The 101,617-nt window shown below is 33.7% G+C and overlaps 9 protein-coding genes, 2 long non-coding RNA genes, 6 other non-coding genes and 3 pseudogenes across 18 annotated transcripts; 11 read left to right on the top strand and 9 right to left on the bottom strand.

The window, feature by feature from the left end:
* Positions 1-2,101: 2,101 nt before the first annotated feature.
* LOC120217731 (3-oxoacyl-[acyl-carrier-protein] synthase I, chloroplastic) lies at positions 2,102-6,157 on the bottom strand. Its single transcript, XM_039214799.1, has 7 exons — positions 5,632-6,157; positions 4,398-4,829; positions 3,662-3,835; positions 3,060-3,173; positions 2,859-2,960; positions 2,489-2,555; positions 2,102-2,343 (listed from the first exon to the last, which is right to left on the bottom strand). The coding sequence occupies exons 1-7, from the start codon at positions 6,094-6,096 to the stop codon at positions 2,276-2,278; spliced, it is 1,422 nt and encodes a 473-aa protein (XP_039070730.1). The 5' UTR covers positions 6,097-6,157; the 3' UTR covers positions 2,102-2,275.
* A 4,003-nt stretch (positions 6,158-10,160) lies between these two features.
* Positions 10,161-10,249, bottom strand: LOC120217802. The gene has a single exon (XR_005525188.1). It is a non-coding gene; the product is annotated as a small nucleolar RNA snoR114 (small nucleolar RNA).
* Positions 10,250-10,255: 6 nt separating this feature from the next.
* TRNAG-GCC lies at positions 10,256-10,326 on the bottom strand. The gene has a single exon. It is a non-coding gene; the product is annotated as a tRNA-Gly (tRNA).
* A 1,039-nt stretch (positions 10,327-11,365) lies between these two features.
* LOC120217733 (agamous-like MADS-box protein AGL29) lies at positions 11,366-12,100 on the top strand. Its single transcript, XM_039214802.1, has one exon. It carries the CDS (start codon positions 11,434-11,436, stop codon positions 11,977-11,979), a length of 546 nt encoding a protein of 181 aa, XP_039070733.1. The 5' UTR covers positions 11,366-11,433; the 3' UTR covers positions 11,980-12,100.
* Positions 12,101-16,321: 4,221 nt separating this feature from the next.
* TRNAD-GUC lies at positions 16,322-16,392 on the top strand. The gene has a single exon. It is a non-coding gene; the product is annotated as a tRNA-Asp (tRNA).
* A 1,827-nt stretch (positions 16,393-18,219) lies between these two features.
* On the bottom strand, positions 18,220-26,711 carry LOC120217409 (probable ribose-5-phosphate isomerase 4, chloroplastic). The gene is made up of 9 exons (XM_039214511.1): positions 26,707-26,711; positions 26,386-26,455; positions 25,920-26,024; positions 25,610-25,705; positions 25,441-25,497; positions 23,854-23,931; positions 18,784-18,823; positions 18,629-18,695; positions 18,220-18,441 (listed from the first exon to the last, which is right to left on the bottom strand). Exons 1-9 carry the CDS (start codon positions 26,709-26,711, stop codon positions 18,363-18,365), a joined length of 597 nt encoding a protein of 198 aa, XP_039070442.1. The 3' UTR covers positions 18,220-18,362.
* A 1,383-nt stretch (positions 26,712-28,094) lies between these two features.
* Positions 28,095-29,012, bottom strand: LOC120217736 (mitochondrial inner membrane protease subunit 1-like). The gene is made up of 4 exons (XM_039214804.1): positions 28,812-29,012; positions 28,463-28,687; positions 28,288-28,398; positions 28,095-28,202 (listed from the first exon to the last, which is right to left on the bottom strand). Exons 1-4 carry the CDS (start codon positions 28,899-28,901, stop codon positions 28,155-28,157), a joined length of 474 nt encoding a protein of 157 aa, XP_039070735.1. The 5' UTR covers positions 28,902-29,012; the 3' UTR covers positions 28,095-28,154.
* A 6,564-nt stretch (positions 29,013-35,576) lies between these two features.
* Positions 35,577-37,611, top strand: LOC120217730 (geraniol 8-hydroxylase-like). Its single transcript, XM_039214798.1, has 2 exons — positions 35,577-36,574; positions 36,896-37,611. The coding sequence occupies exons 1-2, from the start codon at positions 35,594-35,596 to the stop codon at positions 37,523-37,525; spliced, it is 1,611 nt and encodes a 536-aa protein (XP_039070729.1). The 5' UTR covers positions 35,577-35,593; the 3' UTR covers positions 37,526-37,611.
* A 4,869-nt stretch (positions 37,612-42,480) lies between these two features.
* Positions 42,481-45,027, bottom strand: LOC120217729 (two-pore potassium channel 3-like). The gene is made up of 2 exons (XM_039214797.1): positions 43,794-45,027; positions 42,481-42,838 (listed from the first exon to the last, which is right to left on the bottom strand). Exons 1-2 carry the CDS (start codon positions 44,918-44,920, stop codon positions 42,691-42,693), a joined length of 1,275 nt encoding a protein of 424 aa, XP_039070728.1. The 5' UTR covers positions 44,921-45,027; the 3' UTR covers positions 42,481-42,690.
* A 17,202-nt stretch (positions 45,028-62,229) lies between these two features.
* Positions 62,230-64,838, top strand: LOC120217722. Of its 2 annotated transcripts, none has more exons than XM_039214793.1 (2): positions 62,230-63,604; positions 64,587-64,838. In XM_039214793.1, the coding sequence occupies exon 1, from the start codon at positions 62,445-62,447 to the stop codon at positions 63,561-63,563; it is 1,119 nt and encodes a 372-aa protein (XP_039070724.1). In that variant the 5' UTR covers positions 62,230-62,444; the 3' UTR covers positions 63,564-63,604; positions 64,587-64,838. The 2 variants fall into 2 exon arrangements, with proteins under 2 accessions (XP_039070724.1, XP_039070725.1); XM_039214794.1 differs by lacking the exon at positions 64,587-64,838 and adding an exon at positions 64,102-64,171.
* Positions 64,839-66,338: 1,500 nt separating this feature from the next.
* On the bottom strand, positions 66,339-68,859 carry LOC120217724 (annotated as a pseudogene).
* Positions 68,860-70,323: 1,464 nt separating this feature from the next.
* Positions 70,324-72,656, top strand: LOC120217725 (coatomer subunit zeta-1-like). The gene is made up of 6 exons (XM_039214796.1): positions 70,324-70,431; positions 70,835-70,994; positions 71,258-71,405; positions 71,523-71,600; positions 72,286-72,370; positions 72,519-72,656. Exons 1-6 carry the CDS (start codon positions 70,429-70,431, stop codon positions 72,576-72,578), a joined length of 534 nt encoding a protein of 177 aa, XP_039070727.1. The 5' UTR covers positions 70,324-70,428; the 3' UTR covers positions 72,579-72,656.
* Positions 72,657-78,533: 5,877 nt separating this feature from the next.
* Positions 78,534-84,658, bottom strand: LOC120217408 (annotated as a pseudogene).
* Positions 84,659-85,515: 857 nt separating this feature from the next.
* Positions 85,516-85,609, top strand: LOC120217806. The gene has a single exon (XR_005525192.1). It is a non-coding gene; the product is annotated as a small nucleolar RNA U31b (small nucleolar RNA).
* A 184-nt stretch (positions 85,610-85,793) lies between these two features.
* LOC120217807 lies at positions 85,794-85,879 on the top strand (annotated as a pseudogene).
* A 62-nt stretch (positions 85,880-85,941) lies between these two features.
* Positions 85,942-86,018, top strand: LOC120217804. Its single transcript, XR_005525190.1, has one exon. It is a non-coding gene; the product is annotated as a small nucleolar RNA Z195/SNORD33/SNORD32 family (small nucleolar RNA).
* Positions 86,019-86,106: 88 nt separating this feature from the next.
* On the top strand, positions 86,107-86,191 carry LOC120217805. Its single transcript, XR_005525191.1, has one exon. It is a non-coding gene; the product is annotated as a small nucleolar RNA Z196/R39/R59 family (small nucleolar RNA).
* Positions 86,192-86,866: 675 nt separating this feature from the next.
* LOC120217726 lies at positions 86,867-96,208 on the top strand. Its single transcript, XR_005525177.1, has 4 exons — positions 86,867-86,878; positions 89,791-89,793; positions 95,616-95,703; positions 96,092-96,208. It is a non-coding gene; the product is annotated as an uncharacterized LOC120217726 (long non-coding RNA).
* Positions 87,400-87,774, top strand: LOC120217728. The gene is made up of 3 exons (XR_005525178.1): positions 87,400-87,443; positions 87,522-87,567; positions 87,650-87,774. It is a non-coding gene; the product is annotated as an uncharacterized LOC120217728 (long non-coding RNA).
* On the bottom strand, positions 89,166-91,275 carry LOC120217723. The gene is made up of 3 exons (XM_039214795.1): positions 90,956-91,275; positions 89,600-90,357; positions 89,166-89,494 (listed from the first exon to the last, which is right to left on the bottom strand). Exons 1-3 carry the CDS (start codon positions 91,044-91,046, stop codon positions 89,402-89,404), a joined length of 942 nt encoding a protein of 313 aa, XP_039070726.1. The 5' UTR covers positions 91,047-91,275; the 3' UTR covers positions 89,166-89,401.
* Positions 96,209-101,617: the final 5,409 nt, after the last annotated feature.

Genomic DNA, 101,617 nt, shown 5'->3' with positions numbered 1-101,617 from the left:
AATGTTTCCTCGAGGTAAAATCCGACTATCGAATGATCGTTTTTTATATGACTTGTTATAAAGTCATTAAATTATATTCAGAAGTTGTCTGATATATCTCTCACCTCTCTAAGATGTGACATATGGGAATTACCGAAGACTTGCCTGGAACGACTAATGATTTTGTTAGTGGTTAAGGCAACAAAGCATTAGATAGCTGGACAATGCTTGATTATTTCCATAATCCTTGCCTATAAAAAAGGGCATTTGAAATCACTTCATCTTCAGTCAAGCTCAAAACACAAGACGCTCACTTCAATAGCTCACCTGCTCTCTATTCCTCACTCTGTAATTCTTAAAGAGTGCTTGTTTTTGGCTTGGTCGGAAATGGAGGGTAGCAAAATGGCCATGATTTTGATTGCTTACATTATGGTGGTTGTCGTTTTGGCCACCGGAACCACCGCTTTGAGGGAAGATCAAGGGGCGATTCCACCATCTCCGATGGAAAGTGGGGGAGTGGCACTGGATGTTCCTGCTGCACTTGCTGTCTTAGCTTCAATGGCTGCATACTTCTTTTAATTTAATTCCTTTGCATTTCCTTAATCTTTCTTTTCTCTTCTCGAATTTGATTATATATGTATTGCTCAAGTTTATTTTACGTACTGCACTGAAAAATTGGTTCTTCTTTTAAAGTATTATATGTTAAATTGACTGATATCTTCTTCCTGTCTACATGATCTTGCGATTTTTTTTCCATTTTCTTCTCAATTCTACAAAGAAAACATCATACGCTATCAAAATCAAAATCAGACTCTCTTTCCTTTCCTGTTTCTATGAGCACAGCGAGAAACTGAGCCGATTGTATTTGACGTTGATTAAATGTTTTGGTAAAATACACCCTGATCACTCAAATATTACTTTGGTTACAAATAGATCACTCTTTAAAAAATTAAATTAAACTTATTAAATTAAAATTATGACCAAATTATTATAATATATAAATAATAAAGATCAATTATATAATATAAATTTATTTAACTATTGTGTTAACATTTCCGTTAACAATTAATGAATGATTTAATTATGAAATAATGAATACCATTTAAATAGTTAAATGATATGGGTGATAAATATTTTAATTCAGAGCTATATGGGTAGGGTTCTGTTACTAGTGGTTGAGCTGTTTGTAAAGATTTGGTGGTATCGTTTTTGTTCTTTCTTTTTCTTTCGGTTAGGAGTAGGAAAGTTTTTTAACGAGTCCCGTTTCGATGTTCCATTTTGTATGATTTGGACATTATCCATACAAAACATCCATTTCAAAAAAAAATCAAGAGTTTAAATAGAAGGAAAATTAGGAAAATATTATGGGCAAGAAAAAGAATTAAGAAAATGAGGCTGGTAGAAACTTATTTAGGGATCTGACATTTGTTAAAGTGAATTAAAAATTTGTCACATGGGCACGATGAATTTTATAAAATACATTTTTTATTAAAACTCGTCACATTAACATAATAACAAATTTCACAGATAAATTGAAAAAATATATTTTTTATTAAAATTAATCATGTCCACACTTTGAACTGACCATCCAGCTCAGTTGTTGGTAGAGCACAAGATTCTTAATCTTAAGGTCGTGAGATCGAGTCCCATAGAGGGCATTTCATAATTTGAAGGTCTCTTACGGAAGTTGCTCTCAACCTAGTGTTGGGGGCAACCTACTATCTTACCTCTCCCTTGCCCCATTACATATGGGAACAAGGGACAACCATTTTTTTAATCATGTCCACACTTCAATAAAAATTTATATTTTATAAAACTCATAATGCCCATGTTACGAGTTCCTAATTCAATACAACAAATGACATTTATCCCTAAATAAAATGCCCACCAACCGTATATCCTAAAATAATTTTGTCACAAGCATTATTCTACCAAATTTATCCTAAATAGAATGTATCAATGTTCCCATAGTTAAGTAACTATTCCATTTTATCAATGCTTAAATTTTGCACCGAATGATTAACATATACAAAGCTTATGTGCGATCATCCTACAAAATGAAGAAGTTGGCAATTGAGAACCCATGATCATGAAGCCCACTTACTAAACATTATTTAGAACGTAACAAAATCTCTCCCTCATGCTTATTCTCATAAATAAGAGTAGTTTTAAACAAGGGAATTGAGTCCACAATTAAAAGTTGAAAGATAAATGGATAAATGGCACACTCATTTTAATGAGCAACGTCATTTTATCTCTATCTTTCCAAACAAATGCAGAGCTAAGTCACAGACTTTCATGGTTTAAAGGCTGAAAATGCGACCACAGAGTTGTGTCCACCAAATCCAAAAGAATTCGAAATCGCTGAGAATCATAAACATTTTGTTTAGAAATATGGGGTTCTGGTCCAAATCAACTAGAAGTAAAGTATAGATTATAAAGGCTTGAAGAAACTTAAACAGGAATTTGTCATGTAGTTTTGAAAGGATCAAGAGTTCAGGGGGATTACCAACATTAACCTCGTGCTGCTGCTTTTTGTTGGCAACGGTGTCGAACTCAACTGAAGACTCTGGATTCTGCGTTCAAAATTGATCACTTAATCTACAATAATATAATGAAGTCCACACAATCATCGTTGGGATAAAGGAGGCTTTTGAGGATGGACAGAAAACAAAAGTAGAATTATAAACAATCACAATAAGTTTTGTTATGGGAGTCTACCAAAAAGAGCGCCAAAATGTTACGGTAATTAGAAATGGGAAATTATTGTAAGGAAAAAATTAAAGGTCATGCATGAAAAAGGCATTGTCTATGGGTTTGATACAACTTCAAAGTTCAAACAACAAAAAAGGGGTATTAAACAAGCAACAAGCACATACAAATTGATTTATCGAGGGATGCAGCCATCCTGTTGTGATGGCTTTCACAGTGGCAATGGCTTCTAAACCACCCGCTGCACCCAGACAATGCCCTATCATAGACTGAAACAAGAAGCAAAGCAATTAACCAATTGCGAGACGGCAATATTAGAGTATGACCATCTCAAGTTTTGTAAAATTAGGGAGAGAAAGTGAAGTTACCTTTGTTGCATTGATTTTGACGTCAGACATATTCTTGAATACCTTTTTAACAGCATTTATCTCGGCTAGGTCACCAGCGAGAGTAGAAGTTGCATGTGCATTGATGTAGTTAACCTGAAAAGGACTTGATTAGTTTGAATTTTTTCACCTTTGGAATTATGCCTAAATTTCAGAAAATAATTACATTCTGAACCCTATTATTTGCATTTTTACATCTGCAGTAGACGACAACAGTCAACAGCAGTAACCAGTCATTACATGGACTTAAGTATCTTAACAATTAGGTCAATTCTCTACGGTCTAGCTTAAATTGAAGCATCAATGTAATGGATAATAGATCATGTGACAAAAGAGAAGCTAAGTAGAGGCATTTTTCGAGGACTCTCAACTCAAAGAATACAATCAATTTAACCATATAACAGAGAATTCATGAGTATTTGTATTTAGTTTCTCTGTAAGAAAAAAAAAGGCGTGCATGGGTGGCAGCAAAGTAGATAGAAAGAAACAGCATAACATAGGTGATACTAAACATCAAGAAACCAGACCAAACTCGATTACTCCAGTATATTAAGAGAATTGGATGAAAAATCCAAAAGTATTACCTCCTCAGGGGACACACCAGCATCTTCAAGACTTCTCTCAATGCATGAAGACACCCCAAAACCATCAGCTCTTGGATCAGTCATATGATGAGCATCACAATTAACTGCTCCACCTAAGTACTCAGCAATAATTGGTGCACCTCTTTTCATTGCATGCTCCAAGCTTTCCATTACCTGGAAAGAAAAAGGAAAAAGTGAATCATTATGAAAGCATATTGCATTTCCACCCTCATCAACATGATCAGTTGAAGCTATAAATAGCCAACTAATTAACACTTGAACCAAAACTCTATGTGCAAAAGCAATAAACCATTAACACAAGACTCTGATTAACTGAGTAGTTCAATGTGACAAACGAGGGAAAAGTATCCAAGTATAAGTCTGGCAATCTTTTTCCCAGTTAACAGTTATGCATCACTACTACTGAATAGCAAATTAATGAGTAAGAAAGTTAACATAAATAGGGAATTGGCTCATCTGCTACAAACAACACAATATAACAACAATTGTTTTGATAAAAAGAAACCAGTCAGTATCTCCTCAAATTCACACACACCTAAGAGCCAGGTACAGTCAAAGACAATGCCTACTTATCTTAACAACAATATAACATATCACAATGGAGGCAAAACATGATAATAAATAGCTAACCAGAAATAGACAACAGAACAACCAACAAGAAGCTAAATCATGCACATATAGGATTAGCATGTTATGTTAATAAATGCAAGCTTACCAATACTCCAGCACCTTCACCCATTACAAAGCCATCTCGATCTTTGTCCCATGGCCTTGATGCAGTTCGAGGATCATCATTTCTTTGAGACAATGCCCTACAGGCAACGAAACCTCCCAGACCAATAGGAATAATTGCAGCCTCAGTTCCACCAGCAATCATCAATTCAGCTTCACCTCGACGGATGTGGTTGGCAGCAGCATAAAAGCAATAATTGGAGGTAGCACAAGCAGTTGAAATTGAATAATTTGGACCCATGAAACCAAGGTCAATTGCAAGCAAGGCAGATGACATGTTTGTTATAGCATAAGGAATGAAGAATGGTGTTATTTTTCTATAACCTCTCTCTATCAGATTTTGAACGCCATCAGAGAACACCGTAAGACCACCCATACCAGTTCCAACAAGCACTCCAGCTCGCTCCCTATCAATCTGTAACAAGTACAAAGTTAACAAATTTCTGAGCGCCACGGGAGAATATATAACAAATATATAAGCTCGAAAGTGCTAGACTAACAAACATAATGTCCTCTGCTACTCACATAATTCAAAAAACAGATATCAGTCTCAACTCTCCAGATATCTATTTTTCTTGCATCTTTCATTCTATTCTATAAGGTAATCATCCAAAGGGATCATAAACATAATCAATAATCTTGACTTCTATACACCTTTTCCAAGGCATATTTCTGGTGGATGAATCACATGTAGCATGTAAAATTAGCAACCTGATGAAGAATTGCTTTCAAATATAAGATCACATTAATATTGTTGAAATTGTTCCAATGAGAATGCTCTAAAGCAAATGTACAAGACCACTTGATTTTTTCACTATATACAGATTCTCTATATGTAAGAGCTGCATCAAATTAAGGGGGGAAAAAGGCTATGAGCTTGAATGAAATATAGATATCAAAAGACCAACTCAGCAGTGAAATTGAACAAAATAATCCTTATGAACCCATTACTTAAATCACGTTATGAATTAGACATGATGAGTCACAAACAATATAACACAACAAAGATTTCTAGGAACTGCTAAGGAAAAGGTATGAAATGACCAGAATACACACACAGCGATCCCGTTGCTTAACAAATAATGATCTGTGGATCAATAATTAAACAACAAAACACGCAAATCATTAGAAAAACAAGAACTACCCATTCTTAAAACAAGCCGATTAATAAAACCCATTAACCAAAAAACCATTAAAGAAGAAGAAAATGAACTAACTTCAGATAATTTATCGCCCCCGAGATCAGCATCTTCCAATGCCTTCTTGCCAGCAACAATGCAGTACCTCAAGCAATCGTCAAGCCTCCGGTCATTCTTTCCATCAATGTAACCTTCAGAACTAAAACCCCGGATCTGACCGCCGAACCGTGTAGGAAACTTGGAAGCATCGAAGCGATCGATGAGTCCGATCCCGCTCTCTCCAGCCAGCAGCTTATCATAGTAAGCATCCACATCGTTTCCGAAAACGGAAACCAACCCCATACCCGTAATAACGACCCGTTTCTTGGGGTCGGACTCGCGCTTGGGAGCAGAAACGGTGGGGGATGAAGCGGTAATGGAAGAGAATTTCTTAGTAGGCATGGGAGGAAGTGTTGATACATTGGGGAAATGGGGATTGGGTTTGGGGTTTTTGAGAGGGTTTAGAGAAGAAGCTCGAAGAGATGAAGGTTGAAGAGCTTGCATGGTTGATTGGGGACGATGGCGATAATACCAAAGTGAAGACTGAAGAGAGTAACAGTAGGCGGTCTTGTACACATAAGTAAACGAAAAGTCGAAGCCAGTGCTTTCCCCATATATATATTCATCTATTCAATTATTTTTCTTTTTAAAATTATACATATGTTTTTATTTTAATTATCTGGTTATTCTTATGTTTTTATTTTAAGTATCTGGTTATTCTTATGTTTTTATTTTATTTATCTAATTATTTATTTTAAATAACAAAATAAATATAAATATTAAATTATTTAAGACATATTATATTTTCTATAATATTTATTTAATTTTAAAAAAATTAAATTTATATTTTGTCATTAAAAATATTAATTTTTTTTTGAAATAATTTATATTAATATTATAAAAAAATATATAAGTAATTATTTAATTATATTTATTTTCAAAACAAAGTTGATTTTTTTTATTTTTCATTTAATAATTATATAAATTAAATATTAATATTGATCAGAGTCGTCTATGACATTTTCGAGCCCCGATCGAAAACTTAAAATAGGCCTCTATAGAATTAAAATATATTAAGTTACTTTGAATAATTAATTTAATGTTACAATAATAAATCATAGAAATAATAAAAAATGATTAAGTTTTGTCCAATACTTTATTTTTTATTATTTTGTTAAGAAAACACTTTAAATACAACTAAGAGAAAATAAATATAAAAAAAATTGAATGTGGGTATGATACGAAGATTTATTTTGAATAATAAATAAAAAATAAAAAATAATGTATTATTTTATCATTATATTGAGATTAAATAAGACTATAAGTTAAAGAATATTTGATAAATTAAAGAATGAGATTTGAAAAAAAAATGATATAATTAAATCTAATTAAAAATGAATGAATTAATGATAAAATTAGAAGAATGAAGTAAAAAAATAAAACTTTTAGGAAATTGAGAAAAGTTAAATACCACAATTATAAATATAAAAGTTGAGAGATCTCAATTATAAATATCAAAATTGGGGGTATACTTTGGTTAATTCGACAGTCATCATCTTATTAATTACATATTTTCAATTGAAAAATTAGGGGTATACTTTCGTTAAATCGACAATCACCATCTTATTGGTTGCATATTTTCAATTGAAAAATATCATTGGTTGTTGTTGATAAAAAAGAAAATGACATGAAAGTTATAAAACGATAGAAAAATATCACATCAATATTATCCTTAATTTTTTAACTATAATTGAAATATCTGATATTCATCAAAGATTTCATTAAAAAAGAGAAACGCCACAATAGAGCTTGAAGCTCCCTTGGATGGTTTTAAACACATCCAGCAAGGCATGCATAAGCTAAAGTTCGTTTTGCAATTTAGTTGGGGCTCTGTAACCTTCTTCTGGTTTACTTTAGCTGAGGCATGCATAGCAGGATGCGTTTCGAATTGCGACGAGTCAACAAGTGATCCTTTAGCAATCTAGTCGGATTCCACGACGACATGGTGGCAGTTTTGCCCTCGGATTATTCCGGAACCAAGCCGTAATCTCAGGGCTCCAGCCACAACTGCTGATGAGGTGAGCATTCGGGCGTTGACGCCGGCCTCCTTGACAATTCCCAGTTATTGCTTCTGCACCATCAGTTTTGCTTGAAATTTTAAGCAGCGTCACAATTAATTTTAGGGTAAAGTATATAAATAGTCTCCAAACTTTTAAGACACTTGCATTTTAGTCATCCAACTTTTAAAGCTTACAATACAATCACTGAACTTTTAGTTCGTTTTCAATAAGGTCTATGTTGTTACCTCCCGTTAGTTTTATGTGACGTGGCAGTTAACTTCGTACCCTCCTCCTCATTCTTCTTCTTCTTTGAGCCACCACTCTGTTGCCATGAAACACACAACCAGCAAAGTGTCCACCACTTGAAAGCAGCACAATCCTGAAACTTGCATTATCCTTAGGTTCTCGAATCAAAGCTTTCAACCTCTCAATCACCTCATTTTCTCTCAAGCATCCAGGATTATCATTCTACACTTCTTTATCATTCTCATTTAAAATACTTTCGGACTCATTTAAAATTAAAGATTTCCAAATTGAAACTCTCTCTCTCCATTTTGAAGAAGAATAAACAACTTCTTCCTTATATTTTTAATCAATCCCTTTGATGCATCATTACGAGGATAAGCTCCCTTATCAGCTTCATCCTCCTAGTCCGAAACCTCGAAGTCTTTGTAAGAATCCATGGTCAACTCATCAAACTCTTCCTCCTTTACAGTATCCTCACCAGCAATGCTTAATTTTGCCTATAATCAAATAAAACGGGGAAATAAAAAAATCATTACTTCAATTCAAATGTAACTTTTTCAGAGAAGTAAAAACAAAGCCAATTTAAAAGAAACAGGTGAGAAAATTTACATTGAAACGATGAAATTCGGATTTGAAGTGGGAGCGTTGGTCCTGGAGAGAGTCAAACTCAGCCTTGCAGGTGTTGCAAGTCCATCTGGGCAAAGCAAAGCGATGCCGTTTTTGGTGCTCTTTTCGTCCCTTTCGTCGGTGTTATCAGGGTATTCTGAAGAATATTTTTCGAAAATTAAGAGGGGCTCGAAGAGTGAAGTTAAAGAAGGAGAAAGTAAACGTCACGAATTGAAGAAGTTGATAGGGAGGTCAAATATCGAACGGTATCGATTTTCGTGTGTGTGGCAGAGGCAGAAGGAAGAGGTTCGGTCGCCATGATTGTCGTTTGGATTGAGTCCTTTGGTTTACTTTGCTATGCTGCAGCGAAACGATGCATTGCAAATAGGGATGGACATTTCATCCCGATGCGATGGGTTTATGTTATTTTTTTAATTGTTATGGGTTTAAGTTCCTGAAGAAAAAGAAGAAGTGTAGCTGGGCTTTTCCTGCTGGATTCGTGAAGGACTGTGCAGATTTACTCCCGAAAGCCATAAACAGCATCATTCCTTACATGGATTTGTGAGGGCCGAGACCTGGGCTTTTCCTGCTGAATTCGAGAGGGACTGTGCAGCTTTACTCCCGAAAGCAGAAGAAGAAGAAGTGTAGCTGGGCTTTTCCTGCTGGATTCGTGAGGGACTAGAATCCCCTAGGTTTGAGGCAGTAGTTAAACATGAAGGCTCTCCACATCGCTTGTGATACCGAACAAAAGAAGAGGAAGCCTCTCCGCATCGCTTGTGATGCCGAACAAAATAAGTGTTTCGTTATTTTTCTCCACACCTCATGAAACATGCTCACAAGCTTCTGGTCGTCGCAATAAGTTATCTTTTGTTGCAATGACATCATGTCAAGCCTTCCATACAAAGTGTTGGATCTTCGGCACAGGTTTTAGTTGTCAAATACTTGCCCATTGGGGTTTATTTCATGCAGTTTGTCCATGGCAGTTTTACTTAACGTCATACAAAGAGAAAAAAACATTGCCAATGGATGGAGGGTCAATTGATATATCCACGACAACATCATCATCGGCATCCCCTCCCAAGAATTTCCTTGTTCCGTAACCTCTCTGGTTCATCAATAAGGTATTTCACTGTGAGAATGTCTGAGTGTGAAGGAATAGGAGAACTAATCTTGAATCCAGGTAAAGCAGGTTCCAATTTGATCGAGTTCCCTTGTTGAGAAGTGTCGCTCCCTCCTTTAGGCGATTCCATGCCCAAGAGAGAGCTGGCCTAGATGTGGCATTAAAAGAGGACGTGAAGGCACTGGTCATTGTGTTTTAAGAAAGACACTTCTTGGTTCAGGAATTTGACCGAACAATTTGAGTGCATGATCCATTTCACCGTATTTAGTCATCCAACGAAAGGAAATTACTTTGTTATGGAAGATGGGTGTTTTCGGTAGGCCAAAAGTTATGGTTCCGCAGTAGATTTAGTCCATGGATTTGCAGGTTTCAGTAGGAGAGAAGGATGGTAGAAGCCATTAAAGAGTGAATATGTTTGAAGCGAATTTTGATTGTTTTAATAAAAGGGTCTACGAAATTGGCACAACAGTTGCATTGATTTTCTTTTCATGAAACTGTAAATCCAATGTCAACGAAAACAAAGATAAAAAAAGTTGAAGCTCAGAAGCGCTTGGTAGTCATTTTTAAATCAGACAATTATGAAGAACCCTATCTCCACTAGTATACGCTGTAATCATCACAGCTTCGTGAGTGCACCAGCCGGGAATCGAACCCGGGTCTGTACCGTGGCAGGGTACTATTCTACCACTAGACCACTAGTGCTTGTTGAACAATAGGAGGAATATAATATATAACATGTATTACAGAAAATTTTTTTATTTACATTTTAGCTTGAGTTGTACACACGCATTAACGAAACCTTTTTAGAATGCGGATGATAGCGTTTATTAGTTTTTTTTAGCTAGACGAGTATTTAATGAAAATATTTTTGTTAGAATGTCTGTGTACATAAATTCTAAGATGAGGATGAACATGAAAAAAACGCAAAACAGAAATATAAAATAGCAAGACTCTGTTGACTTCTAGAATATAATAATTTTTAAGTTAATCACTCAATATTTACATTTATAATTTACAAATAAATATAAAATATTCTAAAATTTAAATATTAATTTAAAATGAAATTCATAATTTTGATACTCGGTGAATAATATATTTTCCTGGAAAGGGATTTTTTATTTGAGTGGGATAAATATGAAAGGAGTTAGGTAGATTTGCCTTCAAAACAGAAAGATGGGTGTGGCTTAACAAGTTTCCTAAATCAGATTACATTGACATATAAAGTAGATGATAATATAGTAAGTTATTTTGGTCTAGACTGTGCCAATAAATTACCCACCTTCTCATTTAAAAAATTAATCAATTTCTTCTAGAGTAAAATTGCTTGTTCAATTCATCAAAATTCCGCTACTTAAGAAAGAATTTGTTTTTATTTTCTTAAATAATCTAGAGTGAATATAATATAATATAATATAATATTTGATAATACATACTTCCCCTGTAGCCGTAGCTACTCAAATCTAGATTCTTTGAAAAATATTTTTTTTTATCATCACTAGTATCCCCACATATATTATTTCCAAGAGAAAGATTAGCTCAAAATTGAATTAGTTACTAAATTGTGATATTTCTAAAGGAGAATTAAATTGTGCCAACAAGACAATGTAAAGTTTCATAATTATTGGACTAACCCAAATTAGAAAACATATTTAAATTGTTTCCATGCTGGGGAAAATAATTAGTAGTATTTAGCATTATGAAATAAATTAGAAATATTTCCAATTCAAGTGGCCTGCCCTGGTTTGTCTTTATAAATGCTGACCCGTTGAGCAAACCTTGTGCATTCAAAATATTTATGAAAAGGAAAGCATGGGTCGGAGAAAAATTGAGATGAAAATGGTGAAAGATAGAAGCTCGAGGCAAGTGACTTTCTCGAAGCGCCGAACAGGGCTGTTCAAGAAAGCGAACGAGCTAGCTACCCTTTGCGCCGCTCAAGTGGCCATCGTGGTTTTCTCCCCCGGCGGCAAGCCTTACTCGTTCGGGCATCCGAGCGTCGAGGCAGTGGCTGAGCGGTTTCTAAATCAGGACGGGAGACCGAAAGTTTCTATTCCAGGTCAAGTTGTTGATCAATCTTGGCGAGAGGCTAAAGTTGGAAAGCTCAATCGACAACTCAACACCGTTCTCAACCGGCTGCAGGCGGAGACGAAGCAAGGAGAGGTGCTCGATGAGGCGATCAGGGCGAGCCGTCAAAAACTGAAGCACCAAAAACCTGTTAACGAACTTAACGTGGATGAGCTTTTGGAGATGAGGGGATCAATGGAGAAGCTTCGTGAGAAAATCAGAGGCCGGATTAGCGAGATTGAAGCATCATCTTCTTTGCTGCTGTTGTCGAAAATGGCTGTCGAACAAGCTTGAATCATAAACAACTCAGTAGTCACAGTAGTTAAAAACACCATGCTTTTTAGATCTCTGACATCAAAATATACAAGCAGATGGTGGTTTGTTCTTGAAAAGAATTTGATCCAAATTTCCCAAAGTAAAACATAATTCGTAAACAACAGGCGACAAAGAGACTCGATTCAAGATTACAAGGCCCAAACCTCATATTTCATTGTCGTCTACCTCTCACCACATGCCTTTCCGATCTGAAAACAATATATTACAGAAAGACATTCAATTGCTAAATTAAGATTTTAAAAACTTATCGTCCTAATATAAAATTCACCATCCGTCTTTGTTTCGAAAATATTCCCCTTAATATAAGAAAAGGAAAGCGCAGTTAGATTTGTATCTATCACAGGGAAACACCCCCTTTGTTCAACAAAAACTAGCAGCAAATTCTTTGACACAGACCATTACCAGTACTCGCCATCCAAAATATGTACACACACAGAGACACATACTTTATTTACATTTGAAGGTTGAACCTAGGATATCCAAGGCCCCATAAAACATAAACTCTAACTTAAGAACCGGGATCACAATTAAGCAAGGAAACACAACCGATTAGTAATCCTTAAAAACCATCAATGCATTTGAAGTCAATGAACAATATGCATGCAAATTGACTTCAATTTACTTAAATGTTCAACGATTTCTCTATAATTCCTAATAATTATCAAAATATTTGTTATTAAAATAATACTACTTATAATATCTATAAAATAATATAGATATTTATGATATATAATATTTTGTCTAGAATTATCTAATTTTTTTATAAGATTAATAACTAAGATGTTGATATTTATCTAAAAGTGAATTATTTCATTACGAGAGTCTAGAGGTAGAGAAGATACTAATGTTGGGTGAATGAAAACAAATGAGCATCAATCTTTTTTTTTTTTTTTTGTACATGTGTAATGTAGGGATAAAATCGTCTATTTTCGATTTCACCAATATCACACGTTTGACCTTAGCATGGGACAATGAATTCCAAGTTTTACTTCTGCAGGTTGACAGCTTCGAGGCGTTTGAACTGGTCACTTCAGCCTCAACGGACAGCCCACTCAGTTTGGTTCATAGTATTTTTAACCTTTTGGATAAGGATTGGTAGGTCAACTTCAAGCTTATTATATGGGAGACGAACATGGCCGCCGACTTCTTGGCAAAAATTCATAGTGGTATTGATGGTGAGCTTCACACTTCTGATAGTATTCCTCCTGATATGAGCGAACTACTAGTCCTCCATACCTGCGTATGTAATTGCCTTGCCTAGGCTCACATCTATTCCCAAAAAAAAAATCTTTCTAAATTACTCAATTTCACCACAACCACGTATTTCAAATTTAAATTCTAAAATAATATCATTTGATAAGATAAAATTAAAATATAATATATATATATATATTATATTAAAAATAATTTTAAACAATAATTTATTTAAAGAGACAGGCTGCAAAAAAAATAAAGGCGTTAACATGAATACGGATTAGACTAAACTATACTAGGCCAAGCGGGTAGCAAACACGGACTATATCATAACTTTAACCACACTATTACATATAATAGAAGGCAAGTAAAGTTCTATAAAAAAGTTTTACCAAAGTACCCGATTAACGTAGGGAATGTTGTAATATTGTAATTATATTTTTTTATTAATGAAAAATGTTATGTTCTCTTGTAATTATTTGTTTTTAGTTTTAATTTGCTGGTTAAACCTTAACTTATTTTTAAGTTCTTTATGCATTTGTGTTAGTGTTAATTTATAATCGGTTCTGCCATTTGAATAATATATTATTGATTCTACCGCTTAAATGATGGATGGTCGACTATGCTATTAAGTATTATTGCAAATTATAAAATAAAAGACTGATCGATTTAAAAAAAATTGTGTGATGTTAATGTTAAGTCTTAGGTCATCTATAGTTGGACTTATCAAGTTTCTAACAAATTCAAAATTAAAACATAAATAATCTAAGATTAAAGAAACAGAGATAAACAATTGGAAACATAAGGATCTGTAGCTACAAAGAAATGTTATTATCAACCGATAGTTAAACAAATCGACGAGCATAAAGAAATACTCACGAGAAGCAAAAGAAAGATGTTAGAGGGTTCTTGTACAATTTAGCATTAAGTTTGGTAGTCTTCTTCTTGTGTTACATTTTGGGCATTGATTTGGAGTTAGATCTCTTTCCTCTCTCGCTAACAGCACTATGTGGAGATGACCTCTTTATTTTCGCATTTGATTTTAATACCATTTTCCTAATATTTTTGTCTAAGCAACCATATCATTTGTTAACCCTAAAATATTCATCAACAAGAAAACAAATCAGCAGAACAGATAAAAGGAGAAAAATAACAATCGAAAAGTGTTGAATGGTTCTTAACAGAGGCAGTAAAGTTGAGGATGATAGAGAATTTGTTAACCCTAATAATTTATGACATATTAGTGACAGCACTTCTTAAACTACCATATGAGGAGGAGGATTAGAATTAATCGTGTTTGTTTTACTTTTTTATGATAAAATAAATCAAGTAATTTTAGTGGCTAAGAGATTGTTGTTATCCCTTGACCTTGAGGTCTCGAATTCGAGCATCGCATATACATGAGTATGAAAGTTCGTTGTTAAATGGTTTAAAGTTACCGAGCATATCCTACATCTTATATTTAACACATATTTATAAAAAAAAGAAGAAGAATTTTTTATAAGAAACTATAAATCTTAAGAATATTTATAATCTCTATTTCTAAATAAAATTTTATCTTTAATAGAAAAATCCAATTAGAAATCAACAACTCAATTAATTTAAATTATTGCAATCTCTTAAATTTAACAACTATATTTCTCTTCCCTTTCCTCTTTTATTCTTTCATTTCCATTTAATTATTTCCTTAAACGTTATCTTAAATTGTTATGGAAAAATGTTTTTGCAGAGTGTTTGAAAATTGTTTAGTATAAAATTTAAATATTTAATATTCTTGTCAAAATAAATATTTATTTAGACATTACTTTTAAAAATATAAAAGATTGTTCGATAGGAATGAAGATAACCAAAATATTCTTGAGATAAAAATAAAAAATTACAAATTTCAACTCAAGTTGAAAATTAATTTTAAAAAAATTATGTTATATATATATATATATATATATACTCTAGAAATACTTTTGAAAAACAATGAAAGGAGGGCCCAAAGGATTAGGATTTGAGATCAGTTATGGAAAGAAGAGATATTAGAGGTGACGGTTTAAATTGTAATAAAAAAACACAAATTATATATTTATATTTCCCACTTTAGCCAACGAGTACCAGTGGTCTACTGGTAGAATACTACCCTGCCACTGTACAGACCCGGGTTCCATTCCCGGTTGGTGAACTGTGAAGCAATAAGGATAGCTCTGCGGTTTTCGGTGGAGATTAGGGTTCTTCACAATTGTTGATATCTATCGAGACGACACATTAGTGCTTCAGAGCTTCAATTTTTTTCCCTTCTTTGTTTGTTGACATTTGATGTACAGTTTCATGAAAAGAAAACAATGCAACTGTCGAGGCAATTTCAAAGCCCTTTTATCAAAACAATCAAATTCGTTTCAAAATATTCAAATCTTTAATGGCTTCTATCATCCTTCTCTCCTACTGAAACCTGCAATTCCATGGACTAACTCAAACAAATCCACTGCCGAACCATAACCTCTGGCCTACCGGAAATACCCATCTTCCATAACAATGTAATTTTCTTCCGTTGTACGGCTAAATAAGGTGAAATGGACCATAGCAAATATAACTTATTGCGACGACCAGAAGCTTGAGTGCATGTTGCATGAGGTGTGCAGAAAAATTAATGAAACACTGCCTGAAAGGCTGAAACTTATGGGATTCTAATTCTTTGCCGACTGGTGGTTGGATATTAAGAAACTTGTTCCCAATTTCTTAGACTTCTCAAGCCTAAGCCTCATGCATGGAGCAAGGGGCGGAATTATAAGGGAGGTAAATTGTTTAAGTTTAAAATTAATGAGGTATTTAAAATGAAATAAACCATAAAATTTAAAGGAATTATAGTTTAATTTCACTAATTTTAAATTTGGAAAGCCTTAAAGTGTAATTAAACCAGAAAATGGTAAGAAGCTCACCATTATGTGTTATCTATTGTTTTTTATTGTAGAAATACTTTTGAAAAGCAATGAAAGGAGGGGCCAAAGGATTAGGATTTGGGATCAGTTATGGAAAGAAGAGAGATTACAGGTGACAGTTTAAATTGCAATTAAAAAAAACACAGAAATTATTGATTTATATTTCCCACAATCGCCAACGAGCACCGGTGTTCTAGTGGTAGAATAGTACCCTGTCACGGTACAGACCCGGGTTCGATTCCCGGTTGGTGCACTACGAAGCGATGATGATAGATGCGCTTTTCGGTGAAGATCAATCGTTTTGTTATCCAGACGACTCATACCCGCTTCCGAGCTTCAACTCTTTTTTTATCTTTAATGGCTTATACCATCATTTGGCCTACCGAAAACAAAGTAATTTCCTTTCTTAAAAACACAAAGACCAAAGTGTCTTCACGTCCTCTTTTGATGCAACATCTAGGCCAGCTCTCTCTTGACAAGCCCTGACGATATGTCTTGGATCCGGAATAATCCGAGAGCAAAACTGCCACCATGTCGTGGTGGAATCCGACTAGATTGCAAAACGATCACTTATCGTAATTTGAATCACATCCCACTATGCATTCCTCAGCTAAAGTAAACCAGAAGAAGGTAACAGAGCCCAAACTAGATTGTAAAACGAACTTTAGCTTAGGCATGTCTTGCTGGATGTCTTTCAAACCATTCAGGGGAGCTTCATTCTCTATTGGTCTTTTTTAATAAAATCATAAATGACTGTTGAATATATATATTGTTTTAATCTAGGATTCGATATCATAACTATGTTACTTTGACTCTTCGTTTGTCTTAAAATACATGTGTTTGACACGCATATATGTCGCATAGCCATGAAGATATGACCTAAAATGATGCTTCATGTGCATGTAAATTATGTTGACTCATTAGTAATACCTTGATATATGAAGTTTAAATTTTTAATATCTTTAAATAATTAATATGAATTATTTATAAAATTTATTTTGAATATATAAACTATATTTCATGTATTAAAAACATAGGTAAAGTACACAAATAGTTTCCCAACTATATAGCATTGCTTTGTTGAGTCCCTCCACTATTAAAAGTTATAAAATAGTCACCTAACTATTCATACGTTCCAAACTCATCATTTTCTGTTAAAAAATTGACAGTCTTCGGAGTTTGACGTTAACATGCTAAGTAAGATATGATAGTCGTTTGAGATTCTAGGATCATATTTTATCATATCCTAGTAAGTAGGTTAACGTCCAGTTCAAATTGCAGTCAATTTTTTAACGAAAAATGACTAGTTTAAAATATATGAATAGTCATGTGACTATTTTATAACTTTTAATAGTTAAGGGACTCAACAAACAATGCTCTATATTTTGGGTATTGCTTTGTAATTTTTAATAGTTGAGGGACTCAACAAAGCATTGTGCTATAGTCAAAGGACCATTTGTGTAGTTTACCCTAAAAATATTTGAGTTCTTTTTCTTTTCTTTTTTTTTTAAAAAAAAGAGGTGCTTGTGCAAATTGAGTTCAACGAAGTGATTGTTAATGAGATCAATTCAATTCATAGCTTCTTTAGTTTTCCTCTGAGCCAATGCCTCCCCTTCACATGAGGGTAAAATTTAGTTTTTCTTTTTTACCTTAGGATACTGCCTATTTTAATAAAATTCTCTTTGGTCCTTTTACTATTTTCCAATTACTTTTACCATCAACTTTCAATTCACTATCACTTTAACCCTTAAATAGCTTCCTTTAAAAAGAAAATGATATGTACTGAAAATGATACATTTAAAAAAGAACTAAAAAAATAATTACAAATGGAAAAAACCAATTGATTGGACCACATTGTGTTTTTTTTGGGTTGGAAAATGTCAAACGAATAAAGTGATAACAAATTGGAAGTTGAGGGGCTAAACTAACAAAAAATTTAATAAAATGGTCAAAATGAAAATCACTAAAATATAAAAGTCATTTCATGTATCAAGCCTTTTTTGTTTTTCATAATTAAAAAGACAGGTAATAAAATAGAAATTGAAAGTGTCTATACAATAGCTATAGTTAGAGATATATGAATGTAAACCTCAATGATATGATTCTCTCAGTAAAAAAAAAAGAACAATTTCATGCTAATATTCAGTTTGTAAGGTTACATATCTAAAGAGCTATGCCGAAGAAGAGCACATGCTTCAATGGAACGAATTGAATCGCTTCTGGTTAAACTCCCCCGACTGCATTTGTTGTAATGTTATCAACAATTGACAATCCACTTTCAGAAGCAGCAATTGCTTTGCAACTGTAGTCCAAGTCCAATATCATACGAGTTAGAAGAAAGATTATTGGATTAAATGTATGAATGGCAGATACATTCGGATTAAACGTGTTTGTTCTGTCGGTCGACTTGGCTTTCTTCAGCATATCATCAACGACGCAGTGTATGCGAGAAAAAAAAAAGGAAGTTCGAAAGAGAAGATGGAACTCACGGGAATTTAGAGACGACTCCATGTTCTAAGACACCATCAACATTTTCAAGGCTTTCGGCAACTTCAGCTACAAATATATTACGCAGATTACAAAAGAAACTAAAAGCAAAAATTGCTAGCAAAATTCAAAAGCACAAATGATGTCTCAAACCTACCAAGACTGACTATTGGAGATGTAAAGATGACATCGATAATGTGCTAAAAGTCAGCACCGAAAAGAAGCTGGAAATTGTTGATTTTTTCAACAATGGTAAAATCTCATTTTAGTCATTATAATTTAGGGTATTTATAAATTAGTTCTTAAGCTTCAACTATAAATACCCTAGTTCATTTAACTTCAAAACCATCCCAAAGCATTCTAGCTTTCTTACAATACTAGAGAGAATTTAGAGAGTTTCTTGAGAGTTGTTTTCTCCTTTTTATCAAGAGAGAATTATCATTGTTTTCTCCTTGGTAGATCGAGAGAAGTTGTAATTCATATTTTCTCATAGTGAAATTCTTCTACCGTTGCCCGTGGTTTTTACCCTAAATTTTTAGGGGGGTTTTCACGTAAATTTTGTGTCTCTTTTATCTTCATTTTTCTTTTCTAAAATTATCAGTTTCGATTTTGCTCTATTCGATAGCCGTCTTCCGCAACAATTGGTATCCGAGCCAGATTAGAGTGTGTAATATCTGCTTATTGTCTTTGTGGTTGCCACCAAAAGGTGGATCCTCCAACATAAGAAAGTAAGAAGGTATTACCCATTCTTTGAAGGTTCTAGAGAACTATTCACGATAGTGAAATAGTGGGAGCTATCCGTAAAAGAAGCTATGGCAACGAAATTTGATATTGAAAAATTCAATGGGAGAAATTTCTCATTGTGGAAATTGAAGATGAATGATATCCTGAGGAAAGACGATTGTCTAGCAACTATCAGTGAAAGGCAAGTGAATTTCACAGATGACAACAAATGGATCGAAATGGACGGGAATGCTATGTCAAACTTTCATCTAGCATTAGCAGATGAAGTATTGTCAAGCATCGAGGAGAAAAAGACATCTAAGGAGATATAGGATCATCTCACCAAACTGTACGAGGCCACATCGCTGCACAATAAAATTTTCCTTAAGAGGAAATTGTACACTCTCTGTATGCCTAAACACACTAAACACTTTATTTTCTCAGCTTACATCTTTAAGATGTACAATAGGAGAACAAGAACGAGCTGAACTTCTACTTCAAAGTCTACCAAATTCGTATGATCAACTCATCATCAACTTGACAAACAGTAATGTCACCAGTCTAGTCTTCGATGACGTTGCAGCTGTTGTTCTACAAGAAGAAAATCAGCGCAAGAACAAGGAAGACAAACAAGTAAATCTGCAATAAGCAGAAGCGTTGACAACGACGAGAGGGAGATCAACAGAACGTGGCCAAAGCAGCAGTCATAAACATGGTAGATCGAAGTCGAGGAGCAAGAAGAATTTAAAGTGCTATAACTGTGGAAAGAAGGGTCACTTGAAAAAGGATTGTTGGAGTCTAAATAAAAACTCCAATCCACAAGGCAATACCGCAAACACTTCAGATGATGAAGATGCTTTATGCTGTGAAACGTCAACCACCGTGGAAGGCAGAAAAAGATTTGCAGATATATGGCTCATTGATTCAGGAGCAACATATCACATGAACTCAAGAAAAGAATGGTTCCATCATTATGAACATGTCTCAGGAGGATTTGTGTATAGTTGCAATGATCATGCCTTAAAGATCGTTGGCGTGGGAACCATCAAATTGAAGATTTATGATGGAACAATTAAAGTTGTTCGAGATGTGCGGCACGTGAAAGGCCTGAAGAAAAATTTAGTATCCTACGGATTGTTGGATAATAATGCAAGCAAGATTGAAACACGAAAAAGAATCATGAAGGTGTTTCGTGGAGCGTTTGTGGTGATGAAAGGCGAAAAGATAGCAACAAACTTGTACATGCTGAAGGGAGAGACTTTGCTAGAAGTAGAAGCCTCTGTTGCCTCATGTAGTTCAGATTCTGCAATGCTATGGCATCAGAAACTTGGGCACATGTCAAAACAATGAATGAAAGTCCTTGTGGAGCAAAAGTTACTTCCAAGCTTAACAAAGGTATCATTTCCTTTGTGTGAGAATTGCATAACAAGTAAGCAGCACCGATTGAAATTCAACACATCAAATTCTAGAGGCAAAGGTGTTATAGAATTGGTTCACTCTGACGTATGGCAAGCACCAGTTACATCCCTAGGCGGAGCAAAATACTTTGTCTCATTTATTGATGACTACTCCAGGAGATGTTGGGTGTACCCTATTAAGAAGAAGTCAGATGTGTTTTTAACTTTCAAAAACTTCAAAGCGCGGGTGGAACTTGATTCTGGAAATAAGATCAAGTGTTTCAGAACATATAATGGGGAAGAATACACAAGTGAAGAATTTGATGACTTTTGCAAGAAAGAATGCATCAAAAGACAGTTCGTAGTGGCGAACACTCCACAACAAAATGGAGTGGCGGAGCGGATGAACAAAACCTTGTTAGAAAGAACAAGAGCAATGTTGAGGGATGCAGGCCTAGAAAAATCATTCTAGGCAGAAGCAATCAATACCGCCTGTTATTTGGTGAATCGAGCTTCATCAACTGCAATAGAGTTAAAGACACCAATGGAGATGTGGACTGGAAAACCAGCTGATTATTCAAACCTCCATGTATTTGGAAGTATTGTGTACGTGATGTACAACTCCCAAGAAATCTCAAAGTTGGATCCAAAATCCAGGAAATGCAAATTCTTGGGGTATGCTGATGGAGTCAAGGGATATCGCTTGTGGGATCCCACTGCCTGCAAAGTGATCATCAGCAGGGATGTTATATTTGTAGAAGATAAACTACAAAGAAAAGAAGATGATGATAGCGCTGAAAAGTCAGAGACTACACAGATACATGTGGAAAAAGAGGTTGAACAAGGAGATTCTTCTGAAGTAGAACCAGCACATGATGAACAAGAACCAGAGAGTTCTGAAGCACCAACAACTCGCCAATAAGATCGTGTGAGAAGACGTCCCAAATGTCACTCAGATTATGTTATAGAATGTAATATTGCATACTGCCTTTTAACAGAGGACGGTGAGACATCAACATACCAGGAGGTAATAAACAACTCAGATGTTTCACTATGGATGATGACGATGCAAAAAGAAATTGAAGCCCTTCATAAAAATAATACATGGGACCTTGTGCCACTACCACAAGGAAGGAAGCCAATTGGTAACAAATGGGTCTTCAAAATCAAGCGAAATGGTGACGATCAAGTAGACAGGTATCGTGCAAGACTGGTGCTCAAAAGATATGCTAAAAAAGAAGGTATTGATTTCAATGAAATATTTTCTCCTGTGATTCGACTAACAACAGTTCGAGTAGTCTTGGCAATGTGTGCTACATTGAATTTACATCTAGAGCAGCTAGATGTTAAAACAGCTTTTCTTCATGGAAATCTTGAAGAAGAAATTTACATGCTCCAGCCTGAAGGTTTTGAAGAAAAATAAAAGAAGAACTTGGTTTGCAGGTTGAACAAATCTCTGTACAGTCTAAACCAGGCGCCAAGGTGTTTATATAAGAGATTTGATTCCTTCATTATGTGTCTTGGATACAACAAACTTAATGCAGACCCTTGTGCTTATTTCAAGAGGTCTGGTGATAACGATTTTGTTATATTGCTGTTGTATGTGGATGATATGTTGGTTGCAGGACCCAACAAAGATCATATTGAAGAATTGAAGGCACAACTGACTAGGGAATTTGAAATGAAGGACTTGAGATCAACAAACAAGATTCTAGGGATGCAAATTCACCGAGACAGAAGTAATAGGAATATTTTGCTTTCACAAAAGAATTACTTGAAGAAGATCTTGTCACGATTCAGCATGCAAGATTATAAGCCAATTTCTACCCCTCTTCCTATTAACTTCAAATCATCCTCCAGTATGAGTCTTAGTAGTGAAGAAGAGAGGATGGAGATGTCTTGAGTACCTTATGCATCAGCAGTGGGAAGTTTAATGTTCGCTATGATATGCACAAGACCAGACATTGCACAAGCAATGAGAGTGGTCAGTCGGTACATTGCGAATCCAGACAAAGAGTATTGGAATACAGTAAAGAGGATCCTGAGATACATCAAAGGGACCTCAAATGTTGCATTATGTTACGGAGGATCAAATTTACTAATCAATGGTTATGTAGATTCTGACTATGCAGGAGATTTGGATAAAAGCAAATCTACTACAGGATATGTGTTCAAAGTTGCTGGTGCAGCTGTAAGCTGGGTTTCAAAATTGCAGTCAGTTGTTGCTACATCTACAACAGAGGCAGAATATGTAGCAGCTACACAAGCCAGTAAAGAAGTAATTTGGTTGAAGATGTTATTGGAGGAGCTTGGGCACAATCAAGAGTATGTCTCTCTGTTTTGTGACAGTCAAAGCGCCTTGCATATAGCAAGGAATCTATCATTTCATTCAAGGACAAAGCACATATGAGTTCAATACCATTTCATTCGTAAAAAGGTGGAAGAAGGAACTGTAGATATGCAGAAGATCCATACCAAAGACAACATAGCAGATTTCATGACGAATGCGATCAATGCCGATAAATTTATTTGGTGTCAATCCTCTTGTGGCCTAACAGAAACGTAAGCAACATGAAGATACAAGGTAGAAAGAATGGTGTGAAGATATGATTGTTCCAATCAAATTTTCAAGTGGGAGATTGCTAAAAGTCAGCACTGAAATGTGCAAAATTAATACACCGAAAAGAAGCTGGAAATTGTTGATTTTTTCAACAATGGTAAAATCTCATTTTAGTCATTATAATTTAGGGTATTTACAAATTAGTCCTTAAGCTTCAACTATAAATATCCTAGCTCATTTAACTTCAAAACCATCCCAAAGCATTCTAGCTTTCTTACAATACTAGAGAGAATTTAGAGAGTTTCTTGAGAGTTGTTTTCTCCTTTTTATCAAGAGAGAATTATCATTGTTTTCTCCTTGGTAGATCGAGAGAAGTTGTAATTCCTATTTTCTCATAGTGAAATTCTTCTACTGTTGCCCGTGGTTTTTACCCTAAATTTTTAGGGGTTTCCACGTAAATTTTGTGTCTCTTTTATCTTCATTTTTATTTTCTCAAATTATCAGTTGCGATTTTACTCTATCCGATAATCGTCTTCCGCAACATAATGTTATGACCTTCTTTAGTGACTAATGGAAAGTCTCCTCCAAGCGAATCTGCTTGTCCCATAGATGGTCTTCTCCATACCTTCACAAATCATTAAAGTAGAAAAAAGACTACACGCTCGGTTCAATAAAATTTTCGCAAATGAATAGCTCTTTATAACTATAACTATAAAACCAAAACACTAAGCTAGCTTCTTATAACTGGCAAGAGGGTTCGTGGAAAAGGAAATAAGAAAGGTCACTGGTTGACAGTTTAACTTTTACTCTGAAGCCCGTGATTTAGAACATAGAATGCTCTGTAGATGAAACACCTTTACTTACCTGGTGTATTGCAACTTTTCTCTTAAATGTTTGAAATTTTAATGAGAAGAATTTCAAGTGATGGATTTGTAGAAAATTGCCAACAATTACAAATTTTATGTTAATTAGAAGTTTATTTTATTTTAGGAGACAAAGTTTTAATTTATTTATATTGTGCGATTAGGAGTAAGTTTCTTAAGAGATAAGGTTTAGGATACAAAAGTTAAGAAAGAAAAAAACCTGGTAAGACTTTAACTTGTAATCCATAGCCTATAAGAAAACAGGCCGTGTTTTATGTTTTTCAGTGAGATTTTCAATTAGAATTTTTTTCTCCTCTCAATTTCTCTAGGTTATCAAACCTAGAAAGTCATGGAGAATCCACCTACATCATCGTCGGAGGTCAGTTCAAGCTCCGACAATGATCCTACCAGCACAATCATCGACACCTCCAATGAACAACATCCAAACATGCTAGTACAAGGTACTCTCTCTTTTGCAAATATAGCAGAAGAGATCTTGGATAAGAGATTCTGGAGTTCCAGATCACAGGACAGGCATGCTTTGTGGGTTTCACAAATCTAGCCCACAACTTAGTCTCTCAACTTTTCGAACGGCAAATGGATCACTCTCCAAAGTGAAAGGAATTGGATCAATTCAACTAAAAAAGTAAAGAGATGTTTGTTTACTTCAGAATGATTAAACGTTGAATGATTCAAATGCTAAATGATTCAGAGGCTCTATATGAATTAGCTCTGAATGTGACATGCTGTTTGATAATGCTCTGAATCATTCAGCACTATTTTGCTGAATCATTCAGAGGTGCGAAACAAATGTGCTGAATACTGAACGGTTCAGCATTCAGTGCTGAATGGTTCTATTAAGAAGCAAACAAACAGCCCCTAACTACTATCATTTGTGTAAGTTATGTTTCTACCTGAAACAAACATGGTGTTTATAGAAATTGATTTAGGAAGGTTTAATACACGAGGAAGAAAATTCAGTAGAGGCTGACAATGTTTGGTTTTGATCAAGGTTTACCTTTGTATCTTACCAGAAAGTTACTAACCTAACATTTGATCGAATACTTGGCTTTTTGTTTCAACAAAAAAAAAGTACCACATTAGAAAAAATTGACAAATTTCAGTATCAAATCTTATATTAAGCCAATCAAAATTAATGACCTTTCCTAACACTGGTTCGGCCCATAGCAGTCAAAAAGACTAAAAATTCTCCAAAATGTCATCAAAATGATACGCACACAAACACACATGAATACATGTAAATATCATACCTCTGCATCACCTAAATATAGGTCTTCAATCTCTTCGGCAGTTTCCAGCCAATTCAGCTAAAAGAATATACAAGGATTAATCAGTTCATCTTTCTTATCCTTTTGTCCATTGCAGAGGTTTCATTCACATATTTACAAAAGTAGTGAGCAGGTTGATTTAGATACTTACTGGTTCAACTACAACTGGAATAGATCCCTCTAGACCACATTTATACTGATTTTCTGTAACCATGAATACAAGCTGATCAGCCATGCTTAGCACCAACTACAAGTTAAAGTCGGCTGTAAGTGCTACAGAATAAAGTAAACTAAACCAGATTTTGAACTAATTTTTAGATTGTATAAAAGTACAATAATGCTATGAAATAACATGAATACTTACATGTCTTCTGATAAGTTTCCAAGCTGGGGCTCTGACTAGAGAGCCATTGAAATAGGACAGATAAAAAAAAATAGGACAGATAAAAAAACTAACTCACCTTCTCTTGAATTATGGACTCCTCACCTTGCAATCTCTTGCGTCCGATGACAGAGATTAGTGTCCTTTCCTCTATCATGTCAACATCATCAAATGCAAAATCAATCTGCAAAAAGAAATCCTACATCTTACCATAAAATAGTCTGAATTTTGAAGCATACCATGCTAATATTGAATTTAGAATCATGAAAGTTGAAAAGGCTTGAGAAAAAATTATAGAAGCTATGGGAAAAAAATCTTTCAGCATCAATAAATGGAAATTTGTTAGTTTATTGGAACTTGTAAATTCCTAGTGACCCAACAACAAAGAAGAAACTTTTCAATCTAGTGCTGATTTTACATAAGTTCACAACATGCTAGAGCAAGGGTTTTTGACGGTTCAACAAATTAAAGCATTCAACCAGAGCTAAAAAATGCAACAGTCAAAATCCAATTAACAGCAATTTATTGGTGGAGTTATGACCAACTTGAGGACTGTTTTCAAGCCCTCCTAATGGAATTCCGGCCTTTGCTGCCTCACTGGCACTCACGATAGACCTGCTAAAAAACAGATAAACTTACAAATATTATAAATAACAAAGAAGGCTGCAAAAATAGAGGAGCAAGCAACAAAAAATGGGTTCTCTAGTAAATGGAATTAAATAGGATGAGAACGCAGATGACATTAAATTATTCAATTCAAGGGACGGCATAAACATAGAGAATCACCAAATGAGAAAAATAGAAGAGAAGAGACTTGTGAGAATAGTAAGTTAGTTACTGGCTTACTGCTTATTAAGTACTATTACTTCATTCCTAGCAAATGAACTGGTGCGAACTACCTCTATCGGATTGCTTTCATATAAGTAGCTATTTGCGGTTTAATGTGTTCCACCTTGTTGGTAACATTATATATATGTGCGCACGTGTGTGTAAAGTCATTCCAAGTAGATAGGCAACAGAATTTCCAGCATAGTTGATGTAGGGATTGAAAAACAAGAAGTTGGTTGAATGAAAGGGGAAAGAATTCAAATGAGAAACGAGGATTGATCAATTATACTGAGAAAGAATGATCAACTCTATACTGAGAAAGACTGATCAACTCTATACTGAGAAAGAATGATCAATTCTATACTGAGAAAGAATGATCAATTATATACTCTATGTCATGGGTGACAAGTGGTAGAGCGGTGTAAAGGAGGATTGATGCCTAATGACAAAATATATTAGAGTTATAATGGATCTATCTTCTTAACTTATTAGTTGTTCAGCAGGGAAATGATTGCCTCCACTAAACTGCCCCATTCATCAGCTATCAAATGTTGAACAATAGTTGATAGTGTAGCCCGCAGTGAAAGGATGCCTTGAGCAGTATCAAAGTTACTTACTGTTGGGTTGTGCTTGTTGATTATAGAGGCTCGTTGTTCCGAAGAGGTACGTTGCGCTTGTTGATCATAGAGGCTCGTTGTTCCAAAAAGGTACGTTGCGCTTGTTGATCATAGAGGCTCGTTGTTCCGAAAAGGTACGTTGTGCTTGTTAATTATAGAGGCTCGTTATTCTGAAGCAATACCTCTGGATAATTTTATAATATTAAATTTAAAAACTTTAATAAAAGAAGTGAGGTAGAGTGACACAAAACAAAGTAAATATAATCAATATCTATAAAGATGGATATTTTCAACGTTTATGCTAATATAGGACAAAGGTGAACAAAGCAATTCACACCTCCATCCCGCTCTCCGACCGAACTAATTTTGGTGACCGATTATTTAACCCAACTAATTGGATTCAGTCAATTAATTTAGTTGAACCCGAAAAGTAAACACCCCTACATTTACTATTTACTCCTTTATTGATATTTCACTATACAGCTCTCTATTGGTTGGTTGTTCTATCTTTTATTTTCTAGCTTCATAAACGTAATTGTGTCTTAATGATTGCAGGTGCTTTATCACAGATTGACGATGCTTCTTTCTATTGTTCCTTAACTGGATTGAGAATTCCTTTTTATCAGATATATCTCAGTGTGTTTCTGATACCTTGTAGTCATCAATTTCAGCTGGAAATTGGGAATATTATCGATTCATGTATGGGTTCGGATTGCACAAATTGAGCATTCATTTAAAAGAACAATTACAATAGCCGACCTTACGAGCAGTCGAACAACGTACATAAACTCTTACACATGCTACTTGAGAGACGTTTTGACAAACACTTGGTGTGCAACAGACCCAGAAAATCTTCCGATCTAATAAAACTATTTGGGTTTAGGTGGCAAGGTTCCGAAATCTTTACGAGGCAAAAACTAGAAACAACAGAGAAGAAGTCGTCAAAATTGGGTAATGACAAGCACTTAAAAAACTGGTGAAAGATGAAGAGTGAAGGCTAACCGTCCAAAAAGCTTTGCCTTCGAGAAGACCGTAAGGAACAGCTCCAAAATTCCTTGAATCCTTTGTGTTATAGATGTTATCTCCTTCTACCCAAATATGCCCTTTAGGAACCTATTCACAAAAAAACATTTTAATTCATTGAATATAGAAAAACTGGAAATCCAAGAAATACTACCACGACAGTTTTGCATCTATCACTGTTCTTGGGGTCGACGACGTAGGTGACTTGATCACCTTCCATTCCCATCAGCCGTTTGCAGACAACTTTCCTAGGAGCCTCGGGCGACCGTAGGATCACAACGTCACCTGGTCGAAGTTTGCCGCTTCTGGTCGAAATGCGTTCCACCAACAACACGTTGCCTGTTATGCTCAATGTTGGAAGCATGCTGGGGCCATAAGTCTTTCAGAGTTCCCAGTCATTGCGCCCCCCCGCCCCACAAATTCAAAAGTAAAAAATTAAAGCCCAGAAACGAAAATTGAAATGAAATAAAATGATGATCGATGAGCTTGTTTCGTTTTCTTACAATGACGGTAGTGCCGATGTATTTGTGGATAACATAAAGTAAACAGAAGCCTCTGACTAGAGGGGTAACGCTGCGGCTCCATTCTCCCATTCTTCTATCTTTTCGAACCAAATTTTCAGATTTGAGTTCTCAAAGAACTCACGGCGAGGAACTAATGATAAATTCTGAAGAGAGAGAGAGAGAGAGAGAGAGAGAGAGGGAGAGAGAGGGAGACAAGATGAATGAACCCGAGCTGTGGGCTTTCGAACCGGAGTCCTTTTACTCTTGACTATTGACCCATTTTAATTTACCCTACTTTGGGCTTGTATCTTGTTCTTTGGTTTAGGGTTGAAAACCATCGAATAGTTTCAGTTTTGATTTAGGAATGTTACTTGGCATGCGGTGAGTGCGCGTCGGAGGTTCGAGCGATGGCGTAGCTTTACCAACGATAATAAACATGCCATGGTTAAATGAAAAAAATTATAAGATGGAATTTAGGGTTGGAGTATGATTTCAGATAATGATGTGTGACAACAAGAGGACGAATCGATGAAAGTTTGGTGATAGAAAGAATGACAAATGGTGGCTGATTCAACATTAACATGAATATGAGAATTTGGAGGTAGGAATTTAGAAATTTTAGATAATTTTGAGATTTTAATTTTATAAAATAAAGTTAAAAGAAATTAGAAAACATGCTGCGTATCCAAGTGATTGGACAATATATTTTCTTTAAACGCTTGTTTTGTTAACGAACAAACATCTTAAATGTATTAACAAAGGTTGGCATGAGTGGAAGGGGCTCTGGTTGCTTAAGCAAGTGGTCTCAAGTTTGAGCCCTTATAGATGCAGAAATTTTTTTTGGGAGAACTCCCACCTTTCATGCCCGACAGTACCTCGGAAGATTAGTCTCAGGCGAAGCCTGGGGACACCTTGGGATACCAAAAAAAAAACATCTTAAATGTTAATTTTGAAAATGTTAGATATTTATTTTGATAAAAAAATTAAACACCTAAAATAAATAAATATATAGTTTGAACACTTATTTTTCAATTAGATCAAAATGAGAGAAAGGTTTATTGAAAAATATAACGGGTAAGAAGGGAGCAGAAATGGATATAGGTAAGGTCGGGTCAATTTTCAGTAAACTCATCATGACTCGAAAGTTATACATCCTCCATCCAATCCGATCCGAACCCGAAAAATATACACTCTCCACCCGACCCGAATTCGACCTGACACGACCCTAAATAATATATTTATTAAAAAAATATTATTTTTATTCAATAAAAATAGGGATTTAATTGAAAAAATAATATATAGAATGATATTATCATAATTATCCTAAATATATAAGCTAAAATTATATTTTTTAGTCGGATATTTTTCACTCTAAATTCAAATTCGACTCGACTCAAATTCGAATTTTTTATAAAAAAAAATCCAAACCGATCGGATCGGAAGCCATCAAGTTCGAGTCATGTGCCATTCCCTAGAAGGGAAGCATCAAATGAAAGTTAGGATAGTAAAATGAATGTTAAGGTAAAATATCTTACATATACTATCTATAAGGGTATGTTCGTAATTTAACTTGATTGAGTCGTGTTAAGAATTTGGGTAAATTATGTATTTAGTTATTTAATTATCATTTTAATTTTATTTTGATCATCAAACTATTTTTATAAATCATCATTAACCTTACATTTTGGTTTTATTTTGATCTTCTATCGTTAAAATATTAATAGAATTATTGAAATAATATATGAATAAAAATAAAATAAAATAAAATAATAGTTAAATGATTAAATAAGTAATTTATCTTAATAATTTGTATCCTTAAACTGGATCCATCCCGACTTATTCCAAATTTTAATTTGAATAAAAACGACAAAACTATATTTATAACATAAAAGTTCAAGTATAATTGATATTACTTATTTTTTAAAATAATTATTATAAAGAAGCTTCTTTTCAAAATATTATATAATAAACTAATGAAAAAACTATGTTTAAAATACAAAAATTAGGGCTGGTGATTAGGGGTGCTTATCGAGCAAGTCGATCGCGAGTTGGGCAACGCTCGACTCGTGCTCGTTAAAAAAGTTTGTTGCTCGACTCGACTCGTTGCTCGTTAAAATTGTGCTCGACTCGTGCTCGTTAAAAAAATTTGCTGCTCAACTAGTCCCGTTACTCGTTAAGCTCGACTTGTTACTCGTTAAGCTCACTAAAAAAATTACCTTATTTTTTTAACTAAAAATAAATTTTACTAATACTATGAGGATATTAGGGTTGGTTTTTTTATATTAAAATAATATTATTAGTTAATAATATTTTATTATTTATTAAAAATAATAGATTAGTTAACTTATTATTTTTTATTATTTATTAATAAATTAATAATTATTATTTAGATTTATTTTTTGAATCAAATAATTTTGAAGTAATTACTAAAAATATATTTTTTAAAATTAACAAAACTTACCGAGTCGAGTTAGACTTTACTCGACTCACCTCGTTAAGGTCTCGAGTCGAGTCAACTCGAATCGAACGTTTATCAAGTTTTGACCAAATCAAATTTGAGCTACTCACGAGCTGCTCATCTCGTTAACCACACCTACTGTCGATAGGCTTAGCAGCAGCGCCAATATTCCGTGACAATCCAACTTATTATTTTATGTTGAATATGATAAAGAATATGAAGTTGTCCTACTACTTTAACTATTGTGTATTAATGAATTTATCGAGTAATTCAATGGTTTAAAGAAGTGTCGATTGAAATCATTAACCCATTTAGGACTCTCGGAGAGTCCAATCTTACAGACTTTAAGATTGTATGGAAACAAGTTGAATTCCACAATTCCTCTTTCCTTGTTCCAATTGAAATCATTAACCCATTTAGGACTCTCGGAGAATGAGTTGATCGGAACAGTACCAGATGAGGTTGGATCTTTAGCCTCGTTACAAGTACTGACCCTGCATTCCAATAAGTTCAAGGGAGGGATTCCTTCATCAATAACCAACTTGACAAATTTGACATCTTTGTCAATGAGCTACAATTCTCTCACAGGATAACTTCCACAAAATCTTGGATTGCTTTACAATCTAAAGAACTTGAGCCTTGAACGCAATCATCTTGAGGGATCGATTCCTCCGAGCATTGTCAATTGTACCCATATTCAGGCTATATCTTTGGGTTTTAATAATATAACAGGGAAAATTGCATCAGGTTTAGGGCAGTTGCCAAATTTAACATTTCTATCTATGGGGGCCAAATAGGATGTCAGGTGAAATCCCTGATGATCTCTTCAACTGCTCAAACCTTCGTCTTCTGGTTCAAGGCGGGTTCTCATATCTTCAGCGAGGGAGGACTTGACTACTTGGGCAACCCTAGCTTGATCCACGCTCAGAGCATCTTGGCCATATAGGCATGCCAAGTTATCTTGATGGGAGCTGTTGAGGGTTACCGCATTGCTGGTGGTCCTCTGGGTGAGGTGACTAACCCATTGTACCCAGGTGGAAGCTTTGACCCATTAGGTCTTGCTGATGACCCAGAGGCATTCGCCGAGCTCAAGGTCAAGGAGATCAAGAACGGCAGATTGGCCATGTTCTCCATGTTTGGATTTTTCGTCCAAGCCATCGTGACCGGAAAAGGACCACTCGACAACTTGGCTGACCACCTTGCCGATCCCGTCAACAACAACGCCTGGGCTTTTGCCAACAACTTTGTCCCCGGAAAGTGAGCTTAGAGATTGTTGCAAATTTGTTGTGGCCGTATGATGTAAATTCGTTGCAACTCAATGAGAGCAAAATGTTAAATTTCATCTGTTCAAACTGCAACTTGTCTATATTCTTCTCTAACAAAGCTTTTAATTTACCACTTACTAGCACACGTAATGTCGTTGAAAAAGCTAAAGATTTGGCCAAAAACAATGGATGATTCCTGGATTATCACTTGTTTCATTGCATGTTTGTCTTAAATGGGAATTACATACAACTTTGAAGATTATGGGCATGACTTTATCAAAATTAATTTGCAATCAACAATTACTTCCTTGTTTGCAACATTTAGTGCTTCATGTCAACAGAATTATGAGCATGAATCAAAACCATGCAATCAGTGAATTGAATTCACCATTTTATTTCGTTTGATACATTTTGTTGTCTTGGTTGCTAAGAAATGACAGTAATATAGCAAATCATTAAAACCAATGACAAATTCAAAAATACTTTTGAGAGTGAATATATATATTTATAATAGAAAATTTTCAAGTATAAATAAAATTTTAATGTGAACACCACTAATAAAATAGATAACTAATATAAAGAAATTATGGACAACACTTGTCTCCTCCATTATTAGGGACGGACACAAAATTTTGTATTAAGGACGAAAATAAAATATTCCTACTTATAAAATGCAAAAAACGAAAAAAATAATATTAATAGAAAATACTCAAAGCTCCCCAACATGGGTACATGACGAGTACAACTTGGGTACGTACAGGGGATGTTCCATGTTTAAAGGGTATGGCTGGCGTTAATTGGATATGTCGAAGAAAATTTTAGAAACTTATCAGGGACAATATTTGATCTTCACGTACATATCTAGAATCAGTTTTAAGATTTAAATAATAAAGCAATGATATAGATGAATTAGGATATGATTTTATTTTTAATTATGATTTAATTTCCCTTACAAAGAGGTATTCTTTGGATCCAAAAAGTAGGTAGACTAACTTTGGTATCGAAACTCAATTGCTCTAATCTTTTGCTTTCAAGTGCTTGGACAACTTATTTCATGTACTAGTTGTTAAAGAAATTTGAGTACTTATTACTTCATTCACTCACTTATGAAGAATAAGTTAAATCCAATTCATGCTCAATATTGGTTTACATCCACTATAATCGTCATCTTTTATCAAAGAGTTCTAATCACAATGAACTTTAATAAATATTTATGACATTTTTATGTTTTTTAAAATTTTAAAATTTATATAATATTTATTGTATACTTGTCGTACATATACTTTATAATTTTAATATTTGTTATTTTTTATCTATGTATTCATTCTCGTATACGTCTTTGTATCCATATCAATGCAACATAGGTTTAAAAGGATTAAATCATGTATGTGGACTGTTTGATAACTCCTTGAAAGTTTTCAATTCATTGGAATTATCCAAAGTTTTCAATTTAATGAAAATTAATAATGGTAAGGATTTAGCTGTAAAGAAAAAGCAGAGAAAACAGGAGACTGTGGCCTCTCGGTCATAGCTCCACACCATCACCAAGTGCCCTAGAAGCTCCCCCATTTGACAACCTCTAAACTACACCGAGCATTACCTAAACACTTCCAACAGTGGCCAATGCTAACAACCTGTCCAATTACCAATGCTACCAACCATAGCCACAATCCGACCTCTGCCCAATGTTAACAACCAGTCCCTCCGTTGTGTGTTTTAAGTGTTGTGCAATTTACATAATACACGTCAACGAATAATTGTATAATGAGTAAAATTATCTCCACAGGGATTGGTGGTATTGAATTATTGATGTTTGCATTGAAATAGGAAATTGAAATTGATAAGATATTATTAGATTAAGGAACGATAGAACTAATAAAATACAAAGAACTTGCCACGCCAATTGATATCTTGATGGCAACTGAGATTTTAAAATAGAATGATTAGGAAGGTTAGGTTACTTAGAAACATGACTTTGCTCATTCACGAATTACCCCGATAATTCTTATTATTTACTTGCCAGATAGAGTCCTTTAATATGTTAATTTATTATATCTTAAAAAATGACCTAATGAGAGCATGCCATGACAATACATATTTACGTGAACCTAGAATGAATATCATTGATTAAAATTATCCCTTATACTTGAGATAAATTAGATTACTCTATCTTTGAGTAAAATCATTTATCAATTTACTCTACGTCTTAATTCTTTTAAAATTAAAAAAAAAATAGATGAAAAATATTTTCCAAAAAAATTCTCAAACTATTAATAAAACACGATAATAATATATAAGATAATATATATTAAAAATTACCAAGAATTTGCAAATACACAAATCCAGCCACCATAATAATCAAAGTCAGTTAAAACCAGTTCATGGGTTGGACAAAATCATTCATTATAACAAACCAAATATTCATAAAAAAAACCAAGAGAAAGGAAAGAAAAGCAAGGAGTAAGTGAAGAATCCTCCTTCGTATGTTCTCTTGTCAAAGTTTGACAACTTTATCGTTCAAGTTTCATCCGATCACTTGATTTGTTGAAAGCACACCTTCGTTCCTTCCTTCAAGGGCGGTGGTCCGTCGAAGATGGATGATGAAGAAGAAAGTAATTGTTCTGGGTATGCACACTCTCCCTTCTAGTTCTTAAAACATAGAAAATCCTCCTTGTCTTCCTTTTTCATTGTTCTATGATTCCACTTTCCGAAAACGTCAAATATTCTAACCCACTTCCCCTTACTTTATTCATTTCATCATACTTAAAAAAAATAATTTTCTCGATACATCATGTAAGTCATTTTTGTCAAAACAATATCCTAACACTTTCGCCATAAATAATTATATCCACCTAATATAAAAATAATATTTTCTTTATCAAAAATAAAATAATAATATCCATAAAGATTATAGTCCACAAACTTCTATGGCGTGACGTGTCTACCTATTTATGAAAACATAGCCCCCCGACCTGCTGGTCATTAAAATAGATAGCGTACAACAGGCTTTCCACCGCAACATCTACCTAGTTATCCACCTCCCTTGATTCTTTTTGGTCATGACTATCATCTCAACTTCTCCCTATTCTAACATTTCTCACTCTAAAATCTGGTCGTGGTTCGGCATGGATACCCGCCGAACCGATGATTTTGCACGCCTCTTTTTCACCTTTGTCGGCGTTTTCGTGATTTTCCGGTATTCATTGATGTGCATCAAATCCAAGAACCGAAACCCAAAATCAGCACCAGGCCCTCGAGGCCTCCCTATAGTGGGAAGCCTTCCTTTCCTTGAACCCGACCTTCACTCTTTCTTCGCTCAACTAGCTCGCACCTACGGACCAGTCGTCAAACTCCGGCTCGGAAGCAAGATTGGTATCCTGATCTCCTCCCCGTCCACAGCTCGAGAAGTACTCAAAGACCAAGACATCACATTCGCCAACCGTGACGTGCCGGTGGTCGGCCTGTTAGCAACCGGGGGTCGTGATATAGTTTGGAGCCCCAACGGTCCTCAATGGAGGATGTTAAGAAAGGTATGTGTTCTCAAAATGCTTAACAATGCTACTTTGGACAAGATGTATATGCTCCGCTGTAGAGAAGTACGGAAAACCGTGGATTATATATACGGTAACGCCGGAGCGCCGGTGAATCTCGGTGAGCAAATGTTTCAAACGATATTGAATGTGGTGACCAATATGTTATGGGGAAGCACGTTGGAGGGGAATGCGGGGGCCAACGCCGGTGCGGAGTTCAAGCAAGTCATGTCGGAAATAACAGAGATTCTTGGTCTGCCTAATATTTCCGATTTCTTCCCGGTGCTTGCCCCGCTTGATTTGCAGGGTCTATGCAAACGTATTGCAAAACCATTGGAGAAGTTGAATAGAATCATCGATAACATGATCGATCAACGGCTGAAGGTGGAGAAAAAAAGCGAGAACTCGTTAGGGGAAGTGAATGACTTTTTACAGATTCTGATACAGTTGAAGGATGAAAATGATTCCAAGACACCTCTCACCATGGATCATATCAAAGCCTTGCTCTTGGTGAGTTTTTGACATTTTTTTTTACCAACTCATCAGACAACATCATTTACTATTTACTAATCCAATTCTATATTTTTTTCCTAGTGATATGGAAAAATTGTATTTATGTTTGATTAAATAATTTTTTTTTATTTTATATTTTATAACGTATTTAAACTCTTAATAATTTATTTTAGGATAATTTTTTTCTATAGATAAAAACGGTTAATCAACAAATAATTAATGCTAGAATATTTTTACCCTAAAAATTAAGAAATGTTAAATAATTTTTTAACATTATGCATATTTTTTAACCTATGTGTTTTTGTAATATTTGGTAAGGATATGGTGGTGGGGGGAACAGATACATCCTCCAATTCAATTGAGTTTACATTGGCTGAAGTCATCAACAATCCAGAAGTAATGAAAAAAGCACAGAAAGAACTAGATGAAGTTGTTGGCAAAGACAACATCGTGGAAGAATCTCATATCCATAAATTACCTTACCTACTCGCAATCATGAAAGAGTCGCTGCGTTTGCACCCGGTTCTTCCTCTCCTGGTGCCCCACTGCCCCGGCGAAGCCTGCACCGTCGGCGACTACACCATCCCTAAAGGTTGCAGGGTGTTCATCAACGCATGGGCAATTCACAGGGATCCTTGCATATGGGAAAACCCGTTGGAGTTCAACCCTGACCGGTTCTTGAACAGTCGATTGGATTTCAGTGGGAATGACTTCAGTTATTTTCCTTTCGGGTCCGGCAGAAGAATGTGTGCCGGAGTAGCAATGGCTGAGCGGATGGTATTGTATTTGGTTGCCACGGTTTTGCATTCTTTTGATTGGAAAGTGGCGGAGGAAGAAAAGTTTGATCTGTCGGAGAAGTTTGGTATTGTTCTCAAGTTGAAGAATCCACTTGTTGCGATTCCACTGCCGAGGCTATCAAATCCAGCTCTCTACCGGTTGAAGCTCTAGATGGATTGGTATGGTACCAATGAAAACAGAATATTATGTTTGAATTTCAATATTTTACTTATTATATTCAAGTTAATTATATCAAACATGAAGATACAATTTTGATTTTAACTTTCAAAATGTTTTTAATTCTCTCTTTTAATATTTTTTGTGATCTTATCTTTTTAATAAATTAGATATTATTCAAATCTAATCATATATTTTATCATTAAAATTAATACTTTACATGTTATATATATAATTTTTGAAGTGAATACAAAATAATATATGTTCAGACTCTTAATTACTAAATCGCTTGGTTTGTATATTTAATATATTATTTTAACATGTTTGTGTAAAATGATAAAGACTAAATTTTTTTTTGGATAAATTCCATATTATTATCCAAGAAGCAGTAGTAAACACACTGCTACAACCAATACAATGCACAAACCAACACCCACCTCCTAGGAGGATCTAATTCCCCAAGCTAGACAAAGGTCCATGTTGGCTACACTACTCTGTATGACCATACGAACATATTTCATCCTAACAACCTCAATAATATAATTCACTACATTAGCATCATCCCTACTGTGACCCCTAAACTGTCTATGATTCCTTTCTTCCCATATACAGTATATATATGCACACCAGGCAGTTCTAAGTATAAAAACAAGAAAAGTTTTCCTCCTGAATCTGGAGACTGCCCAACTTAATTCCTCATCCCAACTTCCCACTGTTCTGTCGATATTACACAATCGATTGATCACCTCCCAAATAGCTTTCGAGTATGAGCATTCAAAGAAGACATGGCTGCGGGTCTCGGCCTCGGCTCCACATAGCCTACACTTATCATCCACCCCGATCCCCATACGGATAAGTCTGTCAACTGTTGGCAATCTGTTGAGGATAGCCATCCAAGCAATGAGAGAGTGCTTGGGAGTGTGCAAAGGAAACCAGATAGCCTTATGCCATTCTACCTTCACTGTCCTCCCTCTAATCTCCTGCCACAGCCAACGAGCATTACTTTTGCCCCAGTCCATGATCCCCGAGAATAGGGGTTGCACTTTCTCTCTAACTTTTAAGATTTTCCGTATGCACCAACTGAAAGATGGTTTGCTTTCAACAGACCAGAGATCCACTCCCTTAAAAACGTAAGATCTCACCCAAGCAACCCAAAGTGACCCCTTTGCCATAAGAAGCTCTTTAACCAATAACAAAATGCAAGCTTTGTTCCAGCTAGCTAATTGCTTAAGGCCTAAGCCCCCTCAGACTTAGGTGAGCAGATGCAATCCCAACTCACACGAGCACCCTTAGCTGGAATGTCACCACCCTTCCAAAAAAACCTTGCACAGAGCTGATTCACCCTTCTAACCACTGCTTTGGGAAGAATAAGCTGTCTACACCAAAAATTGGTAATGCTAAGCAAGACAGATTTCACTAGCTGCAATCTACCTGCATAACTCAACCATCTGTTGGACCAAAGTCCTAATTTTGCCTTGATTTTCTCCACCATGCTAAAACAATCTTTCTCAGTTAGCTTCCTAGGCACAAGAGGGACCCCAAGGTATCTCACAGGTAGGCAGCCAAGTTTAAATCCAGTAACCTTGTGCACAAGAATCCTCAAATTATCATTCACACCCGCAAGAAAAATTTCAGTCTTTGAAGCATTAAGTCTCAGCTCTGACATCTCATAAAATCTTTCCAAAACACATTTCACCCCAACTATAGAGTCAACATTACCTTTACAAAATATGAGTAAATCATCTGCAAAGCATAAGTGCGTTAAAGTCACTCTTTTACGCTTAGGGTGGAACTGGAAAATACTATCAGCAGCAGCCACATCCAAAATTTTGGAGAGAACATTCATGGCCATTACAAACAAGTAGCGGGATAGGGGATCCCCCTGCCTGACACCCCTTCTACCTCTAAAAAACCCCACTAGGCTTCCATTTAACACAATGGAAAATCTAGAGTTCATAACACAAGCTTCTATCCACTTCCTAAACTGTTCAGGTAGCCCTAGACTTTTCAGAACAGCAAGGAGAAACTTCCAGCTTAAGGAGTCAAAAGCTTTCTGTAAGTCAGCTTTAATAGCACACCTAGGTAAGATGGAACCCCTACCATAACCTCTAACAATCTCTTGAGCCAAGAGGGTGTTATCTTCAATTTTTCTTCCTCTCACAAAGGCTGACTGGTTAGGAGCAATCATCCTGGGGAAATAATTGACCAGTCTGTTCACAAGGATCTTAGTAACTGTTTTATAAAACACTGAGCAACAAGATATAGGCCTAAAATCCATGGATTTACAAGAGTTGGGCAGTTTAGGAACCAGAGCAACAACAATAGAGTTAAAAGCAGGCAACATTTTAGAGGATTCGAAAAAAAACCTCACTGCTGCCATAAAATCTGTTCCCACAATGTCCCAGGCAGATTGGAAAAACCCAGTTGTGTATCTATCAGGGCCAGGGGCCTTATCCTTTTCTTGGCTCCAAATGGCCACCCTAACTTCATCACTTGTGAGAGCCTTAACCAAATCAACATTGGCACCTGCAGGCAAGGCATAACCCAACAGGTCACTCAGGAAAATATCTGAACACGCTTGCACATTACTATCTTCAGTACCAATCTGCCTTGAGAAGTAATTCACTAATTCATCAGCCATTAAATCAAAGGTATCCAGCTTATTGCCCCTCTCATCAATCAACACCCTTATAGTATTCCTCTTCCTTTTAACTGCAACTTGAGAATGAAAAAATTTTGTGCATTGGTCTCCATCAAGCAGCCAATCAACTTTAGCCTTCTGCTGGTAAAACAATCTTTCTGCTTTTTCTAGATCCATGAGCTCAAAGTATATTTTCCTCTCTTTTGCCATATCACCTGGATTTCCACCAGTTAAAGTCACAATCTGTTTTTTCTCTAACTGTTCCCTCTTCTCAGCAACCTTCCCAGAAATGTTAGAATAACACCTTTTATTAAAAGCTCTTAACTCAGCCTTCAACCTCTTCATTTTGCAAAATAAAGCTTGCATGGGGTCACCCTGCACAGCTTCAGCCCAAGACTTCCCAACAACTTCCTTGAAGTCAGGATGCAATGCCCAGAAGTTGAAATACTTGAAAGGCTTAGGCCTTGAAGCAAGACTATCATGAGAGTACCATGTAACAGCCATGCTATGGTCAAAAACTCCAGGGGCTTGAAATTCCACGTGGGAGTTAGAAAAGCCCTCACACCAGTGATCATTCACTAACACTTTGTCCAACTTCCTAGCCAGAAACCCCTCATCATGCTTATTTGACCAGGTAAAGACAGGTCCAAAGAAAGGGTGATCCACTAACCCCAGAGTAGTCATACAATTCTGTAAGTCCTAGGACTAAATTGGGTTATCATTAATTTCAAAAATATTTAATAAAGAGAAAAATTTAGATATATTGATATAATATAATATAATGTTTTAATTTTTAGGATCAGCTTTGTTGTATACTTTAAGATTAACTTGGGTTCGCCATTAATTTCCAAAATATTTAATAAAGGGAAAAACTTAGATATATTGATATAATATAATATAATGTTTTAATTTTTAGGATAAGCTTTGTTGTGTACTTTTAATATTTTACCGACTCAAGAGTTAAAATCGGTAAAATACAAAACGCGCCAGATAGGGGTCGAAAGTAGGACTTTCTGCTAAGGAAACAGACGCTCCATCCACTGAGCTACAGTCGCTGCTGCGCCATCGAATCAATATTATATTATTCTTTTATAATAATTACTATTTTATGCAAGTAATAGTCCAATAAAAGAAATAACAATTGGAGTTATAACTCTATTACAAGATCGTTAATCATGTTATAAATATAAGAACATATAACAGTATCATGTGTTTGTAAATTATTTTGTTCTATTAGTAATGGGAAAAAAAGAATGTTTATCTGTATAGTTAAAATACTTATACTATTTATTTAAGTTTATAGATTTATATAGATAAAGTTTAACTCGGGATGATACATTTCTTTGTATCTATATGAATGTTTACTTCACGACGATACAAGACATATACACTCCAAAAATAATATTATAATGTATAGAGGTTAATTTTATGATGGCATAACATTTTGCTTTCACTTAATTAGAATATAGCTCGAATAGAAAACACAATTTTATGTGTAGATGTGCACAATGGACTGTGAGATGCGATTAACAACAAGAACAAAATTAGGTTTGGTAGTCAATTACATGGAAAAATATTAGAGTACCATCATGGCTCTCAAAATTAATACCTTTAAAAGAATTGAATGTTGTCTCGTTTTTGAAAATAAATAAAATATAAAAAAATGTTAGTAATAATAAATATGATTACTAATTAGCAATGATGAATAATACTAAAACTTAAGTAAAAATAATAATAGGCAAATAACTAATGTTAAAAATAAACGAATAAATTAATCAATTAACATATCATAACTAAATTAAAAAAAAAACTTACGAGAATCAAAATGATAACTAATCTATAAGACGAGACAAAATTGATTGAAATCAGAAGTTAAACGAGACAAAATATCAATTAAACAAGTAAAAATGATGAAATTACAACATTTAAAAATGCCCAAATTTTAAAAATAATAACCATCATTTTAATCATTGAAATCGTAGTAATTTTACTTATTCAAATACAATTCCCCACCCTACCCTAATAAATAAATAACTTTATCGATTGATATTTTGTTCGCCCTTTCAAATCGAAGAAAAGAAATAAGATATGGATAACAATAAATGCAATTTACTTATATTACGATGTTTTTTTGTACAAACTACTATGATTCTGTACTTTCCTAAAATACCCGTATCTACGAACATATTCATATCTGACAGAATGTAAATCATCCCACCATCTACATTTAACATATCCATATCAGACGCATGTTCGTATCCGACACATACCCTGACTGGATAAGGCAACATACGCCGAGCATCGTACTTTTTCCGATCAGTAAAAAGGAATGGTGCATTGTGGATGAGCAAGATGACCAACTTAACATGCATAAAGTTCCAAGTAAACATCGTCATTGCTTGCCTTGAATGGCTAATGAACCAGCCCTTTATGCGGTTGATGATTCGATGACATCCGTGACTATGTATGCCACCGTCATCGTATCGTAACGACGTTTATAAGCAAGGCTTCACGCAGATTAATGACTATGCTCCATAAGATCGGCAAGAGTTATCCTCCCGCAGTTGCCAGCATCCAGCCTATCGAATGTCTCGCTGATCTGCATAATGTCTTTTTCTGAGACCTTTCCCATCTCCTTCAGCTTGTATATCACAAACTCAGATTTGCTGCATACAAAAACCAATATTAATACTAAACAACTGCACATTAGTTCAACAGAAAATGAACAACTAAAAACATCGAGAACGATGTTGGAAGTTCAGGACATAGTAAATTTAGACATATTAAGGACTTCAATCAGTCGTAAACATCGAGAACAACTGCGCTTAAGTCCACGAAGCAGCAAATGGAAAGATGGAGACACAGAAAATTATGAACTTAAAACTTGAAACACATTAACAAACCACTGAATCAATTACATATTATAGGCATAAGGGCGAAAAGCACCCTCTTCAATGCATCACAGAAGCAAATATGTATTGCACTTGAATCATCAACGCCTGCGTAAACTATATGGTCTGAGATAATCATAAAATGTAGTCCGTAAGATAACCGAAGCCAAAGATAAACCGGACAGACCAAGAAAACTAGCATTGTGACAAGAAGAAGCAGCATACGTTAATTGCAAAGTCCCACGTGCATAAAGACACGGTTCTATAGTTTATACCAGGCTTCAAGTGTGAAGGTATGTTACTTAAGCATAGGCTAGAGTGTAGGAAGATGATTCTAATTCGGACAGAGAATCTGATATTTTTGAGATGTTATGCATTATAAGTTCTTCGGGCGGAGAATCTGTTATTTGAAAATTTAAGCAATTGCATGTTAATAAATCCACCATGACTCCGAATACGAGTTGTTCAAGCTGTAATTCAATACATATTCTCCATAACCTTTAAACTGAAACAAAGCTAAAATCAACGTTCCAACACAATGAAATGCCAACTAATTAACTGAAACTAAATCAGCTACGGACGAAAGAATGAAACTAATGTAAATTTTCGGAATTAGTATATTAATCTTTTGGGTATTATTGCATCAACAAATAAACTTCAAGCATACAACTGCTAGCACAACTTGACAAGACGAAGATCAAGTACTAACAAATTTCATAAAACAACATACCTCACAAAACCATTGTTGTCAATGTCGGCAGCAAGAAACTCCGAGACAGTCATGTCCTGTCCAAGAACCCACTTTGCCATGCTCCTATGCCTCTTATCGACTCTAGCCTCGGCCAAGTACAGAAACGCTCGAGCAACAGCCAGGGTAGAAACGAGCAACCAAATAGCAGCGAAAATCCTACCGGACATCGTCTTAAACGCCCGATCGCCGTATCCGACCGTAGTGACCGACATAACAGAAAGGTAAAAAGCATCCAACCACCCAAGACTCTCAACAAAATGCATAACACCAACACCGATTCCGATACAAAGAACCACAACTCCTAATGCCAATCCAACCTTCATTCTTATCCTCATTCTTCCCTTTTTCACATCAATTATATAAGATCTCGCCGAATCGTTCTTTCGAACCTCATGTTCAACAGTTCTCAACAAATAATTCTCTTGCAGATCAAGCACATAACAAACCATTGCACTGAGCAAAATATCAATGAAACCAAATCCAACCAACACAAATAGTATGGAAAACAACTTGGTAGCCACACTATTAGGGATTATATCACCATATCCAATTGTGCACATAGTGACAATACAAAAGTACAATGCATCAACAACCGGGTGAGTTTCATCACCCAGAAAATTATGACGATTAAACCAAAAGATAACAACACCCAAAGCCAAATACAAGACCAAAAGAAGGAAAGCTTGTCTTACAATGAATTGGGAACCCAATTGAGGCTTGGGAATTGATGGGCGGACTACATCATTCAAAACCGCCATGGCAGGTGCCGTTTTGGACCTGTGAAGATTGGATTTTTCCCATTTGAAATTTGGGTCTATTAACCATGAAGCTGTTGAGGGTGAGTTCAGTTGGCTTTGTTGCAAAAGAGGGTCTTGAGAAGAAGATGAAGGACTGGTTGAAGTTAACGCATCGAAGATGGGAGATGAATCAAATGGAGATTGGGAAGAGGAAGGAGATGGACCAAAGATCAACCTTTCTTTTAACTCCGATGGGGTTAAAGGTATTGGGAGAGAGACTTCATCGTTTTCAGGGAGAGGGAAAAGAGGTGACGGTGGCGTTGGTTTCTTACGGGGACTTGCGTACGGGAGCAATGGATCATTTTCCATATAGAAAATCGTCTGGAAAAGGTGAAAACAGAAAAGATTCAGTTTTTATTTCTGGAAATTTCGGCTGAAGCCTATAAATCTCGAACGAAAATAAATAAAAAGAACCCGACATGAACAGAACCAGGAAGAAAACCAGTGTTTTTTTTGAAGTACAGCCTTCCCGTTTAAGTAAATAAAGGGTCTGCGCGTGTGATTGTGTTTTGTGGGTAGAACATCAACATGGAAGAGGACAATGTAAAAGTCGTATTCTGCTTGAAGAGAAACGAAAATTTATGCATTATAAAAATAGGAATTTTAGATTATGTGTTATATTGATGCATTTACGTATACATATACATTGACTGACCTACATTAGGATGACAAACGGATATAATTTTGTGAATTTCGTATCGCATCTATTTTATTTGAGGTGGGGATGTGTATAATTTTAGCGGGTAGTGGGTGAGTGTGGATTTAGAAAGTAATACCCGTCACGGGTAGTGGGCGGGTAGTGGGTTTGAGACATTATCCACCCCGCATCCGCCCACCCACTTTCTATTATATATGTACGTAGTAGTGAATTTAAATTGGAACGCTCTCAATTGAATGAAATAGAGAATGATGATTGTAATACTGGAGTATCAGATGTCACAAGTATTGCCTGAAATTTTAGAATGTTGTGCCAATGAACAGAAACATTATGTGTTTGTCATTTATGTTTATAAACTTTAATTATGTCTTTTATTATGGTGTTTTATGTACTTTAAGATCTATATTAAAATTTAATTAAGATAATCCTTGGATTATTTTATTATGTTTTTTAATGGAAATGTTTTTTTTATGTTTGTTGCTTATATATAACTTAAGATTGCTTTCACGCTGGTCTAGACGGGTACGTCGCTAGTGGGTAGTGGGTAGTGAGTGTGGGGATAGATTTGAGAATGTAACCGCGTGGGCGGGTGTGGATTTGAAAATTTGTACCCATCATGGGTGGTGGGAGGGTGGTCGATTGAAAAATATTATGTAGATATAGGGATGGGGGAGGGGGTATCCGCATCCGACCCGCCCGTTTGCCATCCCTAACCTACATTCCTACTTGGAGCCAGAGTTGTAAATAAATGAAGTAGAATTTGAGTATTATTGAGTTTGACTTAATTTAAAAAGTTTAAAGTTGAATTTAACTCGACTTAAAAACTTACGAGTTTAAAATTATCAAGCTTGACTCGAATTTAATAGTAAAAATTAAAGCTAAACTTAAGTCAAAAGCTTGCAAGCTTAAGTTTTTTAAACTTGTTTTGAAATCAAAAACTAAAGCTGAACCTGAATTTGAAAAAACTTAAACTCAAAATTTTCTCATATTTAGTTTGATTGAATCTCAAATTCAAACTCGGTTCATTTTAAACTTGAGTTCAAACTTGAACATTAAGTACATGAAAATCTTATATTGTATTTAAATATATATATATATATATAAATGTTAATATTATTAATAATTTAGTTTTAAAAATAAAAATTCAATATAATATTTGTTATGAGTTGCTAATGAGCCTTTCGATTTGGGTATCAAGTAGCTCGTTTCGACTCATTAAGAATATGAGTTGAGTTCATTCGATTTAAGTGTTGACTGAGCTTTGATCAAGTCGAACTCGAATAGCTCGTGATCTATCTTGTCTCATTTACAGTCTTACATAGAGTCTTAATTGACACCTGATTTTTAGATAAATTTTATATTAAAAAAAGTAAAAATAAATTTAACCTAAATTTGAGTTGATATTAGGGTTAATGTTCGATCAAGTTAATTCGAGTAAATTTTTTTTTTGTTATTCGAATTGACGAGTCATATTGTATGTCTTAAACTTTATCTTATTTTTTTAGTCGAATCAAGTTATTCAATTTTTAAAAAAATTTAATTACAAATATATATAACATTATAATAATATTTGTTTTCAATTTAAACCATTTTATACAATATATGTATATAACATAAAAAAAATATTCGCCTTAAACTTAAAAATCATTCTATTAGTTAATAAATTCTTTTGAATAAAGAAGAAAGTGTCCGTAGTTTCTTTTTAGACTTTGACGTATCCTTTTAGATTAGATTTCGAAAGAGGAATATGCACTACTGAGTGCACGCGCTGTTGAAGACGAGCGTGTAATTGTGAAAACAAAACAAAAAAGTCTGCGGTGACTGAACTAATAATAATGGGTAGTTTTATTATACGGCTGTTTAGTTTAAGATTAAACAAATATACAATAAATAATATTTTTCTATTGAACGTAATATAAAATATTAATTTTTTAATATTTATGCAACTTGAAATATTATTTTTATAACATTTGTTATTAAAACTAAAAATCTTATGAAAAAAGTAACATTTAAATTGTTAATTAAATATATTAAAAATTTAACATTTTAGATCGTATAAATATTAAAATATTAATATTTTAAATTATATTCAATCTAAAATTTTAATTTTTTAATTTTTTTCAATTACATCTTTTCTTATCCTTAAATTAATATGTCGTTCTTTGAACATTCACAATAATAATGAATCAACGTCTGCCAAGGGATGTTTGATTGAGCCACAAATGCCAACTCCACTGCGAAGCTGTCCCACTTCTCATTTAATTCAACTACTAATTAGTTACAATTATTTAATGTTTTCACTTTTATTTTTTTATAACTATTGATGTTTAATTTATTAATAAATTAATTCATATTTAATATTATAAAAGTGAGGATGAACTCCAATACAATTTACTCTATTCACAAATGTTAATATTAGAATTATTGAAATTTATATAATGTTAAAAGTTTCAATTAGTATATAGTGATGGTAATGGGTTGGGTCGTATTTTTGGTCAAACCGACCCGATCCAAAATATATACCTTCCACTTAAATTCAACTTGATCCGACTTGAAAAATATATATTTTTTACTCGATCCAATCTGACCCAATACAAAGAGCATATTTCCTGAACCCGACCCGATCGACCCAAATAACATATTTCTTGAACCTGGCCGACCTGATTTATTAAAGTATAAATTCGACTCAACTCGATATAAAATAATATTTAATTAGAAAAACTATAAAAGAGAAGTGTTATAGCAATTATCCTTAAAATTATATGAAAAATTACACTATTACTCTCTGATCGGGTCAGATCAAAGATTTTTCACCCACCACCAGAACCCGACCCGATCATACCTCACTCTTATATAAAATCGACTTGGCCTCACTCGTATTCGATTATTTTTTAAAAATGACTCTATCATATTGGATTGAATCGAGGAATCCATTAATTTAGATTAAATTATCATCTGTATCACATATATTAGATATCTGAACTGACAAGATAAATTAAATATTTTTATTGCCATTAATTTTTAATATATGGACTGTTTTTTTTATTAAAATACAATAACGAGGTGATAGAAGGGTGTGACTGATTCTTAAACTTTTTGAAGGTTTATTTAATTATAAAATATAAATTAATTTTTTAAATTATTTAAATAATGAAAATATTTTTAAAATTATTGAAAAATTATTGAAATCGATAAAAGTGTAAAATGTTTCAAAAATCATTAATGAAAAATATTAAAAATTATAAAAACACGATAAAATTAAAAAAGAAAACAACTTTTTTGTCATATGCTTCGCATTTGCCAACTTAAATTTATTATTATTCCTCTGACATGTTTTCAATCAAATCAGTTTTGCATCTTACGAAGTTTTCATACGATCAAAGAGATGAGTAGCGTCTACAACAAATTGGTGGACATGATCTATATTATTACTTTTAAATCGCATGATAAAACCTCAATGAATCACTATATATAATATAAATATAGATAAAATTAATATATTTTATAAATATAAAATACATCTAAAACATCTTATATTTATTTTACACAAAAATATTATATCTTTATATCAATTGTTCATTATATTTTTATTTATCCGTTTTTCACTATATTCATATTGTTTGAGTGATACTAACAGGACAGTCATGTTTATGTATTATAGATAAAAGAATATAAAAATAATCAGTGAAGTATTATATTAATCAAATATCATTTTCTGGGGCTCAATCATACTTATTATATTATTATTATATGCTTTGGTTATATATTATATATATTGTTTTTATATTAGTGGTCAGAAGGGGAGCATCCCAATGTCTGTCCAACTTAATGTGTTGTTTAACTATTAATTTTTTAAAATAAGGAATTAATTACTATTTAACACCCTTGGAATATTGCAACAAAACAATTTATGCACTGTTGAAAATATTAGAGAAAAACAGGAGACAAATTACTAGTTCCCAGACAGGCAACGGTTGGCTTGTAGCAAATCTCTATCTCAGAAAATAATTGAATTTAATAAAGTTAAAACTTTTAATCTAAAATTACACTTGTTTTACCTACACTAAAGTGTTTCACGTCTCATTTCTAAGCCACAAAATCTTCGAAGAGTTATTTCACCGGTGACATTCCCATTTTCATCGTCATTCTTGATAAGTAATCTATAAAATTTTATATAAATTTTAATTAGATTTTAAGTATACTCTAATCATGAACTAAGAAAATCATTTCTAACCAAAACCTTTTTTTATTTCCCAAAAAAATTTGTAATTTCTTAACACGATATTTAATAAATTTATATAATTTATTAGAATCAAATTTATTATGAATTGATAATGTCTATTTAATATGTTAATCCACGTATAGTCATAAAGACTTTTCGGTTAACACCAATTCTAAAAATTATTATAAAATTAAAAATGACTATAAAATATTTTGATCAAGATCGAGAGAAAGAAGAAAATCTTTTTTTAAAATAGTAAGGATTCTATGCCAAATTACATTAGATTTTTTTTAAAATAAGTAGGGTGGCCCATGAATATCACGATCAAGGAGGTTATGAAGAGCAGGAGTAGCTTCATACTTATTTAATCAATTATGATTGTTCTTTCATCCATTATAATTATGGGTCCAAATAAAAAAATGATTTATATGTAATCTTCATAACCTATTTATTCTCATTGATAACTCTCCACCAATTTTTTAGAATTATAATTATAATAAATTAAGCTCAATTTCGTTCAAATTTATAATCCTCCTTTAAGAAATGACACGATGAATTAAGTGTTTTCTATATAACTACTTTATTTATTTCCCAGGATGTTAATGTTTTTTATGAAATAAATATAAAATAATAACTATTCAAAAGACTCTTAATTATTTAAATGTTCATACACTTTCCAAACGTTTTACTTAAATTTAAGATCTCAAAAAATAATATCAATCTTTTAACCAGTGAAATCATTCGACTTATGCCTCCATGACACTACTAGAAGTTCAGAATTTGCCCAAATAGGTACATTGATGCCCTTCTTGATAGACTTGATGGTCTCCCTCCCCTATGTAATTGATGTAAACTGCCAAACATCCTTGTCCATAATTAATACCATTACCAAATTTGGGAAATAATTACTTACCATTACCAGTGGAAGTAATTAAGCAAACCAACAGCCTTACTTAGTCGATTCATTTTCTTTTATTAATAACCGACTAAATTAATTAATTTATTTAAATTCATAGAGTGATCTTAGTGATACAAGAAAATGTTATTCTCTTTAAAAGTTATAAGTTCAAATAACCTATCTAAATTGGACCGGATTATAATTAGATATCGAATTAATTAAATCGTACAAAGTAATTTTATTTTTGGTTTTTTAGATTTTAGGTCTTTCTTTTTTGTGGCTTGGTCGATATATACGAACCAACGGTTTAAAGAAGATTCGGTTATCTTATCTTCCTTTTGGTTTTGACTGAGTACTGAATTCTAATCTTCATTATCATATCCAAATGGAAACCTCTTCAATAATTTGAGTCCATCACTCTAAGAGCATACTCCTATACCCAGTTACAAGCATAAGCTTTTATGATAGACTATATATTTAAAAAAAATTATATTAAAATTTCAGAATATAAAATTAAATTTTTTTATAGTTATGAAAATAAATCATTATAAAAATTATAAAACTATATAAACATTTGAATTTTTTTAAAAATACGATTACACCCAACATCTCTCAATCAATCCTCACTTATCATAATTTAATCCTATGAAGACAATATAAAACTTCATCTGGCTTGTTCTTATATAGATCTATCATGGATGATTACAAAATTTTATGTAGATACATATTTTTACGAAATTATATTAAAATATTTTAAAAGTACGAAATTATAAAATTTTAAATGAAAAACTAAATCATCAATAAAAAATATAAATCATTTAAATTATATAAATTCTTAAATTTTTCATAAATACAATCTTATCTAACATCACTCGATACATCATATTTACTATGAATTTATTTCTATGAAGCACCATAAAACTTCAAAACTTATTTTTATGTTGATCGATTTTTTAATGTCTTATAAGGTGATTGAGAAGTTTAATTTTTTAAGGTTTATATTATAAATAAATACTTAAAGTATATATATTTTTCATATAAGTAATTGAAAGTGGAGATGTCTAAGGAAATGTAGCATAATATAAGGTTAAGAAAAAATGCTATCGAAAATGTTAATATTTTTTTAACATTTTCGGTAGAGCACTACCTAAAATGTTATTTTTTTACCAGAAATATTAATATCGAGCACTACCTGAAATGTTATTTTTCTACTGAAAAAATTAATATCAGAAATATTCATTTTAGGTAGAGAAATTAATATTTTCGGTAAAAAAAACATTTTAGGTAGTGCTCTACCGAAAATGTTAAAAAATATTAACATTTTCAATAACGTCTTTCCTTAGTCTTATATTAGATTGTCTTATATCAAAACTACCCTAATTAAAGTTCCAAACCCTACCCATGTGTTTTGATAAATTCTAAATTTAACCTTATCTAGAAGGGGAGGAGAAAGGACTCTAGAAAAAGGAAATATAATATTCCTAATAGGTTTAGAAGTTATAACTTAAAAAAAAACATAAAAAAACAAATATAAATAATTTAATCTACCAACCAAATTTATTACATAAAAATTTCAACAAAACTTCTTAATTACACCCTTTAAAGTTGTACACATTTTGACAAAAGCAAGATATTTAGGGGGAGTTTGTAACACCCCAACCCGTACCCGAATACGAGTCTGAGATGTCACATTACCTTTTTAAAACACCTTTATTACAAAATAACGACATTTGGACTTATATTAAGAAAATACGATAATATACATATATTAATACACATTTATCAAAATACTCAGAGCATACACAACTTAACCCTTTAGATACATGCCAACATCCATTTACATAATAAAATGACCTACTGATAAGTTGTTTCTGATCTGATAGTGTAGGAGTAATGCTGTCAGTTGCTTATCTTGTTTCTTTTACTTCTCGGATCCTACACGTGAAACACTCACACCTAAGTCATCGACTTAGTGAGGCAATTTAATAATAATAATAATAATAATAATAATAATAATAATAGCAAGGAACTGTAATGAAAATGTCATAATGATATGAAATGAAATGAAATCGTGTACTTAATCAATGTAGTTATATCACCATGATCCTTATCCATAAGCATATTACATTAGCATTCATGAATTTGTATTAATAAGTTATTGGCCCATGCTACCGTATGGAGAACCTAAGGTATGTGAGTATTGTTAGGTTGTACACTATGCTGTCACCACAACTCGTATAAATTGTACCAAAGTGCCGCGTAGAGTTTTGCACCGAAGTGCCTCGTAGAAATTTTATCCCGAAGGACCGCGTAGAATTTGTCCCGAAGGACCACATATAAACTTCTTAAGAATTATATACATATACCAAGGATCAATTATGTGTCTCAAAAGACCTCACAAATGTTCCAAAGAATATATATATATATCCCGAAGGACCACGTAGACCCTCTACCCTTGGCATGCCAACTATACCTACAGTTCTCATCTACAGAACATGGGCTTTTACAATTCACATAATTTATATCGCATAGACATATAATTTCCATACCTTTATCACGTAAACATTTCATTTTCCATACCTTTATCACATAATTCATATAATATGTATTCATGTCAAGTATCATAATATGAAATGTGATCATGTATCAAATATTGAATCTAGACTTATCACAAGTCTAGGACAGAATATAATACTATATTCATGCTATGCATATGCACTCACCTATATTTCCTTGTTTTTTCCTCGATCGACCTTACTTGTCGATTGTTCCAGAACTCGATATCTACATAGTATTTAATTGATACTTATCAATATACTAATTAGTATATTCTAAGCTATCATTTCTTAGGCTAAAAGAAAAGCCATTTTCATCTTTTAATGGAGGTATGCATCGATGCACTATACCATGCATCGATGCATAAATCATATTCGATGTTTGTATTTAATGGTGTGCATCGATGCACTCCTTATGCATCAATGGCATTCGATGTTTTCTTTTAAATTAATGCATCGATGCACTTCATGTGCATCTATGCACCTTAAACAATTTCTGGGATTTATCATTGATGCATCGGTGCACAATGAATGTGCATCGATGCACATTGCCCAGAATTGTCATTTTAGCACGAAAACCTCTTCTTAGTCTACTTAACACTTTATATTTCCCCTCTTTTTATATACATAACTTGCATACTCTTACTTAAACTCATTGTTATCCATTCCATACTTCTAAAACTTAGAAATCCAATTCTTCATATAGAATTTAAGAATCTAACCCAAATTCCAACATGTTCTAATTTGAATTCTAACACCTCCTACTTCTTAGTTAGCTTTATGACAAGTCAAAACTAACTTCTAATTCTTATTATGAGCTCTAATCCAAGATTTTACTTTTCTACCTCATTTCTTTGATTCTTCATATTCTTCTCATCTTATGGTTTTAAGATAATCTAAGCTTTCATTAAGCTTAATTATCAACTAATGATCAATAAACAACCTTAAATTCATCAAGAATTTGATCACAAGAAAACTCACCTTTAGCTTGGCTTCACGACAGAGAAGAAGAAGAAAGAAGAAAGAAATATCCAGAACCTTGTTTATCTCATTAGCTTTCCACGTGGATTTAAATATCCTCAACTATCATTTAATTATTTTTCCTTATTAAAAGACTCATTTACCCCTTTAGTTCCCCTTGGTTTGCTAATTGATCCTACACCAAATATTTCAATCAATTCCTTCAACTTTCAATTTATCTACATTGATCACTAAATTTTAAAATTTCACAATTTAATCACTAACCCGGTATGGAGGATGTTACAAATCTCCCTCCCTTAAGAAAATTTACCCTCGAATTTTCATTGTACGAACAGATGAGGATACTGAAGTCGCATATCTTCTTCACGCTCCCACTTGGCTTCTTCTACCTTGTGATTTCTCCAAAGAATCTTGACCAACAGAACCGTCTTATTCCTTAACTGTTTGACTTCAAAATCTAATATCCTCACTGGTTCTTCTTCATATATCAGATCCGATTGGACTTCTACTTGTTCTGGTGCAACGATGTGAGAGGGAACAGACCTATATCTTCGTAACATGGACACATGGAAGACGTTATGGATCTTCTCCATTTCTGGTGGCAAGGATAATTGATATGCCACGGGTCCTATCCTCTTAACAACTTCATATGGCCCAATGAATCTAGGACTTAACTTTCCTTTCCGACCAAAACATAATACTTTCTTCCAGACAGATACTTTAAGGAAAACTTTATCTCCAACCCCGAACTCAATCTCTTTTCTTTTAAGATCAGAATAGGACTTTTGCCTATCAGAGGCCACTTTGAGGTTATGCTGAATTTCTCGAACTTTCTTTTCTACATCCTGAATTAAATCCGGACCAAGAACATTTCGATCTTTGAGTTCATACCAATTTAATGGAGTACGACATTTTCTTCCATATAATGCCTCATACGAGGCCATCTTTATACTGGACTGATAACTATTGTTATAAGCGAACTCTGCCAATGGTAAATACTTTTCCCATGATCCTTTGAATTTCATTACGCATGCTCTCAACATATCTTCCAAGATCTGAATAGATCTCTCTGATTGTCTATCAGTCCGAGGATGAAAAGCCGTACTAAAGTTTAAACGAGTTCCCAACGCTCCATGCAAGGATTTCCAGAATCTCGAAGTGAATTGAGGGTCTCGATCAGAGACTATGGAAACAAGCACTCCATGCAATCTAATAATTTCTCTAATATACAGTTCCACGTACTTTTCCATAGAGATATATGTTCTAACCGGAAGGAAATGCGCTGACTTAGTCAATCGATCAACAATTACCCAGATTGTTTCTCTTTTGTTCGGAGTCAAGGGTAGCCCCGAAACAAAATCCATCGTCATATTTTCCTATTTCCATTGAGGAATGTAAAGCGGTTGCAATAATCCTGACGGAACTTGATGCTCAGCTTTGACTTGTTGACATATCAAACACTTAGACACAAATTCGGTGATGTTTCGTTTCATCCCTGACCATTAAAATCGATCATTTAAATCCATATACATCTTGGTTCCACCTAGGTGCATCGTTAATGGACTGCAATGAGCCTATGCTAATATTTCTTTCTTCAAATCTTCATTGTCTGGTATTACAATTCTTCCTTTATAATACAAATTTCCATCTGACTTAACCTCAAAGTCTTTGCTCTTTACTTGTTTAATTCTTTTCAAACACATTTCATCCTTAATTTGCAATTCTCCTATTTGTTCCAACCATGCTGGTTTAAGTTTTAACTCTGCACATATACCACCATCTCCAGTTAAAGATAATCTTGCATCCATAGCTCGTAAGGCTGCAAACGTCTTTCTACTTAAAGCATATGCTACCACGTTAGCCTTTCTAGGATGATAGTCAATTATCATATCATAATCTTTTAAGAAATCTACACATCTACGTTGCCTCAAATTCAGCTCTTTTTGAGTCATAAGATAATTCAAACTCTTATGATTCGTATATAAGTAACAACGCTCTCCATAAAGATAATGATGCCAAATCTTGAGAGCGAACACCACGACAGCCATTTCTAAATCATGGGTAGGGTAATTCTTTTCATGTGGTTTCAACTGTCTCGATACATACGCTACCACCTTCCCTTCTTGCATTAATACACAACCCAAACCATTATGAGATGCGTCACTGAATACTATAAAATTCTTGCCAGATTCTGGTTGAACCAATATAGGAGCTTCTGTCAAAATTTTCTTTAAATCATCAAAGCTATCTTGACATTCAGGATTCCAAGCAAACGGTACGTTCTTTCTCATCAACTTCGTTAAGGGCAACACTATCATCGAAAAATTCTTAACAAATCTTCGATAATAACCTACAAGTCCAAGGAAACTCCGAACTTCAGATACATTCTTTGGAATTTCCCAGTCCATTATAGCTTTTATCTTTTGTGGGTCCAACCAAATCCCCTCAACAGAGATCACATGGCCCAAGAAATTACTTCCTTTAGCCATAATTCACATTTGGACAGTTTAGCATAAAGCTTCTTATCTTAAAGAATTTGCAAAACTGTTTGCAAATGTGCGCTATGCTCTTCAATGAACTTCGAGTAAACCAGTATGTCATCAATAAAGACAATAACAAACTGGTCCAAATAGGGCTGAAAAATCCTGTTCATGAGATCCATGAAAGCAGCAGGTGCATTCGTTACTCCGAATGGCATTACGATGAATTCATAATGACCATATCTCGTTCTGAAAGCCGTCTTCGGAATATCTTTCTCCTGAATCTTCAATTGGTGATAACCCGAACGTAGATCGATCTTCAAAAATAACGAAGCTCCTTTTAACTGATCAAACAAATCATCAATGCGCGGGAAGTGATACTTATTTTTAATTGTCACCTTATTAAGCTGTCGATAATCAATGCAAAGACGCATTGACCCATCTTTCTTCTTAACAAATAACACCGGAGCTCCTCAAGGCAACACACTTGGTCAAATAAATTCCTTCTCTAACAGCTCTTGCAATTGATTCTTTAACTCTTGAAATTTTTTCGGAGCCATCCGATAAGGTGCCATTGCAATTGGAGCGGTTCCTGACATTACTTCAATTTAGAATTCTACCTCTCTATCTAGAGGTAATCCTGGCAACTCAGTAGGAAAAACATCAGGGAATTCTTGAACTATTGGAATCTCCTCTAGCCCTTTCTCTTTAGCTCTTGAATATATCACATTTACAAGAAATCCTTGACATCCCTGTAGCAGCAGCTTCTTAGCTGACATAACTGATATTACATTTGCTAAAGGATTAAACCTTTCACTACTCACACTTATCTTTATTCCTCCTAGACTCTTCAGGGTTACCTTTTTTGATCTGTAATTAACATCTCCATAGTAACGGAACAACCAATCCATTCTCAGAATTACTTCGAATTCATAAAAAGGTAGTTCCATCAGATTAGCAGGGAATTCAATTCCCTGAATCCTTATGGGACATCCCTTACAGAATTTGTTCACACGAGCACTATGGCCTAAAGGATTAGTTACTACTATTTCATTACTCGTAGCTTCTAAGGGAATCCTCAATTCCTTTACTAACTTACTTGTAATAAAAGAATAATTAGAACCCGGATAAATTAGTACCAATACTAATTTATCATACAGCTGAAAAGTACCTGCTATAATATCCCGATCATCACGTTCTTCACTTGTCTTTAAATTGTACACCCATGCAGTTGACCGAACTTCAGGTTGAGCAGAGGATTCAGACTGGTTCCTTACTCTACCTCTTCCTCGTCCTCTCTGTGAGGCAGAGCCAACTCTCTCAGATGAAGCAGGCTCACCAACCAATAACGGGCAATCCCGAATAAAATGTCCAGCATTTCCACAACGAAAACAAGCTCCAGAAACCATCCGACATGACCCAAAATGATTCTTCCCACAATGCTGACATTGTCTCGCTTGAATCTGAGTGGATCTCCCAGCATCAGGTCCCATTAATTGCATCTGTCCAGGCCTCACTTGACTTGCTCCTCTAGCTGAGGATGCAACTGATTCAGATCTAGCTTGCGATCGAAATCCTGAGTCTCTTCCTCTTTTTGGTGGTGCTGAGCTGGAAGGAGCACCTGTCCTCTTTGATGTCTGAACTCTGAAATCCCTAAATCTCTCATTCTGAGCATTCTCAAGAGCTTTTGCACGATTGACCACCTCTTGGAACGAGGACAAATTCAATACTATCAGCATCTCTATATACAGTACATATATTTTCTGATCTGACATTTGGTAAGGAGAACTGACCTGTCTTGCTCCACATTACTCTTTACTCTTCTCGAAACCTACGTGTGAAACAATCACACGCTAAGTCGTTGACTTAGTGAGGCATATAAAACATAATAATAATGAATTTCTCATAAATATAAACATTCAATCTATGAATTCAATCGGGTCGCATATAATTCAGTATACATGATAACATAAGATAATACAAGTACTTTTAATACCTTTTTATCGTTTAAGTATATATATAACGAACATTTCTCTACATACCATGGAACAAATATACTACTTCACAACAAAACATACATAGTAGCAAATCAATTTATTTATTTACTCTCTGTAAAGACCATGTATTAGCCCATGTATACTTTTGAGAACTTAAGGTATGTTAGTACATTGAGGTTGTGCACACATATGCTGTCACAACAGCTCGATCAATGTCCCGAAGGACCAATCTATAGATTCCGAAGAACCTAAGTAATCAGTCCATATGTCCCGAAGAACATAGGTAAACAGTCCATATGTCCCGAAGAACATAGGTAAACAGTCCATAAGTCCCGAAGAACATAGGTAAACAGTCCATATGTCCCAAAGAACATAGGTAAACCCTCGACCCTTGGCATGCCAACTATACCCCTAGCTCTCATATCACATAACATGGGCATTATCATTTATAACAGTTCACATTACTTATTCATATTCTTTCTCTTATAAACACATATCTTTTCTTTTCAGTCACGTATCACATGTACGTGTAATCATTGATCTCATAATCACATGTTCCTTCTCTTCTATCACATACCACATGTATGTGTAAACATATATCTAATATTATATGTTGCATGTAATCACATAGATCGTATCATATAGCTTCTTTCACATATACATGTAATCACTTAGTCTATTTTCATGTAATTCTTTTCACTTCTCATATGATTTTATATTCATATCTCACATAGCTCATATCACCTTGCATTGTTTCATATAAACATAGATGTCATATCTTGTTCGCATATATTTTCTATATGACTCATATATCTCATAGTTCTTTCACATAGCTCACTATCATATTTTCATATCATATATCTTATAATAGATTTTTATATCATCATTTGTTTCCTTTCTACCTATTCATAATCACATAACATATACAAAGCATATCATTATCTTTAGTCATGCATACATACAATCAATGTAATACAGATAATCACATATAATTATAACAACACATAATCATGTCCATGACTTCATGCATATTACTCTAGGAAATAGACTCATCGCAAGTCTTATTTCCATTAAACACTACATATCACTAGTATGCACTCACCTCAGCCTTGCTTTGATTCGATTATAATCCTTTGATTATTCCGGAACTTGTTTAGGCTCAATATCTACATAAATATATCATTTCAAAACAACTATCAGAAGCCTAAACTTTAAACTGATGTTAATAACTTAAACCGGTTTAATAAATCAAATTCTATATTTTCATTTAGGGGGGAATCGATACCCCCAGGGGAATCGATACCCCCTGAACATATTGGAATTTTTCGTTCAAGAGGGGAATCGATTCCCATTCATAGGGTATCAGTTCCCTCTACCCAGAAATTGTATTTTAAGCTCGAAAATCATCAATTTTTCCTTCAATTCTTCTATTTTAAACCCCTACCATGTCATTAAACTCAACTACCATTACTTAAACTAACTTATATCCATGAAAATCATCTATAACTTCAAAATCCTATCCTTCATATGAAATTCAAGAATCATACTCAATTTTCCATATGTTCTAAATACAATTCTAACACTTCTATCTTCTTATTCTCATAGATGACAAGTCAATTTCAACTTAAAATTCAACTTATCAACTCTATTCCATGATTTCATATAAAAACTCGTTTTCTTAAATCTCTTATAACTTCTTCATCTTTTGATTTTAAGATAACTTAAGCTTTCCTTAAGCTTAGTTATCCTCTATGGATCAAAACTCATGCTTAAAATCAACAAACAATCAAGAAATTAGAGAACTCACCTTTGCTTGCTTGGCTCTTTCTTTCTCTCGTACATGAAGAAGAAGAAGAAGATGAAGAGAATATCTCTTCATCCTTATCCCCACTAACATATATATCCTTATCATATTTATTTTTAATTCATTTATTAGTTAAATGACCATTTTGTCCTCTACTTCATTTGATAATTACTAACAACTTTTAGGATTTATTTCCAGATAAATCATTGAACTAATCCATTCTTCTACTTTAATCACCAAATTCTGAAACTTTACCATTTAGTCACTAACCCATAGTTTGGGATGTTACACTTAGTCTACTTAACACTTTATATTTCCCTCTTTTTATATACCTAACTTGCATACTCTTACTTGAACTCATTGTTATCCATTCCATACTTCTAAAACTTAGAAATCCAATTCTCCATATAGAATTTAAGAATCTAACCCAAATTCCAACATGATCTAATTTGAATTCTAACACCTCATACTTCTTAGTTAGCTTTATGACAAGTCAAAACTCACTTCTAATTCTTATTATGAGCTATAATCCAAGATTTCACTTTTCTACCTCATTTCTTTGATTCTTCATATTCTCCTCATCTTATGGTTTTAAGATAATCTAAGCTTTCCTTAAGCTTAGTTATCAATTAAGGATCAATAAATAACCTTAAATTCATCAAGAATTTGATCACAAGAAAACTCACTTTTAGCTTGGCTTTACGGCAGAGAAGAATAAGGAAGAAGAAAGAAATATCCAGAACCTTATTTCTCTCATTAGCTTTCCACGTGGATTTAAATATCCTCAACTATCATTTAATTATTTTTCCTTGTCAAAAGACTCATTTGCCCCTTTAGTTCCCCTTGCTTTGCTAATTGATCCTACACCAATATTTCAATCAATTCCTTCAACTTTCAATTTATCTACTTTGATCACTAAATTTTAAAATTTCACAATTTAATCACTAACCCGGTATGGAGGATGTTACAGAGTTTGGCTCACGAAATGTAAAATTACCTTTGGGAATAACATTACTCGAATGTAGCATTACTATGATAATATTGTATTACATTGTTTGGTTTGTTTAGCATGAATGTAAGATTATAGTGTTTGGTTGGAGGAATATAAGATTACTTGGATGCATATTTTACCAAATTATCCTTGTGATATATTTTTTAAGTTAAACTTTAATATTAATTTATAAAATATAATATAATACAAAAAATAATATTATGGTAGTGGATAATGATATTTTTTTCGATTATATAAGATTTGTTTTTTAATAACTAAAAATTAAATATTATTTTAAATAATTACATTTTTACAAATACTATTTTTAATCCCATAAAATTATAAATAGTAAAATATTGAATATTAAAAATATAAAATATTTTAAATTATCAAAATTATTAATATTTTAGTAAATCAAACTCTTTGTATATTATTATTATTTTTATAATATTGAGTAAAATATAAAAATAAGAATTTAGAATGATAATTATAAAAAAGAATTCATTAATATAAGGGTATTCTTGTCCAAAATTGTAAGAATTGTTTATTACCTAAGAATTTAAAAATAATGACATTCCCACCATTTAACAAAAGAATGTTACTATTACAAAAAGTATTTTTAATAATATAAGATTCTGTAAACTAAACTTGAAAATATAATTTCAAAAAAAAATTTCTTCCCGAACCAAACGCACCCTTACGAAATCAAGAGATTCCCGGGCATCCTAAATATCTTTCCTTGTTTGATGCAATTAGAGGAAGCCAAAATGACAAAAGTCTACCTCATGATGCAAGAGGAAGAGGATGAGCATGACTGCTCCCAAACTATTATTATTTTAGGTAAAAACAAATGAACAAAAGCAGGCTTTGTCCCCCAGATTCTGTGTGATTTTACCAAAGAAACAGTAATACCCACTGCCATGGCCCAGCCACCTCATTTTCCACACTCTTTTTCACTTTTGATTTCACACTCTTATCTGTTACTTAACAGGTTCCTGACTCACTTGGTTCACATTCAACTCCCATAATCTCACCTCCAACAGTTTAAAGCAAAAGATAATATCTTTACTCAGTACTCCAAGTAGAAGGAAAAGGCAAATGACATGTGAGAGATGATGAGCTTTAACCTATTTGGAAATTGACAAGTGACAAAGAAGACTAAATTAAGGCACCAAGATCCAGGAATTAAAGTAAGCATCTTTGTATGAAGGAGTGGCGAGGAGGAAGAAGGCCAGAGGCAGAGATCAATGGGTTTTACTATGGGATTAAACTTCCTTCTTCTCTTAGCTATGGTGGCTACCAATATAATCTCCCTTTATCACCTCTCTACCACCGTTCAATCTCCCAAACCTCTTCCGAATGTCCCTATTCCTATCCCCGAACACCTCATTCGTCAGCTTGACCACATACGCGCCGCCATCAATCACCTCACGCGCCGCAGTCCATCCACTTCCTCCTCCGGCAAGCCCGTCGTGCCTCAAGATCTAATCCTTCACTCCCAAATCGGTCCCATTGCTTCTTCCTGCCGCCACCACCCTGACCTTCTCCATAGGTACATGAATTATACTCCTTTCTCGATCTGCCCTTTTGATCCCGACCTCCAAGAAACGCTTATTCTCAACGGCTGCCACCCACTCCCACGGCGGCGTTGCTTCTCGAAAACCCCATCAAAACCCACTTCTTCTCTTCCTCTTAACCCTTTCCCGACCGCCCTCCCCGACTCCTCCGTAATCTGGAACAGATACTCGTGTAAATCGTTCGCTTGTCTTTTACAAAACAACCCCATAGGCTTTGATCTCAATACCCAACGCTCATCCCTGCTGAAATACGCTTCCGAGCTCGACCTTCCGGTTAACCGCTTCATGCAATTGGCTAAGTCGGCTAACTCTGTGATCCGTCTCGGCATCGACATAGGCGGCGGAACTGGGACATTCGCTGCTTTGATGAAAATCTTCTACAATGTTACGATGCTGACCACCACCATGAACGTCAATGCACCTTACAATGAAGCAGTGGCAGCAAGAGGGTTGCTGCCTTTACACGTGCCTTTGCAGCAGAGGCTGCCGGTTTTCGACGGGACGATGGATCTGGTCCGGTGCGGGAGGGCGGTGAACCGGTGGATACCTTCAACGGTGATGGAATTTATGTTCTATGATGTGGATAGAGTGTTGAGAGGAGGAGGCTATTTGTGGGTGGACCGGTTCTTTAGTAAAGCAGTGGATTTGGAGAAAGTTTATGAGCCAATGATTGGGAAACTTGGGTACAAGAGAGTGAAGTGGGCAGTGGCTAATAAGACTGATCCAAGTGGTTTGAAGAATGGGGAAGTTTACTTGACTGCTGTGTTGCAGAAGCCTGTTTCAAGGTGATGATTTGGGTTCAAAGCTTGAGGATTCTTTGAATTTTTGAGGTAATTTTACTGCATTTCTTGGTTAAGGTTGCTATTTGATCTGAGGTGAAGACGAGGCATATTCATATTGAATTATATTAGTGGCATTGAAGTGAATTGTTGTTGTTTAAGGTCAATGTTATAATGAATGAAACTGTTGCATATCTGATGTTGAATCTGTCTTTGTCTCTCTGACTCTGACCCTCATCTGAAATCGTTTGAGTTTGTTCTGCTCTTGCCTATGATACTCGGAGTCGTGATATAAGTGTTGGATACATACGAGAATGTGTGCGACAGTCATACTCAAAATTTTCCTAGTTTTTTTTAATATATTTGGAGAATCATACCTCATACTCATGTTCGATGATATATCTAATAGTATTTTAGGGAAACTGGATAGGTTCATATTGCCAACATAGAAAACCAAGAACATAATTGCATTCCAAGTAAGGTTATGATGATATGATGTCGCCGGTTAAGTACAATATAATTGAGAGTTCGAATAATGTCTTTCCGAGGATGGAGTTTCATTGTCAAAAAGTGGATCGTGTGTAGTCCAGTGTGAAGATGGAAAAGGCTCCCGATTATATGAGCTGAATAAAACAATCATTTGACATCTAGTGTTCACGCTTGTTCATGTTCATCAAAACACTCAGAAGCTTTCGTTTCTTGTTTCTTGTGTCTTGTTTGAGAAACATTTTAATTTGATCATGTGGGGTGTTTACCATAGATGGCAATCCTGTTATTCGTATCCTATCATTATGAAAAACCTCTACAACTTTTCTGTATAAAGCTTTCGACACGTTTCTCTGCACCGTAGAAGCCATAGTAAGGCTTCCTCTGGTATTACGAGTTCCGACAGATCCATCATAAAACTCGGCTTTGATGCACCCGAAGCCTTTCCAATGGCCTTGGGTAAATTAGAGGGTGAATTGTATGTGGTTTACATTTTTAATGGATTACCATTGAATTTCCGATGTTTTTTTTTGTTCTTTTCCGACAGATATTAATGTCAGATCACCGTTGCTTGGTTGCAAGGAAACATGCCACAACTGCACTAAGAAAAGCTGGAAGAAAAGCCTCTGATCAAGTGACAAAAGCAACGTATTTGTTTACTTCTGCTGATGTGGATTAGGTTTTTTTAAGGAGCATCTTCATGTTTAAAAGATCGTAGATGTCCAATACATACATACATATGTCGTCTCTTAATTTATATTGACGTGGTCGAAGTAGATGGCCCGATTTCATTTTTCAACTTCTTTGTTATTATGTTATATCATTATCGGGGCTGTCTCCCCTGATGAGATCTCTAAAGTTAAAATTTATGATCTAATATAGGATTAATGTCATCTCTAAAGTACGTAATTTTAAAGTTTAAAATGTGAAATCGGATGAGCTTAAAGACTAGTTGCATAATTTCATCATTTTTCTTTAACGCAAACACTAAATGAACCGAATATAAACACATTCAAAAACAAACACGGTATTAAAAATTTAAACGAACATGAACTCTTTCAAAAATAAACAAACACAAATATAACCTTATTCGTTCAAGTAGAGCGGTCCTCCCGGCTGGTATGTTTATTACTCTTAATCTTGGGACTGCAAAGTTATGGGATATGATCAAAACTAGGAAGGAGAGTATTTCTTGACATAAGTTAGTTTGACACACCTCCTATATTCATAGGCACTCGGTGATCCTATCATGGATGGTTATTTTGAATAGATTGCCTATGAGATTTACTGCTTTTGGCATCCAGGTTGAGAGAGGGTATGTGCTATGTGATGATAATCAGGAGTTTAGGGACCATTGTTTTTTGGGTGCCCTTTTCCTAAAAATGTTTGGTCTAGGGTCTTAAGGGCTTGCAACTTGCATAGGAAAATTATGAACTGGAATGCAGAGTTGAATTGGGCTACTAGCATGTTTAGGGGGAGGACTCTTCCTACTATTGTACTTAAACTTGCTTGAAATTTTGCTGTTTATTTAATTTGGAAAGAGAGGAATACGAGGATTTTTCAGGGGAAGTAGACGCAGGAGAAAGCTCTGATTACTCGGGTTAAAGAGGCTGTCAGGAGGTGGTTGTTTGGAAAGAATGTTCACAAGATTAATTATGTTAATAGGAATTTGTGCATTAAATGAGGATTGGATTGACTTTTTTTGTGGGTTTGCCTAGTTCACCTTAGTAGGTAGGTTCTGGTGTTGGGGATTTGCTCTTGTTTGTGTTGATAGCTTCAGTTATGTGGTTCTTTATTTATAACCGATTGCTACTTCTGAATAAATAAAAATGCATTTATCCGAAGAAAAAAAAAGCAGCAACCGTGCTGTCCAGTCATCAGCTTCCACATCTGTTCTATATTTATTAATTCTATTCTACAAATTAATCTGGGAAGGGAAATCCTGGGTATTGTTGCTTCACTAGGTTTCTAAGTAAATAATACCAAGCTGGGGACCAGTTCACATTACATAATGCAACACATGATATCCATTCATGGGTTCATCAATGCGGCAAGGGGGTCCCAACAGGGAGGGACAGAAGTTGATAAGCAAGGCTTCAAATATCCAACATAAATATATGGATCTCATTTGGAGGCAATAAACAAGAATTTGATAAAATGCAAGTCAAAACCAACCAACCAAACCTTTGGAAACTCATATTAATTCTATGTAAATATAGCATTGGCAAATTTCATGTGCTTTAGCTATATGTATCTACTTATCCATGTTTGTCGAATCCTCGTCAAAATTTAATAGAAAAAAGGATTAACCAGCAATGTTGCAGAGGGAACACAATTGTTTCCAACTTGTAAGTTTCAATAAAGCAAAAACATATTATTAGGAGCGTATACTTTAACATTCCATGGATACCTATCTAACTTTCTTTCTGAGAAGATAGTGCAGGTCGAGAGCATTGATCTTGCTAGCAAGAATGAAGTCATTTTCCGTAAGTCCGCCTATTCAGAAGGAATATTCACATTTGAACAATACAAGTTAGAGAAGAATTAAAGCCTTAATTCCATCAAAGCTTAGATAAAATTTGCCAGCTCCGTCTCTTAATTCGTTTTAACAGTAAATACTAAATAGTTAAAAGAAACAAGATTAACAGCATGCTCGCAAAATCATTCAAGAAACAGAGAACCTTTGCTTTTCATCAGGCATGAGAACAGGTAAAAGCCGGGTGATTAATGACCAAAGGAAAAGTAAATAGAAACCATCCTTATCAAATGCACAAGTAAAAGAAGCAAAAAGGAAGAACAAAAATTTAGTCTTTTCAAGGGCTAGATAATAGTTACCGACAGCATGAGTCCATATTTCAACAGTTACATTGTTCCATCCGACCAGATGCAGATCTGGATGATGCCCTGCATTAACAACAATCCTTTCACTCGTCCATGCAATGACCAAAATCTCCAAAGTCGATTACACATTCATTTCCTTTCATCAGAGATATATATCGAGTAAAAACGATTCTGCAATGTACCTTCAGCTTCAGCAATATCAGATATAAGCTGAAACATCTCCAGCCCTTTGGTGAAACTCTTTACTTTCCAAGACCTTTTTAGCTTCAATGTACCCCCTTCATTTACCAAATTTCAACCATCCACCTGATCAAAACTTAAGCAGTAAAGGTTCCGGTTTATATAATGAAAAAAATTAATAGATATTTTGAAAACATACCTTTGGAATTAATTTACTTGCACTTTCTTCCGTCATAGACCGTAGATCCTTTGAGTTACACGGAACACACTTCTTAGTCAACAGATCTAACAAAGCCAATCAACCACATGAGGCAACAAGAACCATCCATTATGATCAAATATAATTTCATCATAAAATGTCAGAAACTAATGACAGCCAATATGTAGAACTGCTACTACTGTAATACAGAAAAAAATCAGACCATCAAGTGAGGAAAAGAGTAACTATATATCACAGCATATCATACAGGTTTAATCCCCTAAAAAAGTAACGACACCTCGAAAATTGAGGATGGTTCCAGAAAAAAGTCATTCATTAAGGAAATTGACCAACTTAATCCCATTTCATAGCCTTTATTCATTCTAAGTTCAGCTAATGAAGTCCAATACTACATTTTAAACTCAGCATAATCAAAACAAAGTGCAAGATCATATGACATGGCAAGATAAATTGATGCTTTTGGCTCCGAAAAAAGAATGCAGCATGGAATAATAAAGAACGAAGTTAAGAGAGTCTTAGGCTGCCAAAGAAACTGTGTTTAATTTCTACAATAAGAAAGAGCATGAAAGAAAAATATTTTTTTCAAAGTCAAAATGAGAAATAAATTTAACCGTTGAACTAAGAGGGAACCGTTTTCTCTCAACTTGCAAGTTACAATCTAAGAGTAATTAAAAAGCAGTCCATTCTAAAACCTTTTCAACCACCATTCCATAAAAAATGCTAATAACCAATTCTCAAGGATATTGTAAACTAAAAATGCGTTCGGTTTGCCTCTTGCAAAAAATGTTCACAAGGGAAGGTCTTAAATCTTTTCCAGAATGGTATACCATCATGATAACTAACAAAAAACACAGTCTTGATTCAGAAAGAAACAGATCAACAGTAATGTGGCTTCGCTCCACACTATTAACATTATACAATGATGATCTATGGTCATTGATTATCACGCACCTTTATCAGTGCCAGTGCAATACGTTCTAAATCCATAAATAGAGATCATATTTGATGAGATTCCAATACGATCACGAAAAATCTCAGTCCCTTGAGTACCGGAACTGCATATAGGTAGAAAATATATCTTCATAAAATGATATTCTCTAACAAATTAATAAACAAAATCAAAAGAAACTAACATCAAGTCTAGCTATTATTAACTTATATGATAGCAGTATTTTAATTTTATTAACATAGCCCTCAAAATAAACTCGATTTTAAAATTAACACGAAACGGAAACTCTAGAATAAGATACAATTGGAAAGTAATAAGTGTCTATAAACCCTAACCAAGGGAAAACCTAAACGAAATTAGCGTATATGCTTAGAATCAGCAATAAATATTCAATTTCTGACTAAAAAGACAAAATTTTCAGGGAAATTACCGTCCATGAGAGCCGGAAAGGATTTGAAGCGAGCAAAAAGGTAGCTGAAAATGGGGGGAAAATAAAAGCAGAAAATTAGAAGGAAAATGTGCGAGGAAGAGAGTTTGGACTGTATGAGTGAAGTACCTGAGATATAGACAGTGAGAGAAATGGAGTTCGTAGCATTCGTGCCATCATTTCTCAATCTTGAAGGTTTCAGTTTTAAACCCCAAAAAAGAAAATCAAATAAACCGAACAAAAAATTTATCCTAGTAGATGATTACAAGAATGGACTCAGCAAAACTTAATTCCATTCGAAAACTAATTTTTTTCATTCAATTTGATTTGAAAAAAAATTTAAATTCGAATTGAGATATAAAATATAACTCAAATAAATTGAAAAACTTGAAATTTTTAGTGATTAATGAACTAATTTTTAAACTTTAGTCGAGTCCCTCGACTTTGTATAATATATGTATATTATATATGAAAAAATATATATGTATTGTATATGGTTATATAAAATCGTTTAAATTAAAATTAAATAGTATATAATATTATAAATATTTATAATTAAATTTAAATAAAAATTCGAACAACTCGACTCGACTTGAATTTTACAAACTCGACTCGAGTCAACAAATTTAAATTAAGTTCGAGTTATAAAATATAACTCGTCAACTCGAATAACTAGATATTTTTTGATTCGACTCGATTGAACACTCACCCGTAATTAGAAGGTAATATTTGTTCTTAATCTTTTTTTATAAAAATCTACGGTGAATACAAGGTAGTATACGTGCAAAAACTCTTAGAATTTTTTGACAACGAACATTCATACTCCTGACATATGTGATACTAGAACCCGAAACTTCAAAGGATAACAACAAAATCCTTAATCACTGAGATCGTTTAGTTCGTGATAATTTTAATCTTTTTAAATGATTGATAATGCATACATATTTATAACCATAATTGTTTGAATCCATGACTTCAAAGAAAAACAATATCCCTTTACGGGGCATTTACTTCGCGAGAAAGATCATTACAAAGGAGAATAGTTTTTTTCGAAATTGTATTCCCATATTTGATTCCCGTAAAAAAATCATTACCTGAAATAATGCTAGTTTTGAGATATGTTATTTGTCTTCTCAAAATAATGTTTTTCATCGTCCAAATTTCAAACAAACACCTCAAATATCATAAATTTAAGAAAATATTCAAACATCTAAAAAATGGTAGATTTTTCTTGTTAATTTCTTCGATTTTAAGTAAATTTTGTGGAAACCTAATCATATGAGAAAAATGAGGAGTGAAATACGGATATTTTAATACCAATTTTAGCGCGAAACACGATAGTGATAGGCGATGATTGGTTGTCGACAGAGATTGAAAAGTGTAAAGTTAAAAAAGTAAAATATCTAAAAGTTCAATAACAAAATTAATACACTTTTGAAATTAATTACTTAGATAACATTTTAGTTTGACATGTTATATCGATAATTATTAGTTGTGTAATCGTTTATTAGTAATTTAATAACGGAGTAACATAATTGAATATAAAATTAAAGCCTAATGTTATAATTGATTAAAAGTTAAATTGTACAAATGTGTCAATGAGTAAAGTAGAATGATATATGAAGTAATTTTTCCATTAATAATTCCATTTACCTAATTCGTCGCTCGTCCGTTTCTCTCCCGTCGCTTAAAACTCTCCATTTGCAGCTCTGACGGACATAACTAAACCAAAAATCCCATCGTATCCGAGAAAATCTTTCCGAACGAGAAAAATGGTCAGCTTTCTTTCTCTCTTTCAACTACGCAGTCTTTCTATTTTCAATTATACGAAATTTAAATAAAATTTTCTCCCAAATTGAGTTTCAGAGATCTTCCTTGGCTGTGTTCAGTTTAACTACAGGGCACCTCGTATTTGAATTTAATTTCCTTTGTAATATATATTTTTCAAACAGCCACACTCAGATCCAAGCTCTTCCTTTTAGATTTAACTTCCAAATGAACTAAATTTGACTACTGGAGAAACTTTTGAATTCGAAACTGAATTGAAATTGTAGAAGGATTTATTTATTTATTTATTTATTTTTACTTTTGATTATCTCGATTGGTTGTTAGCTTAAAGCATTGTTATTTTTACGAAAAAAATGATTCTTTAATGAGCTTTGGTGTTCTTGTTTGTAGGAGTTATGCCCTTTAATTAAAAACATCCTTCTTTTGGATTCCGAAGGGAAACGTATAGCTGTTAAGTATTATTCAGATGACTGGCCAACAAATGCTGCTAAGGAAGCCTTTGAGAAATCTGTATTTACCAAAACTCAGAAGACTAATGCCCGGACCGAAGGTAAACTAGTTTCCCCACAGAATGCATATTTTTAATTCAGATAGATTTATTTAGAAAATGGTGAGTTAACCAATTCAATTGGATTTTTTAATTTAAGCGGCTGCTTGCTTGATCATGAAGGGTTTACCGAGAATATGGAATAGAACTTTGTTTTCATTGTTTCTTTGCAGTGAATGGCAGAGCAACCTGGGTTGGCATTGGTGTATCTGTTGGTTCACTTCATATTGATATTCTAACATGATGCTTTTGTGTTGTGATTACAGCTGAGATAACAATGTTTGATGACTATATTGTTGTGTACAAGTTCGTCCAAGACCTTCACTTTTTTGTGACTGGAGGCGAAAATGAAAATGAGATTATCTTGGCCGCAGTACTCCAGGGTTTTTTTGATGCTGTCGGTCTTCTCCTTAGGTTTATCCATAATACTTTCCCGCTTCCATCTTACCATCTTGCGATATATGTGTGCTTGTATGTGATATCACCATACTGAATTTTGTTTTCCCCCCATTTCCTTACCTCTTGTTCCAGAGGCTCTGTGGACAAGAAGGAGGCACTGGAGAACTTAGATATCATTTTGTTATGCATTGATGAGATTGTTGATGGCGGGTATGAATTATCGTTCATTCTACTATTTTAGTTTAATAAATCGCTCAGTAAACACTTTTACTTTTATGATTATTAAGGTGTCTATGGTATATTTCTGAGTTTGAGCAGATGTTGTATGATTCAAAGTTTGACATGCAATGGACTAGTCGTGGGTCTACGAAAATTGGTTGTTACAAGATTGTGATTATAGACATGATATCCCACAGATATTACATTAAACCAAGAAGGTTCTTGGCCTGATTTGTCTCTCAATCCTTCTTTTCATCCCGTTAAATGCCATTGAGGGAGATGATAGACTAGGTCAAACATCTGCATGCATCTGCATTAATCACACATTTTTGACACATTTTATTTTTGTCCTGTAAATACCACTGAGGATGGAGATGGTAGACTAGGTTAAACATCAGCATGCATTGAATCTAATCACACATTTTTTTAATCATATAACAAAAGAACCAAGAGAAAAGAAAGGTGAAGGGAAGTCACAAGAAGCAACTGTCCCAAGAATATGCTTTGATGGAGATGGTAGGCGAGGTTAAACATCAACATGCATCTGCACTAATCACACATTTTCTTTTATCATATAAAAAATAACTAAGTGAAAAGAAAGGTGAAGGGAAGTCATAAGAAGCAACTGTCCCATGAATATGCTTGTAATTTTGCTCAACTGTTTTTGTTTCTGCAGTATCATTCTTGAAACTGATGCAAATGTGATTGTGGGGAAGGTTGCCGGTCACAGTATGGATGCTGGAGCTCCTTTGTCCGAGCAGGTATATGACCCTTGTTCTTGAAATGAGCGAACCATGGTTCCTCTTTTTTTGTTTTTCTGGTTATTTCTTCCACAAGAAAGCGAAAGTGGGTTCTTTAACTAGTGAAATCTGAGTATTGCCTCATATTAACAAATTTGATGTTGTGCAGACGATAACTCAAGCATTGGCGACTGCGCGTGAACATCTTACGAGATCTCTCCTGAAATGATGAGTACCTATATAACATATATATATATATATATAGTTTCTTTGTAAGCATACGATATTGGACGTGCTTAGCATGGTTTTGTTTTTCTTTTGGTACAGTGGAAATGTTTATTGTGAGCGTTGCTTTCATGAAATTAAAGTGATGGTGCCATTTGAGCTTAATGGCATTTATTATAAAATTTTCTTCAGAAGTCGATGTAAGGTCTTCGATTCCCAACCTGATCAATTGCTCCAGATGATTGGCCATAAAAAAATTAATTCGAAGATTTTTTTTATGTTTAGACACCACTTGACTGTTAAATGACCATTTAACTTAATGATATGTTAAATAAGTACAGATTAAACCAACAACCAATAGGTCTAGTAGGATAAGACATAAAATCTCTTAAGCAAGGTTAAGGGTTTAAATCCTGAGGTTTCGAATAGAGTGAACTGGGTTGGGAGGATCTTCTTCGTCTCTCGTATTCATTTTTATAAGCTAATTTAAAAAATTAATGTTTAACTATTTGTTTGAATATTTAAAATTGTTTTAGTTAAAACAGGTATCTAAGATTTTATTCTATTCTTATTTTTAACTCTAGAAAAATAACCCTTTTTAACTAGACAGTTAAAAAATATCTAAGAGCTATGTGACATGTGAGCGTGTGTTGATTTCATGCGTAGGTAAAAAACAAAGACTAGCAGAGTAAGGAGTGCAGCATAGGTCATCAGTCCAAGGTTGTCTCGTCAGTAACTATAGAAAAATTATGTCTACTTTTAATAATTAGATGACATGTATTTGAACTTATGAAAATGCTCTGAAATGTATTAAAGTCATAATTTTTGTAATATGCAACAAAGAATGTTTTATATTAAAATATTTTGTTTTAATTTTCGAAACAAAATTTTATGGGTTTTACAAATAAGTAAATGTTTTTAAAAGTCATGTATCACGTGTGACTTGTGTACGGAAACATATACAAGAAATGTGTATTACAATTCATCTCTGTATATATATATATATATATCAAAGTTTTAGGGAAACAAATAAAAATACATAGGAGAAAATTTAAAATTTGATTTGTTTTTGAAAAATCGAATTCATAAGTCCTAGCACTTTGATTTCGAGAACCTATCTATTTTCAGGGCATTAATTTCAATCTGTGTCTCTATTCTCTTTTTTCGAAGTCATAAATCCTCAAAAGCTTCCCAAATAAGTCCGAAAGGAGAAATCCATGAAATCGAGACCTCAACTCTCAAAAAAATTAGTTTAAAATCACTTCGATTTCGCTTATAATGACGAGCCGGATAAAAAAAAGGTTATAGGACTTGAAGAACTCTCATCAATGGAAGATAGTGATTCTTTTTATCAGATAACTTGAAAATGATTACGCTAAAAACTTACTTCCATCATTTTTCTATAAGTATTTATATTCCTTTTGATTCAAATCTACAATTCTTTGTAATAAGGTTCAGAGTTTAGATAAATCAACATATTTGTATTTAACACTTACATCCAAGATATATTTGAACATAAGAAAATTGGGATATCCAAAATATTTTACTTCATTAATGTCATCTTCTTCCTAAATTAGGAATAAAGCCCATGGTATCTGAACCTTACAAATATTACTCTTGAATCTTTACAGCCATCAGCCAAGGAATTATATCAGTCTTGGAAACAAAGATAGATGTAGCTGTGGAGTTGAGGAATTACAGTGCAATTCTCCTCTGGCAAAAATGCTTATTTTCTTGCATTTTTTATGTTTTGCCAAAGGAGATTTGCCTTGCCATTGCTACATTCTCTTTGTAAATCTCTACATGTCAGGTTTCAAGCAGATCTGTAGCATAATATGTAGGCTTTTGTTTTCCTTGTTAATTTGTTGCTGTGTATTTGTATAGAATGAAAAACTTCCAAATGAATTTTATGATTACTGCATGATCTTTTACCAATTTACTCCAACTTTATTCTTTGTTCATGGTTCAACAGAGAATGCTTAAAGTTTATTCAGTGCCATGTTCTTGTTCCTCACCATCCGATCTCTATGATTTTATGCGTTTTATTAAGGGATCATTTTTAAAGTTGATGTTGCATGTCTTTTTACACTTATGCATGTTCTGCATGTCTTTGAATTTGTACTGTAAAAGAATTGGTGGCAAATCTCCTTTGGCAAGAGAGCAAGCATCATATCAAAGCATGAACTTCTCATGCACGTTTAAATTGGTTATCTGCCAATGGAGACTTCTCCCTGTAATGCATGTGCACATAAGTCATTGCCACGGTTGGTTCACTTCTCCATATTTATGAACAAAGCATATCCAAAGGAACAATGCCTAATGTTAAGTGAATGGACTGCCCCCTGATTGTTCATACTTCATATGCTGAAATTCCACATATTCACAGAATTTCAGTGAATAATCACTAGGATTTTGGCGTCACTTGAACATGTAACCAGTATTCATTAAGTCCCAAAAATATTTTCACAAAAGATGGAAGTAAAAAAAAGGAAGGCTGGTCTTGGAGTTGTTGTACCATTATTAGATTCGAACATGATTAGAAGTACATTAACCTCCATTTTAAAGGGTTTAAGTATTTTACGCATTGTATTTGGAGAATACCAATGGATGCTTTGGCATGGAAAATCCAAAAGGATTTTCTTTGTTCCTTTTCAGGCGTCTACTCCCAATTCCCAAAGGACAACTTGGATTATCTTTGCTGCTTCAAATTTGTATGTGATTACAGTACTGTAGACAGTGTTATAATGCAGTGTTATAATGCAGAGCTATAGACTACTTCAGCTTTCTGATAATTTTTACAGAGTTGAGAGTCTTCATTTCCTACCAAACAACAGGTTGGGTATCCCCATAAGGCTTGCATGTGATCCTACAATGGCTACAACACTAGCAGCTGGCAAAGGTCCTTCCTTGCAGGGCCACAAACAAAGAGAAAAAAAAACCATTAAGGAATCACTAAAATATGCTTCATCCATTTTTGTATCTCCTTTTAGTTAAGATGGAAAAAATAGTTACAAAAAGTTTCATTGCTGGGAGTTTAACCCTGGTCTCCTGAGTGAATGCCAGATATCCTAGCCACTGGGCACAATAGAATATCAATATCGTGTCTATACGTATATTTAATATCCATAGAATAAATCTATGGAAAATAGATAACATCATCCATTGAAACTTGTAGTTTTCCGAATAATCATGAAACCAGAACTTATCTAAGTTTCTCCCTAATATGCACTTCTGAGGGGAAAATATGTAACTATTTAGAATAAGTTTAATATTATATTTTTGTAATAAATGTTTATTTGATACATTCAAATTTTAAAAAATAATTATATTAGTGACAAAAAAAGAGAATTAACATTTTATATATTATATGATTTTATTAATGAAATTATAATTTATCATATTTTAGTAATAATTTTCATTATATATACCCTTCTAATGATTTTAGCTTGATGATGATGTTGGTCATGGTCAAAGACATCAATACAATCGACGAGTTCCTTTATTTAACCTATGGAGATGAAGTTTTTTTTTACTAAGAATTGAGTTCGGCTCTAAATCCTTGGGTCTTGTTAGAGGTGGGGAATCTTGTCTTCCTCCGACATCGAACACCCCTAATCGCCAGTGTTTATGGTTGAAGAACCAACCAATAGCCCCGATGAGATGAAGTTGCAAAGAGAAATGGCGGCCGACTTTAATGCCGATCCCTGGGGAGTTGAGATGATGGCAGTTGAGAAGGTGGATCCTTCAAATGTCCGGGAACACCTCGGCGCTGAGACAATGACGGTAGTTCTGTCTCGAAGATAAATAATGGTCATCATCCTACCGTAAACGGCTCTCCTCGACCGACCAGCCCAGGACCTGTTTTTATTCAGCGCTTCCATGTATTAGGAGCCTGGCATCATACAATTTCGAATGCAGAAATACAAATCTCATCAACTGAGTTTTGATCCTGTGAGAGGAAAACAAAGAAATGTAAATAGAATGAAAAACAGTTGCTTGCACTATTTTAGACTAAGGATACCACAAGAGTTGAACAAAATGAATCAACGCATTGTTAAGTAAGCAGCAACTAAGAATTTACAAATAATTTAAAATGTACAATTTTGAAAAGAAAATTAGCAGTTATGTGAAAGCTTTTTACAAGGGTCCAAGGTGTATAAAGTAACTCTGTTAACCTCTAAATCACCTCCTACCATATAACATAAGAGTAGGATATGGAGGAAAAAGTAACATTAGACTATAAATGACAACAATCATCTAAAAGTTACATTCATCACTCGATGAGTTCTTATAAGCGCTTCGAAAATACAAGGTCAGTAGCTATATTTCAAGTAAATTAGGAAGAAAAGTGGTGCAGCGATGGAATTCTTCGTACCTATTATTTTTCCATTAGCAGATGCTCTAGTAATGTTCATCATAACACCTGCACATAAGGCATCCAAAACTGTAAAAATGATCAAACTCAGATGTTATCAGAAGCAATACGATCTTCGTTCTGATTTTGCTCAAGGCAATATAATCTTCCTCTTCTTATAACCTAAGCAAAGCTGACGGAGCCATTAACCATGAGGTAGGTCCCATTGCAAAAGATCTTCTAGATTCACTCATAGTTTCCATCTTCTGATCCATTCCTATCTTTAAGTCTTTATCTCAAGATTCTTGCACAAAACCCAATTCGATCTCACATTTACGGCACAGGTAAGTGTTTCCAATGAGTAAATTGCCTATATCTACATGGATAACATAATCACTAATCTTTTTGAATCTCAAGTATCACGAAATCTAAATATTTGGGGGGGAAAAGCAACATGGTTTGCCCCTAAGCTCTAGGGCTATATTTCCATCCCACCTGAAATAGCTCAATCACTTGTTAAACATGTCATCAATTCCAATACGATGCACTTTACAACGATAATAGATGGAGATAGTTTGGCAGTTAAGCACAAGAACGAAATTAATGTATTAGAATCATGACTTAAACAACATAAGCACAGGGAAGTATGCATACAATCAGCAAGAGAATCCCTACCTAATCATAAAAGACTTTTATGTTTGTCTCTACTGCTATAAAATCAAGTCATTGAATCAAAAACTCAAGGGACTTTATGACTAACTAAACTCTTGGGAACCTTCGAACAGCAGTCGTTGATAATATTTGATTTCCACTTCCCTACCATTATAAATATCTTTGTAGCAGAACCTGTAGTTTGAAACAAAATTTTTTGATTGCCTCAAATGCTTATATATGATCACTAGATTCTTTTCATATTTTGGGTATTTTCAGTCAACATAACTGTTCCTCCTCAATATGGCTCACATATAGGACTCGTAGAAATCTCAAAAGCTCAAGTTATGAAACATGGAGAAACAGTTACCGAAAGTTTAAGCTATGATCTCAGAGGGGTTCAAGTCTACCATGTTTTTTTTTAACAAAAACTACTGATGGCAGTATGAACTATCAGAAAAATACAATGGACTAATAAGACAAAAATTCCTACAAGCTTCCAATGTGAAGTTTTGATAGCTTAATACAAAAGCATAGATGGAGTCTAAATGATGTTCATATGAAGCAATGAAAATATATATATATAAACAAGAGAACTAGCTAAGCAGCAGAAAAGAATAGCAAACAGGAATCTGCAAAATTATATTTCACAAATAATTCATATACAATGCGTATATCATTGGAACTTTAGCTGTACAGTAAACAGACATTTACTATGATTACCTTTGATTAAGAAGAAAAATATATAAAGCACTCCATAGGGTTCTCAACTAAGGGTAGAAAGAAAAGGAAACAAACAATAAAATGCTGACACAGGAAGAAGACGATGCCTTATCCTGTGGTTAATTTTGAAGAGAAAAGAGTTTTTAATTAGAGGCCAAATTTCACTTAAAATCAAAAACGAGGGCGAGGCACTATATTGAAAGCTATCAGAAAAATGAAAACAAGGCGCTCTTATTCCTTGTTACCGAATTTCTTTCAATGATAGGACGTACATCATCAACATCAACCAGAGTCTCTAAGAAGGGAAGCAACGAAATTAGTGAAGAATCGGATGGATCATTGTAACCCCTAGACCCGGCCTATGCGTTTCGACTAAGTCTAGTGGATCACATTATGATTATTAAAGACATTTTCCGAAATCGTTATTCTATCAATATAAAATCATATTATAAATAACATGAAATTATAAACAAATTATACTATCAAAATCAAACTCGTAAATATAGTACCAATAAATAATAATTTAATTTAAAACATGTCTTCAAATTCAAAATCACAATAAACCGAGCAGTACTAGCAAAAGAGTCATCATTATAAAATCCGATATTTAAAATAAGGTCCATGTCACCAAAATAAAGTCAACTTGCAAGATAAAAACATTACAATCTGATTCACTTCAAGAGATATGTTGATCCTCCAAGTGCTCGAACCGAGGTATCTAACCAACAGTATCTGAAAGGGGGAAAACATTTTCAAAAGGTGAGCTAGGCTCAGTGTGTCCCAACATTTCCATAAAATGTCAATAGGTACAAATCATAGTCCAGTAATCTCACAAATTCGTAAAAGAGTTTAGCTTTTGAAAATCATAGTTTAAACCCTTTTCTGGTACACCATCAGTAGTTCTCAAAATTATTTTCCATATAGCTTACTTTATGCACATAGCAAAAAGAAAGCCGACTTAAGGATAGGCTCTGAAGCTTGTATCCTTAAGCCCAAGTCAATAAGTCCATATAGCTTACCCAAAGCACACAGCAAAGGAAAGCCGACCTAATGAAACATCTTGGGGCCCTCAAGAGTCACATTAGGCCCATTTAGCTTGATCAGAGCTATTCCATCGTAATTCAATTCCAAAAATTCAATTGCACCGTGACATAAATTCCATAAATCCAAAAACATGGTAATCATATACCATTTCAAAACAAAAATTAGATAGCAGTCATATTCCATAAATTGTCACATTAAATTGGTGCATCCATAAAACAATAACCAAATGAATTCGGTGTACCATATATTAAAACCAATAAAACAGTTCAGTAATAAGTAGGGAACACACCTCGACAATAGGTTCAAATAGCAAATCTATTGATTGCTGGTTTCACCACGCTCTGCTACCATTTTCGAACGCGTGAATAATGGCACACGTGGTTTAACTGATCTAGAAGAGCAGGGTCGAGTTGTCGAACGATCCGGAGAGTCTCTTGTACCTTCAAACAATAATAATCTATCAGTCCCAAATCCTATTTATTTGTTCAAAACCAGACTTCTTAAGTATATAAGCATTTTTCGGGTTTGACTATCAATTTGGGGTATTTTGAGTCTGAATTTGGCCAAACGAATTACGGAATCGGAATCATGACGTCGAAAAACATAAAGTATGACTTTTCGAAAATTCAGATTCTTGGTCAAAGTCAAAGTCAACTACTTTGACCATCGATTTGGAGTCCTTCGGGTTCGAATTTGACAAAACGGACAACGGAAACGGATTTGGCACATCGAAAACTATCAGGATAGGTATACTCGAAAAAGATTAACGGTCGTTTAATGCTCGGTCAAAGCCATTTTAAGTTTTGGTCAAAGAAAGTCAATGGTCAACGGTCAACGGTCCGATCGTGTCGGGTCAACGGTCGGGTCGGGTCAGACCGGTCAAACTGGTTCAAACCGGTCAAACCGGTTCAAACCGGTTTCCAGCAGCCACTCGCCCTGCGGCGGCGCGTGTGGCGCGTGAGGCGTCATCCGAGGCCCTAAAAATCCCGGAAAAATTTCTAAAAATTATTTTGAGCGATTTCGAGATACTTACAACGATCGGTTCAAATTTTTGAACGGCGGAGAGCTCGATTTCAAATCGGCAGAATCTTTGACTGCACCACCTCCTCACGCACCGCCGTCTACGGCGGACAAGGTTGACACCGGTGAACTCGGAACGGCACAAGGAACACGATGGTGCGGGAGGTGTCGTAAACGGAGCAACGATCAGCGGTGAATTTAAGATTTTCTCGGCGATAGAGCTAACAAAACCGTCGCTACTTTGACTGGAAATTCCCGACGTTTGGCCGCGTTTCGCTTCAATTAATTTGAAGGGTTTGTTCCTCGCTCGATGATGAACACAACGGTGGTTTCAAAACAACGATCGGAATTCGGACGGCGTTTGGATCGGACTTGAAAGTGGAGGTGTGAAAGGAAGAAAATTGAAGGAATATCATTTGTGATTTCTGATTGTAAATCAGAAATCACGCTTAAATCATCAAGCCTACCGACAGTTTTAGGGGAAATTCAAGGCTTGGTCCCTGAATTTCCTTTACTTCAAAAATGGCATACAAGTTTCCATAAATTTTAATTTAGTCACTTAATTTCACCCATTTTCACAATTTACCTCCAATTTCAATTAATATTATTTTGTAAATATTCGGGTTGTTACAATTCTCCCCCTCTACAAGAAATTTCGTCCTCGAAATTTACCTTATGAGAATAGTTGAGGAAACTGAGCCTCCATTGACTCCAATGTCTCCCAAGTAGCTTCTGAGGGGCCTCGATTACTCCATTGAACTTTGCCCATTGGAATTCGCCTATTCCGAAGAACTCATTCATCTCTCTCTAAAATCTGAATTGGCTCCTCTTCATATGACAAATCCGGTCTCAGCTCTACTTCTTCAACCTGAATAATGTGACCTGGATCTGGACGGTATCTCCTCAACATAGATACATGAAAGACATCATGAATACGACTTAGCTCAGAAGGCAACTCAAGCTGATATGCAACAGGTCCTACCCTCTTCAAGATACGAAATGGTCCAATAAATCTTGGACTCAATTTACCCTTACGCCCGAATCTCAATACTTTCTTCCAGGGTGAAACTTTCAAAAAGACCCGATCTCCCACTTCAAACTGTATATCCTTCCTTCTTTGATCTGCATAAGATTTCTGCCTATCAAATGCCTCTTTCAGACGGTCACGGATTAATCTGACTGTGTCTTCCGTCTCTCGCACTAACTCAGGTCCCAACGTTTTCCTATCACGCAACTCAGTCCAACATATCGGAGTGCGACATTTACGCCCATAGAGCGCTTCATAGGGTGCCATACGAATGCTGATCTGATAACTGTTATTGTAAGCAAATTCAACCAACGGCAAAAAGTTCTCCCAACTACCATGAAAATCGATTACGCAACCCCGCAACATATCCTCCAGAATCTGAATTACTCTCTCTGATTGACCATCAGTTTGTGGATGAAAGGATGTACTATAATCCAATCTTGTTCCCAAAGCCGTATGGAATGCCTTCCAAAATCTCGAAGTAAATCTCGGATCTCGATCAGAAATAATAAACAATGGAACACCATGCAATCCGACAATCTCTGAAATATACAATCTTACCAGCTTATCCAAAGTATAATTTATTCGCACAGGAATGAAGTGAGCTGACTTTGTAAGTCTGTCAACAATCACCCAAACTGAATCTTTTTTCGAAGGAGTCATAGGCAAGCCAGTAACAAAATCCATAGTAATACGCTCCCATTTCCATTCAGGAATCTTGATAGGCTGTAACAAACCTGATGGATGTTGATGTTCTGCCTTAACTTGCTGACAAGTCAAACACCTAGCCACAAAGTCAGATATGTCTTTCTTCATACCAATCCAATAATATCTCTCTCTCAAATTCCGGTACATCTTATCTCCTCCGGGGTGTATAGCATATGGACTACTATGAGCCTCAGTAAGGATAGTCTGCCTCAACTCAGCATCATCAGGCACACAATATCTACCTTTAAAGCATAAAACTTCATCCTGATCAATTGCGTAATCTGAGGTTGTCCCCTGCTCTACTTGCTCAAAGATGGAAAGCAATGAGCTATCAAGGGGCTGCTTAGCTTTGATCTCATCAACCAAGGTCGGCTTAACTTGCAATTCTACTAACAAACTTGCAATTCAGACCGGTCAAACCGGTTAAATCGGTTTCCAGCAGCCACTCGCCCTGCGACGGCGCGTGTGGCGCGTGAGGCGTCCTCCGAGGCCCTAAAAATCCCGAAAAAATTTCTAAAAATTATTTTGAGCGATTTCGAGATACTTACAACGATCGGTTCAAATTTTTGAACGGCGGAGAGCTCGATTTCAAAATGGCCGAATCTTTGACTGCACCACCTCCTCACGCGCCGCCGTCTACGGCGGACAAGGTTGACACCGGTGAACTCGGAACGGCACAAGGAACACGATGGTGCGGGAGGTGTCGTAAACGGAGCAACGATCAGCGGTGAATTTAAGATTTTCTCGGTGATAGAGCTAACAAAACCGTCGCTACTTTGACTGGAAATTCCCGACGTTTGGCCGCGTTTCGCTTCAATTAATTTGAAGGGTTTGTTTCTCGCTCGATGATGAACACAACGGTGGTTTCAAAACAACGATCGGAATTCGGACGGCGTTTGGATCGGACTTGAAAGTGGAGGTGTGAAAGGAAGAAAATTGAAGGAATAGCATTTGTGATTTCTGATTGTAAATCATAAATCACGCTTAAATCATCAAGCCTACCGACAGTTTTAGGGGAAATTTAAGGCTTGGTCCCTGAATTTCCTTTACTTCGAAAATGGCATACAAGTTTCCATAAATTTTAATTTAGTCACTTAATTTCACCCATTTTCACAATTTACCTCCAATTTCAATTAATATTATTTTGTAAATATTCGGGTTGTTACAATCATAAAACCAACTCTTAATAGGAATCCCGTTATTCACTTGCAACCTGAAAACCTGAAATCAGCAAAGAAGAATTCTTGAGCAATTAGAAGTATAAGCATAAGAAAATTGTTGTTCTTTCCCATTTTTCTTTTTCATTTCAAGATATTTCACCCTCTTACTATTTAATTTGATAGTAGAGAATAAATTTGATGCTGCTACTAGACAAAAAACCTTAGGTGAGTAAGTAAATACCTCTGGAGAATTATCAATTATAGCAACCTTTGCAAGATCAACACCTAAAAGTGTCAAGTCTTTTGTGAAAATTCCATCTGAAAAAATGCAAGATTCACGATAAACCCGCCAAGATATGAACTTTCGATCTGGATCCATTATGTCCAGTAATTGTTCAGCGTAAATGCTTTGGCTGGCAGTAAAGATGATAACTTCAAACATCTCTACAACTTTCTGCAAAAATGTCTGTAGGCGAGGCCTCTGCTGTACATATACAGTGTGCTCTTTCATATTGAAAAAGACTGTAAAGGTGAAGTCAGCATCATTGCAATGTTCTAGTGTAGAGTGAACAAGTCACAAGAGTTTCTGCGTATTTCAAAGAAATGGTAATCAAACACTATAGTAATATTTATTATTAGTTTGTTTAAAGCACCAAGTAAAACAGAAAAGAAGCTCAAATAATTCTACAGAAATTGTAAAAGGAGAAAGGAGCTCCCAGAACACAAATGCCATCTGAAATTATTCAATATGTGAATTCATACTGTCGGATAATATTTTAGCAAACAAAACTGGTCTGCATGCAATCAATTTATACCCCAGAAAGCATTTGGAAATTCGCTGGCAAACCTTCAATATTGACCTCACAGACATTAAAATTTGTACATACGCACGCACAACATTTTCCAGAGACTAGTGGTTTACCCTGCTCTGTTTATGGGACTTGACAGAATAAGTTCCCAAAAAGTTCCACCAGTTTTTCCTTAATCAGTTAAAGCCAATATCTTGTATAGTTCTCATAGTAAATTAAACTCCAAGTTATAGGCTCCATTTAAAGACTTGAATCAGTTTGTTTGATACACGCTTTAAAAGATCACAAGAATTAATTAGTTCATTTGAAGAAATGTTCAGGCAGCAGTGAAGGTGAATGAATGATGATGGATTGCTCTTGAAGACCAAAAAAAAAAAAAAACAAAGTAGAGAACACACGAAAAATGCAAATCTTACCATCCAAATCAAGCACAAGAGTTATGGGCTTCCTTTTCCAAGCCTCTGTTGGAGCATTAGCAGGCCGGAAGCTTGATACGACATCAGATAGATCCGAGTTGACATCTGATTCATGTATGCAGGATCGCATCTCTTCGATTGCTAGACATATACCAGTATTATATTGAGCCATCATGGATTTTAGGCTCAACCAATGGACTTTAGGCTCATCCCTCGACGAATCCAAAACCAATTTCCTACTTAACCCTTTCATAAGTGGATTAGTTAGGTTCTTTTTCGACTTCATATGCTATAAAGTGAGTACTTCATTTTTTATTAAATAAAATAAAATTATTAAAGAATCTTTAAATTAGGTGGTGACATATGTCATATGACACGTGTCACATCTTGATTAAATGATTAATTTTTAATTAAATTTAAATTATGACTAAATTGATAGAAAATATAAGAATTAAAGACTAAATGTATAGTTATATCAATTTTATTAACTGCCACAACGTCACTTCCATTAGATATTAACAAGAAGTGACTTGATTTCTATTACATAGTTAGGTGATTTAATTGATAAAATTCAAAGATCGATGATAAAAATAAAAGGGTTAAATAATTAAGTGGTTAATGGTATAGTTTACCCAAAGAACAAAACCGTAAAAGGCGAGAGGACTGATGTGAACCGTTGATATATACTAATCTCTCGAACAAACTACAAACCCTAACAATAATGAAACCCTAGAAATGCCATCCCTCTTACGGTCTCACCTCTTTATAAAGCTGCAGCAACTCAGTCCCTTGATATACAGGGCGGCCAATCCAAAACCCTAATTTCCCTTAGACCCTCTCTCTATCCGATCTATATCTCATTTTTTAAGAAGATCTGGAAGATGAGGATCAAGGAGTTCAAGGAAACCCAGATCCATTGAGGAATCTATGTAGACATGTTCCAAATTTTGCTAGTTTCAATCAAGTTTTGTTTGCTTCTTTTTTTATAACCCTTTTTTAACATTTAGGTATGATTTAGCTGGAAGAAGGGGAAGTGATGATAGTTATTGTCGCCCCAGTCTTACTTTGCATACATTAAATGTCTTCATATGCAAAGCTGGTGATTGACATTCTTATCTGATTCCATCTATTTATATCTTTTTATCATCCTCTATTTTTCAATTGAAATCTATTTTATGCGGATATGAAGATTGATCTTGACACCCAGTCTGAGTTTCTACATGCTGAGTTACTAGCGATCGACTATCTGATCCATTTATTTGTTCCGAATTCACTAATTTTTTATTTTTTCTTTAAGTTTAGGAGATGGAAATGATGATTGTTGTTTGACACCCAGTCCTACTTTCATCTCGATATGGAAACTGGTGATAAATTCAACTCTTTTATCTGATCCATCTTTACAAATCAAACTACTCTTTTTAATTGATATGAATTTGTGGTTCACTGGAGTCTGCAAAGAGGCGTGATGATATTTATCCATTATTTCTGCATTTGAATGATGAACACCAACATGCACTACCATCTGATCTCTTTGCGCGTGTTGTTTTCAACCTCTTTTTAGATTTTCAAAATTTGGGTCGGTTTTCAGATTGATTTTAATTGTTTTTTACTGTCATTTAGTGCAATCGGCGATGTAAATCATTATCAATCCTGATATATCTGTGATGATTATTCAAATAATCACCATCTTTCGACTGAGATTGCAAGTTTATTGTTTGAGTAAGTTGTTTTTTTAGTTGTTGCCCGTGGTATCTGATGTCCAGATTATCGTATATTGGTATCTGGGCGTTTCGTTTTAAGGGCAGATAAAGAATCATGATCAGGTCTTGCGACACTGTTAGCTTTTGTTTTCTCATAAGCTTTCTGTTACTAAATCCCTGCTCACAGTTGTAATGAACAACACTCGAAAACTAATTTTTTAGCTTCCCAGAAACGATTGATTCTATTTTACATCGATGAATGTAGATTTTGTTACAAATTTGCTTCCAAAGTGTGGCCAATTTCGTCAATTAGGCCACTCCATTCGAAGCAGAATATTCTCTTCTACGCATGTAGGTGAAACATTAGATAATTACGCACGTGTTTTGTTCAAAGATTTTTTATAATAGTTTTGTTTAGAATTTTCGTACTTTTTTAATAACATAAGATGATCGTATACTTCTCAGAAAATATTCACTTTCTAAATCAAAACAAAGCTCATGTTTACCAAAAAAAAAAGTTCTACTGTTGTATATGGAAAGTTTTAGAATACCTTATAAAACATACTTTACATTTGGGAGTTCTGCAATAACATGAACTAACGCAAAAGGGGGAAATAATAAGAAAAGAAGCATTAACTTATAAAACAGATTAGAAATTGAATGACAGTGAAGTTTAAGCAAGATAAACCAATGTCAGAAACAAATAAAATGTAGAGAACGTTGGCGTTCCTTTTGATTCGAATAAGTCGGATGTAAATAGCCAGAGTGTTAATGATAGTATCCTAAAAAAATTGAAGAAAAAGAAGAAGAAAACCCTTGGAAAGTAATGAAGGAGAATCAAAGATTAAAACAATGAAGAAGCAGATTCTACTGCCAGTAATTTGAATTGGGCGGGATTTTCCACTTTAAAATTGACACCGCCCTTTCGAATCCATTTTTTTTTTAAAAAATCCTCTCAGATAAAGAATGAATTAAGGTATTTTGACCATTCCTAATTAATTTTATATATTAACAGAATTATTATTATAGATTCTGTGAGCCAACTTAAAATAAAAATCAGATAATTATATTAACCATAAAATAAATATAAAAAACCAATAATGAAATAGTTAAACGAATCATATAATAAATATACCAAAAAATAAATAACTAAATACACCATATAATACTATACATAAATAATAACTAAATAAAAAATATAATAAATGATATATCAATCGCGGGCGTTGCTTGGACCTTTACTGTACTTGCCATGGGGTAACCCTCTAACTAACATCATGAAATTGGAACCCATTGTTACTAAACTAGCAAGAAATTTTATTTTTTTTTTCACAGATTTGCCTGCAAAGAAATCGAGCTCGAACTCAGGAATGCTCGTTTGGTAAGAAGGGAAAGAAATTCATTCAAGGAAATTGCAGTTATTATATGGTTTGTTTAATGTGAGCAATGTGTTAAATTTGCAGAGAACAATGGAGGCATTTTTAATCATACTTACAGTAACACAACTTGTCTACATAGCAGCAATTCATGGCGGTGCATAAATGATTGATGCGTCTTCTTCTTTCATCACTAAGAAAAATGATTCTTGAAACGTACAAAGAGGCCGGAGATCGGCTGCTTCTGCTTGTGTTGTTATTGGTTCCATTCATTTGGGTTTTTATTTCAATAGACAATAAAGACATTGTAGTTTAACGTGTCATGTTTGATTTAATTTTTTTTATTAATTTGAGATAAATATAAGTAGTATTTATTTAAAGACTCTCAACTATTTGACATTGAACATACACTCTTAATATACTATTTGTATATTAAAATAGGTCAAATGATATTAAAATGAATAAAGTTAAAGAAATTATAATTTACACTATGTTTATATCAATTTTTTTTCTTTCTCATAAATCTTTGTAGCATATTTTAAAGAATTACTTCACTCCATCAAATGCAAAACAACTAAAGAGTGCTTGCTTCGATACACGACACTGAAAATATTATATTATATTATTTAATTTATTTAATAACAATATAAGATTTTGGTATTTGGTTAAAAAATATAAGTTTATGTGAAAATAAATTTCACCAAAATCTTTTTGTCATATATTTGTTAAATTATTTAATAAGCTAAAAATTTTAATATTAAAAAGACTTTGCATCAACATTTATATAACTATTAACCAAAAAAATTATAGAACTATTTTTGTTACACTACCTGAATTTTACAAATATATATATATATATTTAAAATATTTTCAATATAATTAAAATATTAAGTAATATTTAAAAATAAATTTATATAAACAATTTTACACGTGTGTAAAATTTGTCCAATTTATATGAACAGCTTGACCGACCAGCCATATTATCAAAATACCAAACTTTGTTTCTAAATTAATTCTCATCAACGCCATTGATGTTATATTTATTATTAATAAATGGATGCGCATGTGAATTATCATATGATTAATAAATAAATGGATACCTCAAAAACTAACTGTTCTCCTAGCAAGGTCTCCTGTTCATTTTTCTTTAGGGGGAAAAGCATTGTGCCTTGGAATAGATACACATCTAGAAAACAAATCCCCACAAATTGATGTTCAGACTAAAATGGCACAAGACTGCTTGCTACACAGTTGACCACAAAATACAGACTGCCCCCAAAAGTAATCCAACCAGGATTCGAGTACTTGTATCGGATATGAGTATGTTTAATAGTTCTTATATTTAAAGAGTTCGTAGAGAGTTGTATTTCTAATCGCATGTCAGCTGACATGCACACTTCATAAGGAGTTAGAGCAATAAACTCAAAAGTGCATCATAGTAGCTAGAACACAATTCACAAGAGAGACAATTGAACAGGCTGCCATATGGTTTTTTTAATCATTCATCAAGCTAATCTAGATCAACCAGGAACCTTTTGTGATTAGTTGTAAGCTTTAAGCAATGGTTCAGTAAAGAAAAAAAAGGAAAAAAACAAGACAATGAGGTTCAAAGCAAAATCATTGCAAATTGGAAAAGAATACCAGATAACTGGAAAGGAAAAAAAAATCAAATGACAAGCAAAATGTTTGGGATCTAAAGTTCTAGTTTCATAGTCCTAGCATCCCCATACACCCACAAAAGCACAAAGGATATGAGCTACTCAGTATATCTAAAACACCCAGTTCTGCAAACAATAAAGTATAATATATCTTAACTTGGCGGATGACTCGAAACTTCAATTATCTCCCAGAACCAGTAAAAACTTCAAACAACCCACAGCAACCTAAGCATGAGGTTCTTTGCACCGGTGGAGGAGTAGAAGCAACAAGAGGCTGTGAATCAAAGCAGAAAATAAATAGGAAAAAACAGTTTTCAGTTAAATGAAATAAGGAATATCCAAACGCACGATTGTATAAAAGAATAGGGGCAAGATATACCTGCTTTTCAGAATGCTCATGGGGATCTAATGTTTGGTTTGTTCCTGCAACATCACTAGTTTCAGCAGTAGGAATATCTGAGGATGGGAAATTTTTTCCTTCAGCTCCTTCCAATTCAGCCCCAGAAATCCCATTTGATGAGGGCAACAAATTCTCTTCACTTGCCTTCAACCCTGATTCAACTGAATCAGGTAGTGTATTCTTTGCGGAAATGTCCATTTTCTCTGGCATAGATAATGCAGTTTTTACCGAATTGTCAACAGCAACAGTCTTCCCTGCAGAATAACTTCTACCATTCTCAAATGTTACATTTTCAGAAACCTTAGGTCCTTCGGACAAAACAGTAGACGACTTATCCTGGGTATCATAAGAGGCTTCTTCCTTTGATTTCATCTTAAAGGTTTGAGATTCATCATCCGAACTACTGCGGCAACTCTTCCCACTGCTGCTGCTGCTGCTGCTGCTAGAGCTCTTATCATGCTCAACACGCTGAATAGAAACATGGGTAATCTCAAGATCATTCTTTGGCTCCAACCCTTTTTCAAATTTAAAATCAACGCCATCCGATCCCAATTTCTCAGTGCTTTCTGCATCTTTAGTGGCCTTTTCCACAGGCTTCACCTCAGTTACATGTGATTTTGATTTTTTCCCTTCATCTTCACTAAGAACGAATGTATACTGTTGAGTGCGGTCATCCTGTGATACATGGGAACTAGCATCACTGTCCCTTTCATCTTGGCTTTTCGGATCATCATTTCCTAGCACCATTTGATAAACATCATAATAGCTCCAATCACCATTCAAACAACAAAATTTTCAATTCACTATAGAAACAACCAAAATAAACACTGTGCCAAACTGATGAACAAATCTTTAAATTTATAAAGCAAAATGATTGTTCAACCAATTTTGGATGGAACCAAGACCAATACTAAAAAGACATTAGACAAGTTCTTTCATGAACACAGATTCTGACCAAAATCAAGTAAAATACAGAATGGGCTAAAACTGGCCACAAGACTCTGAAACAAATATATCGAAACACTCCTAAAAAAGCACAAAATGAACAGTAAGTAATTAAAGGACAATAATAACCCAAATTGAAAAGCAACCAAATCAATTAATTAAGGGAAAAACTAGAAAATCAATATTATCCATTAAGCACAGAAAGCTGATTTCTTTTAACCATAAATTTCCAACAAATTAAACAAAGAACTGAATAGCAAATGCAGAAACAGAACCAATCAAGATTCAATCAAAAGAAGTTAAAAACAAAAAAGACCCATCATCCCAAATCCATCAAAAATCAAAACCCAAACCAATATTTCCAAAGAAAAAAAAGGCAAATCAAAGTACCTCGTGGGTTGTTGGTAGATGATGAACCGATGGTGTTGGATGCTTGTTCCTTCCTCCTCTTCTTGGCAGCTTTTCTCTTCTTAGGTGGCATGATTGATTCCCTTTTCCCCTCCTTTGTACTACAATTTTCTCTCTATTTTCCCCCTCACAAATCGTGTGGGGTGTCCCTTGGCAAAGGAAAACCTAGCTGTATTGGCCAAAAAACAAGAAAAGACAAATAGTAGCGGAAATGGTAATATTTAGTAACAGTACGTACGCTGAGAAAAATTAGTAGGAAAAAGCCAAAGAAATCAGAATCCGCTTCAAAAAAACGCTCCTTTTTATTTGCCTTAATCCGTTTGAAATTCACTTTTGGGAGGAAAGTTCTCATCTTTAGGTACTCGGTATTTAGCTAATATACGTGGACCTTTTGTTTCTGTGGCAAGTGTCATTTTTCTATTGTCTCATTATTTAGTTTTCCATTAATAGCCACATACTTTTTTTAATAGAATATTTTAGTTTATAAAATAAAAATTATATATTATTAACTACAAAATATTTTTTAAGATATTTTATTTTAGTTATATTTAGAGATTTTTATAATTAGTATTGAAGATGTTCATATTAATTAATTATTAAAATACTAAAAATATTGACTATATCTAGAGATTATTGATATTGCATACCTAAATTATTTTATCCAATGTTTGGATTGAAAAAATATATATAAAGGAAATGAAATTAAAGTTAAGGAAAATTAGATTGATTTTCTTGTTTGGATATTTTTTATTTAAGGAAAGTAAATTATTTTTAAGATGTGGAACATGATAATTGGTTTATTAATTCATTTGATACATTGGTGATGGATTTTTTTAAAATTTTTAAGTGATCTTATTAATTAATGACACATGAAAATGGATTAAAGATTAATTATATGAATGAAAAGTTCTATAATTAATGTATAATATGTATGCACTAAATTTATAAAAAAAAATAAGATATCCAAAAAAAAATCAATAATAGGTAGACAGACATCTTAATCTTTCGTTTAAATATAGATAGTAATTTAATATCTTTTATAATTCAATTACTTATTTTTAAAATATGATTTTTTAATATAGTGATTATAATTTTATTTCGAAATCCAACATAAAATTTTATTCTCACCTTGATTTTAAATATAAATATAATATAAAGCTAATACAAAAAGGTAGTTTTTATAAGAACAAAAAACATAGATTTTTATTTTCTTTCATGATTAGAAAACAATTTTGGTCAAAAAGGAGAGGAGTGGACTCCATTGGAGGGATCTCAATTTGAATTTCAAGTTTTTAAAGTCGTTTGATTTGAAAATTAAAAGGGTGAACGAGAAAAATATATAAAAATAATAATATATTTAATTTAAATTTTGTCAACTAAATTTATGGTATAATGATATAGTGACTTCCATTGAAACGTAATTATGGTAAACTAAAGCTGAAACCAAAATAAATTGTAGAGACCAAAATAAATTATATTTTTTAATAGTTAAAATATAGTTTTATTATTGTTTTAACTTACAATTTTATAAATTAAAAAATAATTTGAGATAATTACAATATATTATTTATTCATAACTTTCTTAACCAATTGACAATTATATACATATCACAAATACAACTATTTGAATCTAAAACCTCAAAAAAATATTATTCTCTTTAGTCAATGAATTCAATTGATGTATTAAAAAAATAAACTAAACTAGCAAGTTTACAACTTGAGGAGAGGTAGAGATGAACCTAGAGAGGGACGGGTGGGGAAGGTAGGCCCTTAAAAATTTTAAATTCCTATATATTTTAAATATGTTATTTGTATTTTTTGTTGGAAATCTGCCCTCCATAGAATTTTATAAATTCGTTAATCCTTTAAAATTTTATAAGTTCATCCCTTTAACATGATATCCTGCATTTATTCATGAGGAGGGGCATGATAAAAATAATATATAAAAAAATAATTTATTTAATTTAAATTTTGTCAACTAAATTTATGGTATAATGACACAATGACTTCCATTGAAATGTAATTATGATAAACTAAAGGTGAAACCAAAATTAATTGTAGAGACCAAAAGAAAATTATATTTTTTAATAGTTAAAATATAGTTTTATTATTGTTTTAACTTACAATTTTATAAATTAAAAAATTAAATTTTTTAAATAGTTTGAGATAATTATAATATAGTATTTATTCATAATTTTCTTAACCAATTGACAATGCATATACATATTGCAATCACAACTACTCAAATTTAAAACCTCAAAAAATATTATTATCTTTAGTCACTAAATTCAATTTATGGATAAAAAATAAACTAAACTAGCGAGATTACAACTTGAGGAGAGGTAGACATGGACCTACAGAGGGACGGGTGGAGAAGATCGCCCATTAAAAATTTCAAATTCCTATATATTTTAAATATTTTTTTGTTGTAAATCTGTTTCACCCTCCTTAAAATTTTACAAATTCGTCAATCCTTTAAATTTTATAAGTTCGCACCCTTTAACATAATATCCTGCATTCGTACATGAGGAGAGGCATGACCCATGTCAAGTGCATTCAACGTGCATATAAAAAAGTAATTTTATTTATGAAATGTAAAAACTAAACATATACAAATTTCTATTTTTCTAGCTTATTTAAGATTATATTGTAAGTGAACTTTTTCTAGAAAATAATATTATATAGGAATTAGTAAAATATATATTAGAGTCGTCATCGTTAATGATTTTTTAATTAATTAATTTTTTAAATAAAAAATACTAAAATTAACGCAAACAACTTTGACAACTTTTTTTTTAATTATTACCCTCAAAGTCATCGTTTTAAAAAAAAAATTATAATCCTCAAGTCGTCGTCTTTTATGGATGATTATCAAAATAAAATTATTTTGTGCTGAAATACGAATCATTAAAATTTAGTAGTTGATCTTTGATGATAACTTATTACATTTTATTGTTTAAGTTATGATATTTTTTTTAATTAATTTAAGATGACTATAATGCAACATTTGTTTTAAATCACAATCATTTGACAATAAAAATTCAAAACTTATGCAGTATTTAGTATTTAAATGTGAGAGTTTTAGACATAACAACTAGTTTAATTATGATATTTAAATTGTAAAATATCCACACCAACCAAATAAATTTGTTATTTGGTGCCGCATGCGCATCACTCACATGTCAACATGTAACATTTTTACTTTTAAAAATGTAAAACAATTTGGTTAAAAGAGTCACTATTTACCGAGTTAATGTTGAAACAAATGTTGGTTGAAAAAGAAGAGGTGAATGCATGGGATTGCAAGGGAAAGATGATTGGAAGAATGGTTGTTTTCGAGAGTAATAAATGGGTTGAGAATAAATTGAATGTTCATTTTTGTGGCTATGTTGGTTCCACGTTATGCCACCTACATCCTAATTTTGTCAATAAAAATACACAAAATTTCGTTCTAACTTAATTAGGAAATCTGAATATTTAGGACTAAGAACTTTTTCAATGCACCGTTCAATCAAGTCGGTGTCTTTCCGGGTGTTTAGTTGAAGGATTGTGGGATTCCCATGAGATGGAAATCTCAAATTCTCATATTTGGTTGGCTGAGAATCTCATTCCCGGTAATGTTTTATTACCAATAGTAGATTTTTTGGGGTATATTACCGGGAATGTCATTACCTCCCTTCCATTAGGTATTGTAATATTACCGGCGTTTTGGACTAAAATGTCCTTAAATTTTTATTTTTTTTCAAAAATATCATTATTCTGTCATTGAATAATAAAAATTCTACGAATGTTAAATTACAAATTTATCCTTAAATTATTTTAGATTTACAAAAAAAAATCTATAATTAAAATTTTATATAAAGTTTAGAGGTTAAAATTTTTTTTACCCTTTCATTAAACCTTTTTTATATTTTTAATTTTGTAAAAAAATTATATAAATATTATGAATTTATTTTTTAAAGAAAATATATAAATATTTTACAATTTGTAATATTATACAAATATATAATAAGGACAATTTGGTCAAATATACATTTCAATAATCTTTTATTTCTTTAACCAAACACGATAGTCTTATATTCCTGCTAAACCAACCAAACACAAAATACAACATTTCCAGTAATCCTATTCCCTGATAATCTTACATTCCCACTGGTAATCTTACATTCCGTGAACCAAACGCACCCTTAGTTCATAGGAATATCGGTTCATGGTGTGACTCTAGTCTATTCAAGTAAAATATTAATTCGGAGAAGAGATTGAACCAATCTTCATCGATCAACTTTTCAAGATTTTAAATTTAATAATCTAATTGATAAAAATGATTATTTAACAATAAAAATATAATCGATCCCATAATTTAATAACTGTAACGGTAATTTATCCTAAAATTAAATAACCTTTAAACTATTTATCATTTTCTCACACAATCAATTGATCCCTCAAATATTCATTTTTGTTGAATTAAGGCCTTAATATGGGTTAGTTCAGAGCCAATCCAAAATGAAGCCCATTAGTAAATTCATCAACCGATCCAACGTCCAAAAACCGAAAGAACATAATTTACAACAGCCGAGTCTAGAGTTCGGTGGAAAACTCAAAGGCATTTGTCTCTCCAACAGAGCCAGCTGCTAGATCTGAGTTTCTTGTCACAGGCAATCTATCCTTTTTATGCTTCATCTGAGAAGGAACTGAGCTTGTCAGTAGGTGATTTTGTTGTCGTGCGAAAGGTATTCTATTTTTCTTGGGCTATATCTAAGTTGTGCATATAGGTTTTATCTAGCTCAATAGACTGGTGTGTTCTAGTCTGTAGTCGTATAGATAAGTCTAAGCTGATGTTTTCATTCTTACAAACGGAAGAATAATGTCGGATACATTTTCATTTAAGGTGCATAGTTTGCAACTAATCCGCTTTATACATGAAATATTACAGAAGAGATGCCTTACTGGATTTTCTAGGTCCTGTCATTTTCAACTAGTGTAAACATTTGATTTAATGCATACAGAAATACATCTACTACTACTAATAAAACTGTCTACACCTTCGCATTCGATTTTTTTTCTTTCTTTGTCGGGGCTGGATTTCTTATTTGTTCAGATTCTTAAAACACTATACAGGTAAGTTCAACTGGATGGTCAGAAGGAGAGGGTGGTTTCCATCAGCTTATGTTGAGAAGCGTCAGAGACTTCCGTCGTGTAATCTGGCTGGTGATGCTTATTGAGTTACAATCATGTTTTGAGCATTTATCCCTCTGAAAAAAGGAAGGAAAAAAAGGTACACCTTTCTTTTTCTTTGCACAATTCATTTTATAATGGGTTCTTTTGCAATGTTCATTCTTTTGCCTTCTGTGTATATTTCGATACGGAAAAAGGTTACAGTGCATTGGTATTTATATGCTTCGGCGATCACTTCAAGCATATCGTCCATGTTTGCATTGATGAAGATTGCCGACTTGGACAAAATGCACGGTTATTTGACTGCATCATGGAGACGAGCAGATGAACGGAACCGATTCTAGATTTTCATTCTGCAAGTCTGTGCTATGCATGGAAATGAAACTCGGCGAGTCTAAAAGGTCGTGGATTGAGGGGGTGTTTTTTTTTTAATGATTAAAGCAAATAGTGTCTTTTTACTTGTTTTGAGCTTTATCTTTTTCCACTTTGAAGATGATTGATTGACAAAATGGTTGAAAAACACTGGACTAGACAATCACCTCCGAAGGCCAGTTCATATATGTTCCTATGTTCCGGTTATGTCGGTTCTCAAACAAGAACTATGTCCACCGTTGTTTTTTTTAATGTTGCTTTTTGTCTTTGTTTGCTTTGCAATATAGATTCAATGTTCAAACAGCGAAAGCAAAACAAAACCAAAATGTGAAAGAATCTTTACTTTACAATGTTTTGGATTATACTTCTGCAATTTGTCATTTGTATCGAGTAGAAATTGGAATATTTTGATTTTAATGACTTTTCCCTATTCAATTTACTTTGGAACTTCTTTATATGCTAAGCAAATTAACCTAAAAATAGGAATGCAACCCTTTTTGCATTAAAAGCAATGCCATCTTATTTTTTAACATGTATATGATTCATTCGTCGATTAATTCGTATTACATACTGTACAGACCCAATCATCTTAATCAATTTTTTTATTTACAACATAATGATTCGAATTATTGATCTTAAAATATCAGACTTATTTGGAGCACTTGTTTGTACTTGTACCAATAGCATGTTCTAGTAACTTTGAAAAATGTGAGTTCAATAATACAGTTCAATTCTTCTAAGGTTGATAATTGAGAAAAACGTGTTTAATTACACACAAATATTTTTTTTATTAATGATTCTCTTAAATCGTGTATAATTATTTTTTATCAATCAAAAATATTTAATAAACGATTATAGTCTAAATACGTTTTAATAATTATACTTTCATACAATTGTTTTATATTTTGCAAATACACTCTTAATATACTTTTTCTAACTTCAAAGTAAATACACCCGTAATAATTTTAAAAATAAATATTTTTTTCTAATTTTTTCTAATAATAATTAAATAAATTATAAAAAAACTGGGCGTAAGTATCAACATGTTTTTTTTATTAATCTTATTATAAGATGATATATGTTCAAGAAACTCTCAATTATTTGATAATGAACGTTCAAATATCCTTGCAGATGAAGTATTCGAACTCATAGCATCTAGAAATAATAATCATTCCCACAAATAACATATTTGAACTTAAAAGTTCTAAAAAAACAATCATTTATATAACAACCGAAATTGTTATATTCGTACGTTAACATTTCTCCTGCTAAAATATATTGCATGTTTTTATTAATGCGTAGAGGAGAGAACCAACCTGCAAAGTGCCGAGAATAAGCACAACCTGCAAAGTGCCGAGAATAAGCAATCAGTGTTTGACATTTATACAATGAAAGAAAAACTTGTATTTGTGTCCATATGTTTCATGCTATACCATTGTTACTTTTTTTAAACATATTTTATATCATATTTGATTTTCTTCCTATATTTTTATAATCTGATAATTTTAAATGCTTTTAAAATATATTATATAATCATTTTAATTTTAATTAACATTAAATCTCATATTTGATTTTAAATAAATTTACCTATATATTATAAAAAATAATAATTTTTCCCATATGTTATAAGATATTTTACCATATCCTATTAAAAAAAATCCATCACTTGGTTAAAAATTATCTCCCATATCAGTATTTTCGTTAAATATTAATGGCAACTTATCATTTAAATAACTAAATGACTCATTTGACAAAATTTATAGATTAGTAGTCAAATTAGAATCATTCATATAATTAAGTGACTGTTTAAGTAGTTTACCCAAAATTATATTAAACACAGAAAAATTTCAATATTTATACTCCCACCCATTCTAATTTCTAAACTTCTCTATTTCGCTTTCATCGGGATTCGTGCAAATTTTAAAGCTGTTCTATTTCTTACTCTCTGTACTCCTGTTTTAAGCGTTTATATACCCAAAACTCGAGTATTGTATTTCCCTTAAACCCATTTCCCCCCCAAGTTTAAAGCTATTGGCTTTGCCTTTCCTGTTAAACAAACTTTAGGGTGTAAGATGTGCTCGGCTACGAGGTCTCTAGCAGCCCATTGTGGCAATGGTGTTTTGCTCATTCCACTACATTTCCCTGCGAGCTTGTTTTTGCCACAAAGGTTTCTCCTTTTCCATCTTTTCATTCTTTTTCTTAGCTGTGTAGGTGAAGATTAGTTTATTTTCGTTGTTTTTCTTGTCATTTTTGTCTATGCTATGTTTTTTTTTCTCATCTGCTGAAAGTTCGGGTTTTTAGCTTGGGATTCTATTATATTTTTGCTTCGATGGCTACAGTGTTGAGAAAAATATGTATATATATTATGCTGAATAGTATGTTACTGCCCCTTTGTAGCTGCATCAGAAGGATGGGCTAACCAATGTGACAATTAGAACAATCGGTTTAAAATGTGTGACTGTTTGTTCTACATTTGTTGTCGAATTCTAAAGTTTAGTTGGGTTCCCTTGTCTGTATGAAGAAAATTCAGTCTCAGGGGAAACATGTTCTTAATGTGGTTCATGTTCAATTTGGTTTATAGACAGAGGGAAAATGAAAATTTGAATGTAAATAATTATTTTAACTTGTGGTGCTAAGGTCTGTCATGAAATGGATTAGAACAGTTTTAAGGGTTTTAGTGTTGGGTCGGTATTGCAGAAAGATGGTCTGATCGAAATGCACACGTATAAGTATGGAATACGGATGTGTCTATTGTGGGAAACCATGTATGTAGAATGTGTCCCTAATGATTCTCTGATCAAAATGCGCACATAGAAGTATGGAATGCAGATGTGTGTATTGTGGTACGTCGGATGCGTCCCTAATGATTCTCTGGTAAAGAAAGGGAGATTTTTGTTGTATGTATGCGAGAGTTCATGAAACTAATTGGTGGAAAAGATAAAAATAGATCGGAGGTGGGTTGTGCAAAGAATGCAGCCCCTCACTAATATTACTCGTAATGACTGTACTTAAAGTTTTTGCATCACAATTTGCATTCTCTTTTACCGGACCGAAACGTTTGCTCCGCCACTAGAGGTTCTTCAATCATGCCGAGTTCTTTCTTGAATCTCCTTGACTACCTTTGACTATTAACTGGTGAACCAAGTGGTTGAGCCGATTGGATGTCGGTGTGGAATGTAAGTGATTCTATAGAAGGGTACGGGATGGTGTTAGTTTCAAGCATTTCTACTTGATGGAATTTACGAGTATGCTTTCTGAAAGGGAGAATCTTGAATAAGATTGTGAATGGATGAAGTACTTTATGGCTTTAAAGTTATCCCTTTTCACTTTAGCTTTGTAAAACTTTAAAATTATAAATACTTCAGATAACATATTGTAATGAACCTTGTGATAGTGACTAGGAAAATCTTCTAGGATCATGAAGTTAGTTCGGTGTTACGTTTGAATGTTTGTCATAGATATAAAAGAGCGTGATCCTCGTAGGCTTTGCAAACTGCGTTTACTGAATGCTGGCTTCGTCTGTTAATTCTAAAATTTACATGACTTCGTTGTTATCTTCGGATGGGCCCGATAATACATCTTTTCCATTTTCTTGTGTCATCTTCCTTTTTACTGTCAAAATGCGACCATCTTGAACGAAGTTGCATAAGTTTGCTTATGTTTGTGTTTGGTTTACGATGTTAGGTCCGGAGACGGCGGAACCGATGCCTGCTAGCAGGGTTATGTTACCGGTCCCGCATAAGTTGCAGAAGACTTACCTATGTAACGTATTGTTGGAAATCATGGATTGACATTACTTCCGAGTTTAGAATAGGGAATGAAGCCATTGGTCCTTTTAGCATTGGATAAAATTTATTGTAAATTATTTTTATCTAGTTTTGAAATTATTTGGATTATGGAACTATGCTGCTGCTATCATTCGTTCACTTCTGACTTTAATGTCATTCAAAATGTTAGACTTTTGTGCTCTTGGGTGTTGTATTTTCTCCATTATTGGTACAATATTAAAATTTATCAAATAGATTAAATAAGCAAATGATGTAAGTAAATATAATTAATTGATTTTTTTGATAAAATAGTTAATTGATTATTTGTGTTAAACTAATAAGAAGTTATATTATGAGGATTGTTTTATATGTAAAAGAATAATTTTTAGGGTAAATTACACGTTTAGTATATAAACTATAAATTTTTATCTGTTTAGTTTTTGTTTTGTTTTATTACCTTATCGTTAAAAACGTGGCATCTTTTTTATTGATAAATTGTATCATTTATCACTCAATTATCTTTTCACTCTTATTTTGGTCACTAAAGTCTAAATTTTTAATTTAATTACTTAACTTTCAAATTACTCCTAATTTAATCACTCTAACTTTCAAATTTATTTTTTATTTTTAATTATATATTAATAAAATAATAATAAAAAATTTCATGTCACAAAAATTATTAATAAAATAAATTAGAGTGATTAAAATAGAAGCAGTTTGAAAGTTCAGTAGTTAAATTGTTTTTTTTTAATTTTAGTACCAAAATAGGAGTGAAAAGATAGTTGAGTGATGAATTATGTAATTTATCCATAAAAATGCAATGACGTTAATTTTTTAACAGCAGAGTACTGAAATGAAATAAAAATTAAACATGATGTATAATTTTGAAAAAAATGAAAATTTAGATATTAATATGAATTAAAAATGATAGTTTAAGTACTAAACATATAATTTATCCTAATTTTTATTAACGGGTAATCTAAATATAGAATTTATAGTTTATGATGTTATGGGGAGTAAGTAACTAATTTATTATTATTTTTTGAACACTATGAGGTGATTATAAAATAATATATGTTTAAAATCTTTTTTAATTATTGATAACACACATACACTCTGCAGACATAACTATATATGACAATTGGCAACGAGTCGGGCTGAGTTAGGATTTTAACTAATCTGAATCAACCCGAAAATATATATCATCTATTTGAACTCGATTCTATTCGAAAAGTATACACCCTCAACTCGAATTCAACCCAACCCCAGTTTTTTTAGTATAAACTCGACCCATTCTAATTAAACCCAACATAAATTAAGGATATAATTA

Source organism: Hibiscus syriacus, unplaced genomic scaffold, assembly GCF_006381635.1.
Source record: "Hibiscus syriacus cultivar Baekdansim isolate YM2019G1 unplaced genomic scaffold, ASM638163v2 tig00110187_pilon, whole genome shotgun sequence".
Classification (NCBI taxonomy): Eukaryota; Viridiplantae; Streptophyta; class Magnoliopsida; order Malvales; family Malvaceae; genus Hibiscus; species Hibiscus syriacus.
The sequence above is the reverse complement of the archived record's forward strand: the minus strand, read 5'-3'. Positions and strand labels throughout refer to the sequence as shown.

Bases quoted from the DNA above. Each gene is read 5' to 3' on its own strand.
- LOC120217736 (XM_039214804.1), bottom strand. From the start codon at position 28,901: ATGGGAGAATGGAGCCGCAGCGTTACCCCTCTAGTCAGAGGCTTCTGT. The intron at 28,399-28,462 runs GTAGTATTTCTT...TTTTGTGAATAG, and splicing joins ATAGATGCAAAACTGTCGTG to GTTCCTAAAGGGCATATTTG. The intron at 28,203-28,287 runs GTTAGCCTTCAC...TGTTGTTTCTAG, and splicing joins AAGGCAAAGCTTTTTGGACG to TTTTTGCCTCGTAAAGATTT.
- LOC120217722 (XM_039214793.1), top strand. From the start codon at position 62,445: ATGGGTTTTACTATGGGATTAAACTTCCTTCTTCTCTTAGCTATGGTG.
- LOC120217729 (XM_039214797.1), bottom strand. From the start codon at position 44,920: ATGGAAAATGATCCATTGCTCCCGTACGCAAGTCCCCGTAAGAAACCA. The intron at 42,839-43,793 runs GTATGTTGTTTT...TTTTGTATGCAG, and splicing joins GACAACAATGGTTTTGTGAG to CAAATCTGAGTTTGTGATAT.
- LOC120217725 (XM_039214796.1), top strand. The intron at 71,601-72,285 runs GTATGAATTATC...TTGTTTCTGCAG, and splicing joins GATGAGATTGTTGATGGCGG to TATCATTCTTGAAACTGATG. The intron at 72,371-72,518 runs GTATATGACCCT...GATGTTGTGCAG, and splicing joins GAGCTCCTTTGTCCGAGCAG to ACGATAACTCAAGCATTGGC.
- LOC120217723 (XM_039214795.1), bottom strand. From the start codon at position 91,046: ATGCCACCTAAGAAGAGAAAAGCTGCCAAGAAGAGGAGGAAGGAACAA. The intron at 90,358-90,955 runs GTACTTTGATTT...AAATGGTGCTAG, and splicing joins ATCTACCAACAACCCACGAG to GAAATGATGATCCGAAAAGC. The intron at 89,495-89,599 runs GTATATCTTGCC...TTTGATTCACAG, and splicing joins ATGAGCATTCTGAAAAGCAG to CCTCTTGTTGCTTCTACTCC.
- LOC120217730 (XM_039214798.1), top strand. From the start codon at position 35,594: ATGACTATCATCTCAACTTCTCCCTATTCTAACATTTCTCACTCTAAA. The intron at 36,575-36,895 runs GTGAGTTTTTGA...ATATTTGGTAAG, and splicing joins ATATCAAAGCCTTGCTCTTG to GATATGGTGGTGGGGGGAAC.
- LOC120217731 (XM_039214799.1), bottom strand. From the start codon at position 6,096: ATGCAAGCTCTTCAACCTTCATCTCTTCGAGCTTCTTCTCTAAACCCT. The intron at 2,961-3,059 runs GTAACTTCACTT...TTCTTGTTTCAG, and splicing joins TCAAAATCAATGCAACAAAG to TCTATGATAGGGCATTGTCT. The intron at 2,556-2,858 runs GTATGTGCTTGT...TTTTGAACGCAG, and splicing joins ATCCCTCGATAAATCAATTT to AATCCAGAGTCTTCAGTTGA.
- LOC120217733 (XM_039214802.1), top strand. From the start codon at position 11,434: ATGGGTCGGAGAAAAATTGAGATGAAAATGGTGAAAGATAGAAGCTCG.
- LOC120217409 (XM_039214511.1), bottom strand. The intron at 25,498-25,609 runs GTAAGTATCTAA...ATATTCTTTTAG, and splicing joins TTCCAGTTGTAGTTGAACCA to CTGAATTGGCTGGAAACTGC. The intron at 18,696-18,783 runs GTAGGTTTGAGA...ATATATTTGTAG, and splicing joins ATCTCCAATAGTCAGTCTTG to CTGAAGTTGCCGAAAGCCTT.